This window comes from Cygnus olor, chromosome W, assembly GCF_009769625.2.
Source record: "Cygnus olor isolate bCygOlo1 chromosome W, bCygOlo1.pri.v2, whole genome shotgun sequence".
Lineage (NCBI taxonomy): Eukaryota > Metazoa > Chordata > Aves > Anseriformes > Anatidae > Cygnus > Cygnus olor.
Window position 1 is genome coordinate 2,770,291 of NC_049199.1, and position 144,179 is coordinate 2,914,469.

At 45.3% G+C, this 144,179-nt stretch overlaps 2 long non-coding RNA genes and 1 pseudogene across 2 annotated transcripts; 2 read left to right on the plus strand and 1 right to left on the minus strand.

Moving 5' to 3' along the window:
* The first annotated feature begins 9,108 nt into the window (after positions 1-9,108).
* LOC121062435 lies at positions 9,109-26,400 on the plus strand. Its single transcript, XR_005815553.1, has 3 exons — positions 9,109-9,262; positions 14,949-14,951; positions 26,389-26,400. It is a non-coding gene; the product is annotated as an uncharacterized LOC121062435 (long non-coding RNA).
* A 1,284-nt stretch (positions 26,401-27,684) lies between these two features.
* Positions 27,685-63,783, plus strand: LOC121062450 (annotated as a pseudogene).
* A 49,845-nt stretch (positions 63,784-113,628) lies between these two features.
* On the minus strand, positions 113,629-120,411 carry LOC121062441. Its single transcript, XR_005815559.1, has 2 exons — positions 120,373-120,411; positions 113,629-113,751 (listed from the first exon to the last, which is right to left on the minus strand). It is a non-coding gene; the product is annotated as an uncharacterized LOC121062441 (long non-coding RNA).
* Between the last annotated feature and the right edge of the window lie 23,768 nt (positions 120,412-144,179).

A 144,179-nucleotide genomic window follows, 5' to 3' on the forward strand; every position in this document is an offset into this window, starting at 1 on the left:
GGTCGTTTAGAACGCAGACAGTCTTCTGCTAAGTCTGGGTCTGGAGAAGACGAGGCTGGGCCATCAAGTGTGCAGGAGGATGAAGATGAGGATGAGGATGTCAGAAAATCAACAGTAACTACCCTAACCCTATACCAGCATGAGCTACGAGATGTGCGAAAAGATTTTGGTCGCTGTATAGGTGAACAGCTTGTCACCTGGCTGCTCCGGTGCTGGGACACTGGAGCCAATTGTGTGGAATTAGAGGGCAGGGAAGCCAAGCGGTTGGGATCCCTTGCTAGAGATGCAAGCATTGACAAAGCAATTGGAGATGGAGCACGATCTCACAGCCTCTGGAGGCGTCTCCTGTTAGCTGTGAAGGGAAGGTATCCCTACAAGGAAGAACTTGTATGTCTACCAGTCAAGTGGACCACCATGGAGAAGGGAATTCAGTACCTGAGGGAACTAGCCGTACGGGAAGTAATTTATAAGGACCTAGACGACGCACAAACATCCACAGATCCAGATGAAGTCCAGTGTACTCGACCCATATGGCGGAAGTTTGTACGGAATGCACCATCAACATGGGCCAGCACATTGGCAATAATAACCTGGAAAAACGGTGAAGATCCCGCAGTGGGTGACATGGCTAAACAACTCCGGGAGTACGAAGGAAATCTCTCCTCTTCCCTACAGGCCTGCATCTCAGCTGTGGAGAAACTCTCTGAAGAGTTCCACCAACTTAAAGAGAATTTATCTTCCCCCCCACCTGAACAATCCAGTGGCCACCAACTAAAAGAGAATACTTTGGAGAAACTTTTTGAAGAGGTCCACCAACTTAAAGAGAATTTATGTTCCCCCCCACCTGAACGAACCAGCGGCCACCAACTAAAAGAGAATACTTTGGAGAAACTTTTTGAAGAGGTCCAGCAACTTAAAGAGAGTGTATTTTCTTCCCCACCTGTACAAACCAGCGTCTCGGCTATTAGGGGTAAATGTGCATCCGTGCAAAGAAGACAATATGGTGGGTACACACCCCGCGCCACCCTGTGGTTTTACCTACGTGACCATGGAGAGGACATGAGAAAATGGGATGGAAAATCTACTGAGACCCTAGAGGCACGGGTACGTGAGTTGCAAAAGAAAACAATCGGGAGAAAGGGGTTCTCTGAAAAGTTTGCTGCTCCAACTTCTAGCAGGCAGTCTTTTAAACACAGAAACGAAGATTCTGACCAGGACTAGAGGGGCCCTGCCTCCAGCCAGGGGGAGGAAAGGGACAACCGAGTTTATTGGACTGTGTGGATTCGATGGCCTGGCACGTCTGACGCACAGAAGTATAAGGCTTTAGTAGACACCGGTGCACAATGTACTCTAATGCCATCAAGCTGTAAAGGGCCAGAGCCCATCTGTATTTATGGCGTGACAGGGGGATCCCAGCAGTTAACTGTATTGGAAGCTGAAGTGAGTCTAACCGGAAATGAGTGGTAAAAGCAACGTATTGTGACTGGCCCGGATGCTCCGTGCATCCTTGGCATAGACTATCTTAGAAGAGGATATTTCAAGGACCCAAAAGGGTTCCGCTGGGCTTTTGGCATAGCTGCCTTAGAGACAGAGGACATTAAACAGTTGTCTACCTTGCCCGGTCTCTCAGAGGACCCTTCTGTTGTGGGGTTGCTGAGGGTTGAAGAACAGCAAGTGCCAATCGCTACCACAACTGTGCACCGGCGGCAATATCGCACCAACCGAGACTCCCTGATTCCCATCCACGAGCTAATTCGTCAACTGGAGAGCCAAGGAGTGATCAGCAAGACCCATTCACCTTTTAATAGTCCCATATGGCCAGTGCGAAAGTCTAATGGTGAGTGGAGACTAACAGTGGACTATCGTGGCCTGAACGAAGTCACGCCACCACTGAGTGCTGCAGTGCCGGACATGCTAGAACTCCAGTACGAACTGGAATCAAAGGCAGCCAAGTGGTATGCCACAATTGATATCGCTAATGCATTTTTCTCCATCCCTCTAGCAGCAGAGTGCAGGCCACAGTTTGCTTTCACTTGGAGGGGAGTCCAATATACTTGGAATCGGCTGCCCCAGGGGTGGAAACATAGCCCTACCATTTGCCATGGTCTGATCCAGTCTGCGCTGGAGCAGGGGGAGGCTCCTGAACACCTGCAGTACATCGATGACATCATTGTGTGGGGTGACACTGCAGAGGAAGTTTTCGAGAAAGGGAAGAAAATAGTCCAAATCCTTCTGAAGGCCGGTTTTGCCATAAAACAAAATAAAGTCAAAGGACCTGCACGAGAGATCCAGTTTTTAGGAATAAAATGGCAAGATGGACGTCGTCAAATCCCAATGGATGTGATCAACAAAATAACAGCTATGTCTCCACCAACTAGCAAAAAGGAAACACAAACTTTCCTAGGTGTCGTGGGGTTTTGGAGAATGCATATTCCAAATTACAGTCTGATTGTAAACCCGCTCTACCAAGTAACTCGTAAGAAGAATGCTTTTGAATGGGGCCCTGAGCAACGACAAGCCTTTGAACAAATTAAGCAGGAAATAGTTCATGCAGTAGCCCTTGGGCCAGTCCGAACAGGACCAGATGTAAAGAATGTGCTCTACACCGCAGCCGGGGAGAATGGTCCCACCTGGAGCCTCTGGCAGAAAGAGCCTGGGGAAACTCGAGGTCGACCCCTGGGGTTTTGGAGTCGGGGATACAGAGGATCTGAGGCCCGCTATACTCCAACCGAAAAGGAGATATTGGCAGCATATGGAGGAGTTCGATCTGCTTCGGAAGTGGTCGGTACTGAAGCGCAGCTCCTCCTGGCACCCCGACTGCCGGTACTGGGTTGGATGTTCAGAGGAAGGGTCCCCTCTACACATCATGCAACTGATGCTACATGGAGCAAGTGGGTTGCACTGATTACTCAGCGGGCTCGAATAGGAAACCCCAGTCGCCCAGGAATCCTGGAAGTGATTATGGACTGGCCAGAAGGCAAGTACTTTGGGATATCGTCAGAGGAGGAGGTGGTCCGTGCTGAAGAAGCCCCACTGTACAACAAGCTACCAGAAAATGAGAAGAAATATGCCCTGTTCACTGATGGGTCCTGTCGTATTGTGGGAAAGCATCGGAGATGGAAAGCTGCTGTATGGAGTCCTACACGACGAGTTGCAGAAGCTGCTGAGGGAGAAGGTGAATCGAGTCAGTTTGCAGAAGTGAAAGCCGTTCAGCTGGCCTTAGATATTGCTGAACGAGAAAAGTGGCCAGTTCTCTATCTCTATACTGATTCATGGATGGTAGCAAATGCCCTGTGGGGGTGGCTACAGCAATGGAAGCAGAACAACTGGGAACGCCGGGGCAAACCCATCTGGGCTGCTGCATTGTGGCAAGATATTGCTGCCCGGGTAGAGAACCTGGTTGTAAAGGTACGCCATGTAGATGCTCATGTGCCCAAGAATCGGGCTACTGAAGAACATCAAAACAACCAGCAGGTGGATCAGGCTGCTAAGACTGAAGTGGCTCAGGTGGACCTGGACTGGCAACATAAAGGTGAATTATTTATAGCCCGATGGGCCCATGACACCTCAGGCCATCAAGGTAGAGATGCAACATACAGATGGGCTCGTGACCGAGGGGTGGACCTGACCATGGACACTATAGCACAGGTTATTCATGATTGTGAAACATGTGCTGCAATTAAACAAGCCAAACGGTCAAAGCCTCTCTGGTATGGAGGACGATGGCTGAAATACAAATATGGAGAGGCCTGGCAGATTGATTACATCACACTCCCCCAAACCCGCAACGGCAAGCGCCACGTACTTACAATGGTGGAAGCAACCACCGGATGGCTGGAAACATATCCTGTGCCCCATGCCACCGCCCGGAACACTATCCTGGGCCTTGAAAAGCAAGTCCTATGGCGACATGGCACCCCAGAAAGAATTGAGTCAGACAATGGGACTCATTTCCAAAACAACCTTATAGACACTTGGGCCAAAGAACATGGTATTGAGTGGGTGTATCACATCCCCTATCATGCACCAGCCTCCGGGAAAGTTGAACGATACAATGGACTGTTAAAGACTACACTGAAAGCAATGGGTGCTGGGACATTCAAAAATTGGGAAACACATTTGGCAAAGACCACCTGGTTAGTCAATACTAGAGGATCTGCCAACCGAGCTGGACCTGCCCAATCAAACCTGTTACGCACTGTAGAAGGGGATAAAGTTCCTGTAGTGCACGTAAGAAACATGCTGGGTAAGACAGTCTGGGCTACTCCAGCCTCAGGAAAAGGCAAGCCCATTCGTGGGATTGCTTTTGCTCAGGGACCTGGATGCACTTGGTGGGTAATGCAAAAGAATGGGGAGGTCCAATGTGTACCTCAAGGGGATTTAATACTGGGTGAGAATAGCCCATGAGTTGAATTGTAGTATGTTAATTATCATATAACACTGTATGTCATCACTACCATGGTTGCTATATATCACAGATGAAAATGGTGATTAATTAGAAGGTATTGGAAAGAGTGTAACCTGAGCATGACATAAATGGTATGGAATAAGGGGTGGATATCTGTCCTGGTTTCAGTTAGGACAGAGTTAATTTTCCTCCTAGTAGCTGTCAGGGTGCTATGTTTTGGATTAGAATGAGAAGAGCGCTGATAACATGCTGATGTTTTAATTGTTGTAGAGCAGTGCTTACACCAAGCCAAGGACTTTTCAGCCTCTCTCTGTCCTGGTAGCAAGCAGGCTAGGGATGCAGCAGGAGCTGGGAGGGGACAGACCCAGGACAGCTGACCCAAATTGGCCAAAGGGGTATTCCATACCATCTGACGTCATGCTGAACAATATATAGGGGTGGCTAGCCGGGGTGGAGGGGGGGGCCGGCTGCTCGGGGATAGGCTGGGCATCGGTCAACGGGTGGTGAGCAATTGCATTGTGCATCACTTATTTTGTACACATTATTACTATTAATACTATTATTATTATTATTATTGTTGTTATTCTTTTCCCTGTCTTAATAAACTGTCTTTATCTCAACTCACAGGCTTCACTTTCCCGTTTCTCTCCCCCATCCCGGAGAGGGAGGGGGGAGGGTGAGCGAACGGCTGTGTGGTGTTTGGCTGCCAGCCGGGCTAAACCACAACAATCATAGAATATCCCGAGTTGGAAGGGACCCATAAGGATCATCGAGTCCAACTCCTGGCACCACACAGGTCTACCCAAAAGTTTAGACCATGTGACTAAGTGCACAGTCCAAACACTTCTTAAACTCTGACAGGCTTAGTGCCGTGACTATTTCCTTGGGGAGCCTGTTCCAGTGTGTGACAACCCTCTCAGTGAAGAACCTCTTCCTGATATCCAGCCTGAACCTCCCCTGTCGCAGCCTCCTCTTTTCCAGGCTAAACAGGCCCAGTGACCTCAGCCGCTCATCGTACGTCTTCCCCTCTAGGCCCTTCACCATCTTCGTAGCCCTTCTCTGGACACTCTCCAACAGTTTCACGTCCTGTTTGTACTGTAGTGCCCATAACTGCACACAGTACTCGAGGTGAGGCCGCACCAGCGCAGAGTAGAGAGGGACAATCACTTCCCTCGACCAACTAGCAATGCCGTGCTTGATGCACCCCAGGATACGGTTGGCCCTCCTGGCTGCCAGGGCACACTGCTGGTTCATATTCAGCTTGCTATCAACCAAAACCCCCAGATCCCTCTCTGCATGGCTGCTCTCCAGCGTCTCATCCCCAATCTGTACATATAGCCAGGGTTGCCCCATCCCAGGTGCAGGACCCGGCACTTGCGCTTGTTAAACTTCATGCGGTTGGTGATTTCCCAGCTCTCCAGTCTGTCCAGATCTCTCTGCAAGGCCTTTCCACCCTCAACAGTGTCAACAGCTGCTCTCAGTTTACTATCATCAACAGATTTGCTCAAAACACCTTCTAGTTCTACATCCAAATCATTTATAAAAACATTGAAGAGAATTGGCCCTAAATTGGAGCCCAGGGGGACCCCACTGGTGACCGTCTGCCAGCCTGATGCGGCCCAGTTTACCACAACCCTTTGAGCCCTGCCCATCAGCCAATTGCTCACCCATCGTATGATGTTTTTGTTTAGTTGTATGCTGGACATTTTGTCCAGTAGGATCCTATGAGAAACCGTATCAAAAGCTTTACTGAAATCCAAAAAGATCACATCAGCTGGCTTCCCTTGATCGACTAGATGGGTGATCTTATCATAAAAGGAAATCAAATTTGTTAAACAGACTCAAACTAACATTATCATCAATACAATGATTAGATGTAACATAAGTTTTAGAACGCTAATAGTGGTGTGAGGCCATCCCAATAGTAATTTCCACCAGTGGTATCCACCATCCTTCTTAACCCTCTCCAGAACATGGTGTATTTCCTTTGTATCATGATGGACGGCAATTTAGATATTCTGTCCATTCTCATATATGCTCTAATAATTTGTGCAAATCATCAACCATATATGGTCCTTCCCATTTTGGGTCTAGCTTAGTTTTCTGTGAAAATATTTTAATTAGTACCTCATTCCCTGTTGTGGTTTAACCCGTCCAGCAGCTAAGCACTGCACAGCCATTCACTCACCCTCCCCCCTCCCTCTCTGGGAAGGGGGAGAGAATTAGAAAGGAATAAAAGACTGTGGATTGAGATAGAGACAGTTTATTAGGACAGAAAAGAAAGCAAAACAATAATGATAATGATAATAGTGCTACTACTAATAATGTGTACAAACAAGTGATGCACAATGCAATGCTCACCACCCACTGACCGATGCCCAGCCTATCCCCGAGCAACTGGTTCCCCCTACCCTGGCCATCCACCCCATATTAATTGTTCAGCATGATGTCAGATAGTATGGAATACCCCTTTGGCCAGTTTGGGTCAGCTGTCCTGGGTCTGTCCCCTCCCAGCTCCTGCTGCACCCCCAGCCTGCCCACTGGCAGGACAGAGCGAGAAGCTGAAAAGACCTTGGCTTAGTGTAAGCACTGCTCTGCAACAATTAAAACATCAGTGTGTTATCAAGAGTACACATTTTGTCAAAAACATGACAGGTCTTTGGCTCAGGGTAGCAAAAGTGTGGCTTATCGGTCTCGGTGTGCACAAAAACAGTCGAGTCCCCCTCTTGCCACAGAGCCTAGCCATGGTGTCTCCACTCAGCTCTACACTCCATACTGTTCCTTAGAGTCAGCACACCAGGTTCCCCCAGTGCGATAGCATCTAAGGTTGGAGGCCTAGGGAACGCTTAGGTAGTGCAGCTACACCCTACCCTGAAAGCTTCTTCAGTGCTGTACATTTTCTTTAAAATGTGAATGTTAGTTTAATTTTCCTAGCTACTTTAGGCAATTACTCCACATAGTCCACCCCGTGACTATAGTCACTCAAGCTTCACGACATTTGAAATGTGTTAGGTATATCACATACATTCTCGGGATGAGGATTATCAAGTGTATGTGTATTGTGTAGGGATACTAAACGTTTCATCATAATCCAACGTTTAACATACAAACTAATTGTTAGTATAAAGCATAATACAGTGAGTATTAACAAAGCAACAGGGTGAAACATCTTGTTGAAGATTCCTGTAGCAATTGGTGACCATCTAAACAAAGTGTCCCACCAACAGTGTTTTTAGTCTTTTGTCCATTTTTTCGAACTTGTTTCATCAAGTGTTTAAAATCTTCTTGTAACAGTAATTTCTTCGCAAGGGTAAGGTTCATTCCAATAGGAATAGGCAGCAGATCATGAAGCAAAATATAATTGAATGTAATAAGTTGGTAAGAGGGGACAGGAGCTGAGTAACTAAAATCATCCTAGAATTTTGGTAAAATTACAAACACAAACATTAGAGTGATTACTGGTATCTATGTTAGTATTATCTATGACTATAGAATCACAATGGGTTCTCCTGCAAACACGGCCTTTCCCAATATATACAAGTACAGTTTCGAGGGTTTCATTGGGTTGTATCTCAAAGTGACAAATATTTTGTTCAGTGTCAAGACAAATGTCTTGGGCTTCGAGTGTGTTACTTTCACAAATTAAGCCTTTTTGTTCATGCACAATACATGCATTTACATCAATTGTTTGCCACTTTCCTCCTTTTTGATGGGTCCATACTTTATGCTCCTTAGGATAAAGTGTAGTTCCATTATGACTGAGTCCTAATGCAATGATTGGATATACATTGTATACAGTGGCATTGCTTATGATAAGTATAAAGGCAATAATTTTATCACTTTCTGCATAATAGGTAAAGTTGACTAATTGCCACCATGCTTGAAACTCCTTTTCAAATTCTGAAGCATTATCCCAAATCAATTTTTGATTTTCAGTGGGCAAAGTTCCTCCTTCTCCCTCTCTAATAATAGCTGCTGCTACAGGCTGTATCCATAACTACGCTCGGATACAGCTCAAGGCAAGGGAAGTATCACCTTGGGTTTTTCCAAGGGCATTTACAATTAATTGATGATCATTTTCTTCAATTTGTTCCCAATGGGGTAATATGTCTGATAGAAGCCATTGACTTGCTCCTAAGGCCGATAAGGATGACTTTATTGGTCGTTCCAATTTCCTTAGGTCGTCTGTAGTAGCAGTTATTTTACTCATTAGGACCTCAGCATCAATGCTATTTAATATACCTAATCCTGTTCCCAATAACCCAGTTGTATCCCATGGCATGCGCCGAGATTGTTTCAGAGAATGTCCATGTAACCATGCTAACCAGTCGGTGTAGGCAGTTCTCAAAAAGGTGGTACATTTTGCAGCGCTAGCTCTACCCTTTGTAGTGACCAGATAGGGTTAAAGAGACCTTGTTGTTGTCCCACATTTTAATTAGGTAAGGACCTGTGCTGCAGATGGAAGGAGTTAGACTAATGGGCATTCCAACTCCATTCATCTTTTGAAAATATTTTGTTTCCATATAAAACTAAAGTAGGGAGATTTAGGTCCTTTTTTTTTTTTTTTTTGAGATGTTCTAGTGCTTGCACTATACTGTGGCAATGCATGGTTAGATGTCATGGTGAAACACCTCAGCTCCATGTACAACCACAGTACCTAAGTTTTCCTTGATGGCACGCATTCCCATAATCCAGTGTATTTAACATGCGCTTGGGACCATGGCAATTTTGGGCCTTTTTGGCTATGAACCAAAAGGGGATTGCATTAAGGTCAGGGTAAAACATAGCATTATCAATCCAAACTGCTGATTTGTGATTCTCCAGCTGTCCACATGCAGTTCACTCAGGATTCCTGTGAACAGAAAAGGAAATAAAATATGCTTGGTTGTATTCAACTGGCAGGGTTAGAAAGAGGGTGAAATAACAATCTTTGACTTCCCATGTGTAGGGATATTTGGGAGTAGTTAATAGCATTGCTACTGTTCCAGTCTGAGGCATTTTTACCAGCACAGGTTGTCCAGTGTAAAATCCTGTAGGATGTTCTTCTGGTTTATAATAAACCTTTGGGGTGATTGTATTGGTAGATGCACAGAAGGCTTTCACTATCTCTGCCATGTTTGGAACTGCGGCAGTCAAAGGTGTGGTGTTAGCATTTAACTGTCTGTAATCCACTGTAAAATGCCATTGCTTGGTTGGTTTCTTTACCGGCCACACTGGCAAACTATAAAGTGAATGAGTCGTTTTAATAATGCCTCTTTCTTCCAATTCTGTTACCACCCCATCAATCCCCATAAGTGCTGCTGCTGGAAACAGATATTGCCGAATATTAGTGATTTTAGTGGGGGGTAAGGGTATGGATGTTTGTAACAGACTCAATCTCACTGTGCCTGAATCCCTTTGATGTGTCGTGAAACTCCACACAGTTCCATCAGGGAGTTTCCACATTTGCCCATGCAGTATGTCAAATCCTAAAATATTAGTATATGCAGCACCGACTAATACTTCTGCCCTGTTTAATTTTTGTTCTTCTGGAAGCCAGAGTGAATATTTTGTGGATCAGAATTCTTTTTCCACACCATTGATTCCCATGAATTTAATGCTGCATCGACCAGGTGTTATGCCCAGGGTCTGTGCTGTCTCGTGTAATTACCAACATTTGGGCCCCGGTGTCAATGAGAAAGTTTACCAATATTTTTCGGTGTCCAATGGTGTGGCGGTTTTACTCAGGTGGGCAGTCGAGTTCCACCACGGCTGTTCTCTCACTCCCCCTCCTCAAAGGGGAAGGGGGAGAAAATACGATGCAAAGGGCTCAAGGGTTGAGATAAGGACGAGGAGATCGCGCACTAATTATCGTGACGGGCAAAACAGACTCAGAGTAGGGAGATAATAAGATTTATTGCCTATTACTAACAAGATAGAGAAGTGAGAAACAAAGGAAAGAAACCAAAAGCACCTTCCCCCCCATCCACCCTCTTCCACCTCCTCCCCTCTTTTGGGATGGAGGTGTGTTTTGGTATTGTAATGATATTATAATGAGCAAAAGTACACTAGAGTACAGCATTTTGTCAAAAACATGACAGGTCTTTGGCTCAGGGTAGCAAATGTGCAGCTTATCGGTCTCGTGCACAAGAACAATTGAGTTCCCATCTTGCCACAGAGCCTAGCTGTGGTGTCTCCACTCAGCTCTACACTCCATACTGTTCCTTAGAGTCAGCACACCAGGTTCCCCCAGTGCGATAGCATCTAAGGTTGGAAGCCTAGGGAACACTCAGGTAATGCAGCTACGCCCTACCCTGAAAGCTTCTTCAATGCTGTACATTTTCTTTAAAATGTGAATATTAATTTAATTTTCCTAGTCACTTTAGGCAATTATTCCACAGAGCCAACAAATAATATGATGAATAGATCAGCTGGAATAATATTGATGAGTTGCCAATTACTTAAAAAAAAAAAAAAAGGAATCTGCAATAATGTCCTCTTAAATATGTCCAGGGATTTAGACTGGATATCAGGAAGAATTTCTTCACAGAAAGGGTGCTTAGGCATTGGAACAGGCTGCCCAGGGAAGTGGTAGAGTCACCACCCCTAGAGGTATTTAAGAGACATGTGGATACAGTGCTTAGGGCCATGGTTTAGCAGTGGACTTGGTAGTGTTAGGTGGTGTTTGGACTTGATGATCTTATGGGTCTTTTCCAACCTAAAAGATTCTATGATTCTATGATTTTGCACTAATCACCTCCCGAGCTTGAAACCCAGTGTATTTGAACAGTGAAGGCATAGTTACATATGGCACTGCAAGCCTGCTACCTGTGAGGGGGTAAGAAAGACAGTTTCCAAAATTAGCTCACTCCATCATCAGAGGTATCTAATTCAGTAGCAACAAAGGCCCCTCTGATATCTGGAGATGCCTAACTACTGCCAAGGGGAAAAAGATAAGGCCAGTTAGATAAATGAAAACTCTAAACATAACTTCCATTAGTTACTTATATGTAATGTTAGCTTGAGAATTAAGACCAATGACCTATGACCTACTCTTAAGGCTAACTTGACTACTGCTGCAAAGGAGCCCTGTATCCTTTTCCATATGTAAGATGAAAAGAATTATACTCTCTAGTCTCAAGAAAAGTTGTGAGGGCTCCCTAATTAGGCCTTGATAGTCAGATCATATATACCAGTGTCATGGCATTGACACAAGCAGATCAGCAAGCCCATAACAGCCAAGGCCTGTTTTTGTTACTCTTATAATGTTGCTCATTTTCACAGCAAAGAAAAGCCAAAGTTGCTTTCTTGATTTTCTGCAAGGGCATTAATACAGAGATATGGTCTTTAATATTTCTCTCCCATGGGTCATCCCCTAAAGTATTTGTGCTCAAAATCAAGCACAGTTAAGTGGAATGCCTTAAGTTATTTGGATGACAAGCTATTAGAGAGTAAGAATGTGTTGTGAATGCTGCTACAACTCCTCCTTTTTGTGCGAGTGACATGTTTTTAGGTCTTTCCAATGCCAAAAAGTGACGAGAAGAATTTAGTCAATTCTTTCTGCAGAAATTAATAGCTGTAACCTGAATTGTGTCACCAGTAAAACTAGGCTGGGTCCATCTCTAACAACACCAGTAACAACAAAATCTAATACTGGCACAACATGCAGCATTATTAATTATTTTATGTTAACATGGATTAAACTGAGTTATAGTTTGTCATATTATGCTTCTAACAATAACACCATATTGGACTAATTCAATAGACTATTACACTTACAAAATTTCTGAGTGCAGCTGAAGGAGAACAGCATTTAAATATGAAACATACACTGAATTAACCGATTTTAACTGTTTTGCATGTGAATAACAGTGATACACTGCTCTTCACTACAATACCCGAGTTAAAGCAACAGAAGTATTCATATAATTAATGAAAATATAGTATTTTTTTCTGATAAAGTTCGGTCATGGTCTAATGCGTCAGGCATCCCCAGTCAGGCAGCTGAAAGGAAGTCATGAGAAGAAATGTTATTACATTAACATTATATGCCACTGTAACTAGCTTGATTGCACCCAGTTATGGTATTTAACTGCAGCCAAATGTAGCTGAATTCTTCAGACCTATTATCAGTTTGATCTCATGACCAGTGATCCTAGATTTTTTCTCACTGGGTGTGTTTTGTGTGTTTGGAAGATGAAAAATGTTACATAATTTTCAGTCGTAATTTTGTATATTTAAATTCTGCAATATTTGGGGGGGGAGAAGGAGAAATTTTAATGGATATTTTTCTTTCAAATAAATGTAATATTCTCTATCTATTGCTTCTTGGGTAACAGGGATCTGGTTTGGTACGTATCAAAGGGCTGGAACACCTCTCCTATGAAGACGGACTGAGGGAGTTGTGGTTGTCCAGCCTGGAGAAGTGAAGGCTCTGGAGAGCCCTTATAGTAGTATTCCAGTATCTAAAGGGAGCCTACAGGAAAGCTGGGGAGGGACTCTTTGTCAGGGGGTGTAGTGATAGGACAAGGAGTAATGGCTTTAAACTAAAAGAGGGTAGATTTAGATTAGATATAAGGAAGAAATTCTTTACTCAGAGGGTAGCAAGGCACTGGAATAGGTTGCCCAGAGAAGTTCAGCATCATTTACAGATTTGCTCTGGAGGAGATTCTCTCATAAGTTTGATAGAAAACTACTCAAGGCAATGGGAATCTTTTTATAGGTGTCAGTTATATAGACATGAATTCCAAATGGTAGCACAAGAGCATTAACTCATCTGACACAGATTTACAAGCAGAAGTCATGAGGACTTCTCAGAACTTTGCAATAGACTTGATTTAAATCAAGCGCCTTTGATGTAAGGGTTAAAATATGTATTTGTTTATTCTTGATTCATTATTAAATTCAGAAGGAATGTATAAAGAAAAGCAATTGAGACATACAGTATGAAGCTTAAAACTGTAGTGTTTTCACCATCTAATGAAACTGGCTTCTTCAAGGGCACTGACATGCTGACATTATTTTTCTTTGCAGAAACCTTTTACATATTCAAGAACTGTTATCACATCTACCTATCTACCTACCAGCTTATGCTTTCTAAACAAGTCCAGTTTTTCAATGCTTTTCTTAAAGCTTTCAGTTTTCTAGACCTTTCAACACTCCTGTTCCTTGTCCCCACAGCATGGCTGTAATGCTTTTATTGAAGTCTTATCAGTGTTGATACATGAAGAAACATTTCACATTTCCTGCAAAGGATATATGCATTTTTATATGTTTATGCAGACTTCCTTTTTTTTCACAATAATAATACTGACTCATGTTCAATGAGTGTTATGATGTTATGATGTTATGATGTTATGATTCATGTTCAATGAAATGTTATGATTCACCACCCTTGGATACTTGGAAGAAATGTAAGCAGTCATTCCTATTCATATAATTGTGAATTCCATAGAATCATAGAATATCCAAGTTGGAAGGGACCCACAAGGATCATCGAGTCCAACTTCTGGGTCCCCAAAAGACCACCCCCCAAAATAAATAAATAAATAAATCATCAGATCATGTGTCTGAGAGCAGAGTCCAAACACTTCTTGAACTCTGGCAGGCTCGGTGCCGTGACCACTTCCCTGGGGATCCTGTTCCAGAGTCCAACCACTCTCTTGGTGAAAAACCTTTTCCTGATATCCAGCCTGAACCTCCCCTGTCGCAGCTTCAAGCCATTCCCTCAGGTCCTATCACTGGTCACCAGAGAGAAGAGATCAGCACCTGCCTCTCCACTCCCTCTCATGAGGAAGCTGTAGATTGCAATGAGGTCTTCCCTCAGTCTCCTCTTCTTCAGGGTGAACAATCCAAGTGACTTCAGCCGCTCCTCATATGTTTTCCCCTCTAGACCCTTCACCATCTTCGTAGCCCTCCTTTGGACACTCTCTAACAGTTTTATATCTTTCTTATACTGTGATATTCTTAAAGTGTCTATGAACAAGATGAGAAATATGTCTGGATAATAAAACAGTTTTCATGGTACATATAAGAATTTTAGGGATTTTTTGATCAATATAAGAATAGCATTATTCTCATCCTAAATCCAAAACCACAACACCATACCAGCTATTAGGAGGAAAATTGACTCAGCCAAATACAGGGCAATGTATTATATTTAAAACTTGTATTTTCCTGTTTTCAGCGCTTAGTTTCAATTGCATCTTTTTTCACTGTAGCTATGTCATGGTTTTAGCTGGAACAGAGTTAATTTTCTTTGTAAATGCTCACACAATTCTGTCTTTTGTATTTTTGATGAAAATATTAGAGATAACATACCACTGTTTTTAGTTGTTGCAGAGCAGTGCTTACATGGAGCCAAGGACTTCTCTGCTTCTTATGCTGCCCTTCTGAAGAGGAGTACTTGGGGTGCACAAGAAGTTGGGAGGGGACACAGCCAGGACAGGTGACCCAGACTTACCAAAGAGCTGCAGTGTAAAGTACAATTTGCACAGCTGGTCCTGTACAGACGGGCCCAAGGGCTACTGCACAGGCTATTTCTTGTTTGATTTGCTCAAAGGCTGTTGTTACTCAGGGCCCCACTCAAAATAGTTCCTCTTTCAAGTCACTCGATATAGAGAACTTGCAAGCTGACTATAGCCTGGAACATGCATTCTCCAGAATCCCACAAGGCCTAGGAGAGCTTGCATTTCTTTTTTGCTAGTTGGCAAAGACAAAGCAGTAATTTTGTTGATCACATCCATTGGGATGTGGCAACGTCCATTCTGCCATTTTACCCCCAAGAACTGGATTTCCTGTTCAGATCCTTTGACCTTTACTCCATTTAATGGCAAAACCGATCTATTCTCTTTAGTCGCCAGTGATAGGACCCGAGGGAATGGTGTCAAGCTGCAACAGGGGAGGTTCAGGCTGGATATCAGGAAGAGGTTCTTCACTGAGAGGGTTGTCACACATTGGAACAGGCTCCCCAGGGACGTAGTCACGGCACCAAGGCTGTCGGAGTTTAAGAAGCGTTTGGACTGTGCTCTTAGTCATATGGTCTGAATTTTTGGGTAGACCTGTGTGGTGCCAGGAGTTGGACTTGAGGATCCTTATGGGTTCATCCCAACTTGGGATATTGTATGATTCTGTGAAAACCAGCTTTCAGGAGAATTTGGATTATTTTCTTCCCTTTCTCAAAAATTCTTCTGCTGTTTTGCCCCACACAATGATGTCATGCAATGTACTGCAGCTGTCCAGGAGCCTCCCCCTGTTCCAGTGTGGTCTGGATCAGTCCATGGCAAATGGTAGGGCTGTGTTTCCATGGGGCAGTCGATTCCAGGTGTACTGGCGGCCCCTCCACATGAAAAGAAACTGTGGCCTGCATGCTGCTGCCAGAGGGATGGAGAAAAATGCATTAGCAATATCAATTGTGGCGTACCACTTGGCTGCCTTTGACTCTAGTTCGTACTGGAGTTCTAGCATGTCCGGCACTGCAGCACTCAGCAGTGGCGTGACTTCGTTCAGGCCGTGATAGTCCACCGTTAGCCTCCACTCACCATTAGGCTTTTGCACTGGCCATATAGGACTATTAAAGGGTGAGTGAGTCTTGCTGATCACTCCTTTGCTCTCCAGTTGATGAACCAACTCATGGATGGGAATCAGGGAGTCTTGGTTAGCGCGATATTGCTGCTAGTGCACCAGTGTAGTAGCGATCATCTCCTGCTGTTCTTCGACCCTCAGGAGCCCCACAACAGAAGGGTCTTCCGAGAGACCGGGCAAGGTAGACATATGTTTAATTTCCTCCGTCCCTAAGGCAGCTATGCGAAAAGCCCACCGGTACCCTTTTGGAACCTTGAAGTACCCTCTCCTGAGGTAGTCTATGCCAAGCATGCACAGAGCACCTGGACCAGTCACAATACGGTGCTTTTTCCACTCATTCCCAGTTAGGCTCACCTCAGCCTCCAATACAGTTAGCTATTGGGATCCCCTTGGTACTGCAGAAATACAGATGGGTTCTGCCCCTTGGTAGCCTGATGGTATTAGGGTACACTGCGTGCTGGTGTCCACTAGAGCACTGTACTCCTGCAGTTCCGGTGTGCCAGGCCATCAGATCCACACAGTCCAGTAAATCCAGTTGTCCCTTTCCTCTGCCTGGCCAGAGGCAGGGTCCCTCTAGTCCTGCTTGGAGTATCTGTCACTTAATTCTTGCAAATGTGAAGCAGAGTTCCTTCATCAGGGTCAGGAGTAACATCAGCTCTTCTACTCCCTTTGTGGCACTGCCCAACAGAAACAGGAGCAGTTATTTTCCTAGGAGACCCCCTTTTGCCTTCTCAGACCCCTTCTTTTCCTTACAGTTCACCTACCCAAGCTTCTCGGGTTGAGGTAGGTTTGCCATCCCACTTCCTCATATCTTCCCTGTGGTCATGCAGATAAAACCACGGGGTGCCATGTGCTGTGCGTCGATGGTACTCTCTCCCTCAAGCAGGAAAATTCTGACTCTTAATGGCCAAGATACTGGTCCATCTGGGTGAGGAGGAAGATATATGGTCTTCAAGGTGGTGGACCTATTGGGACAGTTTCCCCATAGACAAGATGCAGGCCTGTAGTGAGGCAGAGAGATTTTCTTCATATCGCTGAAGGTGGCTGGACATAACATTCACCCCATGGTCCCATCCCATCTTTCCAATTCATTGCTGCCAGCATGCTAGCATGTGATGATGGTGCACCCTTTACAAACTTCTGCCACGTGGACCATGTGCACTGGACTTCATCGGGATCTTTGGGTGTCTGGTCATTGTCCAAATCACTGTAAACCATCTCCAGCACAGCTACTTCCCTCAGGTGCTGGAGAACTTTCTCCATGGTGATCCGCTTGCCTAGGTGATATATAATATTTTCCATGCAGAGATACTTTTCCTTCACACCTGACAGGAGTTGCCTCAAAAGGCTGAGAACCTGTGACTCTCTACCAATTTCTCTGTCAACGACCCTTTCCCTAGAGAGATATTCCAGATGCTTGACTTCCTTGCCTTCTAGTTCCTGTCTATTGGCCCCAGTGTCCTAGCATCCGAACAACCAGGTGAGAGTGTGCTCACCTGGGTGACGGCTGAAATCCCTTCATATATCTCACAATTCACTCAAGGATAGGGATTGTGTGGTTTCTGACTCTTTTATGTTTTCTGTCTCTTCTTCCTTGTGTTTTTTGATGGCTCTGCTTTAGAGCTTCCTGCCCCTTCCACTTCTCCCTCCTGAAATCTCCCAGGAGGAGCTTTTTCCCTTACTAAATGAGTTGACTTGTACTTCAATTTTTTTTCATCTTGACTATAGGGAAAATCGATACCATTGATTGTTGGCCCTCTGATTTAGCTACTGTGTGCGCTATCTGGTCATCAGATTCAGAGACCTCCTCCTCCCCCTGAAGGTGCTGAATAGTGTTAACTACCATTTGATAGGCGCAGGCCAGACCCCAGCACAGTGCAGCAAGCCGTTTTTTAGTATTCTGCACTTGTTCAGGGGTGAAGTTCAAAACCATCAGAGGAGACGACCATGACAGGTACCTGCCCGTATCCTCCCACATACCTTGCCACCCACCACCACACTGTCTCTGGGCAGATACCTGAGTGGTATTCCTAACTAATTGTTTAACCTTAGGACAAAAAAAACCCAACACATTCTGGAGACCTAGCAATAGGAGTATGTTGGTTACCCATGGATGTTCTAAATACTCAAAAGCTACTGTAATTAGCCCATAGGGAAAGAAGGCAGCGGTACCATTCCTGATATCGCCCACAAACTGACTTCCAGAGGAGAAAACAGTGTTGTTATTAATAGTCTCCAAGAGAGAGTTCCCAAAGGACAGAGATGATAGCAATGCAGGGCCCAAATACCAGATTAGGATCAAGGCCAGTGCTTTACAGCACAGCAAACTGAAAAACAAAACAAAACAAACACAGCCTTTAGCAAGCTCTCAGATCTGATATATAGCAAAAGTGAGAACGTGGCATGAATCACATGAAACGGAATCACATAGAAAAATATTAAGAGCAAACCAGACAACACTGTGACTAGCAACTGCTAACTAATTATGATAATTGCAAGTTTCCTCTAAAGCGCTCTGATCAAATCTATTGTTATCTCAACCCTTCAAGCCCCAAGTTGGGTGCCAGAAAGGACTGGTGGCTTTCCCCTCTGGGCAGCGAAACTCCACCACAACTGCTCTCTCACTCCTCCTCAGAAGAAGAAGTGTGGGAGAAGAAAATATGCTAGAGAGGAAAAACAAATGCAAACAAAAAAAACAAACAAACAAAAAACCCTTCACATGTTGAGATAAGGATAATTTAATTAAAGGGAAAAGAAAGAGAGAAAAAACAAGCAAAGGCCACATGGAAGCACAGAGAGAAGATAAAAAATATTCTCTACTTCCCATGAATGAGTGATGATTGGCCATATCCTGGGAAGCAGGGTCTCAATACGCATAGTGGCTGTTTGGGAGGACAGACATCTTCATAACAAGAGCCCCCCTCTCCTTCCCATTTCCCACCTTTTATTGCTAAGTGTGACATCATGTGGTATGGCATATCCCTTTGGTCAGTTTAGGTCAGCTGCCCTGGTGATGTCCCCTCCCCACTTCTTGCCCACCCCCAGCCTACTGGCTCCTGGATGGATTCCGAGAGAGTCTTGATGCAGTGCCAGTACTGCTCAGCAATAGACAAAACATTGGTGTGATATCAGGGCTGCTCTAGCTACAAGTGCAGAGCACAGCACTATATGGGCTGCTGCAGGGAAAGTTAACTCCATCCCAGCCGGACCCAGTATAGTGGTAACAATTACAATGGCTCAGAACAGGTCTTAGTTTATATTAATAGGTAAAACAAAAAACAAGCAAACAAAGAAACAAAAAGATTCAGCAAACATATATTCATAATACTTTCACTGGAACAAATCTTATTTTTGACTCTGTGAAATCTCCCTGACAGCACTGGGAATAATGTAAATTCATTTCATGGGAGCAGGAGGTTATAGGTACCATGATACAGATGTCAGGACACAGAAATTAGGACCGCATAGACCAGAGTTTGCAGAGGGCTGGACAGTGAATTACAGAGTTATGTATGATATTCATCATTAAAACCAGAAAAATAGCTGTTGGAACTACTGCAGCTTCAGGGATTCTTCTCACACAGTCTCTTAGTTGGAAAGAACTAATTTGAGATAATAGATTACAACTGGCTTCAGAGGGATTTTCTAGGTTCGTAAAGGATTGCTGCTTCATACCCATAACTAAAGCCCTTATTGCCTTTAGTCCAGCAGGCTAGCTGAGAAAATCATACAGTAAGCCAGGCAAATTAAAGCGGATATGACCTTTACTCCAATTTTGCACTAAAAGAACTACAGAATTAAAGGCTGAACCTGAACAAATTCTAATTCCCATCATTATTTTTTTTCTATTGTTCCAGAATTGTAAGTCACAAAAAATGAGATGAACACTGGGAGGCACTGGTAGAAAGAAGAAGGCAAAAATAATGGTAGGAGTAAAATGCCACCATTCACAAGAAATTCCTGGACAACAGCATGATACCCAAGTAGTCATATGGGTTATGTCACACCCAAAAAAACTGACCCAAAGAACCCACAGTCAGACACTACGTGGATAGGGATTCACCAAAGTCACAGATACTCCATCCCAACCAGATCCAGTACATACCTAAAGATGACTATATTAATGGATCCACAACTGATAATGAAAAAATAGTTTGTGATTATGAGTCATCAAAAGAGGATACTAATTATCTTTCAAATAATTCTTTCAATCCTCCCACCGAAAAAAAACAAAAACATAATGCAGTTCAAACAGTACAGTCAATACAATTCACCAGATGACACAACAGCTCTACCCAGAAATTCAAAAAGAAAAGGAGGGAAATGTAAGTGTGTACAAGGGGAGATTCAAACCATCAGCTAGGAGAAATGTGACATATCCCATTGCTAATATTAAGCAACAAACATCTCATTGCTAATATTGAGCAGGACAGGAACACTGACAGTTTCCACTCAAAGCTTCATTCGTTTGCAGAGAACATGAATGTTTTTCATAGACAGACAGGTCACTGGACAATGATCACTGAATTCCTTAGACAACTTTCTCAGCAGTACCATATTCTTCTCTGCCATGTGCTAGCACAGTGGTGATTGTTACTCATCTCACCCTTTTCTGCCCTTCCTCAGGTAATATGCTAACAGACATTTTCTTGAAGTATCTTTCAGACAGAACCAGAGTGGTTAACATTTCATTCTTTAACTACAGTTAATGTCTTCTCTCTCCTCCAGCCACTTCTTTCTCCCTGCAGCAGCGCATCTAATGAGATGCTTCACAGGAGTCTTGCCCCTTTTACTTGAGGTGGGCAACTCCAGTTCTTCACATCCCCACCACCATTCCCATCAGCATGCAGGAAAAGACATCTGGGTCTTTTTGATCTTGCCACTCTTCTACCCTCACCTACAAAAACATTTAAGTGGAACAGTTTCCCACAGCATCCAAGTTTAGCTACCAAAATCTTAGTGATGGCCAGGCAGAGCTGAAAAGCAATCTTCCCCAGACCTGCAACTTCCCTCAAAGCAGAAGAGGTGACACTGAGTGGAAGGGGGCTTTGTGCACTGCTCTGGAGTCTGATCACACACTAAACCATCCTTCATGATTTGTAAAAAAAAAAAAAAAAAAAAAAAATTAGCAAAATTTAGTCTACTGAGACAAGTGGCTTGGTCAGGAATGTACTATGAATCTGAAATTCTGAACACAACTCAGAACTCTATATGGGAATTCCGAGGAGATAAATTAAATGTATACTGTGTTTTTTATCCTAAATAGGTGTTTATTTTTCCATGAGGCAACAATAAAGGCCTGATTTCTAGTGTTTATTAACTCCATCCCAGCAAGACCAAGTACAGAAGAATATCAAAACAACCAGCAGGTGGATCAGGCTGCTGAGATTGAAGTGGCTCAGGTGGATCTGGACTGGCAACATAAGGGTGAATTATTTAAAGCTCGGAGGGCCCGTGACCCCTCAGGCCACCAAGGAAGAGATACAGTATAGAGATGGGCTCCTGATTGAGGGATGGACTTGACCTTGGACACTATTGCACAGGTTCTTCATGATTGTGAAACGTGCTGCAATCAAGCAAGCCAAGCGGTTAGAGCCTCTTTGGTATGGAGGAGCTGCCATGACCCGGCAGCCCTCACAAGAACAGACGATGAGGGTTAGGCAGAACCAAGAGCGCCCCCCTCTGTGGCGTAAAGACCACACACACGGACACGAGGGTTTCTTTAAGGATCAATAACTTCAACTACTTTATTGAGGACAGGCTCCCTTCTTACACCATTAGTTCTACCAGTGGTACTTCACTAACTATTCATTGGTTAACAACTTCGCCCGGCAACAGCAAACACTTAGCAACTTCCATGTCTTAAGGGCTGGAGAACAAGCAGTCCGAGACAGCAAGGCTTCTCCTGAATCACCCTTCTTTGTTCCTTCTAACTTCTTATTAACTTCTTTACATGGCTTCATCATCAGGAGTCTGATGTTATCACCAACCATGGGGTTTGTCGACCCCCATGGCCCCCATCTAACAAAGAAAGCACGATTAACACAAATAAAGAAAGCACGATTAACACAAATTAAAACACAGAGAAAAACTATCAGGCATACTAATCCTATCTTTAACAAACTTTGTAATCACATCCCTGGGAGAGGCAGGCACTGAGTACTGCCCAGCGGGGGGCTCTGGCTGTCCCTCCAGCTCCTGGAGCTCCTGTTTGTGGGTCCTGCCATCAGGACCCTCCTATATGTTGCTTTTTGGTTGAGCTGGAATCCAAATCGCTGAGGAGAGTGCTGTGATCATGTTAAGGTAGATGATGAGATGGACGGACGGACCCATCGTGCTGACACCCATCTTAGACTGGCTCCTATTGAAACACAAGCATAACCTCAGCCCCAAGTTATTGGAGAGTAGGGCCCTTCCCAATGATTGGTGCTTAATTTTTTTACCATGACTTGTAACTGAGTTTAAGGTATTATGATTAAAATGTTTGTGAATTGGAGGACCTTCCTCTGTTCATCCATTTAAAAAATTAAGAACATAGCATGCTTTAGCTATCCTTTCCTGGGGGGTCATACCCATACTCCCCCTTTTTTGTTTTAGAAGCATAGCTTTTAGGGTACCATGGGCCTGTTCAATAATTGCTTGACCCATGGAAGAATGAGGTTTACCCGTCAGATGTTGAATGCCCCACTGTTGAAAAAAGTGGGTTGCGTGGGCCACATATCCTGTCCCATTATCTGTTTTCTCGTTTCTGGGATTCCTAATGGCGCAAAAGCTGACAGAAGATGTTTACACACATCTTTTGCCTTTTCTCTTGCATGGACAGATGCAAAAAATACAGGCAGAAAAGGTACCAATTGAAACATGAACATAGCAAAGTTTTCTGAATTCTGGCAAATGTGTAACATAAAAAACAGTCTTTAAGCCTATTACTATTAATGTCCATGAATGTGGTGAGGTAAGAAATGGATGCTAAAGGGTTAACTATAGAACTATAGCAGGGACTGAGACAGGATAGCCCTGGAGGATAAGAGATTTCTATAGATATTGCAAACTAATCACAAGGACAGTACTGAGACAGGATAGCTCTGGAAGATAAGGGATTTCTATAGCCCAGGCCATTGTGAAGATAGCACTCTGAGAGAGTTGATAGCACTCTGAGACAGTCTTCTCAGCTGCGGGATGGACTGCGGAGCAGACGCCCCTAGGTGCGCCCTGGGTATTTTCCTTGGAGGAGCCTCTACTCACAGCTACTCAAGACTTCTTTTTATCTTTCTCCAGCCTGTACTTTCACCAAAGGCTCAGTAAGGGGCTAACTTAATTCCACACCTTTTTCCCTCCAGGATGCTGAAACAACATATCAGTATACAACATTTCATCCCATTTTCCTTCTCTCCTCAAAAACATTAATTGCAAGATAGTGTTATAGTCGATTGATCCATAAAGTGGCCATTTAGCTCCATCCTCAAGCTTATATAGTGGCCACCATTGACTGCAATACTTAATGAGAGTTCTCTTTCTGTGCTCCCAGTTCCGACAATATCCTTCCAATGTGCCAATATGCACCCAAGGGGGCTTTCCTTTAAAACGTCTTTGTTCTGGGTATGAACCATTTCCTTGATTCCCTATTCCCTCTTTTTTTTTTTTAATTATCATTCCTTATTAGTTACTGTCCCTTGTTTCAATTTCCACACAAAGCTTTTATTGCAGGTTTTTACCATCTTTTCCCAATCTTCTTCCCAAACGTCCCAATTCTCTGGGGTTAAACTTTTCTTCCCACATACAAACTTTACTGTTTCAGATTCTTGATGGGCCCTGTCCCAATCATAAATCCACGGGACTTCGGGAAAACACTTGGGACACTCAGCCTTCCGTCTGTGGTGGTTTTACCGTGCTAGGCAGCTGAACACCACAACCACTCTCTCACTCCTCCTCCTTAGATGAGGAGGGGAAGAAGTAAAGGAAAGAATAACTCACGGGTTGAGATAAGGATGATTTAATTAAAAGAAAAAAGAAATAATTATTAAGGAAAGATTATTATTAATTAAACAATTTAACTAAACAATTTAACTAAACAAATAACAATTTAACTAAAGGGGAAAGAAAAAAAGGGAAAGGGGAAAAGGGAGGGGGAAAGGGAAAACTAAACAAAACAAGTAAAGGCTATGTGGAAGATAGGTTTACCTCTGCGCTGCCAGTTGCTCTGTTTACATTGCTGCAGTCACCCCCACAGAGCATTTGCCACCATCCATGAATCAGTGTAGAGATACAGTACTGGCCATTTTTCTCTTTTGGCAATCTCTAGGGCCAGTTGTATGGCTTTTACTTCTGCATACTGACTCAACTCCCCTTCCCCTTCCATGGCCTCCACGACTTGTCGTGTGGGACTCTACACAGCAGCTTTCCATTTCCGATGGCTCCCTACCACACGGCAGGATCCGTCAGTGAACAACACATACTGCTTTCTGTCTTCTGGCAACTCAGTATATGGTGGTGCCTCTTCAGCACGGGTTACCTCTTCTGTCGGCACTCCGAAATCTCTGCCTTCCGGCCAGTCCATGATCTCTTCCAGGATTCCTGGGCGATTAGGCTTTCCCATTCGAGCCCGCTGTGTAATTAACGCTATCCACTTACTCCACGTAGCATCGGTCGCATGGTGTGTAGTGGGGATTTTCCCTTTGAACATCCAGTGTAACACAGGTAGCCGTGGTGCCAAGAGGAGCTGTGCTTCTGTACCCACAACTTCTGAAGCAGCTCAAACACCCTCATATGCCGTGAGTATCTCCTTTTCAGTTGGGGTGTAATTGGCTTCTGATCCTTGATAGCCCCTGGCTCCAGAAACCCAGAGGTCGACCTCGAGTTTCTTCTGGGGTTTTCTGCCAGAGGCTCCAGGTCAGGCCATGCTCCCCGGTCGCAGTCTAAAGTATGTTTTGCACAGCTGGTCCTGTACGGACAGGCCCAAGGGCTACTGCAGGAGCTATTTCTTGTTTGATTTGTTCAAAGGCCTGTTGTTGCTCGGGGCCCCACTCGAAATTGTTTCTCTTTCGAGTCACTCAATATAGAGGACTCACAAGCTGACTATAGCCTGGGACATGCATTCTCCAGAATCCCACAAGGAAGGCCTAGGAGAGCTTGCATTTCTTTTTTGCTAGTTGGCGGAGACATTGCTGTTATTTTATTGATCACATCCATCGGAATATGGTGATGTCCATCCTGCCATTTTACCCCCAAGAACTGGATTTCCTGTGCAGGTCCCTTGAGACCTGACCTCAGAGACCTTACTCTGTTTAATGGCAAAACCAGCTTTCAGGAGAATTTGGATTACTTTCTTCCCTTTCTCAAAAACTTCTTCTGCTGTGTTGCCCCACACGAGGATGTCATCAATGTACTGCAGGTGTTCAGGAGTTCCCCCTTGTTCCAGCGCAGACTGGATCAGTCCATGGCAAATGGTAGGGCTGTGTTTCCACCCCTGGGGCAGTCGATTCCAGGTGTATTGGATGCCCCTCCAGGTGAAAGCAAACTGCGGCCTGCATGCTGCTGCTAGAGGGATGGAGAAAAATGCATTAGCAATATCAATTGTGGCGTACCACTTGGCTGCCTTTGACTCTAGTTCGTACTGAAATTCTAGCATGTCCGGCACTGCAGCACTCAGCGGTGGCGTGACTTCATTCAGGCCACGATAGTCCACTGTTAGCCTCTACTCGCCATTAGACTTTTGCACTGTCCATATAGGACTATTAAAGGGTGAGTGAGTCTTGCTGATCACTCCTTGGCTCTCCAGTTGATGAACCAACTCATGGATGGGAATCAGGGAGTCTCGGTTGGTGCAATATTGCCATCGGTGCACTGTTGTGGTAGCGATTGGTACCTGCTGTTCTTCAACCTTCAGCAATCCTACAACGGAAGAGTCTTCTGAAAGGCCAGGCAGGGTAGACAGCTGCCTAATCTTCTCTGTGCTCAAGGCAGCTATGCCAAAAGCCCACCGGTACCCTTTTGGATCCTTGAAGTACCCTCTCTTGAGGTAGTCTATGCCAAGAATGCATGGAGCCTCCGGGCCAGTCACGATGGGATGCTTTTGCCACTCACTTCAGCTTCCAATACAGTTAATTGTTGGGATCCCCCTGTCACTCCAGAGATACAGATGAGTTCTGTCCCTCGGTAGCCTGATGGCATTAAGGTACATTGTGCGCCAGTGTCCACTAAAGCTTTGTACTCTTGTGGTTCCAGTGTGCCAGGCCATCGGATCCACACAGTCCAATAAATCCGGTTATCCCTCTCCTCTACCTGGCCAGAGGCAGGGCCCCTCTAGTCCTGGTTGGAGTGTCTGCCACTTAATTCTTGCAAATGAGAAGCAGAGGTCCCTTCATCAGGGTCGAGAATAACATCAGCCCTTCTACTGCCTCTGGGGAACTGCCCAAAAGAAACCAGAGCAGCATTTTTCTTAGGAGCCCCTCTTCTTTCTGCTGTATTTCCTTTCAGTTCACGTACCCGAGCAGCTAGGGTTGAAGTAGGTACACCATCCCATTTCCTCATATCTTCCCCGTGGTCACGCAGATAAAACTACAAGGTGCCACGTGGTGTGCGTCTTGGATACTCTCTCTCTCGAGCAGGAAAATACTGATTCTTAGCAGCTGAAATATCACTCCGTCTGGATGAGGAGGAAGATGCTCGTTCTACGAGGTGGTCAAGTCTTTCGGATAGTTTCTCCACAGCTGAGACACAGGCCCGTAGCGGAGCAGAGAGATTGTCTTCATATTTTTGAAGCTGGCAGGATATAGTATACACTGTTGGTCCCATCCCCTCGTCCCAATGAATTCCTGCCAGTGTACTGGCATGTGATGATGGTGCACTCCGCACCAATTTACGCCACATGGATGTTGTGCACTGGACTTCATCGGGATCTTGAGGTGTCTGGGCATTGTCCAAATCACTAGAAATCATCTCCAGCACAGCTAATTCCCGCAGATGCTAGAGACCTTTATCCATAGTGGCCCACTTGCCTACTTGATAGACAATATCTTCCTAATGGGGATACCTTTCTTTCACAGCTGCCAGGAGTCGCCTCCAGAGGCTGAGAACCTGTGTCCCTCTCCCAATTCCTTTCTCAATGACCCTTTCTCTAGAGAGGGATCCCAGCTGTTTGGCTTCATTGCCTTCTAATTGTTGGCTATTGGCCCCAGTGTCCCAGCATCAAAGCAGCCAGGTGAGGATGTGTTCACCTGGGTGTCGACCATAATCCTTTCGTATTTCTCGCAACTCACTCAGGGATAGGGATCGAGTGGTTTCTGATTCCTTTATGATTTCCATCTCTTCTTCCTGCTGTTTTTGTGATGGCTCTGCTTTAGAGGTGCCTGCCTTCTCCCCTTCTCCCTCCTTCTTAGGAGAGGCTTCTTCCCTTACTAAACGAGCTGACTTCCGTTTCCATTGTTTTGACTTGACTATGGGGGCGACTGATACCATAGTCGGTTGGTCCTCTGGGTCAGCCACAGCATGTGTTATCTGGTCATCAGATTCAGAGACTTCCTCCCTCTCTTCAAGGTGCTGGATGATGTTAAACAGTGTTTGATAGGAGTAAGCCAGGACCCAGCACAATGCTGCAAGCTGTCGTTCTCCGGCATTATCAGGGTCAGGGCATACGACTCTCAAACATTCTATCAGGTTTTTAGGATTTTGCACTTGTTCAGGGGTGAAGTTCAGAACTATTGGAGGAGACAACCATGACAGGTACCTGCCGATATCCTCCCACACACATTGCCACCCGCCACAAGACTGTTTCAGGACAGATTCCCAGGTAAGCTTTCTAAACAATCGACTAATCTTAGAGAGAAGAGGAAACCCGTTATTCAGAATTAGAAATAGCAACATATGGGTTACACATGGATATTCAAAATACTCAGAAACTGTTGTAACTATCCCACTGTGAAAGAAGGAGGAGGTACCATTCCTGATATTATTCATAAACTGACTTCCAGATGAGGAAAGGAAGGCAGTGTAATTCTGAATATTCTCTGAAAGATAGCTTCCATGAGACCCAAATGATAACAGTGCAGAGCCTGAATGCCAGATTAAACTCAAGGCCAGTGCTTGGCAGCATCACGTAGCCGGTGTTTGGGAGGAGGACAGATGTTTTCACAACGAGAGCCCACCCCTCCCCTCTTCTTCCTTTTTCCATCTTTTATTGCTGACTGTGACATCATATGGTATGAAATACCCCTTTGGTTGGTTTAGGTCAGCTGCCCTGGTGATGTTTCTTTTGTCACATTTTTGCCCACCCCCTAGGAGGGTTAGAGAGAGTCCTGATGCTGTGCCAGCACTGCTCAGCAGCAGACACAACACTGGTGTGATACCATTGCTGTTTTAGCTACGAGTGCAGAGCACAGCACTGTATGGGCTGCTGCAGGGAAATTAACATCCCAGCCCGACCCAGTACACCGTCTTCTAGACAGACAATACCACCTTTTTTCCCAAGATTTACATTTCAGCAAGACCCAGGCCGAGTGTCAATTTTTCTCATGTCCTTTGTTAGTAAGCCCACACACAAAACAAGGAATCACTCCTACGTATCCATAGATATGGGGGTTTAAAAAGGTATTGGGGATAGGTTGTTCCCAATCTAAGGCCACTTTCTGTCCACCAAGTGTTAAATACACTCCTCCTAAATAAATTCACTCTCCCCCCTTCTTACCAAATTCCCAGGACTCAAGCCCGAACCACCAAAGAAGTGACTCTCTCCATTCTACCACTTTGATGATCAGTCAGCCCCACCCCCGATACTTGGGAAACTGACCAAACATCACAGCGAATATACCAAAACTTCTAGACTGTTACTTAGACAATGCTCCCGCCTTCCTCCTTGTCACACTCAAAACATTTAAGAACAAAAATAGGATTACAAGATACACCGCCGGGCCCATGTATTGGGCACCACCAATCAACACTTGGATAAAGCAGCACTTCCTTTCTATCTGTCATGCGCTTTGTTCATCTCTGGCCGTTCCCCTCGTGGAGAATACAGAACCGCGGATCGGAACTCCGCACTCGCTTCGCAGCGATGCTGTGTCTCACTCACACAGCACAATCACGCAATCACACAGAGAGGCCCCTTACACTTCTCATTCATACTACAAGGATATATCACTTAGAACAATAACCAAACTTGTTTGTATTGTCTGTTGACTGGTGGTGCCCAAAAATATGCCTGGTGGTTCACAAAAATACGCCTTCTCACTTTGGCCAGTTGCCCCTTTTACCATGATATAATCATTTCCCAGGGGCATCAAGGCTTGGTTTAAGACTGAATACGTTACCCCTGTGTCAATCAAAAATTCTACCTCCTCTTGCTCCTTCCCTAGCTTCATTATAACCAGTGGATCCGCTAGGGTGGATTCCCCAGGTCCCCGTCAGTCTTCCTTCACATGGGCCACTGTTCTTCCTTTCTGGTTGTTTCGTCCCTTCTCCTTGCCTTTCCGTTTTTCTGGGCATTCATTTTTCCTGTGGCCAAATCTTTTGCATATCGCACACTGGTCCCTGCCTAATCGAAACAGTCCTTGTCTAGATTTCCTCTCTTCATCCTCTCTAACAACCACCACCACCCTCCTCTGTCCTCATCTATAATCCTCTTCTCTATTACTGAACACTCTCCATGCCTCATCTAGCAATACTTCCAGGTTTCTGCTTTCTGTGGGACGCAGCCTCTGAAGCTTGCGCCTAATATCACTTGTAGACTGTCCCCAAAACAAAGAGACTAACTGTTGTATTCCTACCAGGTATATCCCAGGGTATGGGCCATCGATGTACCAGGGAAAGCAAAAAATGCTCCACCTGTCGAGGTCAAACTTAAGGAAGGACGACAGCCGATAAGAATCAAACAGTATCCACTGAGGAAGGAAGACAGGGAAGGAATTCAACGGTTAATAGAAAAATTTTTACAACTGGGGTTACAAAGGGAATGTGAGTACAATTTTAACACTCCCACATTACGTGTCCGTGAACCTGATGGGTCATACCGGGTGGTCCAGGACCTCCAGGCTATAAATAAAATAACTGAAGACATTTACCTGGTAGTGGCAAATCCATGCATCTTGCTGACTGTACTGACACCTGATCTAACCTGGTTTACTGTTTTAGATCTGAAGGATGCCTTCTTTTGCCTCCCTCTCCATAAAGCCAGTCAGAAAATATTTGCATTTGAATGGGAAAATCCTAAAAGTGGGCGTAAAACCCAGCTCACTTGGACGGTATTACCACAGGGGTTCAAAAACAGCCCTACCATATTTGGTAATCAACTCGCAAAGGATCTTGAGGCCTGGTAAGCCCCACCTAGGGAAGGGAAGCTGTTAGAATATGTGGATGATATCCTGATTGCTACCAAGACAAAGGACGCTTGTATGACTTGGATGGTGAGTCTGTTGAATTTTTGGGGGTTCCAGGGATACCGGGTATCCAAAAGGAAGGCCCAAGTGATGCAGCGCGAAGTGATTTATCTGGGCTATGAAATCAGTGCGGGACAAAGGACTTTAGGACAGGCCCGGAAAGAAGCAATACGCCAAACTCCGAGACCGCAAACAGTAAAGGAGTTACGAACATTCCTGGGAATGACTGGGTGGTGCCGACTATGGATCTATAACTATGGGTTGCTTGTTAGACCCCTATATGCACTGACAAACACTGAACAGAAACACCTCAAATGGGATAAGGAAACTACACAAGCCTTCGAGATGATAAAAAAGGCCTTGATGTCGGCCCCAGCCCTAGGACTCCCAGATGTGAGTAAGCCTTTTTTCCTTTTTTCCCATGAGAAGAAGGGGATTGCCCTAGGAATATTGGCACAAGATCTCGGCCCGTATGGACGAGCAGTTGCCTGCTTTTCCAAACAACTGGATGCAACTGCAAAAGGTTGGCCTGGATGTTTGCGAGAAGTCACAGCCGTAGTGCTAAACATCCAGGAAGCTTGAAAATTCACCCTGGGCCAGAAAATGAATGTGTTGGTGTCCCATGCAGTATCTGAAGTATTAGAAGCAAAAGGTGGATGCTGGCTTTCCCCACAAAGGTTCTTGAGATATCAGGTTATAATGGTAGAACAGGATGATGCGGAGATAGTAGTCACCAACATTGTCAATCCAGCCTCTTTCCTCAGCGGAAACCTAGGAGAACCAGTGCATCATGACTGTCTGGAAACCATCCAGGCAACATATTTGAGCCGCTCGGACCTGAAGGACAGTCCTATGGAGAATACGGAAAACCAGTTCACTGTTGGAAACAGCTATGTCCTAAGCGGTAAAAAGCATGCTGGATATGCCGTCAGCACTAGTCGGGAAGTGATAGACTCAGGACATTTGCCCATAAACACCTCGGCACAAAAGGCAGAAATAGTTGCTCTGACCCGTGCTTTGGAATTGGCCCGAGGCAAAGTTGTGAATATCTATACCAATTCAAGATATACCTTTGGGGTTGTACATGCACATGGAGCAATCTGGAAAGGGAGAGGATTATTGAACTCACAAGAAAAGAACATCAGACGTGCAGAGGAGATCCTGAAACTATTGGAGGCAGTCCAGCTCCCTGAGAAAGTGGCGATTATGCACATTAAGGCACACCAGAGAGTGAACTCAGAGTTGGAAAGAGGAAATGAGCTGGTGGACAGAGAGGCAAAACAGGTAGCCAAGGTAAAGGTAAGAACAGAAGAGGCTTTGGTCCCTGATGGGCGAATCTCTCTAGAAGATAAGCCAGAATACACTAAGGAAGATCAAAAGCTTATTGCAGATTTGGAAGGATCATATAATAAAGAAGGGTGGGCTCACACCCCACAAGGGAAACTGATTATTCCCTCCTATTTAACATGGCCCTTGATAAGGGAAGAACATAGGAAGAGGCACTGGGGGGCAGAGGCCCTATATAAACACCTGATTAGAGACACTGTAGCTAGAAATTTATACACCATTGTGAGACAAGTGACTCGACAGTGTGATCTTTGCCTTCAGACTAATCCCAAGAGTAGCCCCAGACCGGAAATGGGCCAAATTGGGAAAGGCAATGGGCCTGGGCAACAATGGCAGATTGATTTTACAGAACTCCCAAGAAAAGGGGGGTATCGATATTTATTAGTATTAACTGATGCCTTTTCAGGTTGGCCAGAGGCATTCCCCACCAGGACAGCCAAGGCTTGGGAGGTAGTTAGGATATTATTACAAGAGATAATACCGCATTTTGGGGTTCCAGCAACCATGCCTTCTGATAGAGGACCGCATTTTATCTCAAAAGTGGTACAAAAAATTAGCCACCATTTGGGCATAGACTGGCAACTTCATACCCCATATCGCCCTCAGTCGAGTGGCCAAGTAGAAAAAATGAACCACTTAATTAAACAGCAGATTGTGAAATTGGAGCAAGAAACTAACTTGACCTGGCCTCAGTCCCCTCCCTTGGCTCTCTTGCGCATATGAACTAAGTCGAGCAAAGGAAGGACTAAGCCCTTTTGAGATCTTGTATGGACGACCTTATGGAATACAGAATTGAATGTCCACACAGGTTGGGGATGAAATCATGACCTCTTACATGGTGGCATTAGGCAAACAACTCAGTAAAATTGAGAAACACGTGGCTGGGACTTGAAGTAGGGGTTTAGATAGTCCAGTACATGATATACAACCTGGGGATTATGTGTATATAAAGTCTCTTGCAGAAAAGACCACAGTGGAAAGGACCATTCCAGGTACTCCTGACAACTTTTACTGTGATCACAATTAAAGAGCAACCTGCCTGGATTCACAATTCTTGAGTTAAGAAAGCCCTCACATCAGGATAGACGTCAAAACCAGCTGGGGGTTTGCAGCTACAATTGTGACGTTCATAGGACTGATGTGCATTCAAGCGAGTGCAATTGGGGTCCCACCTCAGCCCAAGACCAATATATGGGTGACCCTGGCAAATAAGACAGGTCAGGACACTATGTGCCTCTCTTTATCTACACCAGGGAACCCTTTCTCTACTTGCCTAGTTGGGATTCCAGGAGAAGTTTGGCCCACTGCTGACATCCCCTCTAGATTATGCGACAGTTCAAATGACTGCGTGGACAACTGGGATGGGTGGAGTGCTTACCTACCCCGTCTCCCTGCAGAGCCACAGGAACTTGAACTTTTAGGATCCCTTAAAATGGACAGTTGCTTATATTTTAACTATACAGGTAGAAACCGATCGACGGCCCAAAATGTTAATTCCTCTTTATCAGTATATAGAAATGATACAACCTGGTGCAGTTATACTAGTAAAAAATTTTCCCGCTCCAGCAACACGACTTTAGCATTACCTTCAGGGATGTTCTTCATCTGTGGAGACAGGGCATGGGGAGGTATACCTTCCCACATCAAGGGACGGCCTTGCAGTTTGGAAAGACTCACACTATTAACGCCAAATACTTCCCAGATCCACAATTTTACAAAGTACCATAGGTCTGGGAGACGTCGAAGGTTTCTCCACGCTTACCAAAGTGATTGTAGGGAAGATGTAGAATTCTGGAGTAGCGAGGAGATAATTTTAGCTTCTATTTTTACACCAGGAGTTTCTGCATCTAAGGCATTGGCCACCCTGAATAAATTAGGCTGCTGGTTGGCTAAACAAAGTAATGAAACCTCTAGTGCCTTGAGTAGGCTACTGACAGATGTAGACTCTGTACGATATGCGACTCTGCGAAACAGAGCTGCTATAGACTTCCTGTTATTGGCACAGGGGCTGCGAGGACTTTGAGGGGATGTGTTGTATGAATTTATCAGATCACTCAGAATCAATTCATGCCAGCATCTGGCGTTTGAAGGAAGGGGTGAACAAATTGCAGGTAGAGACTTGGGATTGGATGGACGGCTGGTTTAATAGATTAGGAATAACTGAGCAGCTAAGAAGTTTATTCAGATTAGGATTTCAAATACTCGCACTATTGGTAACAATATTCTGCACGGGGCCGTGCATACTTAGGTGTTTTCTTTTTACATGCCAGGATGCTACACAGGACTATGAAAAATGGAAAAAACACAGGTTGAGGCAGAAAGTAGAAAATGGAGAGTATTTCTCTCAGGGACCAGGGGATAAAAATAAGTTAGTAGGGATGGAGGAAAAGAATTTCCTAAAGTAGATAGAAAAGGGGGGATTGAAGTAAGAAATAGATGCTAAAGGGTTAACTGTAGAACTATAGCAGGACTGAGACAGGATAGCCTTGGAAGGTAAGGGATATCCGTAGCCCAGATGTACACTGCAAATACTAGTCAGCAAGGAGGTCATGATGACTTTAGATAGAGGATGTAGTTAATTAGAGGAATAGTCATGAAAAGCAATTAAACGGGAAGACAGCACATTCCTTGTTAAGCAAGAACCAGTTTAGACGAGTTTTGCGGCTGAGGTGAAAAGTCCATAGTGAGGAAGACGTACAGCCGTCATCCTGAAGACCTCAGCCCACAACCACCAGGTTGCACTGTGCGTGCGCAGTTGGGAGGAGTTAAAGGCGGAGACAATGGAAATGATTTCTCGGAACTCATTGTAATAAAGACCGTCCTTTTGGGGAGAAATTATGAATATGTATAGGCGTTTCCTTAATTGTGTAACCCCTTCTGCATAAATACAAGATGAACTACCATGGTGGGTGCGCACGATTGTGGTGGGGCGACCCCCTGTGCTGCCCAGTGCTGAATAAACATACCTACTTTACAAGTTTACAGGTTGCGGAGTCTGTTTTCCGTACGTCAGTTGGGGGGGGGGGGGGGCGCGGTTAGGGGTTGGCTCCGTCCGTCTCCCTGCCAGGAGCCCTCGCTGCAGCTGATCCGTGCGAGGTCCTTGTTAAAATGGCGGAAATGATAATCTTGGTGGGCATTTTAAAGCCACTCTTGTCACACCCGGCTCCGCCCTCAGCACGTCAGCGCTGCTGCAGCACAAGCACAGATCCTGCCTGCTCGGGGGAGGGGCCAGAGCTGCGGCTCTGACCAAATGGCTCTGTGCCACGTTACTGGGGGGGGGGGGGGGTAGGGGTAGGGGTAGGGGTAGGGGTAGGGGTAGGGGTAGGGGTAGGGGTAGGGGTAGGGGTAGGGGTAGGGGTAGGCTCCATCCATCTCCCTGCCAGGAGCCCTCGCTGCACCTGATCCGTGCAAGGTCCTCGTTAAAATGGCTTAAAATGACACGGGAAAGGTTTATCTCACAGGGGCAAAAGGGTTCTGGGACAGGAATTAGCAGGGCTCATTTGGAAAGCTTTAAACTAGATACGAAGGGGGATGGGGTTGTAGCTGGGCTTGCACCGGTAGGGCATCGCCCTAGCAGTGATGAAGACCAGGAGACCTCCCACTCCCCTAGGGTGAAATCAGCGTGCTCAGCTCGCTCCCTGAAGTGCCTGTACACCAATGCACGCAGCATGGGGAATAAGCAGGAGGAGTTAGAAATCTGTGTTTGGTCGGGAGATTATGATCTGGTGGCAATTACAGAGACATGGTGGGACAGCTCACATGACTGGAATGTGGTCATGGATGGGTATGTCCTTCTCAGAAAAGACAGGCCAGCAAGGCAAGGTGGTGGAGTTTTTCTTTATGTGAGAGAGCAACTACATTGTATTGAGTACTGTCCAGGGGCAGATGAGGAGCGAGTTAAGAGTCTGTGGGTGAGAATTAAGGGGCAGGCTGGCATGGGGGATACTGTTGAGGGTGTCTATTACAGGCCACCAGATCAGGATGAGGAAGTTGATGAGGCCTTCTACAAGCAGCTGATAGCAGCCTCGAGAACACAGGCCCTGGTTATCGTGGGGGATTTCAACTACCCTGACATTTTCTGGAAGGCCTACTCAGCCAGCCATCTGCAGTCCAGGAGGTTCCTTCAGTGCATTGATGATAACTTCCTGATGCAAATGGTGGATGTGTCAACTAGGAGAGGAGCGCTGCTGGATCTTGTCCTCACTAACAAGGAGGGGCTGGTTGAAGCGGTGAAGGTTGAGGGCAGCCTTGGTTGCAGTGACCATGAGATGGTGGAGTTTGGGATCTCATGTGGCAGGAACAAAGTACTGAGCAAAATCTCAACCCTGGACTTCAGGAGGGTCAACTTTGCCCTTTTCAAGCATTTGCTAGGGGAAATCCCATGGGACAAGGTACTTGAAGGAAAAGGGGCCCAAGATGCTTGGTTAGCGTTCAAGGACTGCTTCTTCTGAGCTCAAGAACAGAGCATCCCAACAGGTAGGAAGTCGGAAAAGAGAGCCAGGAGACCTGCATGGTTAAACAGGGAACCACTGGGCAAACTCAAGTGGAAGAGGAGAGTCTACAGATCATGGAAGGAGGGGCTGGCCATATGGGAGGAATATAAGGCTGTTGTCAGAGAATGTAGGGAGGCAACTAGGAAAGCTAAGGCCTCCCTAGAATTAAACCTTGCAAGAGGGGTCAGGGACAACAGAAAGGGCTTCTTCAAATACACTGCAGATAAAGCTAACACTAGAGGCAATGTAGGCCCACTGATGAATGAGGTGGGTGCTCCGGTGACAGAAGATAAAGAGAAGGCGGAGTTACTGAATGCTTTCTTTGTCTCTGTCTATAATGCCAGAGACTCTCCTGAGGAGTCCCGTACCCCTGAAGCCCCAGAGGAAGTCGGAATAAAGGAGGAGTTTGCCTTGGTTGATGAGGGCTGGGTTAAGGACCAATTAAGCAAGCGGGACATCCATAAGTCCACGAGTCCTGATGGGATGCATCCATGGGTGCTGAGGCAGCTGGCGGAAGTCATTGCTAGGCCACTTTCCATCATCTTTGGTAAGTCATGGGCATCGGGAGAGGTGCCTGAGGACTGGAGGAAAGCAAATGTCACTCCAGTCTTCAAAAAGGGCAAGAAGGAGGACCCGGGTAACTATAGACTGGTCAGCCTCACCTCCATCCCTGATAAGGTGATGGAACAACTTATCCTTGGCATTGTCTCTAGGCATATCAAGGATAAAAGGATCATTAGGGGCAGTCAACATGGCTTCACCAAGGGGAAGTCATGCTTGACCAACCTGATAGCCTTTTATGAGGACATAACCGAGTGGATAGATGATGGAAAGGCAGTGGATGTAGTGTATCTTGATTTCAGTAAAGCCTTCGACACCATCTCCCACAGCATCCTCGCAGCTAAACTGAGGAAGTGTGGTCTGGATGATCGGGTAGTGAGGTGGACTGTGAACTGGCTGAAAGGAAGAAGCCAGAGAGTTGTGGTCAATGGGACGGAGTCGAGTTGGAGTCCTGTATCTAGTGGAGTCCCTTAAGGGTCGGTACTGGGACCAGTGTTGTTCAATATAGTCATCGATGACTTGGAAGAGGGAATGGAGTGTGCTGTCAGCAAGTTTGCTGATGACACTAAACTGGGAGGAGTGGCTGATACGCCAGAAGGCTGTGCTGCCATCCAGTGGGACCTCGACAGGTTGGAGAGTTGGGCGGGGAGAAATTTAATGAAATATAATGAGGGCAAGTGTAGAGTCCTGCATCTGGGCAAGAACAACCCCAGACACCAGTATAAGTTGGGGACTGACCTGCTGGAGAGCAGTGAAAGGGAGAGGGACCTGCGGGTCCTGGTGGAAAACTGGGATGACCATTAGCCAGCACTGTGCCTTTGTGGCCAAGAAGGCCAGTGGCATCCTGGGGTGTATCAGGAGGGGGTGAGGTTAGTAGGTCTAGAGAGAGGTTCTCCTCCCCCTCTACTCTGCCCTAGTGAAACCACATCTAGAACACTGCATCCAGTTCTGGGCCCCTCAGTTCAAGAAGGACAGGGAACTGCTTGAGAGAGTCCAGCACAGAGCCACAAGGATGATTAAGGGAGTGGAGCATCTCCCTTATGAGGAAAGGCTGAGGGAGCTGGGTCTCTTTAGCTTGGAGCAGAGGAGACTGAGGGGTGACCTTATTAATGTTTATAAATATGTAAAGGGTGAGTGTCAGGAGGATGGAGCCAGGCTCTTCTCGGTGACATCTAATGGTAGGACAAGGGGCAATGGGTGCAAGCTGGAACATAGGAGGTTCCACTTAAATATGAGATGAAACTTTTTTTATGCTGACAGTGACAGAACACTGGAACAGGCTGTCCAGGGGGGTTGTGGAGTCTCCTTCTCTGGAGACATTCAAAACCTGCCTGGACGAATTCCTGTGTGGTGTGGTGAGGGGGCTGGAGAACAAGTCTTACGAGGAGTGGCTGAGGGAGCTGGGATTGTCCAGCCTGGAGAAGAGGAGGCTCAGGGGCGACCTTATTGCACTCTATAGATACCTTAAAGGAGGCTGTAGCGAGGTGCGGGTTGGTCTATTCTTCCATGTGCCTGGTGACAGGACAAGGGGGAATGGGCTAAAGTTGCACCAGGGGAGCTTGAGGTTGGATATTAGGAAGAACTCCTTTACTGAAAGGGTTGTTAGGCATAGGAATGGGCTGCCCAGGGAAGTGGTTGAGTCACCATCCCTGGAGGTCTTTAAAAGACATTTAGATGTAGAGCTTAGTGATATGGTTTAGTGGAGGACTTGTTAGTGTTAGGTCAGAGGTTGGACTAGATGATCTTGGAGGTCTCTTCCAACCTAGATGATTCTGTGATTCAAGAACTGCTCCAAATATGAGCCCATACCACGGGGTCCATCCTTCAGGAGCAAAAAGATCCAACATGGGTTTCCCATAGGCAGCAGCTCCTGCCAGATCCCCTGCTCCTGTGTGGTCTCCTCTCCATGGGCTACAGGTCCGGCCTAGAGTCTGCTCCGGTGGGGACTCTCCACAGGCCTCAGCCTCTTTCAGGTCAGATCCACCTGCTCCACCATGGTCTCCTCCATGGGCTGCAGCATGGAAATCTGCTCCACCGTGGTACACCATGGGCTGCAGGGGGACAACCTGTTCCACTATGGTCCTCTCCACAGGCCGGAGGGGAACTTCTGCCCCGGCATCTGGAGCACCTCTTCCTCCTCCTTCTTCACTGACCTTGGTGTCTGCAGGACTGTTTCTCATTCCTCTCTCTCCCAGCTGCTGTGGCAGCTGCCCCCTTCTCTAACACGGGGCAGCTTCTGGATTCTTCTCACAGAGGCCGCCCCTGCAGCCCCCCGCTACCAAAACCTTGCCACATAAACCCAATACAGTGGACTTGAATTTATTCCCCTAACATTCTTAGCCTCAATGATTCTCTCTTCATAGTGTTATAAATGACTGAGTCCCAAATAGGATTACAATCAAAGTTTACAATTTATTAAACGAATAAAGGCAAGCAAACAGCGCTGGGTGCGCCGGGAGTCTCTGCTCCACCAGGACGCACACCCGTTACGTAAGATGGCTAATTTTTATACTCCTAGGCTAATACATATTCATTACTACTTCTAGAAGAGGCAGGGTTATTATAATTGGTTTCCCGAATCCGAGTCCTCCCAGGTGCGCCTGCTTATCAGTCTCTGGTAGTCTCTCAGGGGCTGCTCGGACGGGGAGGCTCATATTCTTCCTCCTTATCTAGTGGTCTCTTGGCCGAATGTCAGACGTCCGTGCAGAGTCAGCAGTTTTTCTCTGAAGAAATCCCTTTGTTCTCTTATCACCTAAACCCAGGCCTCAATGTTAACCCTTCAAATCCCTTAGTGGCACGAATTGCTGGACCATTCCTTACAATTCCTCCCCTTCTTTTTAATATCATCAATTCATGTCTCTTCTTCAACCTTTGTTAGTATCAATTGGATTTCATCAGTCAGTTCTCGGGGAGTCCATTTCTTAAGCATCATTATCGACACATCACCTTTTTTCTCTACCGAAGTCATCACAAATTGGGTGCTATTTATTATTCGCCGTACCAACAACGTAAAGCAAGGTATCATACAAGGTATAAACAATAATGTCATTACACCACATAAAAATAAAAATAGCATCCTTTTAACCCATGGTCCACCGGGCAACCACGAAAAGAAATCCCAATCCATACCCTTCCAAGTTTGTACTGGGACGTGGGCTAACTTCCTAATTTCCTTTGTTATCTGTTTAACCACTTTTCCATTATCATCAATTTGTAAACAACAATTAGAATCATTCAGTTTTCCACACACTCCCCCTTCTTCTGCTAGTAAATAGTCTAAGACAATTCTATGTTGAAAGATAGCATTCCTCATCTGAGTGGATTGATCAGCCAGAAGATCCAAGGCCGTCGCTGTTTGATTGGTCAGTTACTAAGGTTAAAGGCCTTGGCCACTTCCTCCCCCAGAGTGAAAAAGTTATTCCTCCATTCCTGCCCATGGCCCAATTGCCCCTGTAAAAACAATACCAGGAAGTATAGCATTTCTTATCCTTTTTCGCTGTCCAATCTTGAGAGTGTGGGAAACGCCTTCAATCATGGGGTTGGGCCCGCTTTCAGAGCTTGTGTTACCATTCAGCCCTTCGGGGTGATCCAGCTCCTAGAAAAACTAATCACAATTTTATTATGGGTTTAAAAGGTTCTCATGTTATTTTTCTCAGGACAACCTGATCTTAGTGTGGGAGAAGTCCGGTCGAGGCCCTCTCACTCGGCGGTCAATACCCATAGGGGTTGCCTCCCTCGGTAGACCATACACACCGCAGTGGAGGGTCCTACCCCGGTCTTGCCTTCTCCCTTTCCTCCCTTCAGCCTTGTCCTCTTTATCCAGTGCCCTTAATTCATGCAGAACCTCATTGCTAGGATATTAGTTCCTCTTTAGTCTCAGTTTCAGTTCCCCAGGAGTGGACTCAACCCTCCAGGCTTCGGTAGTTATTGGTCCTTTTATTCTGGATGCGTGGGTCCAACCCCTTTCTGCTGTTCTCACAGCTGTTTCAGTAGTAAGTAAAACAAGGTACGGTCCCTCCCATCGGGGGTTCAATGATTCTTCTCTCGAGGTTTTTATTAAGACCTTGTCTCCTGGTTGTATTTTATGAATAGCAAATCCTAAAGGTGGTGTTTGAGTCATCATCCCAATTTCTCTTAGCTCCTGTAATCTCCTTCCAATGGTAATTATATATTTCTGGATACTATGATCCTCAACTACATTGTTCCCTAGGGGCATCCCTTGAGAATAAGGCATACCATATAACATTTCATATGATGATAATCCAGTCTCACTGTGTAGTTTAGTTCTTATGTTTAAAAGTGCCAGTGGTAAGCATTTCGTCCAGGGCAGCTGTGTCTCGATCATTAACTTAGCCAATTGTTGTTTTATTGTTTGATTCATCCTTTCTACTTTCCCTGAGCTTTGTGGGTGCCATGGAGTGTGGTATTCCCACTGAATACCTTTCAAGGGGTACATCCTTCGAATCTTTGCGGCTGGTGTATGTTCGATTATTTCCACACAATTGTGTTCCAACGGTCCTTCTTCTGGAACAGTTCCTAGAAATACTGCTGGATTTAACAGGTTAGTTGTTTTTAAGGTTACATCATCTTGTTCAGTTAGTATTGCCTGATATTTCATCATCCGGCTGGGTGATAACCAGTGGCCCCCCCTTTTGTTCTAAAACGGTTGTTACCATATGTGGTCCAAAAACTTCAATATGTTTTCCCATTCGAAGGCAAATAATTTTCTACTATCTTTATCAAGAGGTATGCGAAAGAAGGCATCCTTTAAATCCATTACAGTAAACCATTTATATTTCTCTCTCACAGATGTTAACAATGTGTAAGGATTAGCTACTACCAGGTGAATGTCCTTTGTTATTTCATTTATTGCTCTAAGATCTTGTACCAATCTATACTCGCCATTCGGCTTCTTTACTGGAAAAATTGGAGTATTGTATTCCGATTTACATTCTTCCAGAATCTGATATTTGAGAAATTTGTCAATAATGTTCACTATCCCCTGCCTAGCTTCTATCTTAAGTGGATATTGTTTGATTCGAACAGGTTTGGCTCCTTCCTTTAATTCCACCTTTACCGGTTGTGCCAGTTTCGACTTCCCTGGTACATCTGTTTCCCATACTGCTGGTATAACTGCATTTTCTACTTCTCTTGGAATATTAACAAAGGGTTTATCTTTGATCATTAGGATTTGTCCTACTTTGGACTCAGGTACCTTCATTATTAATTCTCCATCCTCAAAGGTTATAGTTGCATCTAATTTGGCTAATAGATCCCGTCCCAAGAGTGGAATCGGGCATTCTGGTACATACAAAAATTCATGGGTTAGTTCCTTACCCCCAAAACGCAAGTCAAGGGGTTGTAAGAATGGCCGTTCCTCCTCCTTCCCTGTGGCTCCAATTATTGCAGTTGTCTTAGTTCCTAATCGTCCTTTTAAACTATTTAACACTGAATATGTTGCTCCTATTACATTTACAGCCTAATTAACACAGAAAAAGAAGCTCCCATAACCAACAAAAAATTCAAGCCTCTGTCTTCGTTCGTAGCTTTATTTCAACTAGTGGACCTGCTAGGGTAGATGCCCCAGGTCCCCATCATTCCTGACTGCTGTAAGTTTGTCTTGCAGCCTAAGACAATTTCTTTCTGATATCAGGGGCCGATTGCCCTGGAAAGAGGCTAGCCAATTGCCTCTGTGTTTTTTTTTTTGTTTTGTTTTGTTTCTTTGTTTTTTTTTAAGCCAGGTCCATTTTTTTTTCTCATTGCATTTCAAAGTTGGTCCAAAAATTCAAAAATTCCATAAATTCCATAGGGGTTTCTTTTGGACCTTGTTGGAACAGATTCTCAATTCCCAATTGCTAATTTAACCAGATTTTGGTATTTACATAATTTCCGGGGTGATTAGGGTCTCATTGGGGGGGGGGTCGGTCAGGGGAATGCAATCGTTGAAAGTTCCCTGAACGGTCCCATTGGCAATCTGAGCTCACACATGAACTCAGGTTGTTTTAAGAGTTAGCTGCTTTTCTGTTTCCACGACAACTCCCTCGGACCCATCACGGTCCCTCTGCCCCAGAGGGCTCACACCCGCGATTTAGAGATCTCAGCCTCGGGTTGAGGCGGAACTATTAACATTCCTACATCCTCTTTCCCTGCTCATTCAACTTCAAACAGCTCTGTTAAATACTACATGCCACACAACCTTTAACACCTTCAACAACCCTTTTAACACTTCTTTTATCTTTCTCCAGCCTGTACTTTTCTAATGCCAACACCAAAGGCTCAGTCAGGGGCCAACTTAATTCCATACCTTTTCCCTCCAAGATGCTGAAACAACATATCAGTATACAACATTTCATCCTATTTTCCTTCTCTCCTCAAAAACATTAATTGCAAGACACTGTTATAGTCGTTGATCCATAAAGTGGCCATTTAGTTTATATAGTGGCCACCATTGATTGCAATACTTAGTGAAAGTCCTCTTGCTTTCTGTGCCCCCATTTCTAACAATATCCTTCCAATGTGCCAATATGCACCCAAGGAGGCTTTTTTTTTTTTTTTAGGACGTCTTTGTTTTGGATTTTACCCATTTCCTTGATTTCCCATTCCCTTTTATTTATTTATATTAGTTACTGTCCCTTGTTTCAATTTCCACGCAAACCTTTTAATTGCAGGTTTTTACTATCTTTTCCTAATCTTCTTCCCAAATGTCCCAGTTCTCTGGGTTAAACTCTTCTTTCCACATACAAACTTTACTATTTCAGATTATTAATGAGCCCCGTTCCAATCATAAATCCACGGGACTTCGGAAAAACACCAGAAGCACTCAGCCTTCTGTCTTCTAGACAATCAATACCACCTTTTTCACAAAATTTACATTTCAACAAGACCGAATTTCAAGCCGAATGCTAATTTTTCTCATGCACTTTGTTAGTAAGCCTACACAAAACAAGGAATCACTCCTGTGTATCCGTCAAGATGGGGGTTTAAAAAGGTGTTGAGGCCTAAATAAATTCGCTCTCCCCCTTCTTACCAAATTCCCAGGGCTCAGGCCCGAACCACCAAAGAAGTGACTCTCCATTCTACCACTTTGATAATCAGTCAGCCCCCCTCCCCCGATACTTGGGAAACTGACCAAACACCACTGCAAATATACCGAAACTTCTAAACTGTTACTTAGATAATGCTCCCACCTTCCTCCTTGACACAGTCAAAACATTTAAGAACAAAATAGGATTACAAGATGCACCACCGGGGGTGGATTGTTAGGATATAGAGGTGGTAGGTTATCCAATGACTCCCATTCATCATCTTTTTCTTTTTCTTTTTCCTTTTTTTTTTTTCTTTTTTCTTTTTTTTTTTTTATTTTTTCTTTGTCGTCTTGAAACTTCTCGTCTGCTTTTAGTGTAAATATTGAGGCTGGAAAAGGACGTGAAGTCCTGATCCATAATCCTGCATAATCGCTTTCCTCCTGGCTAAAAAGGTTCCTTTGAATTAACATGTATATTTAAGGCCTGGCAAACCCAGTCTTCAAAGGATCCGAAAACGGGCCAAAAGACATGTGGTCTTAAAGGCTCCTTCGGCCATTCTATCATACAATACTGGACCATTTTTAATTTACTTTTTTCCTTTTCTGGGGCCCCTATCGTTCCAATTTCTAATCATTATCCCTAATGGACTTTCTGGTGGTATGTCTGGTAATTTGCTCCCTTTTCTCTGGTCCCGGGTCTTCAATTTTGTCTGACCCATCTAGGAATTTTACTGTGGCAATTCCTACAGCCCTTGGTTGCCTTAGTGAGAGTGTCTTGCAGGGGGTTTAGGACCTATCACCCACCCACGAATCCTATAGGAATCGCTTCGGTCCTTCACCGGCCAAGTCCCTCGCGGGAGATTGGAACCGCAGTTAGAAAACCTCCACAATCGCTTCGGAACTACGTTCCGTCTCAGTCACACTCTCACACACACACAGGCAACCGAATCCCACCCAACCGAACGGTATACGCCTTAAATACTTACGACTCCGTCGTCTTCGTTCGGATCTTCACGCGCAGAATTACGGGCAAAATATAGTGCTGCAACCGGCAAAGGGAGCTCATAAAAAAATCTAAATCTTTGCTTGCCCTTATTCAGGTTCAAGATGGTGTTAGTCCCGACCCGACTCGAACAGGAGCCACCAAATGGTGGGGGCGCCCCTCCTAGATCAAGTCAGAATTCAGGAACCACGACCATCCCGGACGAGCCCCCAATTGTTATAAATGACTAAGTCCCAAATAGGATTACAATCAAAGTTTACAATTTATTAAATGAATAAAGGCAAGCAAACAGCGCTGGGTGCGCCGGGAGTCTCTGCTCCACCAGGACGCACACCCGTTACGTAAGATGGCTAATTTTTATACTCCTAGGCTAATACATATTCATTACTACTTCTAGAAGAGGCAGGGTTATTATAATTGGTTTCCCGAATCCGAAGTCCTCCCAGGTGCGCCTGCTTATCAGTCTCTGGTAGTCTCTCAGGGGCCGCTCGGACTGGGAGGCTCATATTCTTCCTCCTTATCTAGTGGTCTCTTGGCCGAATGTCAGACGTCCGTGCAGAGTCAGCAGTTTTTCTCTGAAGAAATCCCTTTGTTCTCTTATCACCTAAACCCAGGCCTCAATGTTAACCCTTCAAATCCCTTAGTGGCACGAATTGCTGGACCATTCCTTACAATAGTTATGACTTGCATATTTGCTCCTGTTGTAGAAGACAGTACTTTTTACATATTAGCTGACATTGACTGATCTGCTTTTCTCAGAAATCCAGGATCGGCATAGTAATTCTTAGTGCTAGGACACTCCCTACCTCCAAATCTTTTCAGTGTCCAGAAAGGAGATCTACATGTGTCAGCCATCGATCAAAAAATTGGGGAGAAGACATCTCAGACATCTCAAAAAAATTTACAGTGTATCTTCAGAAGTTGTATAAACAGCTAGAATAACCAGTATGGGAAAAAAAAAAAAAAAGAATTCACCACTATTCCACTTTTTATCTGCAGAAAGGGTCAGCTTGTCTTTTTCAAGTATTAGCATGGCACACATGCTCATTTCAAATAATAGTTTTCAAGACTGAGACATACTTCCTTTGAACATCCAGCCCAGTACCGGCAGTCAGGGTGCCAGGAGGTGCTGTGCTTCAGTACCAACCACATCTGAAGCAGATCGAACTCCTTCATACGCTGCCATTCTCCTTTTTGGTTGGAGTGTAGTGGGCCTCGGATTCTCTGTATCCCTGACTCCAAAACCCTAGGGGTTGACTTCAAGTTTCCCTGGGGCTCTTTCTGTGAGAAGCTCCGGGTGGGGTCATTCTCCCTGGCTGCGGTGTAGGAGGTTCATGACAAGGTGAAAAGCAAAGACAAATATAATAATGGTGATTTTGCAGATTTCTCAGAGTAAAACAACTGTAATGATGATTTCTCTCAATTTTTATGACATAGTTAATTCAGACAAAATGCAATGGCCTTCAATCCCTTCTGTTGCTGGGCACATACTCTACTCAGTGTAAAGATTTCAGGAAGCTTGTCTCATTGGTGACTGTGGATAATTTTTTCACAACACTGCCAAGGTCAGCAGTTTGTAACTTCCATATAGATGGAGGCATCTGAGCCATCACTGTCATTTGGTATTCCTCACCTCGTTTCTGCAAGGACTGTCTCTTTGCCAGTGATGTTTGTGGCCCAAATCTCTCTCAGTAAAATCACTGGCAAATTTCCCAACACGTTGAATAAGAACGGAATTGAGTCTGCTACGGTGATCATGGGATCTTCTGGTCCCATGACCAGAAGATGCACGCACATCTCTCATCATACTGTAAGCAGCAAATTGTCATGATTGCTATTTAGCAATCCAACCTGAGGGGCTGGTGACATCTAAGAGTGAGTTGATTATATTAACACTCAAAGGCATAGACAGAACTTATTTACAGCATCAGAAAAGATAATTCCTTGCCTAAGAGAAATCATGAAAGGCATGAAAGAGAAATCATGAAAGGCAAAATCTATTCCAGCTACCTTAAAATACTCTTTCGTGGGTTCAAGTCAATTATTTACCACAGGAAAGAAAAGTAACAAAAACCAAAACATCCCCCTTGCTGATCAGAAGACAAAAATATGACATAAGGAATGTATGTCATATTATGTATGTCATATTACGTATGTCATATTACTACTGATTACTACTATTACTACTGATTACTATTGATACTACAAGTATCAAAAAAAATGTTTTGAGACTATTTTCATTAAAATTTACCTGTGCAATTAATTTCCCTGAACATTCCTTGGCAAGAAAACAGCCCTAAAAAAATCCTTAAAACACGTTTTCTACTTTGTGCACATTTTTTTAGAAAGGTTTCTCTTTACTTAATTCTTGGTGGGTAAAGGTTATTCAGCATTTCTAAAACTGCAGCAAAGGAAACTTTTCAGAAAATCTTAGAGCAGTACGAGGCAAAACAGAAGTACTGTTTTAGAAGCAGCAGGTACCATTTCTAGTCTAGGACCTAGACTGAAGGTAGCTGCTTTTCAAATTTTGCAATGGAACAATTAATAAAGAAACCCATTAAGGTCTGATTGGTGCTGCTAAAAAGGAAGGTTGAATTTCATTCCTTTGAAGTAACTGAGAATGAATCAAGCCTCATTACAGAGATATAATCTACATTCATACATTTATGTTAGTGATTCAAATCTATTGGGACAGATTGAATTCCGTTAAATAGTGCATATTTGCTGTGGAACTTTTCTCAGGCTTTCCCAGACTAACCTAAGAAGTGACCTAACAATACAAAGTAGTGGGGTATTTAGGGATTCACCTGTGCTGTAAAAGTAAGACTATACAGAAAGTAGAAAAAAGAATGAGATATAATCTAAAAAGCTATGTCAGCTTTTCATTTGAACTCCATTTTGTAAATGCCCTCCCTGTCAAACAGGATAGAAAAGGACTCTATGTGTTGTAGTGGTTTTAAGCACTGCACTGAATACTGCACCTGCCAGAAGCAGATTTAATATAAAATTCTGGATATGTAGTTTTTTGTACTTAACCAAAAGATCTTAAAAACAATATACAACCCATTACAAGCTAGAAATAGATCTAAGCAGGACTCCTCTTGAGAAGTGAAAATTCAAGAGAGTACCTATTTTTTAAAGGAGTAGGGGTTAAATATGTTTGACCCCCTACACTGCTATTTTCTCTTGCCACCAGAATATCTAGAATGCCAATTCATTGCATTTTTCAGCATTTGACAGGAAAAAGAGCAAAAATGAAAGGTTTCTTCAAATCTATGATTTTAAGACATTATAGTGATTATTTATTATTTAAGCTGTTGGAATCAAAAGAACTTTGGTTTTAGAAATATGTTGTACCCTTCATGACCTGGACAGCAAGTGAGCATTGACAGTAGCTTTATAGATATACACATAAGCTGTCAGGCATTCATCAAGGAGTAGGCTTTTGCTTTTTATTTTGTTTTTATTTCTTTTTTTTATTAGTTGCTACAAAAGGGAAGCCTAAATCAGATTCACCAAAAAAATTCTGAAATGCTCTGCACTCAGTATAAATACATGCAGAATAAATACTCTGAAGTACCATAAACAACATCATAAAACATACTGATTCTAACATTAAATGGTTTAATTTTTAAGACTATTTAAATGTCACCCCCAGGAGCTAAGCACATAAATTTAAAAGCTAACACTCTCCAGAATAAACACCGTAATTGGAGAAAATAATTTCTAACTTCTGTTGTGAAGTTAACAATATATTTAACACCAGTTAGAATCAGTCTAATTTTAGAACTATTTGTTATTTTCTGCATTTTCTGTTGTTTAAATTAAGATTGACTCAAAATGCCACATGTAATTGCATAGGCAATATTCCATTGCATTCCACTGATCTGCATTATTAAACTGCCTCTATTTCAAAAAAGATCTGGTTTTACATATCGATTAACTCCCTGTGTTTCTGTACTGGTTCAATTCTCTGCTACTCCATTCTCTTAGTGAATGTTCCACCTACTTGCATTCCAAACCAGTTATTTTACAATACTAAATAATGAACCAACAGTCAATGTCTAGCATGCTTGCCTATATCCTGAAAGTCCCTGATACCTTATGGTGTTAAAAGATCATCATATGGAAGATGCCTGTTAATTACTGGGAAAGTTGACAGTTCCATGATGGGACAGAATTATGAATCTGTCATAACATTCAGTATGTAAAACAACAAATCCATTAGGAAACACAGAATCAAAGGAAAAAACAACAACATATGCCCCTCCAAGAAAATAATAGCTTGAAAAATCTCTAAAAATAGCCTTGAAAATAGAAAATTTGTTTCTTTCTGGAAAAGGAAACTGCATTAGTTTAATAATAATAATAATAATAATAATAATAATAATAATAATAATAATAATAATAATAAAGGACAGCAAAACATTCAAACAGATTTTATGGGGAAATCTTTGCAATCCCAATAAAGCCCCTTTTTCTTTGAAGTCAAATGCATAATTCAGTAAATGACTCATGTTAGCGATTAGAAAATGGTTATTTAGGGCCCTGATTTCTTTTAAGACAAGGAGGGTGAGTGTGGAGAAAGAGACACAATAAATCTTGAGAAGCTTAAAAGGAAGAGCAGGCTGAAGTGTGAACTTTTTATTTCAGCAATGGAAGTGAGAAATCAGTGATTTGTTAAAGGAGAGAGAAAGACCTCCATGGAAGCTGGCAAAGAAGGAAAAGGAGCTAATTACATCTCTTCCATTTTTACTCTCTCCAACCAATATATAAACTGCTTTTCTAGGGTCTGCCTGTAGTATATACTTCTTTCTAACCTCTTCATCCAACCCCTTCTCTAGTGAGGAGGAAATCTAGCAGGCAACAAGCTCCAGGTGGCTTTCTGCTAGAAAACAAGTGGTGTTTTGTTGTTGTTGTTGTTGTTGTTTAGTTTGTTTGTTTGTTTTTACGGGTGTGTGTGGTACTGAAGCCTCCCTGGAGGGGTTTGGTTCAGCCTAGATGATGGGGAAATTTGTAAAGCACGAGTCTCCAAGTAATGCTGGTGGCTAGCACTCTAAGAAGAATGCTTTAGGAACGATTAGCAGTGAACTGAAGGTGGCAGTAGCTAGGGAAGAAGTGAGGACAATTGGGGTTGTCAGTGAGGAAGGATGAGTTGTGTGACTGGTTTGGGATTTGCAAAAAGGTGAGGGCGTGGGGGATCAGAAGAAGATGCAAAGCTATAAAATATGTGTGTGTGTGTGTGTGTGTGTGTGTGAGAAAAATCCCTTCTAGCATCCTTTTCTTCTGGTTATTACTTATTTTTATTGTTCACTTTGCTGTCATTTATTTTTCAGGCCATTCTGCATCTATGATGGTAAAGAAAGGAGTGAGGAAGAGAACAAAATAACTACTGGGAAGTCTCAAATCAAGTTGGGAGAGTGTGTGTATGTGAGGAGGGGAAGAGAAAAAGGGCCACTTAGGGCCACTAAGATGATCAGAGGGCTGGAGCACCTCTCCTATGAAGAAAGGTTGAAGGAACTGGGCTTGTTTCGCTTGGAGAAGAGAAGGCTCCAGGGATACCTCATTGCGGCCTTCCAGTACTTGAAGGGAGCGTATAAACAGGAGGGGGAACGCCTGTTTACATGTGTTGATAGTGATAGGACAAGGGGGAATGGTTTTAAACTAAGACAGGGGAGATTTAGGTTGGAAATTAGGAGGAAGTTTTTCACTCAGAGGGTGGTGAGGCACTGGAACAGGTTGCCCAGAGAGGTTGTGGAGGCCCTATCCCTGGAGGCATTCAAGGCCAGGCTGGATGCGACTCTGGGCAGCCTGCTCTAGTTAGTGGTTGGCAACCCTGCCCAGAGCAGGGGGGTTGAAACTAGATGATCTTTAAGGTCCTTTTCAACCCAGGCCATTCTATGATTCTATGAAAAAGTTTTTGTTTGTTTGTTTGTTTCTGAGGGAGGACTCAAGGGATTAAAAGGAAGCAACTTTTGAGGCAATTTTTCCCCTGAGTTATGGATGTTGGTGCACTTCAGGCCAGATCAGAGCTCAGAGTGATCTAAGCCAGAAGCAGCAACCACTGGCTCTCCACTTGCCTTTTACCAGATTTTAACCTTCTAGTATGTTTCTTTTGATAAGACATTTTCCAGCACCCAGAGTTTCAGTACAATGTGCAAAGGGATACTGATAAATGGTGCCTCAGCCTTTTCCCACCTGCCTTGTTGCTTGCTGCTGCTCTTCTTGGTATCTTCTGTGCCTGTCACCTGGTATGACCTCGGCCAGGACATGCTTTCCCCGGAGACCACCAGCTCTTCATCATTCTCCTTCTTCCCCTCATCCTTCCAGTGTGGGGAGACACGTGCGGAGCTACAATCACCTCCAAGGAGCCGTGCGCAAGAGGAAGCTCTACTCTTACAGCAAGTACTTCCTCAAGATCAAAAAGAACGGCAAGGTCAGCGGCACCAAGAAGGAGAACTGCCCCTTCAGTAAGTACGGCTTTGTTGCCGCCGCCCCCCCCAGCCCGAGCACCGCGGAACCCCCACCCCCAGCACCTGAATCCCTCGACTGGGGAGGGAAGTAGACGCCTCAGAGGGGAGGGAGGTGTGAGGCAGAGGTATGTGTGTGTGGGGAGCTCCTCCGGGATGATGCTCCCTGCCAGCCCCTGTCTGCAGATTTCTTAGGCTACGTTTGTTTTGCAAATGGTTTTGCCGAGCACAGTTTGTTTCTTTGGCAGAAAAGCCAACTTAGAAAGGTTTGTAAGGATGTGGCAAGGAGTGTGTGTGTGGGGGGGGGTGTGGGGGAGGTATTGTCTTCTGAATCTGAAAATCATTATCCCCTGTCATTAAAACACATTGACGAGAACACTATATTAAAACCACGTATCAATTCCCGCCCCCCCCCCCCCAGTCTTCTCTATGAGCCGTGCCAGGACTGTCTGCTCCGCGCTCCTCCCTCCCCGAGCCCAGAAAAGGGGCTTTTCCTTTGGGCTGCGTTTGATCCTCAGTTTGCCCTCTGATGCGGGGGTGCCCCATTGCCCTCTGATGCGGGGGTGCCCCGTTGCCCCCGCGGGGCCGGCAGGCTCTGGGAGTCGGTGTTTGCCGCATCCCTGGCATCTGTGCTGCACCCGGCGCTTCAGTTGCAGTGCTGCTATACTGCTACTCGCTCCATTGTAAACATCTGGGGCTGGATTCACACAGACCTCACACACACATTTCATTGTCATTTTTTTCTTAAAGAAATTATTTCAAAGTAAAAGTCATATGGCTGTTTCCACAGCTATACTTTCAAATTTTTCTATAGTGATCATTAGGCTTTTAGTAATAGCGTGCTTCTGGTAATGTATTTTTTTTTTGCTGTCAGTGCTAGAAATGTAACCTTTTTTCATTTTTTTTTGCCTGTTCAGTCTCAAATTGAAGCAACCATAGTAAATCACAATATATTGCATTGTAACTCTTAAGTGACTGCATCCCATTATAGGAGTATGCTGAAAAAGCTCTGTTATGCAGGTGTTGGAGTAAGCTCTCTGACTTGCTCCACTGGTGGAGAACTGCTCCTTGGTTCTTGGATTGTTTTTCATAAACCCAGATAAACCTGGAGATAAATCTTCTGTTAAATTAAAACAATTTCAGGCGACTTAAGTAGCTCCCTTGTTAGCTACTGTGTTAAGTATAGAGTACTTGAGCAGGTTGCCATGCTGTATAATAGAAATACAATGAAATTAATATCAATGTCTATTAAATACCCATAATATAGGCATAAAAACAGGAAGGAGAGGGCTGATGCATCATGTCACTGCTTCAATTGCTCTACCTTGCAACTTCATACTTCATCATGTGCTTAATGTTTGTAAAAGCTTTAGCTGTCAAGACAGCTGACTCTTACCACCTCCCTTTTTTATTTAAATGAAAGCCAAATTCTTGAAAAACAGAATTGTGCTGAAGGCTTCACTTCAATGAATTTGTGTGGAACTATTTCTTAGATTAGTTTGTAGAAGAGGATAGTGTGATTCCTCTAAAATAGGATTCTGAAAGCTGTGTGTGCACCTCACATTTAAATATAGAACAATTAGGATTTTGTTAGCAGAAGATAGGTCAAACAGTTGTATCTTTCTCTTCAACACTCACTATAATGTGCAATGTGAAATTGTGTTTTCTGTAAAAGCACATAGGCTGAGACCATTTACGTAGACATTTACTGTTCTTTAATTTCAAAGGTGTCTGTAGCAAAATGTTGCAAATGATTCACAAAACCTATGCTTTTTTGTAACTTCCACATCCTGTGTAATCAGAATATTGCCATAATCCCAAATTGGACTGATTCCATCCAAATATGTGGTTTTTAAAAATATGCTAAATAATAATAATACGCTAAATAATAAATAAAAATATGCTATTTTTAATTGACTTTTAAGGAAAATGTTAACCATGCTATGAAACACACTAACTGCAAATTTACAACACAAATCTTAGTAGCTAAAGAATGGTGTGAGAAACACTCCGTAGCCAGTAACTTAGGCTCAGGCGAGGATCTCAGTGAATTAGTAATTTATTCGCAATTGCAATGGTGGGTGTCCCACAAGCAGGAGCGCACCTACTTGTCACACAGTACTGTTTATATACTTTATTTCTCGATGACCGGGACCCTCCCCTGTTTCCCCATTGACTGGGTAATCCAGGTTCACAATCTATCTGATGCTTCACAGACAATGCCTGGCCTTCAGTTGCCGGCCTGTTAAATTTCAAATTTCTTTTGACTTTTTTACTGTTTGAAGTGGTAATGTTTCTTCACTTATCTGACTTGAAACCGTGATTTTCACCTAATTGTTCTAAGGAGTCTGGTTGTCTGCATTTTACAAGGTTGTCTGTTAAGCTTTCTTATCACTTCAAGCATATCTCAATAACACATTCCTTACCTTTAAACAATGTAACTCTGCAAAAACAACATTTTTATTCCCACAATTCCCGCCTTTTCTTTTTTTATAAATTGTTGATTTTTGCAAAACTTTTCTCTAAGGTCTAATTTGGTAGATATCTTCCTCTTCTTCACCTTCTTTGCTTTCCATCTCCTCTAATATCATCATCTTATCTGAGTAAGGTGGTGGATCCATGGTCATTTGTTTCAATAGTGCAGTTTCAATTAACCACTGGACTAGTCCTTTTACACAGGGGATAGTGCAACAACCAACGGCTGTCAAAACTCCTGCTACTACGATCAAGGATGTAAATATGGACACTACCATCCCTTTCCATTTACCAAACCAAGATTCCAACCATCCTGTGATGGAAGTGTCTGCTCCTGAGTTTTCTGCCAATTCATTGGCAAGGGTGGTAAGCCCTTGCAATGCTCTAGTTACTGCGCCATCCGGGGCAGTATTGTTGGGTATAAAAGTGCAACAATGGTTGCCCAGTATCACACACACACACCTCCTTTCTCCGCGAACATCATATCTAATGCTATTCTGTTTTCCCAAGCCATTTTGCTGGTGACATCTAGTTGTTCAGCGATTCCTCTTATCGCATCCCTTGTATAATTTATGAATCTGTGCTGATTATAATATAATTAATCCAATCCTCATTCTTATTGATTGTTACCCACCAGAGCAGTGACTCAAACCCTGCAGCAATTTGATTCCTGGCTTCCTGTTCATCGGGAACTCCTCTAGGCACCCCAATAGAATCTATGTACGCTCTGTCATCAAATGATACTCCTAAGCTTCTTTTACTTCTTCTGGGTGTTTGTGATGTTTCTCTTTCAAATGCCAGGGTGAAGGGTATAGCTAATTGAACAAGTGCACAAGTGCCTCCCCAGTTAGATGGTAGGGTGGACCGTAAGATCTTCCCTCCACAGTACCACCAGAGATTTGCCCTGGGGATCTCAAGTCTTGAGCAGTTTCCCATCAAGTCCTCGGTAGCATTCAAGGTCCTCGTGCACAAGGCAAATTCTCCCAGATGCCGGGTAGCACTCACACCCTGCCGTGAGAGGCAAGCTGTATGGTTACCTATAGCTGTAGAGAATGCAGGGGGAACCCTGATATTGCTATCATGCAAGGAAGGGAATAGCAAAGAGAGAGACTTACAGGCCTCATTTCCCCAGGCAGTCTTTTCTTGGTACAATGCAATCATACATCGCATCCCCTGGGAATCCTTGGTCCACCCCAATGGGGAGGGCACTATCTGGGCAATCGGTCATCCCGAGGCACAAGCATAGCAATTGCTATGGTTGAGACTCTGGACAGTATATTTGACCCATTCTATCCAGGCATTCACATCCACATACCCTGTTTCAATCTCAAATGTTTGAACTGCCGCATTTCAAAGAGGGCCTCCTGTTTTCTCCTTGAGTTTCTCCCTTTCTCTGATGGCAATAGAGGATCGTTTCCATACAGCTATTCTCAATCTGGCTGTTGGGTCTCTCCCAGTTATTTGTTCTCTCTGCTCAATTGTCATTGGGCATTTAAATCTCCACAAGCTAACACCTCACAAGCATCAAACATGACAGACTGTGGTACATAACCCTCTGTCACATTCACCCATATTTTGACAGGGTATCCCATCTTACTATTATCTGGTCATGCCTTTTCCAAGTTGCCAATTGACCAAGGCCTTCTCTGAGGCCTACAATCACTAGAAACAAAATTAATAGTTGATTTTTCCCTGTCATTATTTTTAACCCTTAGGTTTCCAATAATTACCAATACAAAGAACAAGATATATGTACTACTAGAACAAAAACCCCTTGGGAGCACTTCGATTCGCTATAGGCCAGTCCTTTCTCTCACTCACAAGCCACACTTGTTAGTTACCTGTGAAAATAAAAGGTTACTTTACAATTGTAAGCTTTTATCCCGCTCAGAGTCCACTATGAGATTTTTCTCTTCGATTTCAACTTCCAACAAGTCTTCTGTAGGAACAGCTTCCCAGGTACTAGGGTCAACGGATGCCTTCACTCGAGTATAGTGAGTCCAACCTTCTTCCGCAGTCCTTACGGCTATTTCAGTGATTAGTAATGGTCCTTCCCATTCAGGCTGGAGTTGATTCTTTCCAGGTCCGAATCAGGACCCAGTTTCCTGGGTGATGGTGGTGGGGGTTTGAGCCAACAATCCATGGGTCTTGAGAGATGGCAAAGAAGAGGACAACCCCAGAATACAGTTCTTAAGAAAACTCTCTTGTTTCGAATTGTGGTATCTCATCCCTTCTGCCCAGATAGGGTAATCCGAACAGCATCTCATATGGTGAAATTCCTATATCCTTTCTTGGTGCTGTTTGAACCTGGAGGAGTGCTAAAGGTAATCATTTTACCCAAGGAAGTTGGGTTTCTAACACTAATTTAGTTAATTGCTTCTTTAATGTCTGGTTCATTCGCTTTACCTTCCCAGAAGAGGAGGGGTGCCAGGGGGTGTGAAAATCCCACTCAATCTCTAAGGCCTGCATTAACCCTTGCAGTACTCGTGAAGTGAAATGACTTCCTTGATCTGAATCAATGTTTTCAACTATCCCATATCTAGGGACTATTTGCTCCAGTGATACCTTAGCCACCGTGTTCGCAGTGGCAGATACGGAGGGGAAAGCTTACACCCATCCAGTCACGTGGTCAATTAGGACAAACAAGTACTTAAGTCAACCTGCTTTAGGTAACTCAGTAAAGTCCACCTGTATACTTTGGAAAGGTCGAATCCCTGGCTCCCGTCCCCCTCTAGGTGAATTACGAATGACCTTTTTATTTGCCTTTTGACATATGGTACATCCTCTGCATATTTGCTTCGCTAAAGTGTATATTCCTACACAGACATAGCACAACATCACACATTGCTTGCACCTCCCAATGACTCTCTTGATGTAAAACAGTTAATATTTGCCTCATTGGTGCTTTATTCATCATTTCTCTCCCATCAGGGAGTATCCATTTTCCCTCAGACTTCGTGGCTCCTGATTCCTTAAAAAAATCTTTCTCTTAAAACTTTTTAGTTTTTTCTTAGTTTTCAACAATTCCCTGAATCCTCTCTGGATTTATTCTCTGTTTTCCCTCAGACATTAGATGCCTTAAATACCTGACTTCTCTTTCTACATATTGTAATTTATTTTTCAATACTCCCAAGCCCTGCTTTCCCAGAAAGTTGAATAGCTTGTTAGTAGCTTCCTTCACAACTGTTTTCTCCTGTCCTGACAATAAACGATCATCCACATTTTGTAACAGTAATTCCTCCTTGGGAGATTGGAATTGCTCCAAAATCTGTTCTAGAACTTGCCCAAATAAATCGGTGGCCCTGTAAACCCCTGAGGTAAAACTGTCCATCTGTATTGTTGCTTCTGCCCCCATTTCAGGGTCTTTCCAGTCAGAGGTGAATATATCTTTGCTCTCAGGGCCTGAGAGCACTCCATTAATAACACTGTTATTCCAGTCTAACAATTTACTATTTGAATGCCCAATTTCATCATCAAATCCCTTCCCAACAAGTTAGTCCCTGCCTTGGGTACATGCAATAATTGCCCAGTGATCATTCTATCCCTAGTCTCAGCTTGGTATCCCCCAAAAGTGGCACTGTTATCCCAGCCCCTTCTACCCCCATCACTTTTCAGGGTTTCATTAGTTAATTTAATCCCTGATACTTTACAGGCCAGTAATGACCTAGCTGCCTCAGTGTATTGGGTTCGATGGCAAGGGTCGGGGGGGGGCTGCAGTGGCAGCCCCCGCGAGAAAAATCCAGAAGCCTCCCCGTGGCAGATAAGGGACAATTTCATCCGGCCCCAAAGGGGCCCACCGCTGCCTAGAGCCAAGCCATGAACAACACAGTCCGTGCCTGTGAGAGCACATCCAAGAAAACGAAAACAAACAAACAAACAAAGAAAAACCTGCTGCTCAACAGCAGCTGGGAGAGCGAGGAAAGAGAAACCTCCCCCCAGACACCAAAGTCAGCACAAAAGGAGGGGGAGGAGGCACTCCAAGCGCCGGAGCCGAAGCCCCCTGCGACCCCCTGCGGCCTGTGGAGAGGCCCCTGGTGGAGCAGGCTGCCCCCCCCGTACCCCCCCCCTTCTCGATACTTGGGAAACTGACCAAACACCACAGCAAATATACCAAAACTTCTAGACTGTTACTTAGATAATGCCTACATCCTCTTTCCCTGCTCATTCAACTTTCCCAACTCATTCAAAAAACAGCTCTGTCAAACATTACATACCACACCTTTAACACCTTCAATAACCCTTTTTAACACTTCTTTTTATCTTTCTCCAGCCTGTACTGTCACCAAAGGCTCAGTCAGGGGCCAACTTAATTCCATACCTTTCTCCCTCCATCATGCTGAAACAACATATCAGTATAACATATTTCATCCCATTTTCCTTCTCTCCTCCTTCTTCCACTCCGGATATTCCTACCTGAAGTGGCCAGCCTGGCCACACTTAAAACATCCCATCAAAGCCTGTCCCTGCTAGGATTCAGGCCGCAACACAGGCAGCCTTCCTTGCCTGCCATTCCTTCATCTCTCTTCCTCTCCTTTCCATCCTGGCCCTGACTCCCCCTGAAGATTTTCTTCCTCTTTCTCCAACCCTCTGCCTGACTACCTGCTACACTGTCAATACCATTAGTTTCGCTCTCTGCTTTTCCTTCTCATCTCCCCTCCTGACATGCACCTTCAGGGCCTCCTGCAGGAGGGCCCCCCACAGTGACTATTCACTACATCCCCCCACTTTCTGGAGCTTTTTCTGTGTATCTTGCCAGGCTTTATCACAAAATGAACTTTCAAGAGCCCTTGGGATACCGGGTCCTCGTGACTCACCCCCGAGCACTCCCCCACCCCGACCCCAGGTCTCCCACATGACCCCTGGGCTGCGCACTATCACCACTCCAGCCAGGATCGGCAAGTGGGTATTTCTGCTCTGCCGGCATTACCCCCCCTCCCGGAGTATGAGCTCTTTCCCATTCTTGTATAGCAGCTCTCCTCCTGATCATTCTCATTTCTTCCCCCGTAAACAACATACTTATAGGCATAATTCCTCCCCAAGAGTATAAGTTAGGCCCTAGGAACTGGTCTAATTGTTCAGCTAGCCTGATGGGGTCCTCAATGAAAGACTGCATCTCCTTCTTAAAACTCCTAACCTCTCTGCCGGTAAGGAGGGGGGGAAGTTCACCTAAGAGGATACACAGTTAGTGTTAGTACTGTTAGTATCAGGGAAGGCAAAATTCTCAGTATCTCTTCTACCTTGTTCTAATTCTTGCCAGAGCCTAGAGTACACTCTTCTCTAGGGACAGTGTTAACTGCAGTCCCTGTCTCCCTTCCTGGAGTGACTGCTGCTGCCACCAGTGCAATATTAGGATTATAGGGAGCATAATTTGGGTCCTCCTCCGAAAAAGGAAATTTATTGTTTACACATAAATTTAAAGCCTGAATTTTCATCAGGCCCGTATTTTGGCCAAAATACTGCTGTTTCCTTAATTGGTTCTTTTGTCCAGACTAATACAAAATATTTAACCATTTTTTTTTATCATCTCCTCTAATTTTGGGATTATTTTTCCAACTTCTTATCATTCTTCCGGAAGGACTGTCGGTAGGCACTCCCCCAGGGATATCTCCCTGTCCCCTGTGTGGGAATAGAAATGTTGTTTTTGCACTGTTACATTGTTTAGAAGGAAGGAATGTGGTATTGAGATATGCTTACAGTGATAAGAAAGCTCAGCAGGTGACCTCGTAAATGCAGACAACCAGACTGCTTAGAGCAATCAGGTGAAAATCACTATGTTAAGTCAAGCCAGATAAGGGGAGAAAACATTACCACCTCAAAAACAGGCCGGCAACTGAAGGCCAGGCATTGTCTGTGAAGCATCAGATAGATTGTGAACCTGGATTACCCACTCCAGTGGGGAAACAGGAGAGGGTCCTGTCATCAAAAAGTATATAAACTGTGTTTTGGAACTAGTAGGGGCGCTCTCCTGCTTGTGGGGCGCCCGCCATTGCAATCGCGAATAAATTACTACTTCACTGAGATCCTCGCCTGAGCCTAAGTTATTGGCTACGGAGTGTTTCTCACAATTTGGGGGCTCGTCCGGGAGCCAGTCACCTACTGGGGAGCCCCACCGCCGCAGCAGCAGGAAGGCATGCCCCGCTGATTTCAGCGGTCCTGTGCATCGATGGTGGCGGTTCTGCGGAGAGCTGACAGAGGGCCTGAGACTGATTAAAGAGGCAGGATCCGTGAAGTATTGGGGAAAGGAAGAAGGTAGGCACTCCGGGTTTTAAGAATTGATCCGGTAACTCTGTGCACAGACCACGGTAAGAAATATTAAGTATTGCCTTGGGGGTCGGGTGAGACTCTGTGTGATGTGTGATTGAAACGTACTTTTGTACGAAGCGAGTGTGGAGTCCTGATCCGCGGTTCCGTAACTCCGCGAGGGGTGCGGCCGGAGACGGACGAAGCGTGAGATAAGAGAGAAGTGAGAGAGAGTGAGAGAAAGGAAGAGTCTCGGGAAATTTGGTGTGCGGTAAGCCCTTGCACAGGGAAGTGCTTGGCAGCACACCAGGGAAATTTGGTGTACAGTAATCCTTGCATGGTAAAGTGCTTGGCAGTACACCAGGGAATCTGGTAAACTCATAGGTGTGCAGTACCCCTTGCACGGGGAAGTGCTTGGTAGTACACCCCCATTTTCCAGAATAGGAAAAATGGGAAATATGAGTTCCAGGGGATAGGGAGATATCCCTGGGGGAGTGCCTACCAAAAGTTCTTCCTGAAGAATGATAAGAAATTGGAAAAATAATCTCAAAATTAGAGGAGATGATAAAAGAAAAAAAAATGGTTAAATATTTTGTATTAGTCTGGACAAAAGAACCAATTAAGGAAACAGCAGTATTTTGGCCAAAATACGGGCCTGATGAAAATTCAGGCTTTAAATTTATGTGTAAACAATAAGATTCCTTTTTTTTTCGGAGGAGGACCCAAGTTATGCTCCCTATAATCCTAATATTGCACCGGTGGCAGCAGCAGTCGCTCCAGGAAGGGAGACAGGGACTGCAGTTAACACTGTCCCTAGAGAAGAGCGTACTCTAGGCTTTGGTAAGAATTAGAACAAGGTAGAAGAGATACTGAGAATTTTGCCTTCCCTGATACTAACAGTACTAACACTAACTGTGTATCCTCTTAAGTGAACTCCCCCCTCTCCTTACCGGCAGAGAGGTTAGGAGTTTTAAGAAGGAGATGAAGTCTTTAACTGAGGACCCCATCAGGCTAGCTGAACTATTAGACCAGTTCCTAGGACCTAACTTATACTCTTGGGGAGGAATTATGCCTATAAGTATGTTGTTTACAGGGAAAGAAATGGGAATGATCAGGAGGAGAGCTGCTATACAAGAATGGGAAAGAGCTCATCCTCCAGGACCAGGGGTAATACCGGCAGGGCAGAAATACCCACTTGCCGATCCTGGCTGGAATAATAATAGTGTGCAACACAGAAATCATATGAGAGACTTGGGGTCAGAATGAGAAAGTACTCGTGGATGAATCCCGAGGACCCGGTATCCCAAGGGCTCTTGAAAGTTCATTTTGTGATTAAAGCCTGGCAAGATACACAGAAAAAGCTCCAGAAGGTGGGGGGATGTAGTGAATAGTCACTGGGGGGCCCTCCTGCAGGAGGCCCTGAAGGTGCATGTCAGGAGGGGAGATGAGAAGGAAAAGCAGAGAGCGAAACTAATGGTATTGACAGTGTAGCAGGTAGTCAGGCAGAGGGTTGGAGAAAGAGGAAGAAAATCTTCAGGGGGAGTCAGGGCCAGGATGGAAAGGAGAGGAAGAGAGATGAAGGAATGGCAGGCAAGGAAGGCTGCCTGTGTTGCGGCCTGAATCCTAGCAGGGACAGGCTTTGATGGGATGTTTTAAGTGTGGCCAGGCTGGCCACTTCAGGTAGGAATATCCGGAGTGGAAGAAGGAGGAGAGAAGGAAAATGGGATGAAATATGTTATACTGATATGTTGTTTCAGCATGATGGAGGGAGAAAGGTATGGAATTAAGTTGGCCCCTGACTGAGCCTTTGGTGACAGTACAGGCTGGAGAAAGATAAAAAGAAGTGTTAAAAAGGGTTATTGAAGGTGTTAAAGGTGTGGTATGTAATGTTTGACAGAGCTGTTTTTTGAATGAGTTGGGAAAGTTGAATGAGCAGGGAAAGAGGATGTAGGCATTATCTAAGTAACAGTCTAGAAGTTTTGGTATATTTGCTGTGGTGTTTGGTCAGTTTCCCAAGTATCGAGAAGGGGGGGGGTACGGGGGGGGCAGCCTGCTCCACCAGGGGCCTCTCCACAGGCCGCAGGGGGTCGCAGGGGGCTTCGGCTCCGGCGCTTGGAGTGCCTCCTCCCCCTCCTTTTGTGCTGACTTTGGTGTCTGGGGGGAGGTTTCTCTTTCCTCGCTCTCCCAGCTGCTGTTGAGCAGCAGGTTTTTCTTTGTTTGTTTGTTTGTTTTCGTTTTCTTGGATGTGCTCTCACAGGCACGGACTGTGTTGTTCATGGCTTGGCTCTAGGCAGCGGTGGGCCCCTTTGGGGCCGGATGAAATTGTCCCTTATCTGCCACGGGGAGGCTTCTGGATTTTTCTCGCGGGGGCTGCCACTGCAGCCCCCCCCCGACCCTTGCCATCGAACCCAATACACTGAGGCAGCTAGGTCATTACTGGCCTGTAAAGTATCAGGGATTAAATTAACTAATGAAACCCTGAAAAGTGATGGGGGTAGAAGGGGCTGGGATAACAGTGCCACTTTTGGGGGATACCAAGCTGAGACTAGGGATAGAATGATCACTGGGCAATTATTGCATGTACCCAAGGCAGGGACTAACTTGTTGGGAAGGGATTTGATGATGAAATTGGGCATTCAAATAGTAAATTGTTAGACTGGAATAACAGTGTTATTAATGGAGTGCTCTCAGGCCCTGAGAGCAAAGATATATTCACCTCTGACTGGAAAGACCCTGAAATGGGGGCAGAAGCAACAATACAGATGGACAGTTTTACCTCAGGGGTTTACAGGGCCACCGATTTATTTGGGCAAGTTCTAGAACAGATTTTGGAGCAATTCCAATCTCCCAAGGAGGAATTACTGTTACAAAATGTGGATGATCGTTTATTGTCAGGACAGGAGAAAACAGTTGTGAAGGAAGCTACTAACAAGCTATTCAACTTTCTGGGAAAGCAGGGCTTGGGAGTATTGAAAAATAAATTACAATATGTAGAAAGAGAAGTCAGGTATTTAAGGCATCTAATGTCTGAGGGAAAACAGAGAATAAATCCAGAGAGGATTCAGGGAATTGTTGAAAACTAAGAAAAAACTAAAAAGTTTTAAGAGAAAGATTTTTTTAAGGAATCAGGAGCCACGAAGTCTGAGGGAAAATGGATACTCCCTGATGGGAGAGAAATGATGAATAAAGCACCAATGAGGCAAATATTAACTGTTTTACATCAAGAGAGTCATTGGGAGGTGCAAGCAATGTGTGATGTTGTGCTATGTCTGTGTAGGAATATACACTTTAGCGAAGCAAATATGCAGAGGATGTACCATATGTCAAAAGGCAAATAAAAAGGTCATTCGTAATTCACCTAGAGGGGGACGGGAGCCAGGGATTCGACCTTTCCAAAGTATACAGGTGGACTTTACTGAGTTACCTAAAGCAGGTTGACTTAAGTACTTGTTTGTCCTAATTGACCACGTGACTGGATGGGTGTAAGCTTTCCCCTCCGTATCTGCCACTGCGAACACGGTGGCTAAGGTATCACTGGAGCAAATAGTCCCTAGATATGGGATAGTTGAAAACATTGATTCAGATCAAGGAAGTCATTTCACTTCACAAGTACTGCAAGGGTTAATGCAGGCCTTAGAGATTGAGTGGGATTTTCACACCCCCTGGCACCCCTCCTCTTCTGGGAAGGTAAAGCGAATGAACCAGACATTAAAGAAGCAATTAACTAAATTAGTGTTAGAAACCCAACTTCCTTGGGTAAAATGATTACCTTTAGCACTCCTCCAGGTTCAAACAGCACCAAGAAAGGATATAGGAATTTCACCATATGAGATGCTGTTCGGATTACCCTATCTGGGCAGAAGGGATGAGATACCACAATTCGAAACAAGAGAGTTTTCTTAAGAACTGTATTCTGGGGTTGTCCTCTTCTTTGCCATCTCTCAAGACCCATGGATTGTTGGCTCAAACCCCCACCACCATCACCCAGGAAACTGGGTCCTGATTCGGACCTGGAAAGAATCAACTCCAGCCTGAATGGGAAGGACCATTACTAATCACTGAAATAGCCGTAAGGACTGCGGAAGAAGGTTGGACTCACTATACTCGAGTGAAGGCATCCGTTGACCCTAGTACCTGGGAAGCTGTTCCTACAGAAGACTTGTTGGAAGTTGAAATCGAAGAGAAAAATCTCATAGTGGACTCTGAGCGGGATAAAAGCTTACAATTGTAAAGTAACCTTTTATTTTCACAGGTAACTAACAAGTGTGGCTTGTGAGTGAGAGAAAGGACTGGCCTATAGCGAATCGAAGTGCTCCCAAGGGGTTTTTGTTCTAGTAGTACATATATCTTGTTCTTTGTATTGGTAATTATTGGAAACCTAAGGGTTAAAAATAATGACAGGGAAAAATCAACTATTAATTTTGTTTCTAGTGATTGTAGGCCTCAGAGAAGGCCTTGGTCAATTGGCAACTTGGAAAAGGCATGACCAGATAATAGTAAGATGGGATACCCTGTCAAAATATGGGTGAATGTGACAGAGGGTTATGTACCACAGTCTGTCATGTTTGATGCTTGTGAGGTGTTAGCTTGTGGAGATTTAAATGCCCAATGACAATTGAGCAGAGAGAACAAATAACTGGGAGAGACCCAACAGCCAGATTGAGAATAGCTGTATGGAAACGATCCTCTATTGCCATCAGAGAAAGGGAGAAACTCAAGGAGAAAACAGGAGGCCCTCTTTGAAATGCGGCAGTTCAAACATTTGAGATTGAAACAGGGTATGTGGATGTGAATGCCTGGATAGAATGGGTCAAATATACTGTCCAGAGTCTCAACCATAGCAATTGCTATGCTTGTGCCTCGGGATGACCGATTGCCCAGATAGTGCCCTCCCCATTGGGGTGGACCAAGGATTCCCAGGGGATGCGATGTATGATTGCATTGTACCAAGAAAAGACTGCCTGGGGAAATGAGGCCTGTAAGTCTCTCTCTTTGCTATTCCCTTCCTTGCATGATAGCAATATCAGGGTTCCCCCTGCATTCTCTACAGCTATAGGTAACCATACAGCTTGCCTCTCACGGCAGGGTGTGAGTGCTACCCGGCATCTGGGAGAATTTGCCTTGTGCACGAGGACCTTGAATGCTACCGAGGACTTGATGGGAAACTGCTCAAGACTTGAGATCCCCAGGGCAAATCTCTGGTGGTACTGTGGAGGGAAGATCTTACGGTCCACCCTACCATCTAACTGGGGAGGCACTTGTGCACTTGTTCAATTAGCTATACCCTTCACCCTGGCATTTGAAAGAGAAACATCACAAACACCCAGAAGAAGTAAAAGAAGCTTAGGAGTATCATTTGATGACAGAGCGTACATAGATTCTATTGGGGTGCCTAGAGGAGTTCCCGATGAACAGGAAGCCAGGAATCAAATTGCTGCAGGGTTTGAGTCACTGCTCTGGTGGGTAACAATCAATAAGAATGTGGATTGGATTAATTATACTATAATCAGCACAGATTCATAAATTATACAAGGGATGCGATAAGAGGAATCGCTGAACAACTAGATGCCACCAGCAAAATGGCTTGGGAAAACAGAATAGCATTAGATATGATTCTTGCGGAGAAAGGTGGTGTGTGCGTGATGCTGGGCAACCGTTGTTGTACTTTTATCCCTAACAATACTGCCCCGGATGGCGCAGTAACTAGAGCATTGCAAGGGCTTACCACCCTTGCCAATGAATTGGAAGGAAACTCAGGAGCAGACACTTCCATCACAGGATGGTTGGAATCTTGGTTTGGTAAATGGAAAGGGATGGTAGTGTCCATATTTACATCCTTGATCGTAGTAGCAGGAGTTTTGACAGCCATTGGTTGTTGCACTATCCCCTGTGTAAAAGGACTAGTCCAGTGGTTAATTGAAACTGCACTATTGAAACAAATGACCATGGATCCACCACCTTACTCAGATAAGATGATGATATTAGAGGAAATGGAAAGCAAAGAAGGTGAAGAAGAGGAAGACATCTACCAAATTACACCTTAGAGAAAAATTTTGCAAAAATCAACAAATTATAAAAAGAGAAAAGGGGGGAATTGTGGGAATAGAAATGTTGTTTTTGCAGTGTTACATTGTTTAGAAGGAAGGAATGTGGTATTGAGATATGCTTACAGTGATAAGAAAGCTTAACAGACAACCTTGTAAAATGCAGACAACCAGACTCCTTAGAGCAATCAGGTGAAAATCACTATGTTAAGTCAAGCCAGATAAGGGGAGAAAACATTACCACCTCAAAAACAGGCCGGCAACTGAAGGCCAGGCATTGTCTGTGAAGCATCAGATAGATTGTGAACCTGGATTACCCACTCCAGTGGGGAAACAGGAGAGGGTCCTGTCATCAAAAAGTATATAAACTGTGTTTTGGAACTAGTAGGGGCGCTCTCCTGCTTGTGGGGCGCCCGCCATTGCAATCGCGAATAAATTACTACTTCACTGAGATCCTCGCCTGAGCCTAAGTTATTGGCTACGGAGTGTTTCTCACACCTGGAACCTGTAATGGGTAAAGCCTTGTTTGTTCATTAAATGTTGCTGATAGGGGGGTTTCAACGGTTGACTGCTTATACCCCCAATATCCTGTTGAAGGAAAAAAACAAGTATGGGAACTTCCTGTTATGTTAACAATTGCAATAGAAACCAGCTCCAAATAAGGGCAAAATGGCATTCCTCCTTGCATGGGAACACACACACCGCAGCAAAGTCATGACCCCAACGCAGAGGAAGACGATGATCTTCATCCTCACGACCACCAGAGGACTGACGAAGACCCCCTAGCAACAGGCCTTGCAGTGTAAGAAGACACCAGGATGTGCCACTAAAAACCCGGAACCACAAGACTATAAATCGAGACTCTGGTGTGCTTAGGTGTGCGCCGTTGGCGGAGCAGGAGACTCCCCGGCCGCCCAGCGCTGTTTTACTTATTGCTGCTTGCTGAATTGCTCAAATAAATTGAAATTCGATCTACCCTACCCACGATGTGTCGGGAATGATTTCTACCAAAACTAATTTATAACAAATTGGTGCCGTGACTCGGATAGTGGTAGCTTGGCTGGATCCCTCCCAGGGGAGGCGCGCCCCGCTGATTTTGCGGTCCCTGTCTGGAGGTCCCCAAGCCAACGCACCCCTACCGATGAACCTAAAGTTCCAGCGATAAGTAAATAAACAACCGGTAACCCCTTAATCTTTGTGCACGAAGCTCCGAACGAAGACTCAGGAGTGAGTAAGTATAGGCCGGTTATCCGTTCGGTTGGGGTTGGGAAGCCCAGAGTGTGCCTGTGTGAGACGTCCAATCGAGGACGAAGCGAGTGCGGACTCCCTGGTAGTGCGGTTCCCACCTCCCGCGAGGGACTGGGCCACGAACGGGAGGTGAAGACTGTGTGTGTGTGTGAAGGCAATCTGGAAGATGGGACAGAAGAAGAGCAAGTCTTCTGGTCCCATGGGTGGGTCGGAACCCAAGGCTAGGTTGCCCCCGATACCACCAGAAAGCCCGTTAGGGTTAATGATTAAAAATTGGAACAATTACCCCTCCAGGCGGGGTAAGGATAAAGTTAAGATGATACATTATTGTATGGAAGTCTGGGGTGGGAAGCAAATTAGGGGCTCACCCGTTATATTGGCCCGTGTTTGGGTCCTTTGAGGAATGGATCTGTCAGGCTCTAAACCTTTATGTGAATTCAAAGGAGCCTTTCAGCCTAGAGGAGAGTGAGTATGCACACCTATGGATAGGATCTGAGACCCGAGCCAACTTATACCCATTAAGAGAAAAAGGGGGGAGGAAAAAGAATGAACGGAATGAGGAAGAAGTCCCACTTTCACCCCCCCCCTTATATACCCCCTCCTCCCTCACCTCCAGCCCCCCCCACGGCTCCGGGCTACCATAGTGACTCTGATTCGGCCACGGACACCCCTCGGGGAACTAGACGGGTAACTCGGAGCCAAACTAGAAATCGAGAGGGTGAGGGTAGACTATATCCCCTAAGAGAGGTTGCAATGGGAGGGCCCCAACCCGGTATGGGATACGTCTCCATCCCCCTAAATATGGGAGACGTCAGAGAATTCAAGAAGGAAATGGGAAATCTCTTAGAAGATCCTCTTGGAGTCTCTGAGCGAGTAGACCAATTTTTGGGGTCTAATGTTTACACCTGGGAAGAACTCCAGGCCATTTTAGGTATATTATTCACTGCAGAAGAAAGGAATATGATCCGGAGGGCTGGAATGCGAATCTGGGACCAGTAACACCAGCAGGGTCCTGCGGGAGATCTTAAATGGCCCCTACAGAGGCCTAACTGGAATAACCAAAATGAACAAGATAGGGGTCATATGCAGGATTTAAGGACTATTATTGTACAAGGTATAAGGGAGTCAGTCCCTAGAGGACAAAATATAAATAAGGCCTTTAGTGAACATCAGAAGAAGGATGAAACTCCCACAGAATGGCTGGAGAGATTAAGGAAGAACCTCCAGCTTTATTCGGGACTGGACCCCGGTACACCAGTGGGACAGGCCTTGTTAAAAACGCAATTTGTGGCAAAATCATGGGGGGGATATCAGGCGGAAATTAGAAAAATTAGAGGATTGGCAGGATAGAGGGATGGATGAACTGCTGAGAGAAGCTCAGAAGGTATATGTGCGAAGAGAAGAAGAGACTCAGAAAAGGCAGGCCAGGATTCTAGTGGCAGTGGTCCCGGAAGGACAAAAAGGGCTCCCCCTTCGCCCAATGGGTGTTCCGCTACCACGAAAAAGACCTCCGAGGAGCCAGAGTGATCAGAGGGATCTAAGACAGCTAGAATGTTTTTATTGCCAAAAGAAGGGACACATGAAAAAGGACTGCAGAAAACGCTTACAAGATGAGCGAATGTTTAAAGAAGATTAGGGGAGTCAGGGGCTCCATCTACTGGGGACTTCTGGTATAACGGAGCCCTTGATAAAATTGAAGTTAGGTCCCCAGCATCAAGAAGTGGAGTTCCTTGTGGACTCTGGGGCAGAAAGATCGACTGTCCAAATGGTACCCCGGGGATGTCAACCTTCCTCGGAGAAATTACAGGTGATAGGAGCCAAAGGAGAGCCCTTTAGGGTCTCAGTAATAAAGGGGATGAAAATAGAGACCCCAGCCCAAAGTTGCACAGGATCCTTCTTATTAGTACCAGAAGCTGAATATAACCTGTTGGGAAGAGACTTAATGGTTAAGCTAAAAATTAATTTGGAGGTGAAAAATAAAGGAATTGAGGTTAAATTATACGCCCTCACTGTAGAGGACGAGGCAAAAATAAACCCTGAGGTGTGGTATTCTCCCGAATCAGTAGCCCGAATCAGTAGGTTTAGATATTAGTCCCTTTGAAGTCACTATCAGGAATCCCAAGACTCCTATCAGGGTAAAACAATACCCAATGTCTCAAGAAGGCAGGGAGGGGCTGCAACCAGTAATCGAGAGGCTACTACAACAGGGATTACTGGAGCCTTGCATGTCACCTCATAACACTCCTATATTACCTATCAAGAAACCTGATGGCTCTTATCGGCTAGTCCAAGACTTGAGGAAGGTCAACAAAAGAACAATAACCAGATTTCCTGTAGTAGCTAACCCACATACCTTGCTAAGTCAGCTGTTCCCAGCGCAGAAATGGTATAGTGTCATAGACCTAAAAGATGTGTTTTGGGCATGTCCTTTAAAAAGGGAATGCAGGGATTATTTCGCCTTTGAGTGGGAAGATCCTGCAACCCATCGGAAACAACAATTAAGATGGACCGTGCTTCCCCAAGGATTCACGGAATCACCATATCTATTCGGTCAGGCATTAGAACAAGTATTAGAGAACTATGAACCAAATCCTGAAGTAACCTTAGTCCAATATGTGGATGATTTGCTGTTAGCAGGAGAGAGTCAGGAGGCAGTCAGGACAGAAAGTATCAAGATACTAAACTTCTTGAGCTTAAAGGGACTAAAAGTATCAAAGTCAAAATTGCAGTTCACGGAGGAAGAGGTGAAATATTTAGGACATTGGCTAAGTAAGGGCACTAAGAAACTAGACCCCGAACGAGTGAATAGGATTTTGTCACTACAAGCGTCAAAAAGCAGAAGACAAGTTAGTTAGGCAGCTGCTGGAGTTGTTAGGATACTGTCGACAATGGATTGAAAATTATAGTAGCAAAGTGAAGTTTTTGTATCAGAAACTGGTTGGGGAAGGATTAATGAAATGGAGCCAAAGTGATGAGCAAAGCCTGATAGACTTAAAAATGGATTTAGTGAACGCTCCTGTGTTAAATTTACCCAATGTGAAGAGACCCTTTTATCTATTTATCAACATAAAGGAGGGGACAGCGTTCGGGGTCTTAACTCAAGACTGGGCAGGGAAAAAGAAACCCGTGGGAGATCTTTCTAAACTTTTGGACCCCGTGAGTAGGGGATGGCCCACCTGTCTCCAGGCAGTGGTCGTGGCTGCGCTCCTGGTGGAAGAAACGCATAAAATCACCTTTGAGGGCGAACTGAGGGTATTGTCACCTCACAATATAAGGGGGATCCTGCAGCAAAAGGAGTAGTACAATGCCCCCCCCCTCTAGAGATGGCCATACACGGGATCAAACCAGGAGACCAGGTTCTGATAAAATCCTGGAAAGAGACCTCTCTAACTCCTCATTGGGAAGGACCCTACCTTGTTCTACTTACCACAGACACAGCTGTCTGGACAGCCAAGAAAGGATGGACTCACGCCAGCCGAGTTAAAGGACCAATACCGGAGGAACGGTGGAGAGTGACCAGCCAACCCGGAGACTTGAGGCTGACCATGCGAAAAGGGACTGATGAGTGAATTCGTAATCGTATGATCGGTAACCTTCTCTAAGGAATAATAGGTTCACTGTAAACGAAACCGGGAAGTAGGGGAAGGGAAATTCTTTAATGTACCCAGACCCATACATCAGAAGGGTAACGCGCCTAAGGAGGAGTGAGTAACTGGGACTGGGAGTGGCTGGAAGAGGGAAATCGGTACCTAGGCCCCTGAAGATTACCCTTGCTGCCGTGAAGAAAGTGAACCCTGCTGCTTGAGGCAACCAAGTAGGCGGGCGAGGCAGAGGAGTACAACAGTGGGGAGAGTTATTTGGTACCCACCCCTATTTGAGATGATGGAGTCCGGCCGAATAAACCGCCCTAGTACCCACCATAACTCGAAGCCGCCTCCCCAGAATTATAAAAGGACGTTGCCCTTCTGGTGTATGTTGGCGCTACCTCTCCTATTGACTATCCCCTGTCCGGCTGGGGCCGACCAGGGATATTCGCACCAGCCCTTTAAGTGGAGTTTAATTAGGTGGGAGGACCAAGTTATCATTAACCAAGTAACTACGGCGGGTGCACCAAGTTTTCTCACATCCCTTTGTCAACTGGCACCCATAAGCCCATGTCTGAACCAAATAGGTTTCTACCTCTGCCCCAGCTCGAACCCAGGAAGGGGCCCTGTGGAAATTGATGCAAGTAAGCTACCAGCTGTTAAATGCTACCAACCCTAACCTGACTGAGCGGTGCTGGCTTTGTTATGGGGTAAGGCCGCCCTTTTACGAAGCTGTGGGGGTCAATGAGAAGGCCCGACGGGTAAATGGATCCAATCCCTCACAATGTACGTGGGGGAAAGAGGGTCAGGGCATAACGCTGACCCAAGTGACTGGGAAGGGGAGATGCGTGGGACAAGTCTCACCCGATAAAATGCACTTGTGTGCAAATCAAACTAACATCGGAAGTATAAAGAAACCGGCGGAACGGTTATTACCAGCGAAGGATGCTAGGTGGGTATGTTCAAAGATAGGAGTTACCCCTTGTTTATCCCTGGACTTGTTCAATGGGTCTGTAGAATTCTGTGTTCAAGTAATAATCATCCCAAAGATAGTCTACCACCCAGAGAATTTTATGTATGACAATCAGATCAATCAAGAACACCATTTGACAAAACGGGAACCAATTTCCACACTGACAGTGGCTACCCTAATGGTTTTAGGGGGGGGTGCAGGGGTAGGCACAGGAGTTGCTTCGCTAATCAAACAAGGAAGAGAGATCACCTCCCTGAGAGCAGCTGTGGATGAAGATTTAGCCAGAATTGAAAAATCTATCAGTGCTTTAGAAAAATCTATGAGATTGTTATCCGAAGTGGTATTACAGAATCGCAGAGGACTAGATTTATTGTATTTACAACAAGGAGGATTGTGCGCCGCACTCAGGGAGGAATGTTGTGTATATGCTGATCATACTGGGATTGTGAGGGATACCATGACCAAACTTAGAGAAGGATTGGAAAGGAGAAAAAGAGAGCGGGAGGCCCAGCAAAGCTGGTACGAGTCCTGGTATAATCACTCGCCATGGCTCACCACTCTGTTGTCAACAATAGTTGGCCCGCTGATTTTATTAACCCTAGGACTGACGTTTGGTCCTTGTATCCTTAACAAAGTCATAACCATTGTTAAAGGTAGATTAGAGGCTGCTCATCAGATCCTTATGAGGACAAAGTACAAATCGATAAATGATAGACCCATACTAGAGGAAACATTAATCCTGAGTCAATTAGAACTAAATAGATTTAATGAACAAAATGATACAGAGAAAAAGGGGGGATTGTAATGGGTAAAGCTTTGTTTGTTCATTAAATGTTGCTGATAGGGGGGTTTCAACGGTTGACTGCTTATACCCCCAATATCCTGTTGAAGGAAAAAAACAAGTATGGGAACTTCCTGTTATGTTAACAATTGCAATAGAAACCAGCTCCAAATAAGGGCAAAATGGCATTCCTCCTTGCATGGGAACACACACACCGCAGCAAAGTCACGACCCCAACGCAGAGGAAGACGATGATCTTCATCCTCACGACCACCAGAGGACTGACGAAGACCCCCTAGCAACAGGCCTTGCAGTGTAAGAAGACACCAGGATGTGCCACTAAAAACCCGGAACCACAAGACTATAAATCGAGACTCTGGTGTGCTTAGGTGCGCGCCGTTGGCGGAGCAGGAGACTCCCCGGCCGCCCAGCGCTGTTTTACTTATTGCTGCTTGCTGAATTGCTCAAATAAATTGAAATTCGATCTACCCTACCCACGATGTGTCGGGAATGATTTCTACCAAAACTAATTTATAACAGAACCCATATTTTCCCATTTCTCCTAGCCCTTTTCAGTGTGCTGCTACAGAAATTTACCTCCTGCAGGGTACCACACACTAACGTTCCGATTCTGGAAAATGGGGGTGTACTGCCAAGCACTTCACCGTGGAAGGGGTACCGTACACCAAATTTCCCGAGACTCTTCCTTTCTCTCTCTTATCTCACGCTTCGTCCGTCTCCGGCCGCGCCCCTCGCGAAGCTACGGAACCGCGGATCAGGACTCCAAACTCGCTTAGTACAAAAGTACGTCTCAATCACACGTCACACAGAGTCTCACCCGACCCCCAAGGCAATACTTAATATTTCTTACCTTGGTCTGTGCACAGAGTTACCGGATCAATTCTTAAACCAAGAGTGCCTACCTTCTTCCCTTCCCCACTACTTCATGGATCCTGCCTCTTTAATCAGTCTCGGGCCCTCTGTCAGCTCTCCGCAGAACCGCCACCATCAATGCACAGGACCGCTGAAATCAGCGGGGCATGCCTTCCTGCTGCTGCGGCGGTGGGGCTCCCCAGTAGGTGACTGGCTCCCGGACGAGCCCCCAAATTGTGAGAAACACTCACAATAACTTAGGCTCAGGCGAGGTTCTCAGTGAATTAGTAATTCATTTGCAATTGCAATGGTGGGCGTCCCACAAGCAGGAGCGCACCTACTAGTCACACAGTACTGTTTATATACTTTATTTCTCGAGGACCGGGACCCTCCCCTGTTTCCCCATTGACTGGGTAATCCAGGTTCACAACCTATCCGATGCTTCACAGACAATGCCTGGCCTTCAGTTGCCGGCCTGTTAAATTTCAAATTTCTTTTGACTTTTTTACTGTTTGAAGTGGTAATGTTTCTTCACTTATCTGACTTGACTTGACACCGTGATTTTCACCTAATTGTTCTAAGGAGTCTGGTTGTCTGCGTTTCACAAGGTCGCCTGCTAAGTTTTCTTATCACTTCAAGCATATCTCAGTACCACATTCCTTACCTTTAAACAATGTAACTCTGCAAAAACAACATTTTTATTCCCACATAAGCAAATCTGGTTAACCTGTGTCTTAAATTAAAAGTAGCATGTGCTTCTATGAACGCAGAGCAACATCTCCTCTCATGGAGGCTTCCTGACATTTCCTCTGAGCAAGTAATATAGTAAGATAAGGAAGGTTCTTAATAGGAAAAAAAAATCTTTGTAAACAATATCATATTTTTACTCATAAACTTGGTATTTGGGATGATAGAAATTGTATCAGCAAAGAAATGATTCAGTCAATTTGGGATTTGTTATAATGTTCCTTTCATGGACTGTTTTTGTTTTTACTCAGTTTTCTAAATAGCTTTCTGAATTAAGCTCTTACATTCCTTTCCTTCCCAGACAGAACTGAGTTGAAATTTGTTTGCACATCTTGAATGCTTACTACTTTTCCTTGGAGTTGCCATAAGAAGCTAAAAATACCTTATCCTAATATTCTGATGTTTATCATCTAGTGACCTCTGCCACTTTGAACAACACAAATAGTTTGAACATTTATCAACATTAATGGCCAACATCAGCTTGATGAGACTGCATGGAGGAGTAAGCTGTGCTTGTTTTGGGCTATGAAAAGCAAATTATCAGATCAGAAATGAAGGCTGCATTTAGTAATGTGAGCATCTGTGAGACAGGGAACAAGATAAAGGGTGTTGATTCCTAGGTCTTAGCTAGCACAATTGTATGTTAACCACCCAAAGATAAGGGACTAAAAGACTGTATGCGTAGATAAGGGAACCAGCAAGAACTGGCTTGACTGCTGAAGTCTGTCAAAGACAGGAAAGGCCAGAAGATTAGTAGCGAGGAAGACTTCTGGCCTTCAAGAAAAGACCACCAGAGTACGCCGGATGACCACCCAAGGACTCGAGTACGCATGCGACTAGGGGCGGGAACCTACGTTAATGATTCTTCGGAGACCTGATGAATATACAAGAGACTTACTGGGAAATGAAATGAATATGTACTTGTCCCACTAATATAAGCACACTGCCAGTAACCGTTGGTGCACAAGTTAGGTGGAGCTATCCCCCTTGCGCCCGGTGTGTGTGCACAATGCCGAATAAACATACCTGCTTTATAACTATTCCAAGGTTATAGAGTCTAATTTACGCAAATCACATGCACATCTCTTGGTCAGTAGGTATACTAGTACTGCTGGTCTAACTTTATGTACTTATCAAACACATTTTCCTTCTTTTTGCTTCAACAACTTTTTTTGATGCAATACTTTAATATCTTGCAGCCTTTCATTGTTCAGATATTTTGAACACAAAGAAGTAGTTAATGGTACTTGCAGCCATTAGTTCTGCAAAGTGAAAAGATCCTTTCCTAGCAGTATTAATTACTTTTGTTGCTAGAATCAATTTGTTGTAAAAGGAAGACAGGAAAATATGTTACAGGAAGTTTTGAAAAATCATTTTGGGAAAGATCTCTATATTTATGAAGAGAATTAAAATATTCAAGGGATGGAGTGAGGAGGAAGTTGTTTATACTTTAATCATTGGATGTATATTAAAACTGAATTCGTTAGCTGAAAGGGTTATTAAAACTGATTTTGCTACTTTGTGAGTGCAGTGCAACAAATGGAAGTTGCAGGGGAAAGAAATGGTTGCAAGTGAGTCAAGTCATATGCTAAATAATAGCTTTAAAGGCACTCTTTGCTTTTAAATTAGGTCACATTCTTACTTTGAACATTCAGGTTAATTGTAACAGTAAATCAAAGAATACACTCAAAGTAGACTCCCATGTAAGGTGGACAACTGAACAGTGATTCTTTTACTGCTACTAACATGTACATCCAATTACTTGGTTGATATAATCAGTGTCAGCTGTAAAGCGTTCACCTATTTTATAGTAACTCCAAAGAATTATTAGCCTGGCCCCTTTTCACATATATATACACTACTGACAGACTAACTGTAGAAGATTTACCTCTAAATAAACAGGATTTTTCACATGTATTGAGTCTGAATTTAAAGAAAAAGGAAACGTTGAAATTAACCCCAAAAAGTTTCATTCCTTTTCCCACCTTCTGCAACTTCTGTGCAAGACAGGAAAAGGCTACAGACAGTAAAAACATGAATGTTTGTGAATTTTATACAAAAACAAGGATCAGATCTTTCATAAAGCTTGGTTATTAAAGCAATATGATACCTACCCCTTCAATGGTGGAAAACGTGTAACGGACAAAATTGGTTGTTTCTTGCAGTTCCTGATTCATCCTAAATAGGGAGCAGAGGTGAAAATGGGGGGTCTGAGGGGTCTAGTTGCTCTTCCTCCTGCTACTGATACTAGAGATTCAATACATAGCATAGAAATAAAGGAAATAAAATTTTTCTTTAAGATTCTTAATGCACATATGTGCAAGTGGTAGTCAGCATACATGGGAGTTGGGAAGGGATGCTGAAGCACTATGGAAACATTCAGGATGTTCTTTAGTTGCAATTAAGCTGTGGTGCTGTCCTGGTTTTGGCTAGGATAGAGTTAATTTTCCTCCTAGTAGCTGGTAGGGTGCTGTGTTTCAGATTTAGGATGAAAATAATGTTGATATCACACTGATGTTTTAATTGTGGCAGAGCAGTGCTTACACTAAGCCAAGGACTTTTCAGTTTCTCGCTCTGTCCTGCCAGCAAGCAGGCTGGGCATGCAGCAGGAGCTGGGAGGGGACAGACCCAGGACAGCTGACCCAAACTGGCCAAAGGGGTATTCCATACCATCTGACGTCATGCTCAACAATTAATATGGGGGGACGGGACGGGGTGGGGGGACTGGGTGCTCGGGGATAGGCTGGGCATCGGTCAGTGGGTGGTGAGCATTGCATTGTGCATCACTTGTTTTGTACACACTATTATTAGTAGTACTATTATAATTTTTATTATTATTTTCCTTTCTTTTCTGTCCTAATAAACTGTCTTTCTCTCAACCCACAGGCTTTCATTTTTTCTGATTCTCTTCCCTGTCCCGGAGAAGGCAGGGGGAGGGTGAGTGAATGTCTGAGTTGTGGGACAGGAATTCGCAGGGAGTTTTGTGCTGTTTCACACGTCCCTGAGTTAGAGATAATGAGGAAAACAGCGGTAGAACCAAAAACTTGAGCAAGGTCGAGATAAAGTAAATTGGCTACAGTGTTAAAGATGAGCTTTGGGCAGTGGCCAATTGCTGGCTGGCTCAAGGCGCGTCTGAGGATCTCTAACCAACTGTATGACAGATTCGGGCGCGTGGACAGCGTGTGGGGCTACGGGGAAAGCATATGTAGTAGTGAAAAAGGGCAATAAACATCTCCTGTTCAAGAGCCATCAGGAGTCCGTGTCGTGCATCCCTTCACTGAGTGGTGCTTAGCTGCAGACAGGTTAAACCATGACAGGTGCTAAGCGGAGGCTGGGTCTAAATCAGTGATATGCACACATTAGAGGAAGGTGATGGGAAGTTTACGAGTGCTAGAGCAAAACTAGAAAGGATGACAAGAAAGAAATATGGGGAGTATGCATCACAAGTGGGAGAGGGGAATGTGGCCTACCCATTCTGGTAGCAGTGAACTGACAGTGACATTGAATCGCATTCTCATCTCACTGCATCATTGGTTTGCCCACAGCCTAAACCTATGAAGTCACAAACTCATTAAGGTACCTGTTGAATTTGTCTGAAAGTGAGTAATCAGTGTTAGGATATAAACTCTTCATGCTCCCACCCCCTCACTTCTGAGTATCTTCTCTGACCCTATTGATAATATTTGGTATGTGTTCTGGCGTTCTCTTCTTCAGATTAGCCTCTTCAAGAGAACTGATACCATGCTTTATTCCTAATGTCAAAGTCATAATGACTACTTACAAGCAAAAAGGCAGTCATACTTGCTCTTGGAAGTAATAAAAGCAGCCACAAACAGACCTGTATTAAAGAAGAAAAATACTGGGGTTTCGGTGTGTTTTTTTTCTTTGGTTTTCACTATGCTAGTCCTATACACTGTATTTGTTATGAGAAACATACAGGTGTGTTTCAGGTAAAAACATTCAGGCATTTTCTCATTTGTTATGAGAAACATAACTGAAAGACATCAAGATATCCTAGACTAAGTGTTTTAATTTTTTGTGGGTGGAATAGGGTTTTTTATGACTGGTATGTTTAGTGCTATCAAGTGTGTCATATTTTGTAAGCTTATCTTTAAGATTTGAAGTAGTTATAAGCTCATATATTCAATAACTGTTAATACAATGACCATGAGAATATATAGAATAGAATAATTTAAGGTTGGAAAAAATATGCACTGGAAGAGAATACAGGATAACTCTAACATGAAGTGGGTTTTGTAAGACTGTAGTTTTATTGCCACCTTTTCAGATATTTTTACAACACTCCAGGAGATGCTAAACCTCCTGATGTTCACTGAAACAGTCTTTGACTTCAACAGAACCAGGTTTGTTCACTGTGTATTTCCCAGATAGTCATTTTTCCCTATGGATTTTCTGGGGGTAAACATGAAAGGTATAAACCATGTTGATCTGGAAGTACCTCTCTTGTACAAATGAAGAATCTAAGAACCTGTGGCACCTGTCCCTTGGATGCAAGGAAGGTAACAAAAACCTTCCCCTAAACTTAAACTTCAGCTAACATCACTGTATCAGCCACTATCTCAGGGGAAGCAGAGCAGTGCACATGGCCTATGAAAGAACACTTCCTTTGTCAAAGCTCTGTGTATCCAATGGCATTTAGTAGTACTGTTTTGTATTTGCTTTTCTCATATGGCATTTCAGAGGCCAAGGGGATGAGGTTCAACATGGCTAAGTGCTGGGTCCTGCAGTTTGGTCACAAAAACCCCATGGAATGCTACAGGTCTGGGGCAGAGTGGCTGGAAAGCTGTGCAGAGGAAGAGGATCTAGGGGTGTTGGTCGATGCTCGCCTGAACATGAGCCGGCAGTGTACCCAGGTGTCCAAGAAGGCCAACAGCATCCTGGCTTGTATTAGAAATAGTGTAGCCAACAGGACCAGGGAGACAATTGTCCCCCTGTACTCTGCTCTGGTGAGGCCACACCTCGAGTACTGTGTTCAGCTTTGGGCCCCTCACTTCAAGAAAGACATCGAGGTCCTGGAGCCTGTCCAAAGAAGGTCTACAAAGCTGGTGAAGGGTCTAGAACACAAGTCCTATGAGGAGTGGCTGAGGGAACTGGGGTTCCTTAGTCTGGAGAAGGGAAGGCTCAGGGGAGACCTTATTGCTCTCTACAACTACCTGAAAGGAAGTTGTGGGGAGCTAGGGGTTGGCCTCTTCTCACAGTTAACTAGCAATAGGACTAGAGGGAATGGCCTCAAGTTGCACCAGGGGAGGTTTAGGGTGGAAATTATGAGACATTTCTTCTCAGAAAGAGTAGTTAGGCATTGGAATGGGTTGCCCAGGGAGGTGGTAGAGAAGGGGTTGCCTCACCACCCTCTGAGTGAAGAATTTCCTCCTAATCTCTAATCTAAATCTCTCCTCTTTTAGTTTAAAACAATCCCCCCTTGTCCCGTCATTATCTGACTGAGCAAAAAGTTGTTCTCCATCTTTTTTACAAGCCCCCTTTAAGTATTGAAAAGCTGCAATAAGGTCACCCCTAAGCCTTCTATTCTTCAGGCTGAACAGCCTCACCTCTCTCGGCCTCTCTTTACAGGAGAGGTGCTCCAGCCCTCTGTTCATCTTTGTGGCCCTCCTCTGGACCTGTTCTAACAGATCAACATCCTTCTTGTGCTGGGGACCCCAGACCTGGATGCAGTACTGCAAGTGAGGCCTCAGGAGGGCAGAGTACAGGGGGACAATCACCTCCCTCGACGTGCTGACCATTCCCCTTTTGATGCAGTCCAGGATGCAGTTCGCCTTCTGGGCTGCAAGCGCATGTTATCTGTAGGTTCATGCCTGGTGAGCCCCAACAATAAGCACACAGATTCAGAATCCACACAAAGCTCTTTTAATTAAATAATTAATCATAAAACTCTGTAGAGTCAGGTGCTTGGTGATCTTTTGCAAAGCAAGCACACCTCTGGCTTGAATCACCATTGTTTATACACAGCAGACTTGTGAAGCTTTCTCTGGATAATTTTAATTGGCTGTTTCAGCTTGCCTAACCTATCTCTCCTGACTTTGCGCATTACAGAGCACAGGGGGTAGTGTCGGTGGTGTGTGTGTGTGACACCAAATCCCACATTTGCATACATTAGCATTTTGATGGCTGTTCTTCACAGGATCAAGCAATCCCAAAATACTGGAAGTCAAGAAAGTGGGGCAGAAGGCCGGCTTGGCTGACCAGGGATCTTCTGGAGCTTAGTCATAAGAAGAAAGTGTATGGCTGCTGGAAGCAGAGTCAGGCAATGTGGAAGGACTACAGGGACGCTGTTCACATTTGTAGGGAGAAAATTCGAGCGGCCAAAGCCCAACTGGAGTTGAGGCTGGCCAGGTCTGTGGGAGACAATAAAAAGGGATTTTTTAAATATGTGAATAGAAAAAAGAGGACAAGAGAAAACACAGGTCTTCTACTTGATGGGGATGGTCACCTCACAAACAAGGACATAGGCAAAGCAGAGATGTTTAATGCCTTCTTTACCTCTGTCTTCAACACCAATGATGGGCTTTGGAACACCGGGTGCCCTGAGCAGGAGGACCATGACAGAGGGAGTGATAAACTCCCAGCCAGCCCTGAACATGTGCAAGATTTGCTGCTCCACCTGGATCCATACAAGTCCATGGGTCCGGATGAGTCCCATTGTTGGACTCATTTCTTTCCGGGCTGCCATGTCACCACAGGACCTGCTTTTCAAGGCCCAGGAGAGTGTTCCGGGTGGTGGCATGGGGCACAGGATATGTTTTCAGCCATCCGGTGGTTGCTTCCACCATTGCAAGTACGTGGAGCTTGCCAGAATATGCATTCTCCAAAACCCCACGACACCTAGGAAAGTTTGTGTTTCTTTTTTGCTAGTTGGAGACATAGCTGTTATTTTGTTGATCACATCCATTGGGATTTGACGACGTCCATCTTGCCATTTTATTCCTAAAAACTGGATCTCTCGTGCAGGTCCTTTAACTTTATTTTGTTTTATGGCAAAACCGGCCTTCAGAAGATTTGGACTATTTTCTTCCCTTTCTCAAAAACTTCCTCTGCAGTGTCACCCCACACAATGATGTCATCGATGTACTGCAGGTGTTCAGGAGCTTCCCTCTGCTCCAGCGCAGACTGGATCAGTCTGTGGCAGATGGTAGGGCTGTGTTTCCACACCTCGGGTAGCTGATTCCAGGTGCATTGGACACGCCTCCAAGTAAAAGCAAACTGTGGCCTGCACTCTGCTGCTAAAGAGATGGAGAAAAATGCATTAGAGATATCAATTGTGGCGTACCACTTGGCTGCCTTTGATTCTAGTTCCTACTAGAGTTCTAGCATGTCCGGCACTGCAGCACTCAGTGGTTGTGTGACTTCGTTCAGGCCACGATAGTCCACTGTTAGTCTCCACTCACCATTAGACTTTCGCACTGGCCATATGGGACTATTAAAAGGTGAATGAGTCTTGCTGATCACTCCTTGGCTCTCCAGTTGACGAATTAGCTTCTGGATGGGAATCAGGGAGTCTCAGTTGGTGCGATATTGCCGCCGGTGCACAGTTGTGGTAGCGATTGGCACTTGCTGTTCTTCAACCCTCAGCAGCCCCACAACAGAAGGGTCCTCTGAGAGACCGGGCAAGGTAGACAACTGTTTAATGTCCTCTGTCTCTAAGGCAGCTATGCCAAAAGCCCAGCGGAACCCTTTTGGGTCCTCAAAGTACCCTCTCCTTAAGTAGTCTATGCCAAGGATGCACGGAGCATCCGGGCCAGTCACAATACGGTGCTTTTGCCACTCATTCCCAGTTAGACTCACTTCAGCCTCCAATAGAGTTAACTGCTGGGATCCCCCCGTCACGCCATAAATACAGATGGGCTCTGGCCCTTTACAGCTTGATGGCATTAGAGTACACTGTGCACCGGTGTCTACTAAAGCCTTATACTTCTGTGCGTGTGACGTGCCAGGCCATCGAATCCACACAGTCCAATAAACTCGATTGTCCCTTTCCTCCCCCTGGCTGGAGGCAGGGCCCCTCTAGTCCTGGTCAGAATCTTTGTTTCTGTGTTTAAAGGACTGCCTGCTGGAAGTTGGAGCGGCAAGTTTCTCAGAGAACCCCTTTTTTCCTTGCAACTCACGTACATTTGCCTCTAGGGTCCAGGTAGATTTTCCATCCCATTTTCTCATGTCCTCTCCATGGTCACATAGGTAAAACCATAGGATGGCACGGGGTGTGTACCCACCATATCGTCTTCCTTGCACAGAAGGGCGCTTACCCCTGATAGCTGAGACACTGGTTTGTACAGGTGGGGAGGAAGATAAATTCTCTTCAAGTTGGTTGACCTTTTCAGGATGTTTCTCCACAGCCGAGACGCAGGCCTGGAGGGAGGAGGAGAGACTTTCTTCGTACTGCCGCAGTTGTTTAGCCACTTCATCCACTGTGGGTTCCTCATGCTCTTTCCAGGGCATTACTGCCAATGAGATGGCATTTGATGATGGTGCACCCCGTACAAACTTCTGCCACATGGGTCGTGTACACTGGACTTCATCTGGATCTGTGGATATTTGTCCGTCATCTCGGTCTTCATAAATCACCTCCCGTACAGCTAATTCCCTCAGGTACTGGATTCCCTTCTCCATGGTGGTCCACTTGCCTGGTAGACATACAAGTTCATCCTTGAAGGGATACCTTTCCTTCACAGCTGACAGGAGACGCCTCCAGAGGCTGTAGCCTGGTGCTCCATCTCCAATTGCTTTGTCAATGCCTGCGTCTCTAGCAAGGGATCCCAGCCGCCTGGCTTCCCTGTCCTCTAATTCCACACAATTGGCTCCGGTGTCCCAGCACTGGAGCAGGCAGGTGACAAGCTGTTCACCTATACAGCGACCGAAAACTTTTCGCACATCTTGTAGCTCACGCTTGTATAGGTTTCGGCTAGATACTGCTGTTTTTGCGACATCTTCATCTTCATCCTCCTGTTCCTCTGATGGCCTGGCCTTGTCTTCTCCATACCTATTCTTAGCAGGAGTTTCCCTGCGTACTAAACGATCTGACTCTCTATACCATTTTTTTTACCTTAGTTACGGGTACAACCGACACTGGTACAGTTTGTTTCCCTGGCTCAGCCTTGGGGCCCATTGTAGGGCTTGGAGTGGCCACTGGTCCTGTCTCAGAGGTTGAAGTGGACGCAGGGTCTGTCACTGGGGTTATATTGGCATTGAGTGCAGCTCGGTAAGCGTAGGCCAAGCCCCAGCACATTGCAGTGATTTCTGTATGTCTGGTACTGCCAGGGTGATGACACCTTTTTCAAGCACTCTACCAGTTTTTTAGGATTTTTCAGTTGTTCGGGGATAAATTTCCAAGCACTGGAGGTGCCCAGTGCTCTAGATGCCTGCCCATATCCTCCCACTCTCCCTGCCACTCATAACTATCCTGCCTCAGGACAGATCTCTGGAAGACACTCTTTAAGTATTTGTTTAACCTTAGACAAAACCTGAAGCGCATTCAGGAGACATAACAATGAGAACATGCTGGTCTGAACATCCCAAGGATATTCAAAGTTTTGGAAAGCTACCATAACTCGCCTGGAGGAGAAGAAAGGGAGGGTGAACAAATGGGAAAAAACATCTTCCCCGGACCCCTCCATAGACTGGCTCCCTGAAGAAAAAGGCATGAAAGGTGTAATTAACAGTTTCTGAGGTAGGGTTCCCAAAGTATGGAGTTGATGACAATGCTGAGTACAAATACCAGATTAGTCTCATGGCCGGTAATTTTATCATATTATAAGCCAGTGTTACACAGTACAGCAAAATAATAACCTCGTACCAACTCCCAGAAGTGATAAGTAACATGACAGGGAACATATGCAGTAAGTCATGTGCTATATAACTCAATTCGGAAAACAGGCACAGCAGACTTGAGATCACAAAAATCGGCATTGTGATTAGCAACTATTAAACTGATGTAATGCTTATCAGAATCTTGTTTTAACACACTCTAGTCAGATCTGTCGTTATCTCAACCCTTTGCGTCCCACATTGGGCGTCAAAAGGACTGTTGTTGTTTTTATCTGGCCGGCAGCTAAGCACCACATAGCTGTTCGCTCACCCTTCCCCCTCCCTCTCTGGGATGGGGGAGAGAAACGGGAAAATGAAGCCTGTCGGTTGAGATAGAGACAGTTTATTAGGACAGAAAAGAAAAGAAAATAATAATAGCAATGATAATAGTACTACTAATAATAATGTGTACAAAACAAGTGATGCACAATGCAGTTGCTCAGCACCCGCTGACCGATGCCCAGCCTATCCCCGAGCAGCCGGCCCCCTCACCCCGGCTAGCCACCCCTATATATTGTTCAGCATGACGTCAGATGGTATGGAATACCCCTTTGGCCACTTTGGGTCAGCTGTCCTGGGTCTGTCCCCTCCCAGCTCCTGCTGCATGCCCAGCCTGCTCGCTGGCAGGACAGAGCGAGAAACTGAAAAGTCCTTGGCTTGGTGTAAGCACTGCTCTGCAACACTTAAAATATTAGTGTGTTATCAACATTATTCTCATCCTAAATCCAAAACACAGCACCCTACCAGCTACTAGGAGGAAAATTAACGCTATCCTAGCTGAAACCAGGACACAGTCTCATGTCAGTTCCTGGTAAAATTATGGAGAAGATTATCCTGGAAGATACTGAAGTGCACCTGGGGGGCAATGCAGTCATTGGTCCCAGCCAACATGGGTTCACGAGGGGTAGGTCCTGCCTAACAAATCTGATTTCCTTTTATGATAAGATCACCCATCTAGTCGATCAAGGGAAACCAGTTGATGTGATCTTTTTGGATTTCAGTAAAGCTTTTGACACAGTTTCCCATAGGATCCTACTGGACAAAATGTCCAGCATACAGCTGGACAAAAACATCATGCGATGGGTGAATAATTGGCTGACAGGTAGGGCTCAAAGGGTTGTGGCAAATAGGGCCACATCAGGCTGGCGGTCAGTCACCAATGCGGTCCCCCAGGGCTCCATTTTAGGGCCAGTTCTCTTCAAAGTTTTCATAAACAATTTGGATGTAGGACTAGAAGGTGTTTTGAGCAAATTTGCTGATGATACAAAACTGGGAGGAGCTCTTGTCTGTGCTGAGGGTGGAAAGGCCTTTCAGAAAGATTTGGACAAATTGGAGAGCTGGGCAATCACTAACCGCATGATGTTTAACAAGAGCAAGAGCCAGGTCCTGCACCTGGGAAGGGGCAACCCTGGCTATATGTACAGACTGGGCAATGAGACGCTGGAGAGCAGCCATGCAGAGAGGGATCTGGGGGTTTTGGTTGAAAGCAAGCTGAATATGAGCCAGCAGTGTGCCCTGGCAGCCAGGAGGGCCAACCGTATCCTGGGATGCATCAAGCACGGCATTGCTAGTTGGTCGAAGGAAGTGATTGTCCCTCTCTACTCTGCGCTGGTCCGGCCTCACCTCGAGTACTGTGTGCAGTTCTGGGCACCACAGTACAAAAAGGACATTAAACTGTTGGAGAGTGTCCAGAGGAGGGCGACAAAGATGGTGAAGGGCCTAGAGGGGAAGACATATGAGGAGCAGCTGAGGTCACTTGGCCTGTTCAGCCTGGAAAAGAGGAGGCTGAGGGGGGACCTCATCGCGGTCTACAGCTTCCTCACGAGGGGGAGCGGAGGGGCAGGCCTCTGTCTATTCTCTTTAGCAGAAAGCGATAGGACCTGAGGGAATGGTGTCAAGCTGCGACAGGGGAGCTTCAGGCTGGATATCAGGAAAAGGTTCTTCACTGAGAGGGTTCTCGTGCACTGGAACAGGCTCCCCAGGGACGTAGTCATGGCACCAAGCCTGTCGGAGTTTAAGAAGTGTTTGGACTGTGCTCTTAGTCATATGGTCTGAATTTTTGGGTAGACCTGTGTGGAGCCAGGAGTCGGACTCGATGATCCTTATGGGTCCCTTCCAACTCAGGATATTCTATGATTCTATGATTCTGTGATAGATGGTGTAGCAGAGTAGGATTCTGGAGATTTGGTTCTTACCTTTGTTACTGGCCTGATGGGTTGCCTTCAACAAGTCATTTCCGTAGCTTGTACCTCTATTTCCTGATACGTAACATGGATTTCCTCTAAAGCATTTTGAGATCTTTTGGTAATGCTTTCGTAGTTCAATTGTATTTTTTTATACTTTACTGTGATCTTATCCTTTTTGAAGGTAAAAAGTAGTCTGGGCATGTGGGATATAATTTATCCCATAGCAATACCCTTGAGCAAGTAATATTAACCCAGTGCTATTTGAGGTATCCAAAATGGGATTTAAGACAAATTTATGCATCTAATCTGAACTTTCAAAAACTTTTGTTCAGAGGTTGTTTGAAGTTCATAGGTGCCTCAGGCTTCAAGAAAGCTGCATCAGCACCTACAGGTCAACTTCTAGTGTGTACAAAAGCACCTAAGGACCTAAACCTAGACAGGATCAAGCAGCAACTCAGCGCACCGGTGCACACCATATGTCATGGTGTGAGTGCATGTCATGCTGGAATCCTAAATCTGCTTATCTCCATGAGGGATTAATTCCAGTGAGTGTTAACAATTGTATCTGTAAAAAGAGAGACTTGAATTTCAGTGCCTGCTTGAACTGCTGCTTATTTATTTTGTATTAAGCAGTCATAAAACACATAAACAGACCATGGAGCAGCAACTGAAACCCATATATTTATTTTAAAAGGAATGCTTTAACCCTAAACTACAGTGTTAGAATTTGTGTTTTTATGGAGAACAGTCCATGCAAAGTGGGAAAGTGGCATTAGAATCGAGTAAGAGGAAAAAGAGATTATTTTGCCTAACGTGTCTGAAGCACTTTGTTGGACTGAGATTTGGACCCACATCTTCTTCAGGCAGAAGGATTTCAATCAAAAAGTCCCATCACATTAATAACCTCTGGTTGAAAGTTCACCACTTGTGCTTTCAACTCTCTTTCACAGTACTGATGTGAGAAACAAAGTTGTGTTTTTGCAATAGAAGGTATTTTTGCAGTGGAAAAATAGTCCCACTGTCCCAAAATAAGGAGGATAGCTAAGAAAAACAGGATGAGCAGTATAAAATCAGTAAAAAACAAAAATCACGGGCCCTCTAGTCACGAGAGAAGAAGGAAAAAAAAAAGAAAAAGGAGAAATTAACAGTTGGTCAAATCAAATTGTACATATATGGTATAGAAGTGCGTCTAGTAGGTTGTGAATCTGTAGTACTCAGCCAATGAGGAAACAGGGGAGAAATCAGGTGTCGGGTAATAGGGAATATAAAGTTATGATAAACTTTTACTGTTTAGGACCTGAGAGAATGGTGTCAAGCTGTGACGGGGAGGTTCAGGCTGGATATCAGGAAAAGGTTCTTCACCAGGAGGGTGGTCGCACACTGGAACAGGCTCCCCAAGGACGTAGTCACGGCACCAAGCCTGTCGGAGTTTAGGAAGTGTTTGGACTATGCTCTTAGTCATATGGTCTGAATTTTTGGGTAGACCTGTGTGGAGACAGGAGTCGGACTCGATGATCCTTGTGGGTCCCTTTCAACTCGGGATATTCTATGATTCTATGACTCTTTTAAATATGTTAATGACCATTAATGAGCAAAAGGTTACCATAGGTGAGTCTGGAATCTTCCTGCAGCTGTTTTTCTCCTCATTGTTTTCTAGCTTTCATCCCTTATCTCCCTTGCTTCTGTGAGCTCAAGGCTACCAGTCTCCCTGTTTTCTTCAAGGTTTCCTTGTTTTCATAGAATCATAGAAACACAAGGTTTGAAAGGACCTACAAAATCATCTAGTCCAACCGTCCTATCACCAATACTACCCACTAAGCTACTAAATCATGTCTTGTAGCACCTTGTCCAGGCACTTCTTGAACACCGCGAGGGATGGTGACTCCACCATCTCCTTGGGAAGGCTGTTCGAGCACCTGACCACTCTTTGAGAGAAAAAGTTTTTCCTGATATCTAATCTAAATCTCCCCACTCAATCTCACTTGTGGCCTTTTTTTTGGCCAATCTCACTTGTGGCCTTTTCCTCAAGTCCTATCATTAGTTATCTGGGAGAAGATGCTGACCCCCTCCTCATCACAACCTCCCTTCAGGAAGTTGTAGAGTGCAATGAGGTCTCCCCTGAGCTGCCTCTTCTCCAGACTAAACAATCCCAGCTCCCTCAGCCCCTCCTCATAAGACTTGTGCTCCAGACCCCTCACCAGTTTTGTTGCCCTTCTCTGGACACACTCCAGGGCCTCAATGCCCTTCTTGTAGTGAGGGGCCTGAAACTGAACACAATACTCGAGGTGCGGCCTCACCAGAGCTGAGTACAGGGGGATGATCACCTTCCTGCTCCTGCTGGCTACACTATTTCTAATCCAGGCCAGGATGCCATTGGCCTTCTTGGCCACCTGGGCACACTGCCGGCTCATGTTCAGCTGAGCATCGATCAACACTCCCAGGTCCCTTTCCTCTTCACAGTCTTCTAGCCACTCTGCCCCAAGCCTATAGGGTTGCATGGGGTTATCGTGGCCAAAGAGCAGGACCCAGCACTTGGCCTTGTTAAACCTCATCCCATTTGCCTCAGCCCAGCCTATCCAGATTCCTCTGAAGGGCCACCCTACCCTCAGGCAGATCCACACTACCTCCCAACTTGGTGTGGTCTGCAAACTTACTGAGGGTACACTCAATCCCCTCATCCAGGTCATCAATAAAGATATTAAACAAGATAGGCCCCAGTACTGACCCCTGGGGGACACCACTTGTAGTGGGATGCCAACTAGACTTAACTCCATTAACTACTACCCGCTAGGCATGGCCCTCCAGCCAGTTCTTTACCCAGAGAAGAGTATACCTGTCTAGGCCACAGACAGCCTGTTTACGCAGGAGAATACTGTAGGAGACCTTGTCAAAGGCTTTGCTGAAGTCTAGGTAGACTACATCAACAGCCCTTCCCTCATCTACCAGTCTGGTCACACGATCATAGAAGGAGATGAGGTTGGACAAGCACGACCTGCCTTTCGTGAACCCGTGCTGGCTGGGCCTGAGCCCCTGGATGCCATGCACATGCCGTGTGATCTCACCCAAGATGATTTGCTCCATAACTTTCCCTGGAACCGAGGTCAGGCTGACAGGCCTGTCGTTCCCCAGGTCCTCCTTACGGCCCTTCTTGTAGACGGGAGTCACATCGGCAAGCCTTCAATCCTCTAGGACCTCTCCCAGATAGCCAGGAATGCTGATAGATGGTGGAAAGTGGCTTGGCAATCACCTCTGCCAGCTCCCTCAGCACCCTAGGGTGGAGCTCGTCTGTTTCCATGGACTTGTGACATTCCAGATGAAGGAGCAGGTCTCTAACTGTCTCTTCCTGGATCACAGGGTGTGATTCTCTTCCTGAATCATAGGCAACGTCCAGGTCAGGGCGTAAAGTACCCTGAGGATAACTGATCCAACTACTAAAGACAGATGTAAAGAAGGCATTGAGAACCTCAGCCTTATTCTTATCCTCAGTGATCACATTCCCTGCTGCATCAAGTAAAGGATGGAAATTTTCCTTGGTTCTTCTCTTGCTGTTAATATATTTGTAAAAGGATTTCTTGTTCTCTTTTACTGCAGTGGCCAATCTGAATTCAAGATGGGCTTTTGCCTTTCTAACTTCCTCCCTGCATATCTTAGCAACTTCCTTGTAGTCATCCGAAGTAGCCTGTCCTTTCTTCCAGAGGACGTAGACTCTCTTTTTCTCCCGGAGTCTCAATAAAAGTTCCCGGTTCATCCATGCCGGTCTTCTTCCCCTCCAGCTCGCCTTATGGGACACAGGAACGGCCTGCTCTTGTGTCTTTAAAATTTCCTTCTTGAGGAGTGTCCAGGCTTCCTGGACCCCTTTGCCCTTCAGGAGTAACTCCCAAGGGACCCCTGCAACAAGTGACCTAACAGGTCAAAATCCGCCCTCCGGAAGTTCAAGACAGTGATTTTCCTAGTTACCCTTCTGACATCACCAAGGATAGAAAACTCTACAATTTCATGGTCACTCTGCACAAGACAGTCCCCAACCTTCACATCTCCCACTAGTCCTCTGTTAGTGAAGAGCAGGCCTAGCGGGGCACCTCCCCTGGTAGGCTCTTGAACCAGCTATGTCAGGAAGCTATCTTCCACACACTCTGAAAACCTCCTAGACTGCTTCCTCTGCGCAGTATTATACTTCCAGCATATATCAGGGAAGTTGAAGTCCCCCATGAGAATGAGTGCTGGTGATCGTGTAACTTTTGCAAGCTGCTCATAGAATGCCTCATCAATCTCTTCATCCTGATTAGGTGGTCTGTAACAGACCCTCACCAACATGTCACCCCTACAGGCCTTACCCCTGATCCTTAACCATAGACACTCAACTTTATCATTCCTAACCCCAAGTTCTTCAACTTCAAAACACTCTTTAATATATAGAGCTACACCACCACCCTTCCTATCTTGTCTATCCCTTCTGAAGAGCTTGTAGCCGTCCATCACAGTACTCCAGTCGTGGGAGTGATCCCACCATGTTTCAGTTATAGCAACTAGGTCATAGTTGGCCTGTCTCACAATTGCTTCTAGCTCCTCCTGTTTGTTTCCCATGCTGCGTGCATTGATGTAGATGCACTTCAGATGAGACATCTGCCTAACCCCCAGCTCCAGCATTGTTCCCCATGGCACTTCTCCGGTGAGCCCTGTTTTACCCCCTTCCCCCGTCAGAGCTAGTTTAAAGCTCTTTCCACAAGTCCTACTAGCTCCTGGGCTAGGATTTGTTTCCCCCTTTGAGACAGGTGAGCTCCATCCATCGACAACAGGCCAGGGGTCAAGTAAACTGCCCCATGGTCAAAGAACCCATAGTTCCTGTCTCGACATCAGCCTCTCAGCCACACATTCATTACTTGTGTTTTCCTAGCCAGCTCTGTGTCCTTCGCCTCACCAGAAGGCATAGAACAAAACACCACTTGTGCTCCCGCTCCTTGAACTATTTGGCCTAAACCACTGAAATATCTCTTCATAGTTCACAGGCTTCTCTGAGCGATTTCATCACTGCCCGCCTGAACTATGAGTAATGGGTAGTAATCAGTGGGGTGAACCAGTTCCGGGAGTTTTCTAGTTATGTCCCTGACCCGGGCCCCAGGTAGGCAGCACACTTCCCTACGGCTCGGATCTGGTCTGCAAATGGGGCTCTCCTTTCCTCTGAGAAGGGAGTCGCCTACCACAACCACCCTTCTTTCTTTCCTGGCAGAGGCAGTCTGAATGCGTGGAGTCGACTGCCTCTTCCTTAGTAACCTCTTTGGGGAACCTTCCCGTGCCTCCCCACTTACCTCCTCTTCAATGTCCTTCAGCTTCAGCAATGTCCTTCAATGTTTCTTCAGCTTAAGACTGCTGTTTCCCCCCTTTGAGACTATGAACCTTACTTTTAGGCTTCATAGTTCTTATTACGTAGTTCTTGTCCATTTTTGCTAATTTGAGGAAGTACTCTATCCATATCTATCCATTTGCTAATGTTACTTGGTGAGGTTTGCTGAATAAAGCACTCTATGACTTCAGACAACTAAGCATGCATCGCAGAACACAACTATATATTGCTACCATAACTACACCTATTATGATAATTAAAAACAGTTGTTTTATCCATCTGGCAATCATGACCACAGCCAGGAAAATATGGTCCTCTATCAATGGCTGCAACCTAAGATACTTGGTGAAAAAAAAGTTATGCTTGCGAGATTTGGTTAATATTTTTTTTATTTCTTTGAAGTTGCTTCTTCTCATTTACATAGAAACAGCAGCTATGGTTTATCACAGCACAAATGCCTCCCTGGGCTGCGAGTAGTGTGTCTAAGGCAAGACGGTTTTCTAAGGCTATTTGGGATACTTGTTCTATTTCTGTTTGTATTCGACAAAGAGCGTCGGTAGCGGCATTGCTTATAATTTCTAGTGTTGCAGAAATGTTTACTATTGCCCTTTCAAGTTCTATTATTACCAATGAAAGGCTTAATGCCCTCCACAAAGTATGAAACCAGGTATTTCTGTTTGAAAGGGGATTATAAATTCCTCATTTCTCCCAAGGTGTCATAAAGATGGCCTGTGATCTTAGCCAACCTCTTACGTCTGCATGTTTACGGAGTCTAATGTCTGGAACTACAGCTCCTAGGGCACAAGTCCCGTACCATCCAGGAGAAAGTGCTTTACGTGCTTGTGGACCACATAGCCAATATACTCCTCCCGGGGATACCCACCAATGGAGGCCGATAGGTTCACTTCTATTTCCATAATTTTTTATGATAGTGTAATTGGTAGTTTCAACTGTAATAATTGTTTTACATTATCCAGTTAGATTCCAGGAACCTACAGACAACCCCTGGGCCACATTCTCCTTACTTCTATTACCTGAGTGTGCACGTGATAGATTTTCTAGATTTTCTCTCTCAGTAGGGTACACAGGGGTAGATGAAGACTGTGATGGAGGAGAAATATTAGCATAGCTCGAGTTTGCTAATTGCCACACGTCTGTCTTGTTTAGATTCAGTGGTACGGCATAGATAGGAGTTCCCTCATGTGCCGAGACAGGTACATGGGTACACACCTGTTGTGGTTTAGCCTGGCTGGCAGCTAAACACCACACAGCCGTTCGCTCACCCTCCCCCCTCCCTCTCTGGGATGGGGGAGAGAAACAGGAAAGTGAAGCCTGTGAGTTGAGATAAAGACAGTTTATTAAGACAGGAAAATAATAACAATAATAATAATAATAATAATAGTATTAATAGTAATAATGTGTACGAAATAAGTGATGCACAATGCAATTGCTAGCCACCCGTTGACCGATGCCCAGCCTATCCCCGAGCAGCCGGCCCCCCCCCCCACACCGGCTAGCCACCCCTATATATTGTTCAGCATGACGTCAGATGGTATGGAATACCCCTTTGGCCAATTTGGGTCAGCTGTCCTGGGTCTGTCCCCTCCCAGCTCCTGCTGCATCCCTAGCCTGCTCGCTAACAGGATAGAGCGAGAAGCTGAAAAGTCCTTGGCTTGGTGTAAGCACTGCTCTGCAACAATTAAAACATCAGCATGTTATCAGCGCTCTTCTCATCCTAATCCAAAACATAGCACCCTGCCAGCTACTAGGAGGAAAATTAACTCTGTCCTAACTGAAACCAGGACAGATATCCACCCCTTATTCCATACCATTTATGTCATGCTCAGGTTACACTCTTTCCAATACCTTCTAATTAATCACCATTTTCATCTGTGATATATAGCAATCATGGTAGTGATGACATACAGTATTATATGATAATTAGCATACTACAATTCAACTCATGGGCTATTCTCACCCAGTATTAGGTCCCCTTGAGGTACACAACGGACCTCCCCATTCTTTTGCATTACCCACCAAGTGCATCCAGGTCCCTGAGCAAAAGCAATCCCACGAATGGGTTTGCCTTTTCCTGAGGCAGGAGTAGCCCAGACTGTCTTACCCAGCATGTTTCTTACGTGCACTACAGGAACTTTATCCCCTTCTACAGTGCGTAACAGGTTTGATTGGGCAGGTGCAGCTCGGTTGGCAGATCCTCTAGTATTGACTAACCAGGTGGCCTTTGCCAAATGTGTATCCCAATTTTTGAATGTCCCAGCACCCATTGCTTTCAGTGTAGTCTTTAACAGTCCATTGTATCGTTCAACTTTCCCGGAGGCTGGTGCATGATAAGGGATGTGATACACCCACTCAATACCATGTTCTTTGGCCCAAGTGTCTATAAGGTTGTTTCGGAAATGAGTCCCATTGTCTGACTCAATTCTTTCTGGGGTGCCATGTCGCCATAGGACTTGCTTTTCAAGGCCCAGGATAGTGTTCCGGGCGGTGGCATGGGGCACAGGATATGTTTCCAGCCATCCGGTGGTTGCTTCCACCATTGTAAGTACGTGGCGCTTGCCGTTGCGGGTTTGAGGGAGTGTGATGTAATCAATCTGCCAGGCCTCTCCATATTTGTATTTCAGCCATCGTCCTCCATACCAGAGAGGCTTTGACCGTTTGGCTTGTTTAATTGCAGCACATGTTTCACAATCATGAATAACCTGTGCTATAGTGTCCATGGTCAGGTCCACCCCTCGATCACGAGCCCATCTGTATGTTGCATCTCTACCTTGATGGCCTGAGGTGTCATGGGCCCATCGGGCTATAAATAATTCACCTTTATGTTGCCAGTCCAGGTCCACCTGAGCCACTTCAATCTTAGCAGCCTGATCCACCTGCTGGTTGTTTTGATGTTCTTCAGTAGCCCGATTCTTGGGCACATGAGCATCTACATGGCGTACCTTTACAACCAGGTTCTCTACCCGGGCAGCAATATCTTGCCACAATGCAGCAGCCCAGATGGGTTTGCCCCGGCGTTCCCAGTTGTTCTGCTTCCATTGCTGTAGCCACCCCCACAGGGCATTTGCTACCATCCATGAATCAGTATAGAGATAGAGAACTGGCCACTTTTCTCGTTCAGCAATATCTAAGGCCAGCTGAATGGCCTTCACTTCTGCAAACTGACTCGATTCACCTTCTCCCTCAGCAGCTTCTGCAACTCGTCGTGTAGGACTCCATACAGCAGCTTTCCATCTCCGATGCTTTCCCACAATACGACAGGACCCAACAGTGAACAGGGCATATTGCTTCTCATTTTCTGGTAGCTTGTTGTACAGTGGGGCTTCTTCAGCACGGACCACCTCCTCCTCTGATGATATCCCAAAGTACTTGCCTTCTGGCCAGTCCATAATCACTTCCAAGATTCCTGGGCGACTGGGGTTTCCTATTCGAGCCCGCTGAGGAATCAGTGCAACCCACTTGCTCCATGTAGCATCAGTTGCATGATGTGTAGAGGGGACCCTTCCTTTGAACATCCAACCCAGTACCGGCAGTAGGGGTGCCAGGAGGAGCTGCGCTTCAGTACCGACCACTTCCGAAGCAGATCGAACTCCTTCATATGCTGCCAATATCTCCTTTTCGGTTGGAGTATAGCGGGCCTCAGATCCTCTGTATCCCCGACTCCAAAACCCCAGGGGTCGACCTCAAGTTTCCCCAGGCTCTTTCTGCCAGAGGCTCCAGGTGGGACCATTCTCCCCGGCTGCGGTGTAGAGCACATTCTTTACATCTGGTCCTGTTCGGACTGGCCCAAGGGCTACTGCATGAACTATTTCCTGCTTAATTTGTTCAAAGGCTTGTCGTTGCTCAGGGCCCCATTCAAAAGCATTCTTCTTACGAGTTACTTGGTAGAGCGGGTTTACAATCAGACTGTAATTTGGAATATGCATTCTCCAAAACCCCACGACACCTAGGAAAGTTTGTGTTTCCTTTTTGCTAGTTGGTAGAGACATAGCTGTTATTTTGTTGATCACATCCATTGGGATTTGACGACGTCCATCTTGCCATTTTATTCCTAAAAACTGGATCTCTCGTGCAGGTCCTTTAACTTTATTTTGTTTTATGGCAAAACCGGCCTTCAGAAGGATTTGGACTATTTTCTTCCCTTTCTCGAAAACTTCCTCTGCAGTGTCACCCCACACAATGATGTCATCGATGTACTGCAGGTGTTCAGGAGCCTCCCCCTGCTCCAGCGCAGACTGGATCGGTCCATGGCAAATGGTAGGGCTATGTTTCCACCCCTGGGGCAGCCGATTCCAAGTATATTGGACTCCCCTCCAAGTGAAAGCAAACTGTGGCCTGCACTCTGCTGCTAGAGGGATGGAGAAAAATGCATTAGCGATATCAATTGTGGCATACCACTTGGCTGCCTTTGATTCCAGTTCATATTGGAGTCCTAGCATGTCCGGCACTGCAGCACTTTGTGGTGGTGTGACTTCGTTCAGGCCACGATAGTCCACTGTTAGTCTCCACTCACCATTAGACTTTCGCACTGGCCATATGGGACTATTAAAAGGTGAATGGGTCTTGCTGATCACTCCTTGGCTCTCCAGTTGACGAATTAGCTTCTGGATGGGAATCAGGGAGTCTCAGTTGGTGCGATATTGCCGCCGGTGCACAGTTGTGGTAGCGATTGGCACTTGCTGTTCTTCAACCCTCAGCAGCCCCACAACAGAAGGGTCCTCTGAGAGACCGGGCAAGGTAGACAACTGTTTAATGTCCTCTGTCTCTAAGGCAGCTATGCCAAAAGCCCAGCGGAACCCTTTTGGGTCCTCAAAGTACCCTCTCCTTAAGTAGTCTATGCCAAGGATGCACGGAGCATCCAGGCCAGTCACAATACGGTGCTTTTGCCACTCATTCCCAGTTAGACTCACTTCAGCCTCCAATAGAGTTAACTGCTGGGATCCCCCTGTCACGCCATAAATACAGATGGGCTCTGGCCCTTTACAGCTTGATGGCATTAGAGTACACTGTGCACCGGTGTCTACTAAAGCCTTATACTTCTGTGCGTGTGACGTGCCAGGCCATCGAATCCACACAGTCCAATAAACTCGATTGTCCCTTTCCTCCCCCTGGCTGGAGGCAGGGCCCCTCTAGTCCTGCTCAGAATCTTGGCCCATGATGATGGTGCAGTCCGTACAAACTTCTGCCACATGGGTCGAGTACACTGGACTTCATCTGGATCTGTGGATATTTGTGCGTCGTCTAAGTCCTTATAAATTACTTCCCGTATGGCTAATTCCCTCAGGTACTGAATTCCCTTCTCCATGGTGGTCCACTTGCCTGGTAGACATACAAGTTCTTCCTTAAAGGGATACCTTTCCTTCACAGCTGACAGGAGATGCCTCCAGAGGCTGTGAGATCGTGCTCCATCTCCAATTGCTTTGTCAATGCTTGCATCTCTAGCAAGGGATCCCAGCCGCCTGGCTTCCCTGCCCTCTAATTTCACACCATTGGCTCCAGTGTCCCAGCACCGGAGCAGCCAGGTGACAAGCTGCTCACCTATACAGCGACCAAAATCTTTTCGCACATCTTGTAGCTCACGCTGGTATAGGGTTAGGGTAGTTACTGTTGATTTTTCGACATCCTCATCCTCATCTTCATCCTCCTGCACATTTGATGGCCCAGCCCCGTCTTCTCCATACCCAGACTTAGCAGAAGACTGTCTGCATTCTAAACGACCTGAGTCTCTATACCATTTTTTCACCTTTTCTACAGGGGCAACTTGCACTGCTACAGCTCGCTTCTCTGACCCAGCCACAGGGTCTGCCACAGGGGTTGGAATACCCTCTGCAGGGGCAACTTGCACTGCTACAGTTCGTTTCTCTGACCCAGCCACAGGAGTGGGAGTGGCTGCAGGAGCTGGAGCAGCTGCAGGGGCTGGAGTGGCTGCGGGAGCTGGAGCTGGAACGGCTGCGGGAGCTGGAACTGGAACGGCTGCGGGAGTTGGAGCTGGAACGGCTGCGGGAGCTGGAGCTGGAATGGCTGCGGGAGCTGGAGCTGGAACGGCTGCGGGAGCCGGGACTGGAACGGCTGCAGGGTCTGTCACTAGGTGGATAGTAGCATCAATTGCAGCTCGATAGGCACAAGCCAGACCCCAGCACGCCACAGTGATTTGTGTCACTTTGGAACTGCCAGAGTCATGACACCTTTTTTTCAAGCATTCTACCAGTTTTTTAGGATTTTGCAGTTGTTCAGGGGTGAATGTCCAAAACACTGGAGGTGCCCACTGCTCTAGAAACCTGCCCATATCCTCCCACACTCCCTGCCACTCGCAACTATCCCGCCTCAAGACAGATCTCCGGATGAGATTCCTAAGTAGTTGTTTAACCTTAAACAAAACCTGAAGCGCATTCAGGAGACATAACAACGAGAACATGCTGGTCTGAGTATCCCAAGGATATTCAACATCTTGGAGAGCTACCGTAACTAGCTCGGGGGATAAGAGGGTGGTGAAGGAGGAAGGGAGAGTGAACAGGTAGGAAAAAATATCTTCCCCTGTCCCCTCCAGAGACTGACTCCCTGATGAAAAAAGGCAATAGGTGTAATTGCTAATAGTTTTTGAGATATGGTTTCCGAAGTATAGAGTCGACGACAGTGCTGAGTACAAATACCAGGTTAGAGTCATGACCAGAAATCTCATCATTTCATAAGCCATCGTTACACCACACAGTACCATAACAATCTTAAACCAGGGCGCGGAAAGGATAAACAGCACGACAGGGAGCACATACAGAAAGTAACGTGCTATAAAACTCAATTTGGGAAACAGGCACAGCAGACTTGAGATTAAGGCAATCAACATTGTGACTAGCAACTATTAAGCAGGTCGAATACTTATACCAATTTTAGTTTAACACACTCTGGTCAAATCTGTCGATATCTCAACCCTTCGAGCCCCACGTTGGGCGCCAAATGGACTGTTGTGGTTTAGCCCGGCTGACAGCTAAACACCACACAGCCGTTCGCTCACCCTCCCCCCTCCCTCTCCGGGATGGGGGAGAGAAACGGGAAAGTGAAGCCTGTGAGTTGAGATAAAGACAGTTTATTAAGACAGGAAAAATAATAACAACAATAATAATAATAATAATAGTATTAATAATAATAATGTGTACGAAATAAGTGATGCACAATTGCAATTGCTCACCACCCGTTGACCGATGCCCAGCCTATCCCCGAGCAGCCGGCCCCCCCACCCCGGCTAGCCACCCCTATATATTGTTCAGCATGACGTCAGATGGTATGGAATACCCCTTTGGCCAGTTTGGGTCAGCTGTCCTGGGTCTGTCCCCTCCCAGCTCCTGCTGCACCCCTAGCCTGCTCACTAGCAGGACAGAGCGAGAAGCTGAAAGGTCCTTGGCTTGGTGTAAGCACTGCTCTACAACAATTAAAACATCAGCATGTTATCAGCGCTCTTCTCATCCTAATCCAAAACATAGCACCCTGCCAGCTACTAGGAGGAAAATTAACTCTGTCCTAACTGAAACCAGGACAACACTCAACAAGATGATATGTTTGCAAAGCAGGTTACGTGTAAAGCTAACTGAACTATAGAGTTCTGTGTCCAAGCATTGGAACTGTAAGTCAACCCTGTTAAGGAAATTATAATTATATTTCAAGTCCTCAGTTGGTTATATTTGCCACAAAGTCTCTTGTGCTTCCTCTGATGGTAGGCCTCGCTTCTCCTCTTCTGGTGGTGCTGCCTTCACACAAGTGGAGTGAATCCATGATTTGATCCCTTCCACCTTGACTGCAGTGTAGGTGTGGAGCAAGACAGTATAGGGTCCTTTCCACTTTTCCTTTAGAAGCTTGGCTTTCCACGTTTGAATTAGTACCTGCTGTCCAGGTTGGAATGGGTGTACTGGAACATCCAATGGAATTGGTAGTCACTCCTGTACATATCTATGGAGAGAGGACAACATGGCAGACAAAGACAGCAAACATCTTACCCAACCTTCCCCTCTTACATGCATTTGACTCTCTTCTGTCACTAATTCATTTACTGGGTATGGTTTGCCATATAAAAATTGAAATGGACTAACTTTTTCCCTATCTCTGGGGGTTATCTTAATTCTCATCAAAGCCATTGGTAGGGCTTCCGGCCACTTTAGATGAGCTTCCTGGCAAATTTTAGTTAACTGACTTTTTAGTATTTGATTCATTCTTTCTGCTTATCCACTCGATTGTGGTCTCCAAGTAGTATGTAAATCCTACTTAATCTGTAACGCTCTTGTTATTTCTTAAACTACTTGTGACATAAAATGAGGTCCACTGTCTGAGGAGAGTCCCTCTGGTATTCCAAAGTGTGGGATTATTTCTTTCAATAAACCCTTTACGACTTCCCTAGCTTTATTAGTTTGACATGGGAAGGCCTCTGGTCATCCGCTGAACAGAGAATCACAGAATCATAGAATATCCAGAGTTGGAAGGGACCCACAAAGATCATCGAGTCCGACTCCTGGCTCCACACAGGTCTACCCAAAAATTCAGACCATATGACTAAGAGCACAGTCCAAATGCTTCTTAAACCCCGACAGGCTTGGTGCCGTGACTACGTCCTTGGGGAGCCTGTTCCAGTGCACGAGAACCCTCTCAGTGAAGAACCTTTTCCTGATATCCAGCCTGAACCTCCCCTGTCGCAGCTTGACTCCATTCCCGTGGGTCCTATTACTGGTCACCAGAGAGAATAGATTGGAGCCTGCCCCTCCACTCCCTCTCGCGAGGAAGTTGTAGACCACGATGAGGTCTCCCCCTAGCCTCCTCTTTTCCAGGCTGAACGGGCCAAGTGACCACAGCTGCTCCTCGTACATCTTCCCCTCTAGGCCCTTCACCATCTTTGTAGCCCTTCTCTGGACACTCTCCAATAGTTTCACATGCTTTTTGTACTGTGGTGCCCGGAACTGCACACAGTACTCAAGGTGAGGCCACACCAGCGCAGAGTAGAGTGGGACAATCACTTCCCTCGACCAACATGTCCACCAGTAATAGAAGATATCGATATGATCCTTGTCTGAGCAATTCAGAAAAGTCCACTTGCCAATACTTCCCAGGTTTCATCCCTTTTATTGTCTCCCCTGGTGGTGGTTTTGGCTGGATCTTGGGATTGTTGGCACAGCATACAGGACACTTTTGCACTACTTGGTTTGCAATAGTTTGTATTTTTGGTCCAATTGAAAAGCACTTCGGTTTCTCTACCATGGCATCAGCAGCAAAGTATGTTCCTTAATGCAAGTCTTTCATTAGCTGTTCAGTCATAGTTTCTGTTAACAGGATCTGTTCATTGGGGGTCTCCCACCATCCATCTTTATGCTTCGTACATTTTAGTTTTTCTGCTAGTTGGATCTCTTTAGCATAATACCGTGGTGAATTAAGTGAAGTCTTTGCACAGGGGACTAACATACCTTGTAGGTTTCCCGGTGCCCTTCTAGCCGCTTCTTTGGCTGCTAAGTCAGCTTTATTGTTCCCTATTATTATATCATGATCACCCTTTTGGTGGGCCTTGCAGTGCGTTACTGCTACAGCTTTGGGCCTTTGCATTGCCTCCAACAACTGTAAAATTTCTGGACCACGCTTGATTGGTTCTCCAGATGTTGTCAATAGTCCTTGCTCTTTCCAGATAGCTCCATGGGCATGCAAAAATCCAAAGGCATATTTAGAATCTGTATAGACATATAGAGTCTTCTCTTCTGCTAATTCCAAGGCCCTAGTCAAGGCAATTAAATTTTTTTTTCTGAGGTGTTATGGGGTAGTGACTTTGCTTCTATAGTGTCCCAAAGGGTCACAAACACATATCCCGCTTTACGCTGTCCCTTTTCCATGAAGCTGCTACCATCTGTAAAATACTCAAGATCTACATTAGTGATTGGTTCATTCTTAAGGTCAGCTCGACTGGCATATGTGTGCTCAGTAATGCCCACACAGTCATGATGGATTTCTCCTGTCTCCTCGTCTGGAAGAAGCGTAGCAGGGTTCAAGGTGCTGACCATGGACAGCTTTATGTCTCCTTGGTCTACTAACACAGCTTGATATTTAGCCATTTGTCTTGGGGATAGCCAGCGGTTTCCATTGCCTTCCATTACTAGCACTGTATGTGGAATAAATACTGTCAAAGGATGTCCCAAAGTCAGTTTTCCTAGCCTCTTGGACTAGGAGTTCAGTTGCTGCTACTGCCCTCAAACAAGACGGCCATCCTTTGCTTGTTTCATCTAGCTGTTTGGAAAAGTAGGCCACTGGTGTTTTCCAGCTCCCCAACATCTGGGTCATCACCCCAGATTCCACCCCTCTTTGTTCATGAACAAACAATTGGAAAGGTTTTTTCTATGTTTGGCAGCCCTAGGACTGGTGCTGGTATAAGGGCCCTTTTTATATCATCAAATCCTTTTCAGCACTCAGCAGTCCACTCCAACACATTTTCTGGCCCCTTTGTGGTTTCATACAGAGGCTTTGCTATTAGTCCAAAACTGGGGATCCAGATTCGACAAAAACCTGCCATCCCTAGGAATCCTTGCAATTGCTTTTTCATTTTGGGAAGAGCAATTCAGCATATAGCTTCTTTTTCCTCTGGACCTAATGCTCGCTGTCCTTGGCAGATATCAAAACCCAGGTCCCGTACTTTCTGCTGGGCTATCTGGGCCTTTTTCTGGGATACTCAGTATCCAGCCGTTCCCAGGTAATTTAACAAGCCAATAGTCAACTGTAAACATTTTTCTTTGGTTGGGGCTCCTAGCAGCAAGTTGTCCACCTACTGCAATAAGGCCCCTTCATTCTTGCTTTGCCAGTTATTTAAATCTGCCTCCAAGGCAGTCCCAAATAATGTGGGGCTATTCCTGAATCCTTGTGGCAGTACTGTCCAACACTTTTGGGTCTTTTTCCCTGTCGTGGAATTTTCCCATTCAAAAGCAAATATAGTCTGGCTATCAGGCTCCAGGGGTATACTAAAGAAGGCGTCTTTAAGATCCAGCACTGTGAAGTAAACATCTCTTTTGGATAGTGTTGTTACAAGGGTATACAGGTTTGGCACTACCGGCTGGACGTCCTTATTTATTTTGTTTATGGCTCGCAAATCTTGCACAAACCTATACTCACTGCTACTCTTTTTTTTTTTTTTTTTTTTTTTAACTGGCAGTATTGTGGTGTTGAAGCTAGATTGGCATTCACAGATTAGTCCATAAGATAGGAACTTGTCTATCAAAAGCTCCAGCCCCTACCTTGCTGTAAGATTAATTGAATATTGTGGCACCCATACAGGTACAGCTCCCCATTTTAGCTCAGTCCAAACTGGAAGTGTGTGTTTTGCTCTCCCAGGCTGTTTTCCTGCCCACACAAAAGGAGCCACTGCATTCAACACCTCTTCAGGGATCTGCTGCCTTTCCTCTGCCTTTGGTTCTGTCAATAAAAAAATTCGTGCCTTCCATGCACTCTCAGATGGAATTTTAACTGTTATCCCATTCATGGAGAAGGTTACCTGTGCATGAAAGATCTCTTCCCAACAAAGGGAGAGGACATTCAGGCATATATAAGAATTGGTGTGTCTAAACCTTCCCTCCGATTTCACAATCCATAGGCTGTAGAAAGGGTCTTAAAGTCCGTTTCCCAGTTGCTCCTACAATTGGAATTTTTGGGTTCTTTTGGGACAATTGGGACTTAAGGGTCCTTTGCAGTCTGTTACTACTGAATGAGTTGCTCTGCTGTCTAAAAGGAGATCAATTATATTTTCCCCCAGCTTCACTGGAACCAAAGGATCTGATGCAGTGAAAACTCTTCGCATCTGCCCTATTCCTAAATATTGTCCATGTTCAATAACCCTTCTGGGTCTCCCAAGTCTCTTCCCCCCAATTTCTGTAATTTCTTTCTGATATCAGGGGCCAATTGCCTCTGTTTGTCTTCCAAAGCCAGGTCCAAATTTGTGGGAGTGTGGCCATGGGGGTCGACAAGCCCCATGGTTGGTGATAACATCGGACTCTTAACAATGGGACCATCAGGAATGTAAAGAGTTTAGAGGGAACAAAGAAGGGTGATTCAGTAGACGCCATGCCATCTCGGGTTGCTTGTTCTCCCGCCGTTAAGGCATGGACATTGCTGGAGGTTTGCTGGTTGCTGGGCAAAGTTGTTTGACCAATGAAGAGTTAGTGGAAAAGGACTGCTGTGGGGCGAATGGTATAAGAAGGGAGCCTGTCCTCAATATGGGATGCAACATGATATGATGAAGTTCTGTCATCAGTAAAGTAGTAGCAGTTACTGATCCTAAAAGAACCCTGGTGTCCATGTGGTCGTTACACCACAAATGGCACCTGAACAGGGACCTGAAGAAAACAAACAGGGACCTGAAGTAAATGAACAGGGACCTGAAGAAAAAAAACAGGGACATGAACAACAGGAACAGACTAACAGAACAGGGACCAGGACAGGAACAGGGACACTGATCGCCTAATGAAGATAGGTTCGGCCAAACTCGGCAAACAGCTCAAAGAAGGAAGCTCAAGCTGAGAGAAGCGGACCCGCGCACACAACCGCCCCTTGCTGGCCGAAGGTAAGCAGTTGCGCATTATAGGGAATCATGCGTCCTTAGAAACAAAGACTGTCCCGGTAACCTTACAGCTTATTCCCTTTATTACGAATCAGACAGTTTATGATCCTGAAACATGGGACCAAATTGAGGTCAAGGTGTGGGACTCTGCTACTAAAAACGACAAGGTTGCGGCGGGATTGCTCGGCACCTGGCGAGCAGTCTCTGAGGCCTTAAAGAGCCATGTGGGACCACAATCAGAAACGTGTGGTTTGCCAGATAGTGAGGGAGCTGCGGGCTCGTTTACTGATCCGCCTGCTACACCATCGCCCCCCCCGCCGCTACTGCCATCGCAGGCCTTAGCTGTTATGCCCCCTGGTGACCTGAACGTTCCTTTTGATCCAGGCCCTATAGGCCCTGAAAAGGAGCCGGATCTGTTTCCCTTCAATACAGGGAAAAGTACTGCTGTGGAGCAAAGGGTATAAGAACGGAGCCTGTCCTCAGTATGAGGGTGGAAGAGAGTTAAAGTTATGTCATCAATAAAATAGCAGCAGTTACTGATCCTAAAAGAACCCTGGTGTCCGAGTGGTCTTTACGCCACTACTAGTAGTACGGGACCAAACGTAGAACGCCTACAAAACAAAGTACTGACTAAATCACATGGACATCCAGTGACTAGTAGTACAGCACCAAACGTAGAATGTCTTCTATGCTTTACGGGTACCTTCCAAAACAACAGTACACCAACCAAACAAAATTCCAAAAAGAATACATTTGCAAAATATGGTCCTTGTCTGCCCCCGCCTGAGACAGCTGAGGTGAGGAGTCCCTCCGAGAATTTCCCAGGGCGCGCCTAAAGAGCGTCTAAGGTTGGAAGCCTAGGGAACGCTTAGGTAGTGCAGCTACACTCCACCCTGAAAGTTTCTTCAATGCTGTACATTTTCTTTAAAATGTGAATATTAGTTTAATTTTCCTAGTCACTTCAGGCAATTACTGCACATAATCCATCCCGTGACTATAGTCACTCAAGCTACATTTGGAATGTATCGGGTATATCACATACATTCTTGGGATGAGGATTATCGAATGTATGTACATGGTGTAGGGATACTAAATGTTTCATCATAATCCAGAGTTTAACATACAAACTAATTGTTAGCATAAAGCATAACACAGTGAGTATTAACAAAGCAGTGTGAAGCATCTTGTTGAAGATTCCTGTGGGGATTTCCTGAATTGATCTCTTTCATATACCGCTTGAATGCAGGCTGCTTTCTGTACTGCTACAGCCAGGTCAGAATAGCTTGTGGCTCTTATTTCCAGGGGTTCCCCTCTCTCTTGGGGATCTATACCACCTGCCCAGTATGCAGCTCGTGCAGTTATAGAGTAATTATGGTCTCCTGGTGTGGTGGTTAAAAATACTCCTGATTCCCAAAAGCCTCCTGCTTCTTCCTTGCTCAACATAATTCGATCTCCTCCTTCAAGAGAAACTCGCCACACATACTCAACTTCTGATTCTCCTGACCATCTTGAGAACTTCTCCTGTATTTTAAACTCTGCTACTGACCATGGGATTGTTCACACAGTAGTGTGGATTTCATCTTCATCATCAACAGTGGTCTCAGTTTTAACCAAAGGTCTCAAGAAAATCGACTGAGGTTCAGAATCAGCAGTCTCTTTGACCTCATCATCACTGTCAAACCAAATATCACCATCCCAGCTTTCAGGGTCCGCACTATGCATCGATCTACGAACCTGCTTAACTGGAGCAGAAGGCCGTATTTTATTTAACAGGTGATTAAACCTCTCTAGTAATTGTTTAAGATGATTATTCTCATTCAAAAGTTTCTCATTCTCATTCAAAAGTTTATCCACTCTGATTGCTAATGTTCCCCCCACCCCCCCCCTTCAAAGGCCAATGATGATTTTAACACCTCATTTTCCGATTTTAAAGCTGTATATTCCACACCAGAAATTAGCTTGGGAGCTGGAGTTTCTTTAGCTTCTTGCTGAGCACAAGACAAACGGGCTCCTAACACTGCACAGATTACACCTTTACCTTTTTTTCTCCAATTTTTGTGCAGCCTGACACTGCTCAATGCATTCTACCACTTTCTCTTCATCTTTCCAAAATTTTTTGGCCCACTCCTTGTGGAGTAATTACCTAAGGTAACTAGGAAAATTAAACTAATATTCACATTTTAAAGAAAATGTACAGCATTGAAGAAGCTTTCAGGGTAGGGCGTAGCTGCATTACCTGAGCGTTCCCTAGGCCTCCAACCTTAGATGCTGTTGCACTAGGAGAATCTGGTGTGCTGACTCTAAGGAACAGTACAGAGCATAGAGCTGAGTGGAGACACCACGGCTAGGCTTTGTGACCAGGTGGGGACTCGATTATTCTTGTGCACACCGAGACCGATAAGCTGCACATTTGCTACCCTGAGCCAACGACCTGTCATGTTTTTGACAAAATGCTGTACTCTAGTGAACTTTTGCTCATAATAATATCATTACAATACCAAAACACACCTCCATCCCAAAAGCTACCCACCTCCAAGGTGCGACCACCCCTCACTGAGCACGCGCTCTGAATTTCTCGGAGCCTAGACCTTTACACGAAAGTGAGAAAACTTTTTACCAATCATAAATAAGATATGCATGACTACAGTCACTCAAGCTCCACCTAAAAGATAGAAAATAATAAAAATTGGCGTAAGAGAGAGGGGATGTTACAGAAGACATCATCGTGACTTCTGGGATCAGTCGACAGGCTGAGCCTCTCTTCCCCCCGTTGGGACGCCATGGGGAACGATTTGAACACGTGGTTATACCAGGTGACTCCGCAGAAACTTAGAAATCTCTAGAGTCTAGAGCTTCTTCAGTGCTGTACATTTTCTTTAAAATGTGAATATTAGTTTATTTTTTCTAGTCACATCAGGCAATTACTCCACACACCCCCACACCCTGGCCAGCCACTGTATATTAATTGTTCAGCATGACGTCAGATGGTATGGAATACCCCTTTGGCCAATTTGGGTCAGCTGTCCTGGGTCTGTCCCCTCCCAGCTCCTGATGCACCCCCAGCTCCCTAATTGGCAGGGCAGTATGAGAAGCTGAAAAGTCCTTGGCTTAGTGTGAGCACTGCTCTGCAACAATTAAAACGTCAGTATGTTATCAACATTTTTCTCATCCTAAATCCAAAACATAGCACCCTACCAGCTACTAGGAGGAAAATTAACTCTATCCTAGCTGAAACCAGGACAATATCCACCCCTTATTCCATACCATTTATGTCATGTTAAGGTTCCACACTTTCCAATACATTCCAGTTAATCACCACTTTTCATATATGTATATAAAATGTCCACTGAGTTTATGTAGTCTGTGACTGACTTTGGGAACCATCTGTCACAGCAGCCTTTCAGGGCAGAAGAGATGATGTGTGGTGTTGGATATTTGCATGCTGAAGCCCATTCTGATTCCATCACACCGCTGTGCTTGTTCAATTCTATCAAAAGTAATTTGTCATTATCTGCGTGACTGTTACTGTGATACCACTGATAGGACATATAGCAATCATAGTAGTGATGACATATGGTATTCTATAGTAATAGACATAATATAATTCAACTCATGGGCAATTCTCACCCAACATTAAATCCCCTTGAAGTATTGTGGTGGTTTTTACCTTGCTGGGCAGCTGAACTCCACCGCAACTGCTCTCTCATTCCTTCTCCTTAGAAGAACAGGCGAAGAAGAAAATATGCTGCAAAGAAAAAGAGCAATTCATGGGTTGAGATAAGGATAATTTAATTAAAGGGAAAAGGAAGAGGGAAAAAAAAAAAAAGCAAAGGCCACATGGAGGCACAGAGAGAGAGAAAATAAATTATTCTTTACTTCCCAACAACGAGTGATGTTCGGCCATGTCCTGGGAAGCAAGGCCTCAATACTGTACTGGGTCTGCCTGGGATGTTAACTTTCCCTGCAGCAGCCCATACAGTGCTGTGCTCTGCACTTGTAGCTAGAACAGCACTGGTATCACACCAGTGTTGTGTCTGCTGCTGAGCAGTGCTGGCACAGCATCAGGATGAGGGGATGGGACCAACAGTGTATACTCTGTCCTGCCAGCTTTGAAAATATGAAGACAATCTCTCTGTTCCACTACGGGCCTGTGTCTTGGCTGTGGAGAAACTGTCCCTAAGGCTTCACAACCTCGTAGAACGAGCATCTCCCTCCTCATCCAGACGGAGTGATATTTCAGCCACTAAGAATCAGTATTTTCCTGGTCGAGGGAGAGAGTATCCAAGACGCATACCACGTGGCATCTTGTGGTTTTATCTGCGTGACCACGGGGAAGATATGAGGAAGTGGGATGGTGTACCTACTTCAACCCTAGCTGCTCGGGTACGTGAACTGAAAGGAAATACAGCAGAAAGAAGAGGGGCTCCTAAGAAAAATGCTGCTCTGGTTTCTGTTGGGCAGTTCCCCAGAGGCAGTAGAAGGGCTGATGTTATTCTCGACCCTGATGAAGGGACCTCTGCTTCTCATTTGCAAGAATTAAGTGGCAGACACTCCAACCAGGACTAGAGGGGCCCTGCCTCTGGCCAGGTAGAGGAGAGGGATAACCGGATTTGTTGGACTGTGTGGATCCGATGGCCTGGCACACTGGAACCACAAGAGTACAAAGCTTTAGTGGACACTGGCGCACAATGTACCTTAATGCCATCAGGCTACCAAGGGACAGAACTCATCTGTATCTCTGGAGTGACAGGGGGATCCCAACAATTAACTGTATTGGAAGCTGAAGTGAGTCTAACTGGGAATGAGTGGCAAAAGCATCCCATCGTGACTGGCCCGGAGGCTCCATGCATCCTCGGCATAGACTACTTCAAGAGAGGGTACTTCAAGGATACAAAAGGGTACCGGTGGGCTTTCGGCATAGCTGCTTTGAGCACAGAGAAGATTAGGCAGCTGTCTACCCTGCCGGGCCTTTCAGAAGACTCTTCCGTTGTAGGATTGCTGAAGGTTGAAGAACAGCAGGTACCAATCGCTACCACAACTGTGCACCGACGGCAATATCGCACCAACCGAGACTCCCTGATCGTCATTCAGGATTTGGTTCATCGGCTGGAGAGTCAAGGAGTGATCAGAAAGACTCATTCACCCTTTAATAGTCCCCTATGGCCAGTGCAAAAGTCTAATGGCGAGTGGAGGCTAACGGTGGACTATCGGGGCCTGAACGAAGTCACACCACCGCTGAGTGCTGCAGTGCCGGACATGCTAGAACTCCAGTACGAACTAGAGTCAAAGGCAGCCAAGTGGTACGCCACAATTGATATTGCTAATGCATTTTTCTCCATCCCTTTGGCAGCAGCATGCAGGCCGCAGTTTGCTTTCACCTGGAGGGGCATCCAATACACCTGGAATCGACTGCCCCAGGGGTGGAAACACAGCCCTACCATTTGCCACGGACTGATCCAGTCTGCGCTGGAAAAAGGGGGAGCTCCTGAACACCTGCAGTACATTGATGACATCCTCGTGTGGGGCAACACAGCAGAAGAAGTTTTTGAGAAAGGGAAGAAAATACACCAAAGTCTTCGGAAAGCTGGTTTTGCCATTAAACAGAGTCAGGTCTCAAGGGACCTGCACAGGAAATCCAGTTCTTGGGGGTAAAATGGCAGGATGGACGTCTCCATATTCCGATGGATGTGATCAACAAAATAACAGCAATGTCTCCGCCAACTAGCAAAAAAGAAATGCAAGCTTTCCTAGGCCTTGTGGGATTCTGGAGAATGCATGTTCCAGGCTATAGTCAGCTTGTGAGTCCTCTATATCGAGTGACTTGAAAGAGGAACTATTTTTAGTGGTGCCCTGAGCAACAACAGGCCTTTGAACAAATCAAACAAGAAATAGCCTGCACGGTAGCCCTTGGGCCTGTCCGTACAGGACCAGCTGTGCAAAACATACTTTAGACTGCGACCGGGGAGCATGGCCTGACCTGGAGCCTCTGGCAGAAAACCCCAGAAGAAACTCGAGGTCGACCTCTGGGTTTCTGGAGCCAGGGGCTATCGAGGATCAGAAGCCAATTACACCCCAACTGAAAAGGAGATACTCACGGCATATGAGGGTGTTCGAGCCACTTCAGAAGTTGTGGGTACAGAAGCACAGCTCCTCTTGGCACCACGGCTACCTGTGTTACACTGGATGTTCAAAGGGAAAATTCCCACTACACACCATGCGACCGATGCTACGTGGAGTAAGTGGATAGCGTTAATTACACAGCGGGCTCGAATGGGAAAACCTAATCGCCCAGGAATCCTGGAAGAGATCATGGACTGGCCGGAAGGCAGAGATTTCGGAGTGCCGACAGAAGAGGTAACCCGTGCTGAAGAGGCACCACCATATACTGAGTTGCCAGAAGACAGAAAGCAGTATGTGTTGTTCACTGACGGATCCTGCCGTGTGGTAGGGAGCCATCGGAAATGGAAAGCTGCTGTGTGGAGTCCCATGCGACGCGTCATGGAGGCCATGGAAGGGGAAGGGGAGTTGAGTCAGTATGCAGAAGTAAAAGCCATACAACTGGCCCTAGAGATTGCCAAAAGAGAAAAATGGCCAGTACTGTATCTCTACACTGACTCATGGATGGTGGCAAATGCTCTGTGGGGGTGGTTGCAGCAATGGAAACAGAGCAACTGGCAGCGCAGAGGTAAACCTATCTGGGCTGCTACCCTGTGGCAAGATATTGCTGCTCGGGTAGAAAACCTGGATGTAAAAGCACATCATGTAGATGCCCACATGCCCAAGAGTCATGCCACCGAAGAACATCAGAACAATGAAGAGGTTGATTGAGCTTCAAAACCTGAAGTGGCTCAGGTGGACCTGGACTGGGGACGTAAGGGTGAGCTGTTTGTAGCTCAATGGGCCCATGAAACATCAGGACATCTGGGGAGGAATGTCACATACAGATGGGCTCGTGATCGAGGGGTAGACCTGACCATTGAGGCCATCACACAGGTTCCCCATGAGTGTGAGACCTGTGCTGCAATTAAGAGAGCCATGAAGGTAAGATCTCCTTGGAACAGGGGGAGGTGGCTAGGGTTTCAATATGGTGAGGCCTGGCAAATTGACTATATCGGACCACTCCCACAAACCCGCCAAGGCAAACGGTACATACTCACCATGGTAGAAGCAACTACTGGGTGGCTGGAAACATACCCCGTAAACCATGCCACGGCCCGAAACACTATCTTGGGCCTGGAAAGTCAAATGCTGTGTCATCATGGTACAGCAGAGGGAATGGAGTCTGACAATGGGAGTCATTTCTGAAACAATCTTGTCACCTCCTGGGCCAAGAGGCATGGAACTGAGTGGGTGTATCACATCCCTTATCACCCACAAGCCTCTGGGAAGGCTGAGAGGTACAGTGGACTGTTAAAGACTATGTTACGAGCATTGGGTCCTTGGACATGGAAACAATGGGACATAAATCTACCAGAAGCCACTTGGCTAGTTAACAGCAGGGGGTCTGACAGCCGTGCTGGTCCTGCTGAAACAAAACCCCTACACATGGTGAGGGGAGCTAAAGTCCCCATAGTGCATGTAGGGAATTGGCTGGGGAAGGCGGCGTGGGTTGCTCCTGCCTCGGGAAAAGGCAAACCCACTCGTGGGATTGTCTTTGCCCAAGGACCAGGGTATACCTGGTGAGTCATGCAGAAGAATGGATATATCAGGTGCGTGCCTCAAGAAGATTTAACTTTGGGAGAAAACTAATCTGTAATCTAAGTTATGTGTTGTAGGAAGACGCTGCAGGATCAACGACAGGTCAACTTTGCAAGGAACCAGGCAAGTGCAGCAACGACTCGAGCTAAGCTGGTGCTGGCGTCCATACATTCAACTCCGCCTGCCCTGAATGACCACTTTGGCAGATGAAGACTAAATCATCACCAGTTCTTATGAACATTTTTTGAGAAAGACCTCTAGAATGAAAAGATATACCTACCTATCCATATGTTAAAGGACAAGGAACAATGGTGATGTAATGGTGACTTGTATGCTGTAATGGTGACTTATATGCTGAAGTATGGGGGAGCTGAGAGTGACACAAATGTTATGGAATAAGGGGTGGAGGTTGTACTGGGTCTGGCTGGGATGTTAACTTTCCTTGCAGCAGCCCATACAGTGCTGTGCTCTGCACTCGTAGCTAAAACAACAATGGTATCACACCAGTTTTGAGTCTACTGCTGAACAGTGCTGGCACAGCATCAGGACTCTCTCTAACCCCCCTAGGGGGTGGGCAAAAAGTCAGAAAGGAACATCACCAGGGCAGCTGACCTAAACCAACCAAAGGGATATTCCATACCATATGATGTCACACTCAGCAATAAAAGGTGGAAAAAGGAAGAAGAGGGGAGGGGTGGGCTCTCGTTGCGAAAACGTCTGTCCTCCAGAACACCGGCTACGTGTGTTAAGGCCCTGCTTCAAGGACGTGGTCAAGCATCGCTCATTTGTGGGAAGTAGAGAGTAATTTCTTTCCTCTGCACTTCGATACAGCCTTTACTTGTTTTGTTTTTTCCCCTTTCCCCCTCCCTTTTCCCCTTTCCCTTGTTTTCCCTTTAGTTAAATTGTTTAATTAATAATAATCTTTCCTTAATAATTATTTTTTTTCTTCCCTTTAATTAAATCATCCTTATCTCAACCCGTGAGTTATTCTTTCCTTTACTTCTTCCCCTCCTCTTCTGAGGAGGGGGAGTGAGAGAGCGGTTGTGGTGGAGTTCAGCTGCCTAGCACGGTAAAACCACCACAAATATGCATAGCGGTTGTTCGGGAGAATGGACGTTTTCGTAATGAGAGTCCGTCCCCCCCCCCTTCCCCTTTCCCAACTTTTATTGCTGAGTGTGACATCATATTGTATGGAATATCCCTTTGGTTGGTTTAGGTCAGCTGCCCTGGTGGTGTCCCCTCCCCATCCCCTGCCTACTCCCAGACTGCTGGCCCTTGTTGGGGTTGGAGGGAGTCCTGATGCTGTGCCAGTATTGCTCAGTAATAGAAAAAACACTGATGTGATACCAATGCTGTTGTAGCTGCAAGTGCAGAGGACAGCACTGTATGGAATGCTGCAGGGAAAGTTAACTGCATCCCAGACAGACCCAGTCCAATCTCCACCCCTTAAGTGTGATATAACATTTGTATCACACACAGGTCCCACATACTTTAGTATATATGCATTCTCATCACCACTCTTTTCTGTCCTTTAAAAGATTTATAGATCAGTACTTCTTTTCATTCTGTAGGCTTCTCCCCAAAATGTTCACAAGAACTCTTAATGATTTTGTCTTCATCTGCTGAAGTGGTCACTCAGGGCAGGCCGAGTTGGATTTCTGGACACCAGCACGAGCTTAGCTCAAGTCCTTGCTGCAGTTGCCTGGCTCCTGATGTTTTATGGGCCCAGCAAGCTACGAACAGCTCACCCTTACATCCCCAGTGTGAGAAAAATCTAAATAATTGTCTTCAGATAGGATCTTCTGTGAAGCTATTTTATTCGCGATTGCAATGGCGGGTGTTCTGCAAGCAGGAGCACACAGTAAAAGTTTTTCATAACCTTATATTCCCTATTACCTGACACCTGATTTCTCCCGTTTCCTCATCGTCTGAGTACTATGGGTTCACAACCTACTTGATGGACTTCTGTACCATATATGTACAATTTTATTTGACCAACCGTTAATTTCTCCTTTTCCTTTTTTTTGTCCTTCTTCTCTTGTGACTAGAGGGCCCGTGATTTTTGTTTATACTAATTTCGTACTGCTCGTCCTGTTTTTCTTAGCTATCTTCCTTATTTTGGGACAGTGGGACCTTGCCCTTACCTGTTTAACATGCTTCCCACTGCTATGGTGCACAATCACTTCCGAATAAGCAAGGTTAGTGCAAGGGCATACTGTATATGTTGGACCTCCCCATTCTTTTGCATTACCCACCAAGTGCACCCAGGTCCCTGAGCAAAAGCAATCCCACAAATGGGTTTGCCTTTGTCTGAGGCAGGAGTAGCCCAGACTGTCTTCCCCAGCATGTTTTTTACGTGCACTACAGGAACTTTATCCCCTTCTACAGTGTGTAACAGGTTTGATTGGGCAGGTCCAGCTCGGTTGGCAGATCCCCTAGTATTGACTAACTAGGTAGCTTTTGCCAGATGTGTTTCCCAATTTTTGAATGTCCCAGCACCCATTGCTTTCAGTGTAGTCTTTAACAGTCCATTGTGTCACTCGATTTTCCCAGAGGCTGGTGCATGATAGGGGATGTGATACACCCACTCAATACCATGTTCTTTGGCCCAAGTGTCTATAAGGTTGTTTCAGAAATGAGTCCCATTGTCTGACTCGATTCTTTCTGGGGTGCCATGTGGCCATAGGACTTGCTTTTCAAGGCCCAGGATAGCGTTCCGGGCAGTGGCATGGGGCATAGGATGTTTCCAGACATCTGGTGGTTGCTTCCAACATTGTGGGAGACTGGGAGAGAGAGACTTGGAGACCGGGACCCGTGGAGGAGTCGGCATACGGATCAGGTTTATGATTGGCTTCGTAGCTGGTGCCATGATCAAGGTTTCAGGTTCTATGATCTTGGGTGTGCTTTTGAGAGACCGGGCATGCTGACACAGGATGGGCAAGTTGGGCAAGAGCATTTTCGGCAGCAAGCTGTCCGGACTCATTAGCAGGGCTTTAAACTAGATTTGGCAGGGGAAGGAGATGTACCTGTAAGTGGCTCAAAAGAACCCCTGAATGCCAATACTTTAAACAGCAGGGAAGCACCTGTGAATTGTCCCATAGGAATTAGGAAGGACTCCTCTTTTTAGAGGTGATGCGACACATAGCCCAGCTGAAGTACCTCTACACCAATGCATGCAGCATCGGAAACAAGCAGGAGGAGTTGGAAGCCACTGTGCAATTATAAAACTATGATCTAATTGCTAACATGGAAACATGGTGGGATGAATCACACAGATGGAACATTGGAATGGAGGGCTACAAGCTTTAGAGAAGACAAAAGGCAGGGAAGGAAGGGTGGAGATCATAGAATGATAGAATCATAGAATTATAGAATATCCCGAGTTGGAAGGGACCCATAAGGATCATCAAGTCCAACTCCTGGAACCGCAGAGGTCTGCCCAAAAGTTTAGACCATGTGACTAAGTGCACAGTCCAATCGCTTCTTAAATTCCGACAGGCTTGGTTCAGTGACTACTTCCCTGGGGAGCCTGTTCCAGTGTGCAACCACCCTTTCGGTGAAGAACCTCTTCCTGATGTCCAGCCTAAACCTCCCGTGCCTCAGCTTGACCACAGGTCCTGTCACTGGTGATAACGGAGAATAGGTCACCTGCCTCTCCGCTTCCCCTCACGAGGAAGTTGTAGACTGCGATGAGGTCCCCCCTCAGCCTCCTCTTCTCCAGGCTGAACAGGCCCAGTGACCTCAGCCGCTCCTCATACGTCTTCCCCTCTAGGCCCTTCACCATCTTCATCGCCCTCCTCTGGACACTCTCCAACAGTTTAATGTCCTTTTTGTACTGTGGTGCCCAGAACTGCACACAGTACTCGAGGTGAGGCTGGACCAGCGCAGAGTAGAGCGGGACAATCACTTCCCTCGACTGACTAGCAATGCCGTGCTTGATGCGGTTGGCCCTCCTGGCTGCCAGGGCACACTGCTGGCTCATATTCAGCTTGCTATCAACCACAACCCCCAGATCCCTCTCTGCATGGCTGCTCTCCAGCGTCTTGTCGCCCAGTCTGTACATATAGCCAGGGTTGCCCCGTCCCAGGTGCAGGACCCGGCACTTGCTTTTGTTAAACTTCACGTGGTTGGTGATCGCCCAGCTCTCCAATGTTGCCCTATATGTTAAGAAATGGATAGATTGTGAAGAGTTCCCTTTAAGAAACAGCCAAGAGCAGGTTGAGAGCCTATGGGTAAAAATGAAGGACTGAAAAAACAAATGACATCTTGTGGCTGGGGTCTACTAAAGGCCGCCCAACATCCCTGTTCATGAGGCATTCTTGCTCCAACTACACGAAACATCACGCTCACAAGCTCTCATCCTCCTGAGGGATTTCAACCACCCTGATGTCTGCTGGGAAAGCCACATGCTGAAAGCCATGTGGTGGGAAGTAAGCAATCCAGAAGACTCATGGAGTCCACTGAGGAAAACGTCCTCGTCCAGTTATTAGACAAACCAACCAGAGGAGAAGCATTACTGGACCTGGTGCTCACCAATGCTCATTAAAAAGGTTAAGATTGGAGGCAGTTTGGGCTGCAGTGACCACGCTCATGCAAGAGGTTGTAGCTTCTTCAAGAGCAGCCAAGTGTGTGCTACTTAGGGACCATGATAATGAAAATCATGGTTCTGAAATCCTTTATTATGAACAGATTCCCATGGTAGTTACACTGCACAGAAACAGTCAGGAGCTCATTTGTAGACATGATGATGTCTCCAGTCACCCAGCAATTTCTGGCATCTCTGACAGTGATCCGGTTCTGATTCAAACTTTATAACATACATTTTCTAATAACAAAATATGTAGGAAGAATGTTTTAGATAGCTTGCACTTACCAGTAAGAAATGACAAACTGATAGTCACATAGAGGCATAATCAGGAACTATTCTGACACGAGTAAAACATTGTCTATGTCTAGTTCAGGTCCTTAGTACCTTAACCTGCTGACAAATTTATTACAGCTAATTTCAAGAATGTTGCAAAAAGCCATTTGTGGAACAGGGGATGTGTGCGTGTGCATGTGTATGTGCACACATTTCTGAAGAGGTTGGTTCAGTCAGGATTTGTGGACGCATAAATTACCACTTCACGAGTTTTTATTATTTAATTATTAGTTTGAATGCCAACTACCAGAGGATGTGATTCTTGGTATAGTTCCCTGATTTTCACATCTTTTATCTATACAGAAAATACCACAAAAGCTGGTTTAATAAAAGGCAAAGACAAGGCTACTTGAAACTGATGTAGTATTTACCCTTTTGACACAATTTTAAAGACAGCGGGAGCTCTATTAGTAAACAAGCTGCAGAATTGGTCTAGGACCATTTACAGGACCTGGATTTTAACTTAGCCTTTAGTAAGTGTGACAAATAAACAACATTAAGACAGAAGAAGCCCTTCTGAGTCAGGTAGCCTCTCCTGACTTTTCCCCATATCTATAAAGGTTGATAAAAGCACCAGTAAAAGATCCCTTCCTCTAATTCAGCACCAGAGAAGAGGAACTTGTTATCGCCATCCCCAGCTAAATACCTTGATGAGCCATGCACATACACATCTAGCTCCTACTTACTGCTATCATAGCAAACCAACGTCCAAGACACTAGAAAGAGGGTAGTTGAAGAGGTTATCTTTTTCTCAACTGCAAAGCTTCAGCCTGGAGAGCCTTCTCAGCTTCTCAGCTTCAGCCTGGAGAAGAGAAGACTCTGGGGAGACCTCATTGCGACCTTTCAATACTTAAAGGGGTCTTATAAAAAAGATGGAGAAGGACTCTTTGCTCGGGGAGATAATGGTAGGACAAGGGGGAATGGTCTTAAACTAAAAGAGGATAGATTTAGACTAGACGTCTGAGGTCTGCTGGGAAAGCCACGTCGTGGGAAGTAAGCAATCCAAGAGACTCATGGAGTCCATTGAGGAAAACTTCCTCGACCAGTTATTAGACAAACCAACCAGAGGAGAAGCGTTACTGGACCTGGTGCTCACTAGTGTGGATGACCTCATTAAAGAGGTTAAGACTGTAGGCAGTCTGGGCTACAGTGACCACGCCCTGGTTGAGTTTGTGATCTCGAGGGATACAGGTCTGACTAAGAGCAAAGTCAGAACTCTGAACTTCAGAAGAGCCAACTTCCAGCTGTTCAAAGAATTAGTGGATGAGATCCCATGGGACACAGTCCTCAGGGACAGAGGATCTGATCAGAGCTGGCAACTCTTTAAGGATATTCTCCTTGGAGCGCAAGAGCTCTCTATTCCCATATGTAATAAATCAAGCAGGGAAGGTAGGAAACTGGCATGGCATAAGGATCTGCTGGTCAAACTTAGGCAAAAGAAGGAAATGCACAGATGGTGGAAACAGGGCCATTTGCCCTGGGAAGAGTAAGGAAATGCTGTCTGGATGTGCAGGGATTGGATCAGGAAAGCCAAGGCACTGACAGAACTAAACTTGGCAAGGGATGCAAAGAATAACGAGAAGGGGTTCTACAGGTACATTGGCCAGAAGAGAAAGACTAGGGAGAGCATATCGCCTCTGATAAATGAAGACAGAGAACTGGTAATATCAGATGTAGAGAAGGCTGAGGTACTTAACAAGTTCCTTGCCTTGGTCTTCAATAGTGGTCAGGCTTCCCACATTTCTCGAGTCCCCGAACCTCTAGGCGAGGGCTGGGGGAGAAGAGTCCCACCAACTGGAAGCAAAGAGCAAGTTTGGGACCTCCTGATGCAACTGAACAACTACAAGTCTGTGGGGCCTGATGACGTGCATCCCAGGGTCCTGAGGGAACTGGCTGATGGAGTTGCCAAGCCTCTCTCCATCATATTTGAAAAATCATGGCAGTTGGGTGAAGTCCCGGGTGACTGGAAAAAGGGAAACATCACTCCCATTTAAAAAAAAGGGTAGAAAGGAAGACTGGTGAGCTCACCTCTGTGCCTGGAAAGATCATGGAATGAATCCTCCTCGAGGCAATGTTAAGGCACATGCAGGACAAAGAGGTGATCCGGGATGGCCAGCATGGCTTCAACAAGGGTAAATTGTGCCTGACCAATCTGGTGGCCATCTGTGATGGAGTGACTGCATCAGTCGACAAGGGAAGACTGACTGATGTCATCTACTTGGACTACTGCAAGGCCTTTGACATGGTCCCACATGACATCCTCATCACTAAATTGGAAAAATATGGATTTGAAGGGTGGACCGTCCAGTGGATAGGGAATTGGCTTGATGGCCACACCCAGAGAGTAGTGGTCAATAGTTCTAAGTCCAGGTGGAGGCCGGTGATGAGCGGTGTCCCTCGGGGGTCTGTCTTGCGACTGGTGCTTTTCAATATCTTCATCAATGACATAGATGATGGGATCGAGTGCACCCTCAGCATGTTTGCAGACAACACCAAGCTGAGTGGTGCGGTTGATACCAGAGAAGGAAGAGATGCCATTCAAAGGGACCTGGACAGGCCCACGTGAACTGCATGAGGTTCAACAAGGCCAAGTGCAAGGTGCTGCACCTGGGTCAGAGCAACCCCAGACACGAGTACAGACTGGGAGAAGAACTCATTGAGAGCAGCCCTGCAGAGAAGGACTTGGGGGTTCTGGTGGACGAAAGGCTCGACATGAGCCATCAGTGTGCACTTGCAGCCCAGAAGGCCAATTGCATCTCGGGCTGCATCAAAAAAGGTGTGACCAACAGGTCGAGGGAGGTGATTGTTCTCCTCTATTCTGCTCTCGTGAGGCCCCACCTGGAGTACTGCATCCTGGTATGGGCCCCCCAGCAGAAGACGGTTGTGGACCTGTTAGAGTGATGCCAGAGAAGGGCTACAAAGATGATCAGAGGGCTAGAGCACCTCTCCTATGAAGAAAGGCTGAGAGATCTGGGGATGTTCAGCCTGGAGAAGAGAAAGCTCAGGGGAGACCTCATTGCGACCTTTCAATACTTAAAGGGGTCTTATAAAAAAGATGGAAAAGGACTCTTTACTCAGGGAGATAATGATAGGACAAGGGGAATAGTCTTAAACTAAAACAGGATAGATTTAGACTAGACATTAAAAGGAAATTCTTCACTGTAAGGACAGTGAGGAACGGGAACAGGTTTCCCAGAGAAGTTATGGGTGCCTCATCCTTGGAGGTGTTCAAGGCCAGGCTGGATGGGGCCTTGGCCAACCTGATCTAGTGGGTGGCATCCCTGCCTATGGCAGGGTGGTTGGACTTAGATGATTGTTAAGGTCCCTTCCAACCCAAGCTATTCCATGATTCTATGATTCTATGAAAGATGCATTCTTCAGACTAATTGGTTACAAATGTTCACTTAACAAGCAAAGTTATTCATATGTTATAGTAATGTAGTAGTGAGGCTTGAAGATGTGAGAAAAATCTCAAATAATTTTCTTCAGACAGGATCTCCTGTGAAGCTATTTTATTCGCGATTGCAATGGCGGGCATCCTGCCAATTAGGAGCGCATTATAGTAAACATAATATAACCTTTTATTCCCTATTACCTGATGCCTGATCACCTCCCCTGTTTCCTCATTGGCTGAGTACTACAGGTTCACAAGCTACTCGACGCTCCTCTATACCATATATGTACAATTTTTCTTTTTTTCAACCCTTTAATTTCTCCTTTCTTATGTTTTGAGAACTTGTGATCTTTGTTTTACTGTTCTCACACTGCTCATCCTGTTTTTCTCAAGCGTCTGCCTTATTTTGGAACAGTGAGGCCTTCTACTGTCCACTTATCTACTTAGCATTTCTCCTTATTATGACTACACAACTACCTTTGAATACAGAAAATTAGTTCTCTACTGCAAAAACACAACTTTGTTTCTCACAACAGCAGTAGCCAGACTGAGCTCCAGATGAGCTTTTTCTAATTTTGTCCCTGCACAGCCTTGCAACATCCTTATAGTCCTCCTGAGTGGCCTGCCCTCTTTTCCAAAGGTCATAAACCTTCTTTTTTTTCCTAAGCTCAAGCCACAACTCTCTGTTCAGCCAGGCTGGTCTTCTTCCGTGCTGGCTTGTTTTTGGGCACGTGGGGACAGTCTGCTCCTGAGCCTTTAAGATTTCCTTCTTGAAGAGTGCCCAGCCTTCCTGGACTCCTCTGCCCTTCAGAACTACCTCTCAAGAGACTCTGCCAACCAGTGTCCTGAACAGCTCAAAGTCTGCCCTCCGGAAGTCCAAGACAGCAGTTTTACTGGTCCCCCTCCTGACTTCGCCAAGAATAGAGAACTCTACCATTTCGTGGTCACTCTGCCCAAGACAGCTCCCGACCACCACATCTCCCACCAGTCCTTCTCTGTTTGTGAACAGAAGGTCTAGCGGGGCACCTCCCCTCGTAGGCTCACTAACCAGCTGCGTCAGGAAGCTATCTTCCACGCTCTTCAGAAACCTCCTCTACTCTACACTTGCTCTTGTTAAACTTCATTTGGTTTCTTCCTGCCCAGCTCTCCAACCTGTCCAGGTCTCACTGAATGGCAGCACAGCCTTCTGGTGTGTCAGCCACTCCTCCCAGCTTTGTATCATTGGCGTACTTGCTGTGGGTGGACACAATTCGCCTCATCAAGGTCGTCGATGAAGATGTTGAACAAGACCAGACCCAGCACCGACCCCTGGGGAACACCGTCAGTCACAGTTCTCCAGCCAGACTCTGCGCCACTGATCACCACTCTCTGAGCTTGGCCAGTCAGCCAGTTCTCAACCCACCTTACCATCGTGTTGGCCAAGGTCCCCTGTGTCTACAAGAACAGTAGCCACAGAAAAGACATGGACACGTAATCTGAAAGATTTGGAAAGGAATTTCTTGTGAAGAAGGGCTATTTTTACCCTCCCACTCTCTTGTGGGTAGTTGATGACAGATCAACTACCAAGCACTTTAGTAGAGAGGAAGAATCTCTTTCTTGCTTGAAGATTGTCCAAGACCTTACAATATGCTAAATGTTGCATATCTATATAATAAATTATAGGTCTTGTCCCACAGAGGGACCTACATGTCCTGGGTGGATGACACAAGCCATCTTCCTTAACTACTATTTTCCATTTCCATTAAAAAAAAAAAAAGGTCACTTCAGCTGTTACAGTCAGATTTATCCTTGAATCAGTATCATGGCCAAGGGGTCTAGCATGCACATCTTCTATGCAGGACCATTTTAAACCAACCTGAGACCACACAAACAGGCAGCACTGTTAGGACAGCACCTATAAGTCTTTAGAGAGATTCAAGATACCAGAACACCACAGTATATTTTATTTTCTCTCACTATTGGTTCTGTGCTGACCTCAGAAACATTTTTATTGAATGTTTGAAATACTGGCCAACTTTTTTTGCCATGCTGGCACAGTTTGTGTCATAAGAGCCATGCAAGCTTCACTCTTTCATTCTAGGAAAGAAGCAGATAATGGTGCAACTTCGGCTGTGATACTGGTGTCACCACTGTCCAGAAGAATCCCTTAAAGCACCTGCTGTAACTGATGGCTTACATGCTTTATTTTATACTTCTCTTTTGATAGCAAGTAGAATGGTTCTAGCCTCTGAATACTGTTATTAGTTTAAAACATACTGAATTTATCTCTTTACTAAGTTTGCTTATAACACTATACCTTGAGTCACAAAGTATTCATGAAAAGCAGATTCATCTAGAACTGATTGTCTGTTACCAGTGTTAAAAGTACACCTTTGACTGAAAGGCTCCTGCTCACTGTATAGACACAGGGTTCCTTTCAAGTTTATTTTCTTTTAAAATCCAAATTTAACATGAAGGGGTACTTTGACTCATTGGAGCAGACTAGCCCAAGTGGGAATTCCTACATAAAGAGACATTTTTTCTTTCCAAAGAAACAAATAACTAGACAGTACTAACACAAAAGCCAGTTGAAAAACATCATATGGGTGGAGCTTACTGAGTGTCTATAAGTCTTTTTTGATCTTTCAGTATGGACCTCTGAACCCAGCTGTACTGGTTTTACGTGGCAAGGTTTTGGTAGCAGGAGGCCATAGGGGTGGCTTCTGTGAGAAGAATCTAGAAGCTGCCCCATGTTAGGTAAGGGCCCTGCTGCTGACCAGAGGGGAGCCAATAAGCAATGTCGTTTACACCTCTGTGAGAGCATATTTAAGAAAGGGAAAACAAACAAAAAAAAACCGCTGCCACGCAGCAGCTGAGAGAGTGAGAGGAGTGAGGAATAGCCTTGCAGGTGCCAAGGTCAGTGAAGAAGGAGGGGGAGAGGTGCTCCAGGCGCCGGAGCAGAAGTCCCCTGCGGCCTGTGGTGAGCACCATGGCGAAGCAGGCTGTCCCCCTGCAGACCATGGAGTACCACAGTGGAGCAGGGTTCCACGCTGCAGCCCGTGGAGGAGACCACGGTGGAGCAGCTGGATGTGCACTGACAGAGGCTGTGGCCTGTGGAGGACACCCGCCGGAGCAGGCCCCAGGCCAGAGCTGCAGTCTGTGGAGAGGAGCCCATGCAGGAGCAGGTGACCTGGCAGGAGCTGCTGCCTGTGGGGGACCCAGGTTGGAGCGGTGTGCTCCTGAGGGATGGACCCCGTGGTACGGGCCCATATCTGGAGCAGTTCTTGAAGAGCTGCTGCCTGTGGGAAGCCCACGCTGGATCAGTTCGGAAAGGACTGCATCCCGTGGGAGGGACCCCAAGGCACAGGGGACAAGAGTGACCGAGAAGGAGCGACTGAGATGAATTGCTATAGACTGACCATAACTCCCATTCCCCCATTCCCCTGCGCCGCTTGGGGGGAGGAGGTGGAAGAGGGTGGATGGGGGGGAAGGCGTCTTTGGTTTCTTTCCTTTGTTTCTCACTTCTCTATCTTGTTAGTAATAGGCAATAAAACTTGCTGTCTCCCTATGCTGAGTCTGTATTGCCCATCACGATAATTGTTGAGTGATCTCCCCGTCCTTATCTCAACCCTTGAGCCCTATTTTCTCCCCCTTCCTCAAAGAGTGAGAGAACAGCTGTGGTGGAACTCGACTTCCCACCCGAGTAAAGCCACCACAGTGATGGAAAGTGCTTTGGGGAGCACTTCCGCCAGTTCCCTCAGTACCTTCAGGCGGATCCCATACGGTCCCATTAACTTGTGTACGTCTATGTGGAGTAGAAGGTCTCTAACCATTTCCTCGTGGATTATGAGGGCTTCATTCTGCTCCCCATCTTTACCTTCCAGCTCAGAGTACCCTGAAAACAACTGGTCTTGCTGCTAAAGACTGAGGCAAAGAAGGCATCAAGTACCTCAGCCTTTTCCTCATCTCTTGTTTCCCCCCACATCTGATAAAGGATGGAGATTCTCCATGGTCCTCCTTTTCTTATTTATTTATAAAAATCTTTTTTATTGTCTTTAACAGCAAAAGCCAGAATTATCTCCAGCTGGGCTTTGGCCCTTCTAATTTTGTCCCTGCACAGCGTCACGACATCATTGTAGTCCTCCTGAGTGGGACCCGCCCCTTCTTCCTAAGGTCATAAACCCTCTTTTTCTTCCTGAGCTCTAGCCTAACCTCCCTGTTCAGCCAGGCCGGTCTTCTTCCGCGCCGGCTCATCTTTCAGCATGTGGGGATGGCCTTCTCCTGTGCCTTTAGGTTTTCTGTCTTGAAGGGTGTCCAGCTGTACTGGGTCGGGCTGGGATGTTAACTTTCCCTGCAGCAGCCCATACAGTGCTGTGCTCTGCACTCATGGTATCACACCAGTGTTGTGTCTGTTGCTGAGCAGTGCTGGTACAGCATCAGGACTCTCTCTAACCCCCCTAGGGGGTGGGCAAAAATGTGAGAAAAGAAACATCACCAGGGCAGCTGACCTAAACCAACCAAAGGGATATTCCATACCATATGATGTTGCACTCAGCAATAAAAGGTGGAAAAAGGAGGAAGAGGGGAGGGGTTGTGAAAACGTCTGTCCTCCTCCCGAACACCGGCTACATGCGTTGAGGCCCTGCTTCAAGGACATGGTCAAGCATCGCTCATTTGTGGGAAGTAGAAAGTAATTTCTTTCCTCTGCACTTCCACATAGCCTTTACTTGTTTTGTTTATTTTTCCCTTTCTCCCTCCCTTTTCCCCTTTCCTTTTTTTCCCCTTTAGTTAAATTGTTAATTGTTTAGTTAAATTGTTTAGTTAAATTGTTTAATTAATAATAATATTTCCTTAATAATTATTTTTTTTCTTCCCTTTAATTAAATCATCCTTATCTCAACCCGTGAGTTGTTCTTTCCTTTACTTCTTCCCCTCCTCATCTAATGAGGGGGAGTGAGAGAGCGGTTGTGGTGTTCAGCTGCCTAGCATGGTAAAACCACCACACCAGCCTTCCTGGACTCCCTTGCCCTTCAGGACTGCCTTCCAAGCGACTCTGCGAGCCTGTCTCCGTAACAGGCCGAAGTCTGCCCTCAGGAAGGCCAGGGTGGCAGTTCTGCTAATGAGACAGGGAACAAGATAAAGGGTGTTGATTCCTAGGTCTTAGCTAGCACAATTGTATGTTAACGACCCCAAAGATAAGGGACTAAAAGACTGTATGCATAGATAAGGGAACCAGGAAGAACTGGCTTGACTGCTGAAGTCTGTCAAAGACAGGAAGGGCCAGAAGATTAGCAGCAAGGAAGACTTCTGGCCTTCATCAAAAGACCACCAGAGTACCCTGGACGACCATCCAAGGACTCCACTACGCATGCGACTAGGGGCGGGAACCTACGTTAATGATTCTTCGGAGACCTGATGAATATACAAGAGACTAACGGGAAATGAAATGAATATGTACTTGTCCCACTAATATAAGCATACTGCCAGTAACCGTTGGTGCACAAGTTAGGTGGAGCTATCCCCCTTGCACCCGGTGTGTGTGCACAGTGCTGAATAAACATACCTGCTTGTCCTGGTTTCAGTTAGGACAGAGTTAATTTTCCCCCTAGTAGCTGGTAAGGTGCTATGTTTTGGATTACGATGAGAAGAGCACTGATAACATGCTGATGTTTTAATTGCTGTAGAGCAGTGCTTACACCAAGCCAAGGACTTTTCAGCTTCTCGCTCTGTCCTGCCAGCAAGCAGGCTAGGGATGCAGCAGGAGCTGGGAGGGGACAGACCCAGGACAGCTGACCCAAATTGGCCAAAGGGGTATTCCATACCATCTGACGTCATGCTGAACAATATATAGGGGTGGCTAGCCGGGGTGGGGGGGCCGGCTGCTCGGGGATAGGCTGGGCATCGGTCAACGGGTGGTGAGCAATTGCATTGTGCATCACTTGTTTCGCACACATTATTATTATTAATACTATTATCATTATTACTATTATTATTATTATTATTTTCCTGTCTTAATAAACTGTCTTTATCTCAACTCATAGGCTTCACTTTCCCGTTTCTCTCCCCCATCCCAGAGAGGGAGGGGGGAGGGTGAGCGAACGGCTGTGTGGTGTTTAGCTGCCAGCCGGGTTAAACCACAACAGTCCATTTGGCGCCCAAATGGGGCTCAAAGGGTTGAGATAATGACAGATTTGACCAGAGTGTGTTAAACTAATATTGGTATAAGTATTCGACCTGCTTAATAGTTGCTAGTCACAATGTTGATTGCCTTAATCTCAAGTCTGCTGTGCCTGTTTCCCAAATTGAGTTTTATAGCACGTTACTTTCTGTATGTGCTCCCTGTCGTGCTGTTTATCCTTTCCGGGCCCTGGTTTAAGATTGTTATGGTACTGTGTGGTGTAACAATGGCTTATGAAATGATGAGATTTCTGGTCATGACTCTAACCTGGTATTTGTACTCGGCACTGTCGTCAACTCTATACTTTGGAAACCATATCTCGGAAACTATTAGCAATTACACCTATTGCCTTTTTTCATCAGGGAGTCAATCTGTGGAGGGGACAGGGGAAGATATTTTTTCCTACCTGTTCACTCTCCCTTCCTCCTTCACCACCCTCTTATCCCCCGAGCTAGTTACGATAGTTCTCCAAGATGTTGAATATCCTTGGGATACTCAGACCAGCATGTTCTTGTTGTTATGTCTCCTGAATGCGCTTCAGGTTTTGTTTAAGGTTAAACAACTACTTAGGAATCTCATCCGGAGATCTGTCTTGAGGCGGGATAGTTGCGAGTGGCAGGGAGTGTGGGAGGATATGGGCAGGTTTCTAGAGCAGTGGGCACCTCCAGTGTTTTGGACATTCACCCCTGAACAACTGCAAAATCCTAAAAAACTGGTAGAATGCTTGAAAAAAAGGTGTCATGACTCTGGCAGTTCCAAAGTGACACAAATCACTGTAGGGTGCTGGGGTCTGGCTTGTGCTTATCGAGCTGCGATTGATGCTACTATCAACCTAGTGACAGACCCTGCAGCCGCTCCAGCTCCTGCAGCCGTTCCAGTTCCAGCTCCTACAGCCGCTCCAGCTCCTGCAGCCGTTCCAGCTCCTACAGCCGCTCCAGCTCCTGCTGCCGTTTCAGCTCCAGCTCCTGCAGCCGTTCCAGTTCCAGCTCCTGCAGCCGCTCCAGCTCCTGCAGCCGTTCCAGTTGCAGCTCCTGCAGCTGTTCCAGTTCCAGCTCCTGCAGCCGCTCCAGCTCCTGCAGCCGCTCCCACTCCTGTGGCTGGGTCAGAGAAACGAGCTGCAGCAGTGAAAGTTGCCCCTGCAGAGGTGTCCTGGTTTCAGTTAGGACAGAGTTAATTTTCCTCCTAGTAGCTGGCAGGGTGCTATGTTTTGGATTACGATGAGAAGAGCGCTGATAACATGCTGATGTTTTAATTGTTGTAGAGCAGTGCTTACACCAAGCCAAGGACTTTTCAGCTTCTCACTCTGTCCTGCTAGCGAGCAGGCTAGGGATGCAGCAGGAGCTGGGAGGGGACAGACCCAGGACAGCTGACCCAAACTGGCCAAAGGGGTATTCCATACCATCTGACGTCATGCTGAACAATATATAGGGGTGGCTAGCCGGGGTGGAGGGGGCCGGCTGCTCGGGGATAGGCTGGGCATCGGTCAACGGGTGGTGAGCAATTGCATTGTGCATCACTTGTTTCGTACACATTATTATTATTAATACTATTATTATTATTATTATTGTTGTTATTCTTTTCCCTGTCTTAATAAACTGTCTTTATCTCAACTCAGAGACTTCACTTTCCCGTTTCTCTCCCCCATCCCAGAGAGGGAGGGGGGAGGGTGAGCGAACGGCTGTGTGGTGTTTGGCTGCCAGCCGGGCTACACCACAACAAGAGGGTATTCCAACCCCTGTGGCAGACCCTGTGGCTGGGTCAGAGAAACGAGCTGTAGCAGTGCAAGTTGCCCCTGTAGAAAAGGTGAAAAAATGGTATAGAGACTCAGGTCGTTTAGAACGCAGACAGTCTTCTGCTAAGTCTGGGTATGGAGAAGACAGGGCTGGGCCATCAAATGTGCAGGAGGATGAAGATGAGGATGAGGATGTTGAAAAATCAACAGTAACTACCCGAACCCTATACCAGCGTTAGCTACGAGATGTGCGAAAAGATTTTGGTCGCTGCATGGGTGAGCAGCTTGTCACCTGGCTGCTCCAGTGCTGGGACACCGGAGCCAATGGTGTGGAATTAGAGGGCAGGGAAGCCAGGCGGCTGGGATCCCTTGCTAGAGATGCAAGCATTGACAAAGCAATTGGAGATGGAGCACGATCTCACAGCCTCTGGAGGCGTCTCCTGTCAGCTGTGAAGGAAAGGTATCCCTTCAAGGAAGAACTTGTATGTCTACCAGTCAAGTGGACCACCATGGAGAAGGGAATTCAGTACCTGAGGGAATTAGCCGTACGGGAAGTAATTTATATGGACCTAGACGACGCACAAATATCCACAGATCCAGATGAAGTCCAGTGTACTCGACCCATGTGGCGGAAGTTTGTACGGAATGCACCATCATCATATGCCAGCTCATTGGCAATAATGGCCTGGAAAGACGGTGAAGATCCCACAGTGGGTGACATGGCTAAACAACTCCGGGAGTACGAAGGAAATCTCTCCTCTTCCCTACAGGCCTGCGTCTCGGCTGTGGAGAAACTCTCTGAAGAGTTCCACCAACTTAAAGAGAATTTATCTTCCCCCCCACCTGAACGAACCAGTGTCTCAGCTATTAGGGGCAAGCGTTCGTCCGTGCAAGGAAGACAATATGGTGGGTACACACCCTGCGCCACCCTGTGGTTTTACCTACGTGACCATGGAGAGGACATGAGAAAATTGGATGGAAAATCTACTGAGACCCTAGAGGCACGGGTACGTGAGTTGCAAAAGAAAACAATCGGGAGAAAGGGGTTCTCTGAAAAGTTTGCTGCTCCAGCGTCTAGCAGGCAGTCCTTTAAACACAGAAACGAAGATTCTGAGCAGGACTAGAGGGGCCCTGCCTCCAGCCAGGGGGAGGAAAGGGACAATCGAGTTTATTGGACTGTGTGGATTCGATGGCCTGGCACGTCACACGCACAGAAGTATAAGGCTTTAGTAGACACCGGTGCACTGTGTACTCTAACGCCATCAAGCTGTAAAGGGCCAGAGCCCATCTGTATTTATGGCGTGACAGGGGGATCCCAGCACTTAACTCTATTGGAGGCTGAAGTGAGTCTAACTGGGAATGAGTGGCAAAAGCACCGTATTGTGACTGGCCTGGATGCTCCGTGCATCCTTGGCATAGACTATCTGAGAAGAGGATATTTCAAGGACCCAAAAGGGTTTCGGTGGGCTTTTGGCATAGCTGCCTTAGAGACAGAGGACATTAAACAGTTGTCTACCTTCCCCGGTCTCTCAGAGGACCCTTCTGTTGTGGGGCTGCTGAGGGTTGAAGAACAGCAAGTGCCAATCGCTACCACAACTGTGCACTGGAGGCAATATCGCACCAACTGAGACTCCCTGATTCCCATCCAGAAGCTAATTCGTCAACTGGAGAGCCAAGGAGTGATCAGCAAGACTCATTCACCTTTTAATAGTCCCATATGGCCAGTGCGAAATTCTAATGGTGAGTGGAGACTAACAGTGGACTATCGTGGCCTGAACGAAGTCACGCCACCACTGAGTGCTGCAGTGCCGGACATGCTAGAACTCCAGTACGAACTGGAATCAAAGGCAGCCAAGTGGTATGCCACAATTGATATTGCTAATGCATTTTTCTCCATCCCTCTAGCAGCAGAGTGCAGGCCACAGTTTGCTTTCACTTGGAGGGGAGTCCAATATACTTGGAATCGGCTGCCCCAGGGGTGGAAACATAGCCCTACCATTTGCCATGGACCGATCCAGTCTGCGCTGGAGCAGGGGGAGGCTCCTGAACACCTGCAGTACATCGATGACATCATTGTGTGGGGTGACACTGCAGAGGAAGTTTTCGAGAAAGGGAAGAAAATAGTCCAAATCCTTCTGAAGGCCGGTTTTGCCATAAAACAAAATAAGGTTAAAGGACCTGCACGAGAGATCCAGTTTTTAGGAATAAAATGGCAAGATGGACGTCGTCAAATCCCAATGGATGTGATCAACAAAATAACAGCTATGTCTCCACCAACTAGCAAAAAGGAAACACAAACTTTCCTAGGTGTCGTGGGGTTTTGGAGAATGCATATTCCAAATTACAGTCTGATTGTAAACCCGCTCTACCAAGTAACCCGTAAGAAGAATGCTTTTGAATGGGGCCCTGAGCAACGACAAGCCTTTGAACAAATTAAGCAGGAAATAGTTCATGCAGTAGCCCTTGGGCCAGTCTGAACAGGACCAGATGTAAAGAATGTGCTCTACACCGCAGCCGGGGAGAATGGTCCCACCTGGAGCCTCTGGCAGAAAGAGCCTGGGGAAACTCGAGGTCGACCCCTGGGGTTTTGGAGTCGGGGATACAGAGGATCTGAGGCTCGCTATACTCCAACCGAAAAGGAGATATTGGCAGCATATGAGGGAGTTCGATCTGCTTCAGAAGTGGTCGGTACTGAAGCGCAGCTCCTCCTGGCACCCCGACTGCTGGTACTGGGTTGGATGTTCAAAGGAAGGGTCCCCTCTACACATCATGCAACTGATGCTACATGGAGCAAGTGGGTTGCACTGATTCCTCAGCGGGCTCGAATAGGAAACCCCAGTCGCCCAGGAATCCTGGAAGTGATTATGGACTGGCCAGAAGGCAAATACTTTGGGATATCATCAGAGGAGGAGGTGGTCCGTGCTGAAGTCGCCCCATTGTACAACAAAGTACCAGAAAATGAGAAGCAATATGCCCTGTTCACTGATGGGTCCTGTCGTATTGTGGGAAAGCATCGGAGATGGAAAGCTGCTGTATGGAGTCCTACACAACGAGTTGCAGAAGCTGCTGAGGGAGAAGGTGAATCGAGTCAGTTTGCAGAAGTGAAAGCCATTCAGCTGGCCTTAGATATTGCTGAACGAGAACAGTGGCCAGTTCTCTATCTCTATACTGATTCATGGATGGTAGCAAATGCCCTGTGGGGGTGGTTACAGCAATGGAAGCAGAACAACTGGGAACGCCGGGGCAAACCCATCTGGGCTGCTGCATTGTGGCAAGATATTGCTGCCCGGGTAGAGAACCTGGTTGTAAAGGTACGCCATGTAGATGCTCATGTGCCCAAGAATCAGGCCACTGAAGAACATCAAAACAACCAGCAGGTGGATCAGGCTGCTAAGATTGAAGTGGCTCAGGTGGACCTGGAATGGCAACATAAAGGTGAATTATTTATAGCCCGATGGGCCCGTGACACCTCAGGCCATCAAGGTAGAGATGCAACATACAGATGGGCTCGTGATCGAGGGGTGGACCTGACCATGGACACTATAGCACAGGTTATTCATGATTGTGAAACATGTGCTGCAATCAAGCAAGCCAAACGGTCAAAGCCTCTTTGGTATGGAGGACAATGGCTGAAATATAAATATGGAGAGGCCTGGCAGATTGATTACATCACACTCCCTCAAACCCGCAACGGCAAGCGCCACGTACTTACAATGGTGGAAACAACCACCGGATGGCTGGAAACATATCCTGTGCCCCATGCCACCGCCCGGAACACTATCCTGGGCCTTGAAAAGCAAGTCCTATGGCGACATGGCACCCCAGAAAGAATTGAGTCAGACAATGGGACTCATTTCCGAAACAACCTTATAGACACTTGGGCCAAAGAACATGGTATTGAGTGGGTGTATCACATCCCCTATCATGCACCAGCCTCCGGGAAAGTTGAACGATACAATGGACTGTTAAAGACTACACTGAAAGCAATGGGTGCTGGGACATTCAAAAATTGGGAAACACATTTGGCAAAAGCCACCTGGTTAGTCAATACTAGAGGATCTGCCAACCGAGCTGGACCTGCCCAATCAAACCTGTTACGCACTGTAGAAGGGGACAAAGTTCCTGTAGTGCACGTAAGAAACATGCTGGGTAAGACAGTCTGGGCTACTCCAGCCTCAGGAAAAGGCAAGCCAATTCGTGGGATTGCTTTTGCCCAGGGACCTGGATGCACTTGGTGGGTAATGCAAAAGAATGGGGAGGTCCAATGTGTACCTCAAGGGGATTTAATACTGGGTGAGAATAGCCCATGAGTTGAATTGTAGTATGTTAAATATTATATAATACCGTATGTCATCACTACCATGATTGCTATATACCATAGATGGAAATGGTGATTAATTAGAATGTATTGGAAAGGGTGTAACCTGAGCATGACATAAATGGTATGGAATAAGGGGTGGATATCTGTCCTGGTTTCAGTTAGGACAGAGTTAATTTTCCTCCTAGTAGCTGGTAGGGTGCTATGTTTTGGATTAGGATGAGAAGAGCGCTGATAACATGCTGATGTTTTAATTGTTGCAGAGCAGTGATTACACCAAGCAAAGGACTTTTCAGCTTCTCACTCTGTCCTGCCAGCGAGCAGGCTGGGGGTGCAGCAGGAGCTGGGAGGGGACAGACCCAGGACAGCTGACCCAAACTGGCCAAAGGGGTATTCCATACCATCTGACGTCATGCTGAACAATATATAGGGGTGGCTAGCTGGGGTGGGGGGACCGCTACTCGGGGCATCGGCTGGGCATCGGTCAGCAGGTGGTGAGCAATTGCATTGTGCATCACTTATTTCGCACACATTATTATTATTAATACTATTATTATTATTATTGTTGTTATTATTTTCCTGTCTTAATAAACTGTCTTTATCTCATCTCATAGGCTTCACTTTCCCGTTTCTCTCCCCCATCCCAGAGAGGGACAGGGGAGGGTGAGCGAACAGCTATGTGGTGTTTAGCTGCCGGCCGGGTTAAACCACAACACTGCTTTATAACTATTCCGAGGTTAGAGTCTGATTTCCGCAAATCACTAAACCCCCTCCGTACTTTTCCAAGAATCAAAAACTATTAATTTTTGGTCACTGGGCCCAAGATGGCCTCCAACCTTTGCATAACCCACAAGTCCTTCTTTATTTACAAGCAAAAGGTCCAGCAGGGTACAGTCCGTAGTTGGCTCATTCACCAACTGTGTCAGGAAGTTATCTTCCACACACTCTAGAAACCTCCTAGAGTGTTTCCTCTCTGCTGTGTTGTATTTCCAGCAGACATCTGGTAAGTTGAAGTCCCCCACGAGAACAAGTTCTAGTGATTGCAAGACTTCTCCCAGCTGTTAGTAGAATATTTCATCTGCCTCTTCGGCCTGGTTAGGCGGTCTATAACAGACACCCACCAGGACATTTGCCTCATTGGCCTTCCCCCTGATTCTTACCCATAAACACTCAACCCTGTCATCAACATTATTAATCTCAAGACAATCCAAACACTCCCTAACATACAGGGCTACCCCACTGCCCCTCCTTCCTAGCCTATCCCTTCTGAAAAGTTTGTAGCCACTCATTGCAGTGCTCCCGTCATGCAAGCTGTCCCAACATGTTTTGGTGATAGTAACCATGTCATAGTTTTCCTGCTGAAAACTATGCACCTGAGAAGGGGCATCCCTGGCTGTACATTCAGACTGGGGAACAAGAGGCTGGAGAGCAGACCTGCAGAAAGGGATCTGGGGGGTTTGTTCAACAGCAAGTTTAATATGAGTCATTCCTTCTATATTATTGCAAAACTTTTGACTTTATTATTTTTTTTTTCAAAACTTTTGATTTATATAAGGATGACCAAAACCACTCATAGAATATTGCTAGGCTTGTTGGTGTTGAAATACTGAGCAACTGTAAATCAGCAGAGGATTGCTGAGACTGGGCTTGAGCAGGAATGTTATTTAATTAACATGCAGGTATGTGAATTGATTAACATGCATATCTTGCTCATCTGGCCAAAGTACAGGACAGCTGTTGGAGATTTGCAATTGAACAATGGGCCCCAGGAACTACAATAAATAAGCAATGTCTGGGGTGAGGCGGAAGCCTCACAGCCTGATGTTGTTTCAAGTAAAACTGGGAAAGCAATCAGTCTCTGTACCAAGTGTTGGTCTCACTTCCTCTTGACCAAACAATGCAACAAGCCTTGCTGAGAGCCAGTCGCATGATAAATGACTCAGTACCACCTCAACAAAAGTATAAATCTGGTATTCAGAATCCTCTTTGTGGGGGTGTAGGGGACAAGAACTCCATTTATCAGACGGGTCGACAGGCCTGGAACTCTTTCCTTCCCAAGCAGGGACGCCCCTTGGTAAGACTTTTGCCTCTGACTCTGACGGATGTTACCCAGGAAAATAGTGGTATCTAAAGTGCTAAACTATTAACTTGAGCTCAATTATTGTAGTAAGTCAATTTGAGCTCAATTATTGTAGTAAGTGAATTTATCAACAGCAATCCCGAATCTGAGATATCTGTTGCCTTAATATCTATATTATCTATATATATCTATATTATCTATATTATCTATATTATCTTATTATCTATATTATCTTATCTATTATATTATTATTATTATATTACAATATATAATATAATATATATATTATTATTATTATATTATTATTATCTATAATATTATCTATATTATCTTATTATCTATATTATACCTATCTTTTCAACTTTGTGAAACTGTCTCGGTGAAAGTCCTTGGCAGGGCTCTGAAACAGGCAAACATTGACTCTAATAAGTAGCTATACTCATAATCCTTTAGACATAAACCGTTGACCAAGGCTGGGACTAGGACTGGATCCAGCTGCACCTAGGCTCCTCTCTGAGAAGGAGGTTAGAAAGCAAGGAGGTTAGAAAGCAAGGAGGTTAGAAAGCAAGGGGGTCCTTTCTGAACCTCATGACTCAACGGGAGGGCCTCCCTCAGCCACATACCCTTAACGCAACACCACTAAAATGCATTATTGCTTTCAAAAGATGCTTCTATATATATTTAAGTTAATTCTAATCTCTCTTATCTGAGAAAGAGAGTAATGAGAGTGGTTTTGATCTGAATGCCAAATATTGTTGTAGCATCTGTGGAAAAAAGTCCACCTCTATAGGTTTTACTCAAAACTGCAGGTCACAAAATCTGCTGGTAGCAAATACAGTGGATATCCACTAAGATAAACAGTTATGTGTATTGATTTGTCAGCTGTTCTGAATTCTGCATAGTTTTGATGCTGTGAACTGGAGAGGTGTGCATTATTTATCAATAATGTATGTGTGGATTAGTTTCGTGAGAGAGAGATGAGTAAATAAAACCACTCTAATGTGTTCTATTTATTATTAATCAGTATAACAGAATAACTCTTAAAACTCCCAGAACACCATAGACATCAGTAACAACTTTAGTGCAGAATAGGTCACAAGTCTTTACATTTTTGAGATCCTTGTTTAAATCATTGTGCTGCTATGTCCATAAATAATGTAAGATTTTATTTCTTATAGAAATATTTATTCACTTTGCCTATTCTAATTTTAATCTGTGTCAGCAAGGAAGTTTTTCAAATTAAGGCCTCTGCTCTTCAGAGGCTCCCATAGCATACTAAGGCACTTCCTGAGAATTCCATTGACTTCCCAGATATATATACAGGGTCTAGCCAGGAAGCTTTCAGTGCAAGTTCAGGACTGAAATTGACAGAGGCTGAGCACATCTTAAGGAAGTTGCACTCTTCTTATAAAACTGGTGCCTGGAAAATAACCCAGAATTAATACCAATTCCATACAGAGGAAAAAACTCAAAATGGAACCCAAACCAGCTGATTAGAATCACCCAAGCTAGTCTGTTTAACATGCAGTGAACAAAGGTGGGTTTTGTTTTGCTCTTGGATGTTTCAGGATTGCAGGGAAGGATCTGAATTTGGAAACCTCATGGGGCGCCAAATGGGTGGGACACTTAACCATGGCCAACTCATGAGAGGTGGCAATGTGGGCTTATGCTGCCAGTAACCATTGGTGTGCAAGTTAGGTGGAGCTGTCCCCCTTGCACCTGGTGTGTGTGCGCAGCGCCAAATAAACATACCTGCTTTATAACTATTCCAAGGTTACAGAGGTTGATTTCCGCAAATCAATTTGGCACCCCAGATGGGACTTTCTCTGTCCGGCTGTGGGACCTGCTGAGGACGGGACTCGTAAACATACCTGCTGAGTCCCCATAAGGTAGTAGCAGGGTACGTGGTACATGGTATATTCTGTGGAATCCTATGAAAGAGGCAGTAGCAGAATAAGGGCTGTACCCTGTGGAATGGTAGCTTGGGTTCTCCTGGCTACAATAGCAGGAGTTGTGTGCGGCATTGCCATAAGTATTGTCATCCGTTGTAAAAGTCCGGAACCGTGTATTATGATTTGACTTATAATGGTTGATAAGGATCTGAGGCAAACGGTTATTGGTTCATGATTTACAACACAAACGAGTTTGGTTATTGTTCTACGCGATATATTCTTGTGGTATGAATGAGAAGTGCAAGGGGCCTCTCTGTGTGATTGTGTGATTGCGCTGTGTGAGTGAGATGCAGCATCGCTGCGAAGCAAGTGCGGAGTTCTGATCCGCGGTTCTGTATTCTCCGCGAGTGGAATGGCCAGAGACGAACAAAGCACATGACAGACCGCAAGGAAGTGCTGTTTTATCCAAGTGCCCGGCGATGTATCTTAAAATCCTATTTTTGTTCTTAAATGTTTTGAGTGTGACAAGGAGGAAGGTGTGAGCATTATCTAAGTAACAGTTTAGAAGTTTTGGTATATTCGCTGTGGAACTACCACCCCCTTATAAAATTTACCATGGATCAAGTTTTACTGTTGTCAACTTAACTGGGAAGTGCTTATTAGTTAGGAAAACATAAATATGGGTAATAAACAGGCGGGTGGAATATTAAAAAGGAGCCCCTTGGGCTGTATTTTGGCTCACTGGAAGGATATAGGAGGACCACCTGATGGGACAGTGGACAGGAAGATTTTAATAAAATATTGCAATTAGTGGTGGCCCCTCTATAAATTGGATGATGGGGAGAAGTGGCCCCTGAATTATAATACTTTACTGCAACTAATGTTGTTTTTGAGAAGGGAAGGGAAATGGGATGAAATGTTATATACTGATATGTTGTTTCAGCATCCTGGAGGGAAAAAGATATGGAATCAAGCTGGCCTTGGTGCTGAGCCTTTGGTGCTGGCATTAGAAAAGTACAGGCTGGAGAAAGATAAAAGAAGTGTTAAAAGGGTTACTGAAGGTGTTAAAGGTGTGGCATACAGTATTTGACAGAGATGGTTGAAGTTGAATGAGCAGGGAAAGAGGATGTAGGAATGTTAGCAGTTCCAGGGCTGAGGCAGAGACCTCAAAATCATGGGTGTGAGCCCTCTGGGGCAGAGGGATCATGATGAGCCCAAGAGAGTTGTCATGGAAACAGAAAAGCAGCTAATTCTTAAAACAACCTGAGATCATGTGTGAGCTCAGATTACCAATGGAACCACGCAGGGAACTGTAGACAATTGCATTCCCCTGACCAACCCCCACCGAGACCCTAATCACCCCGGAAATTATGAATGGTTATGTAAATACCAAAATCTGGTTAAATTAGGAATTGAGAATCTGCTCCAACAAGGTCCAAAAGAAACCCCTATGGAATTTTTGGACCAACTTTGAAATGCAATGAAAAATATTCAAATGATCAAACAAATGATAAGAATTATGGACACTATTGATTAATTTAGAACTAGACAGGAAAGCAACCACTAGCTCAATCTAAAACTAAGTGCCCTATCTAGGTAATTTCACATCACTGCTTTTATTTGGATTACTCAGATCTGAAACAGTATCAGCAAAGAGTGGAAGGACAAGAAGAAATTTAGCTCACTTAAAATTGTTGCTGATGCGTCAAGCACTTGATTTAGGTAGGCTAGAGCCAGAGAGAGTGTTTGCTGTCAGATAGACATTTTGACCATCAGCATTTCCCAAGTCCTAAGAATTTTACAAGAAAAGTTAAGATTTTTCCTAGAAAATGAAATGCTTTTGCAAAAGTATCCTGTATTTGAAAACTCAATTCTCTATGAAAAACAAATACTACCAAAACCACTTGATAACTTCTGGTTGGACACATGGTGACATGTAGTGAATCTTTCTGAAGGCTTCGAACTTGCTGTATTGCTCCCCTGATCATCCTAAATTTGCAGATATTATTAACAAGTCCAGGAAAAACTTAAAAAAATATTTATTTTCAATAATTATATATGATGTAGAAATATAAATATGACAATATTGAATTCTCAGTGATGAAGATGACAATATTTTTTTTCTGGGCATTACCCTGCAAGAGGAAAAACCTCAAATAGTCTCTGAAGCAATTGGAGGGATCATACTTAGGAAAACTATTCATTCACTGTGTTTAATGTATGAAGTCATCACTTATTCAGAAACAGAAGCAAAGTAATCCCGTGTCAGAAAGTTTAATATCTTCACTGTTTGTTATGTTCTCCTCCCTGAAGCACTAACAAGGTGGTTTATTGTGTTTAATAGCTGTACTATAGGTATACCCAGCACCACTACTGCAACTTAAGTTCTAGTGTGCTGCACAAATTGCAACAGAAATACAGTTCCCTTCACAGTCCTACAGTTTCATAATTTGGATAAGATCCTAGGAATACAATTCCCATTTAATTCAATTGTAAACACATAACTAAAACCCTGTGCAAGGCACTGAACATTTAGCATAGTATTCACTAAGTAGATCCAGATGATAGGCCAAATCCAGCTCTGATGTAGGTGGCCAAATGCCATTGAAATTATTTGAGTTGCGACACTAGAGCTGAATTTGACCTTATATTTTTTTAATATGATGCCAAATGACTACAAAACCAATGTAGATTTTACTCAAGTGCAAATGAATGTGGTGGTTTCATCCTAGCCACTGGAGGACATGTATTCAGAGCACAAAAGCACCACACAGTTTGGAACAGCTTGTAACTGCTTTTCTGCAAATATTCAGGTAATTTAACAAGCTAATAATTTAAGTAATTAAACAAGCTAATAGTCAACTGTAAACATTTTTCTTTGGTTGGGGCTCCTAGCAGCAAGTCATCAACGTACTGTAATAAGGTACCTTCATTCTTGCTTTGCCAACTGTTTAAATCTGCCCCTAAGGCAGTCCCGAATAATGTGGGGCTATTCTTGAATCCTTGTGGTAGTACTGTTGTGGGAATAAAAATGTTGTTTTTGCAGAGTTACATTGTTTAAAGGTAAGGAATGTGGTACTGAGATATGCTTGAAGTGATAAGAAAACTTAGCAGGTGACCTTGTAAAATGCAGACAACCAGACTCCTTAGAACAATTAGGTGAAAATCACAGTGTCAAGTCAGATAAGTGAAGAAACATTACCACTTCAAACAGTAAAAAAGTCAAAAGAAATTTGAAATTTAACAGGCCGGCAACTGAAGGCCATGCATTGTCTGTGAAGCATTGGATAGGTTGTGAACCTGGATTACCCAGTCAATGGGGAAACAGGGGAGGGTCCCGGTCCTTGAGAAATAAAGTATATAAACAGTACTGTGTGACTAGTAGGTGCGCTCCTGCTTGTGGGATGCCCGCCATTGCAATCGCGAATAAATTACTACTTCACTGAGATCCTCGCCTGAGCCTAAGTTATTGGCTACAGAGTGTTTCTCACACTGTGCAGCACATTTGAGTCTTTTTCCCTGTTGTGAGACTTTCCCATTCAAAAGCAAATATAGTCTGGCTACCAGGCTCCAGAGGTATACAAAAGAAGGCATCTTTAAGATCCAGTACTGTGAAATAAGAATCTTTTCCAGATAGTGTTGTTAGAAGGGTATATGGGTTTTGCACTACAGGGTGGATGTCCTCGGTTAATTTATTTATAGCTCACAAATCTTGCACAAACCTATATTCACTGCTATTTTTATTTATTTATTTATTTTTACTGGCAGTATTGGGGTGTTGAAGCTAGATTGGCATTCATCGATTAGTCCATAAGATAAGAAATTGTTTATCAGAGGCTCCAGCCCCTTCCTTGCTGTAAGGCTAATTGGATATTGTGACACCCGTACAGGTACAGCTCCTGGTTTAAGCTCAGTCCAAACTGGAAGTGCGTTTTTTGCTCTCCCAGGCTGTTTTCCTGCCCATACGAAAGGAGTCACTGCATTCAACACCTCTTCGGGGATCTGTAGCCTTTCTTCTGCCTTTGGTTCTGTCCATAAACAAATTTGTGCCTTCCATGCATTCTTAGATGGAATTTTAACTGTTATCCCATTTGTGGAGAAGGTTACCTGTGCATGCAGTTTGCACAGCAGATCTCTTCCCAACAAAGGGAGAGGACATTCAGGCATATATAAGAAATTCATCTCCCGGTCCCCTTCAGTCTGAGTCCTCCAGCATAATTGAAGCCTGCTCTCATTTCTCACTGCCTGCTGCTTTCTTTTTCTTCCTCAGTGGACATTCTTTCTTCCAGTTCCCCTCCTTCTTGCAGATAGCACACTGATTGGGGCCCAAGCAAGTTGTTCGCTGTGCCTCCCTTGCCTGTTCTAGCCCTTGCCTCCCTGAAAATTCCTCTCGTTCAACCCTACTCCTACCTCTGTCTCTCACAGCTGCTGCTATCAGTGATGCCTGTACTTTCATTCTTTCCCTGTCTCTCTTTACTTTCCAGTTGTTATAAACCTTATAGGCTTTGTTGATCAGCTGTGATATTGACATTCTTCCATCCTTCTCCTCTATCTTTTGCAGCTTTTTCTTAATGTCTGGGGCTGATTGCCCTGTGAACAGCATGGCAAACAGTCAGTCATTCACCTGCTCATCTGGGTCTAAATCTGTCCACTTTCTGGCTGTTTTACAGAGGCGTTCATAAAAAGCAGATGGATTCTCATCCAGGCCCTGGCGAACCTCATATAATTTAGAGAGGCCTTTTGGCTTTGTTACTCCGTGTTGAATCCCATATGGGATTAATTGTCAATATTGTTGTATTAATTGCTGACCCCTGCTGGTATTTGGGTCCCACTTAGGATTTTTCTTAACAGGTTCTTCTACATCCTCTCTCCGGTACAAGTTCCTCGTTTCTGCCTGAACTTTTTCTACAACCATTCTCTTTTCTTCTACAGTCAACAGTGTATTTAACAGGGCTTGCATATCCCCCCAGTTAGGGTTATGAGAAATCATAATAGTTTCTAACAACTGATATATTTCTGTCAGATTCTCCCTATAAGGTCTGACAGAGTGTTTCCAGTTTAACAAATCCGATGTTGTAAACGGAACATGAACAAAAAGAGATTCTCCTCCTGGTCCCACTGCCTGTCTCAACAGAGCCTGGATAACTGGCTCTGTCCCTACCCTTTGTTGGATTCGAAGTGCTATTGGGCTATAATTAGAATTATCCTGGGCCTCAGGAGGGGCCTTTGATGTCCCTGCAGAAGCATCTGCAGGTCGGGCCTCAGGGAAGGACTCTGATGTTTCCATGGGAACCTCTGCAGTCGGAGTCCCAGGAGTGATCTCTGTCCCCGTGGGGACCTCTACAGTCTGAGCCCCAGGAATGATTCCTGATGTCCCTGATGAAACGTCCGCCAAAATACCTGCTGCAGAAACACCCACAGACATGCCCGCAGAGATACTCGCATCCCGAGCTTCAGGAGAAACCTCTGTCCCTGCAGAAACTTCTGCAGAACCACCTAACCACCTGCAGTCTGAGTTTTGGGGAAGATTTCCGATGTCCTAGTAGAGACCTCAGAAATCCAACTCCCAGGGGAAGTCTCTGGCGTCCCCACAAAAGTCCCAGAGGTAGGGGAAGCCTCTAGTCTATAGAGCGGTGGTGGTGCTGAGGGTACCAAAAACTGAACTTATTCTTGTTATAGACTCGGATAAATGTTAGGGGGTTTATCATTCTCTTTTTTCCCTTTCTTTTCGGCGCATAACATAACATGATCTTCCCACAATCCACACGCCGTCTGACTTTGCAAGTCCCGATGCAGCGACATGAAAGCACTACCATACATCACGTCATCCCATTTTCCTTCCCGCCAGCAAAATAACAGCAATTGCCATATCGTATCATACTTAAAGGATCCGTTTTCTGGCCATCGTTCTCCACCATCTAATTCGTACTGAGTCCACACCTGAGTCCAAATCCCACATTAGCATACATTAGCATTTTGATGGGTGTGATTTTTAATATGTTAATGTCTCTTAATGAGCAAAAAGCTACTATAGGTCAGCCTGAAGCTGTTTTTCTCCATCTTGTTTTTTACCTTTTATCCTTTATCTTCCTTGCTTCTGCTAGCTCAAGGCTACCTGTCTCTTACTTTCAGCTAAAAGACTACACAAGCTGCAGGCCTCCCTATTTTCTTCAAGGTTTTCTTATATTTTCCCAGCTTTGGGACTACACTGGTGAGACCACATCTGGAATATTGCATCCAGTTCTGGGCCCCTCAGTTCAAGAAGGACAGGGAACTGCTTGAGAGAGTCCAGCGCAGAGCCACAAGGATGATCAAGGGAGTGGAGCATCTCCCTTATGAGGAAAGGCTGAGGGATCTGGGTCTCTTTAGCTTGGAAAGAGGAGACTGAGGGGTGACCTTATTAATGTTTATAAATATGTAAAGGGTGTCAGGAGGATGGAGCCAGGCTCTTCTCGGTGACATCTAATGGTAGGACAAGGGGCAATGGGTGCAAGCTGGAACATAGGAGGTTCCACTTAAACATGAGACGAAACTTTTTCACGGTGAGCGTGACAAAGCACTGGAACAGGCTGCCCAGAGGGGTTGTGGATGTCCCATCCCTGAAGGTGTTCAAGACCAGGTTAGATGAGGCCCTGAGCAACTTGATCTAGTGGGTGGCGTCCCTGCCTATGGCAGGGGGGTTGTACCTAGATGATCTTTGACATCCCTTCCAATCCAGGCCATTCTATGAAGCCCCCTTAGAAAAGTAGCTTTCAGTTCCAGGAGAAAAATTTACTTAGTGGCTAAAAGACTTCCAAGTTCATGATCCAGAATGGGCCAAGAGCACTTAAAAGTCAACATCATAAATTAGCTAAGTTAAACTAAAGTACTGAAGTATTTGAGGTTGACTTTGGGGATATCAAATAAGAACTTAAATCGGACTTCCAAACCATTATTTAATTTTCTTAGAGAAATTATGTCTCAAAAAACAGTCTGAACCAAAATACTACAACTCACAAAAACCACCACTGAAACCTTGAACAGGCTTTTGCATTACAAAGACCAAACATCCTTTTTTTACCCCTTGACCATCTTTTGGGTACATCAAACTTCAGATAGCGAGCTTTTCTGGGAGGAATTTAAAAAAACACTCATAAACTCCCCCCCATTTTAGATCGACTTTGACATTTCATAAGGATGTTAGAGCTAAGTCTAGCCAACTTCTGGGTGGAAGACTTCCAAACTAAGATTCTGTAGCACGTAGGGCTGGTGGATAGGTCACATTCTTTCCTCCAGCCATACAAATTGATGTCCTAATATGGTGCTAGGTGGCAGTATGCTGTGAACAGACTTTTTCAGAAGAAATGCAACACTCCATTACTAAATACCACTGTACTGTTCAATAAAAGAGCGGTGTTAACCCATTCTTTGCAAAGGCAAGGCATGAGCTACCTTAGTCCCACAGCCATTTCAACCAGCCTGATTTAGTTCATTTCATACATCAAACCTCACATACTGCTGCTGTCAGAGATGTGGGAATAAAAATGTTGTTTTTGCAGAGTTACATTGTTTAAAGGTAAGGAATGTGGTACTGAGATATGCTTGAAGTGATAAGAAAATTTAGCAGGTGACCTTGTAAAATGCAGACAACCAGACTCCTTAGAACAATTAGGTGAAAATCACGGTGTCAAGTCAGATAAGTGAAGAAACATTACCACTTCAAACAGTAAAAAAGTCAAAAGAAATTTGAAATTTAACAGGCCGGCAACTGAAGGCCATGCATTGTCTGTGAAGCATTGGATAGGTTGTGAACCTGGATTACCCAGTCAATGGGGAAACAGGGGAGGGTCCCGGTCGTCGAGAAA